Source organism: Solea solea, chromosome 15 (genome assembly GCF_958295425.1).
Source record: "Solea solea chromosome 15, fSolSol10.1, whole genome shotgun sequence".
NCBI lineage: Eukaryota > Metazoa > Chordata > Actinopteri > Pleuronectiformes > Soleidae > Solea > Solea solea.
This window is the reverse complement of record NC_081148.1, coordinates 8,576,333-8,720,511: the sequence shown is the minus strand read 5'-3', so window position 1 is coordinate 8,720,511 and position 144,179 is coordinate 8,576,333. Positions and strand designations below refer to the sequence as shown.

The 144,179-nt window shown below is 42.0% G+C and overlaps 1 protein-coding gene across 1 annotated transcript; it reads left to right on the top strand.

The window, feature by feature from the left end:
• The first annotated feature begins 62,102 nt into the window (after window positions 1-62,102).
• LOC131474441 (homeobox protein Meis1) lies at window positions 62,103-143,885 on the top strand. Its single transcript, XM_058652294.1, has 13 exons — window positions 62,103-62,821; window positions 64,616-64,836; window positions 65,948-66,089; window positions 66,388-66,438; window positions 66,970-67,020; window positions 68,324-68,470; window positions 77,383-77,494; window positions 99,315-99,460; window positions 121,713-121,789; window positions 134,642-134,700; window positions 136,442-136,531; window positions 137,344-137,441; window positions 142,689-143,885. The coding sequence occupies exons 1-12, from the start codon at window positions 62,810-62,812 to the stop codon at window positions 137,400-137,402; spliced, it is 1,167 nt and encodes a 388-aa protein (XP_058508277.1). The 5' UTR covers window positions 62,103-62,809; the 3' UTR covers window positions 137,403-137,441; window positions 142,689-143,885.
• The last annotated feature ends 294 nt before the right edge of the window (window positions 143,886-144,179 follow it).

The window sequence follows — 144,179 nt, the reverse complement described above, 5'->3', positions numbered from 1 at the left end:
TAAATGCCGGCTGGGAGCGAGAGTGGGTCCACCTGAAGAGGCCGCTGGTGCTGCTGACCAGGAACAAAAATACCCCCCCGTTCGTGACGCCAAAATGTCGTTTTATTCAGGCTTCCTTCTTCTTATGAATGATAGGTGATGAGTTGATGGTGTAGAAAGAACCCCTCAGACACAAGACTCGTACCGAACAAAAGGGATTTTATTTGGTTAAGTCAAGCATCAGACCGAGCGCTGCAGCAGCTCAGGAGAATGTTCTTGCCGAATCTCCGAACAATTCTGCCTGCTTAGGAGCAGGTACCTACTTTTAAGGGTTTCTCTAACATCCTTATCTCAAACCCCACATTTGACTGTTCCCCCTTTTCCTGGGAAACAAGTTGTGTCAGCTCATTCTATACATTCTCATGATCGTACATCTTAGAGTGCTCAGGTTTTGACATCGGTGCCATTCAGTCAACACAGGAAGCATCTGCGCTTCTTTTACAAGCATTGTTTTCAGGTCTGGCATACAGACTTCTGTTGTACCCAGATTGTAGGTGATGCAAAGTCAACTCTCTCATGAGGAAGTTCCTGTTTACTTCTCAATGCACATCTCTAACACAGTCTAGACAAACTAGCTGAGTCAGATACTACACACAGAGAAGTGGATCCAATGCAGCAGACAATTTTAAACTCCAGGGATCAACAAAAGAAGCGCTCCATACTGGCTCTTCATCATCCATTAAACTATGTGGGAGTGGTGCTGTAAACATCACAGAGTCCAGGTGTTGACGTGCTCCATAAATCCCAACTAAGAACTGAGGTCTATTCAGGGCTCTTTACAAATGCAGGGCCACTCTATTCCTCGGATGTTTTATACATGAAGCGAGCCATTTACAGTCTGATGAGCAAGTCTGGCTTATTAATGACATGGCCGTGCTCTTAGGGTGTCGGGCGCCAAGCAAATACTCATGTAAAATTAAACACAATTTGTTTACATAGCCGCGCAAAATCAGACCACTCTGGGGCTTTGTTGCAAAGCTTGATCGGGGCTGCGAGCACCGATTTCAATTAGTCGCACAAGAGTATTTTTGAGCTTGCACACAGTTTTAGGAAACAGCGGTTTGAAACTGTTTAAAAAAAACATTCAAAATGCTCTGAAAACGTGATACCCACTTGAGTCCGAGTATTATTTGGCTCGCACATCTGCTAAAGGATATTCATCTTGAATGATGTCATAAATCCAGCAAAGTCCTGACAAGACTGGAAGGCTGAATTATTTAATGATGGCTCCACTTTTGTGGAATTATTTTAAGTATTATAATTGCAGCTAGGTTCGCCTTGGCCTGCTGGAGGAGAAAGTGGGGCCCTGTGGGGAGCGATCAGCATCAGTCAGCAGTATCAGGTTACCATGAGCACACCAAAATACTCCCTTAATGATGGCCAAATTGAAGGAAAAGCATTGACCTGAGCTGAGACGGAACACAAGTCAATTAAATATTCCTTTACATGGTGAAGTCTGCATTGATGGTCCTTCATGTGGCTTTAGGAGCTGCAGACATAGAAAAACACAAAGCCAGACACCTTTGTCACAGACAAAAAAGCATGAAGTTTTCTTAGTTTGACATTTATTTGCATACATAAGTATTGAAAAAGATGTGTGTTTTTATTTTTTTTTATTTTCTGATAAATCAGGCTTTTAATGATGGAATTATTGATATAAGTATGTGTATATGGCGCTATGCTTTGACTATGAATCACTGATAGTCAATGTTATTTACATTTGATTCCGCTCGCCCTCCATCAAATCGTCAGAACACGACAAGCTGGTGCGGTTACATTTCAGACAAGTTGACGAGAGATTATTTTGTCATCAGGTGCAATAAAGAGAGCAGTGGCAGGAATCTGCTCCGTGTCCAACTTGTGCTGCTACATGTGAAACAGAAAAAGAAGCACCAGCCCAGTGATGCCATGAAGGAAAAAAAAACCCTCATACATGTCACCACAATCCTGATTTGATTAACCAAAACTGGCCTTGAATCAAGATGAAAACTGAAGTTGAAAATGTTATTAAGCCTACACTGAAAACACCATGAAACCACACCGTGTTCACTCTGCAGAGGTCAGTGAGTTCCTTCTTTTTCCACCTGCCAAACTTCATCAAAGAAATCAAGACATGACTATGTTGTTGATTCCCTGGAGTTTATAGATGTAAAGTAACACTATGCAACTTTTGTTGGCTATTGCTGTTAGGCAACATGTGTTTAATGAGTGTAATGACATTAGACTTTCCCCACACTGCTCATGTGAGCCTGCAGAGCTTTCTGAAAGGACAACACTACGTCTATAAAGAGTACATTTGAAAATTCATGAATAACAATAGTTATTATTATACTTGAGCATTAAAAATATTACTTTGGTTAAAGAGCTTCTACATACAGTATTAATCATTACAGAAACACTTTTTTATGATAATTACCATTGCTGTTAATTTAGGGCAGCTGTGGCATTAACCTTACATTGGGTAGTGGTCTAATACATTAAAGCGCTGAATATAAATATTCGTTTTTATTTTCATTTTGTATACATTTTCTATATTGTTTGATTTGGTTTATTGGAATCCAATCATGTTTTCCTTTTCATTCATGTGAGACTGCAAGTATGAGTACTGATGTGCAGACAGTTTAAAATAATAAAAAATATTATATATATGTACCAAATGTTGTTATGTTAATGCAACCAAAATAATGTTTTGCAAAGGTTTCCTAAACGTTGTGACACAAGTAATTAAGGGAGCATTCTGGGAAGCAAAAGAGAATGTTCTTTAAAGGCTGTATGAAAGTTGTGATGACGTAACGTTCTGGGAACCGAATGTGCAACCAAAAACTAACGTTAGGAAAACTTCCCATATCAACCACAGGGCAACCTAGCATGGAACGTTCCCACAACTAAAAGGTAACCAGACATTGTTAGCTAGGTATGTTCCAACTGTTCACATCACAAGCATAGATTTCGCCGTCCCTTGATCAGTCGTGGCAGAGGGACATGACTCACTGTCACCACGTGACATGAAGAAACTCCACTGCTAGTGAGAAGCATGGCGATTTGTGTGGCACTGATCACAGTACATTTCACAGTATTAAATATGCAGTGTCAAAGTTCAATGACTCTTTCAGTCCCCCCCCAGGAAAGAGTTCATTTAACACCAATTCTGATAAGGACCAAATACACTCGTTCAAGTGTTGATTTAACACTGCACAAAATAGGCTTAATCAACATTGTGTGAACTCATTTGACCCAGAGCACAGTATGGACCTCTCTACAGGAAAACTCTAACGTTTGACTACGTGCACCTCTTCCTCCCACTGCAGCTTTTGCAAATGAGACCCAAACCTGTGTGTTTCCAGATACATGAGATTCCTCAGAAACAGAACCTACTTGGCTGAAGTGATTGTTTCTCAAACTTCTGTGACGGGTTTGTCACCCTACTCAAAGATAATTATGCAGTCTGGGGAAATTATGCCTCCATTGTGCTCTTGAGAAGATAATTGCAGCGCTAAAGCCCAAGTATCACACGAGGATCGAGCCTCATTCCACAAATTAAATGCATGAATGTCACTAACAGCCTATGTATATTTTCAGTCCTGCTTGTATCACACTGTAAGTTCTCGTGTTAGGGAATATTTCCCCAGATGATAACAAACGGAAAAACAAAATTATTGTGCTAATTGAGCTGTTGTCGGGAGATGAATAATCACGCGTGTCAAATTCCTCACGGGAAAACAACAGTCAAAATTAACTTTTAAGAGACAATGTAATTTCCATCATTTTCATTTTTCAATTAAAGGTTTTTTTCTTCACTGTGCTGCACTTTCCATTATAATGTACACATGTGTATGACCGGAATAGACTTGTTAGATAAATAACACGCTTAACAGTAATGAATTCCTCAACAATGGAACCATACTCCCGTCACAGGTGTGAAAAGCAGGTTGTGATTTAGTTTGATGGACGACTAATCAGGAAATCAATTAGGCCTTGACCCAGAAACCAAGACAAAAGTGGGAGACTTATTTTCTTCATTTCTTTCCTCTGGCTCTTTCTTCTCTTGACTTGGACCCTCTGGCATCCCTGATTGGACAAAATGAATCCTCTGGGCTTTAAGGCATTTCTCTTAACAGAGAACATCAGGGAACTATTCTTGTGTTTCATGGCCATAAATCTATCAAATGGCATCAGTGGCAGGAATAATACGAACGTAACATAACAGATATTTTTCTTCTGTGCATCACAACGTCTCCATTTATTTTCTGCAGGTAGAGAACAAATTGCTGTCACTGTCTGTGGATAAACGCAGGAACATACTATCTCAGGACTTTGAAGACTGCTTCATTCATCTCCATGTTTTTAAGATTAACTCCTGGAGCGCTTGTAACATTTTTAGGCAGTTAATACCTAAATGATGGTGTGTTTTTATTTTTTTATGGGTAATCTTTTGATAAACAGCCACGTCTTAGGCTGTGGAGAAACAGCTGGGTTTGGTGCAGTGATAAAGACTCCTCATACACACACACACACACACACACACACATCATCATGTATCAGTCTGACCTCTCGGGGTCAGACGTAAAGGCTTGTCTTTTCAGCAGCATCTACTTAGAGCCGAGAAGGCAGACCACCATATTATCCTTGTACTTAGTCCATCATATTCACTTTGTATTGACTGTGTCAAACAGAACAACTGTGTCTTTATACGTGAGCCGAGGTAAAAGACTTTTTGAAGACGAGTAGAAGAAAGGAGTGGTGAGGGGTGTTCACATGTCAAATATAAAACAAAGTTCAAGTACTCTGACTTCACACTCACACTGGCTGACGTTATTACGACTGTGTGAATTATATATTTAAAGTTGAAGAATGAATCGATGATTTTCTTGTCAAAAATCCTGTGGTGGACAAACTGTAAGAGCACCGTTCAAAAACATCTTAAATAAATCTGTTCAATTTTGACTGTCAAGTTAATTAAAACGTAGTTAATTACAGGCAGACAACAATTATTGGATTACTTTTTGGAATATTTGGGACACAGTCAAGGATATCAGAAATGTTAAAGAGCAATTTCTCATTTCTTTTTTTTTTTTAAATCAGACACCTGCTCTACTCCACGCTGAAAAAAATAAATATGACAAGTGTGTCAATTGGTTGCGCTCACTTTAGAGGTGTTAGCTTGTATGTTTCCTGAGCTTTGCCTGGGGGAAGTGACAGTTGGTGCGTGTGCACTGCTGGATGCCTCAGTCTTGGGCTGGAGTTGTGTGTGGTGTGCCCACTGAGCTGTTATGTGTCAGACAGGTTTTTGATTTTTGCAGACACCACTTGTCAACGACGTTGTATTCCACACAGTTTAGGTGTCCTTGTGGATCTGTGGACTAACTTGTGTCCAGTGTAAATACCCGACGCATGTCATGCTTTCTGTCATTATCTTTTCTATTGTGACTAATGTACCTGATGTCCTTGGAACTGAACTCAGCGGAGTTGCTATATTGAACAAATTAACCTGAAACAATTTTGTCTTCTTCATTGCACCACCTTTTGTGCCAAATGTAGAATTTAAACTGCTCATTAGCTTCATATGTTTATGTAATATTTCATTCATGTCCAGAAAATATTTATCTTTCACCACATTTGTGTTTTTGAGTGACATATTTTGTACTACGAGATGAATTCTGGATATCACCAACTCTGTCCTGGGAAACACTTGCTAAATCACTCAGCTTTTGCTCAAAAGTGCATTACATTAGACATGTCACAGTGTCTAAAGTAAAACAACACATTCCTCCCGCGTTGCATTTTGTCACAGGCACTTCGGATATATTATCACTTTCAAACGAGAATTCCCTCGGTCTCTGTAACTAAACCTTCCAAATCCCCAGTTCTCATCCCTATTTTCCTCTCAAAAACTAGCATTAGAGAGATTGCCCTGCTATTGTTGCTCCCCTTGGGAGAAAATCTATTTCTGCAAAGATGGAAATTGTCAGTGCCCACAAAGCTGCTGACACACTCTCAATGGAGGTGTCAGTTCTCGAGGCCTCGCCATTGTTGAGTGGATAATTTAATTGGAGAGGCACGACGGTGTGTCCCCGTTCATGGCATTCAAATGTTGTATCGCAGCCTGTCCCAGCGCTGGCTCCTCTCCTGCTGTGGAGATTCAAGATTCCACTCCCCCCTTTTCCTCTTCTCACATCCCTCCCTGTGCTGACCAGGCAGGTGGAGGGACACAACGCAGACCCAGGCCTGTGAGAGGCCTCTTTGTTGTGGCGGTGTGTGTGTGTGTGTGTGTGTGTGTGTGTGTGGGGGGGGCCAGCTTTGTGGCCTGAAAGTCTCCAAGTGGCTCTTCGGGAGAGATGCAGTGGAGGAGGGTGAACCTGGACAGCCATTACCTGGGAGTTGTCTTGGGGGCAGGCACAAAATTAGTCAGCGGATAATGAAGTTGTCTTTGATTGCAGGAGAGAGCCAAGGTTGGAGGAGGCGTTGGGGGGGGAGGGTCTCCTGTACAGGGGGGCCTCCACAGGGCATGAGAAGCATGTCTTTGGAGGAGCGCCTGCTGTCAACAGATCCTCTGTTCCTCTGAGGTCCTGGCATAGTTTAGGGTTGAAAGATGCACAAGGGTTGGGGAGGAGCGCAGACGGACACATTCCTTTGTACGCCTGCTCCAGGTGAGTGGGATTCAGAGACAAGTGGTCAGACAGACACACACATCTGCTACCTGAACACACAAACAACGTAATATTGTTTCTTGAATATTTGTTGGGACCCTTTGTAAGTATGAACTCTCAGTAATATTCAAGTCCAAACTTCGACTTCCCTTTAAATAAAACTGAGTTGACACAATTCTGATGAGGTCTATCAGCTGCAACACTGTGCCTGAAAAGTGTCTGTCCAACAAATGCCGATAGTCCAGAACCCGTTTTCAGCTGAAGAAGGCAGCATACAAATAATCTTACATTGCTTCTGTTTCAAGAAGATTAAAGAGATCCAGAATAAAAGCATCATCAATGACAAAAATCTAAAAAACTATGTCAACGCAGTATACTGTATATCGTCATGGTTAAATATTTACACAAACTGCGCTAAATGTCTCTGCAAATGTTCAGTCACATCGATAAATGCGTGCGTTCGCATATGTGTCTCCCTCCACAGTTGTCCCGACAACCCGCGTGCCCCGGCTCATGGATGCCCTCCAAGTGCAGACAAAGCTGCTGTTGAATGAAACAGGCGTGTGTCCACTAGACCTGAGGGGAGCCGCCACCACTAACAAAACACACAAAGAGCCTCGTCCTTTGCACTGGCCCTCACCCCATCTCCCCGCCACTGTGTCCCACCCTCACAAAGCTGCTTTCTGCTTTGTGCCTGCTCCAAGATGAGGAAGTTCTTCTCATCTCTTTTTCAAGGTAGCCCTGCCACACGTACTCCTCTTTCATGCAAAAGACACAAATGGGACAAATGCAAAGTGGCACTCTTTATGGTAGCACAGTTCATGTAGTGTCTTTGTTCATGTTTGGTTTTAATTTAAAAAAAAATTATGTCAAATGTTAAAAGTAACTTTTCTGGTCAGTTTAACACACAAATCTATCTGTATCGAGGTGGGAAGAGTACTGAAATATTCTACTCAAGTGAAAGTACCACTATTTAGATACATTTTCACTTAAGTATAAGTAAAAGTACTGGTCTAAGCTTGTTTAAAATGTGGAGGAAAAGTTACCGAGTTACTTTTTGAACAGTACTGAGTTACATCATTCACTGCCGAAGTTCTGCTGCATGATTTTATTTATTTTTATTGTTTTAATAAAACTCTTTTTACTCAGTAATGGGTGTGATTTGAAATGTAGTGAAGTACAGTACTTTAAAATTACAAAATTGAAGTACACAAAAAACTGTAACGTGAGTAAATGTAATTTGTTACTTTCCATCTCTGTGTATATAGTATAATTCAAGTATAATCACAAGGAATACATGTTTTAAAAAGTGGAATAAAGGAAGCAAGAAATCCTTAAATGTATGAATCAAACTTTAAAAAACAAAAACATTAAATCCAAACTTTTCCATTCTGTTAGATTCCCCCAACTGCCTTTTAAACGAGTCAAATCTTGTCAACCTCAGACCTTTCTGTTCACACTCAAAGAAAACCCTGATTTCATCACAAAGGCTATTTTTTTTCATCCTGACAATTTAAACATGTGTTTTCACAGACCTCAATTGTGTTCATCATTAGAAAACTGATCTCAATGTGTAAAAAAATCTCTTCTCTTTTCTCATTTCCCTTTTTAGGCAAAGTGTAGACTCTTTACTCACAGCAACAAGACATACACGTGGAGAAAAGTGTTCCACATCCAAGGACATATTAGATCTGTCAGGTCCACTGCATTTAAAAGGCTGTGTCAGGTGGTGAGTGTACGTTCTTTGGGATGTCAGTCACTCTATAGTATAAGATGTGACACTGAGCTCACGCACTTGTCACAACAGTGCCATGTCAGCTCATAAGCATACCTGTATGTAACTCAGGATGACAGATCATTCAGGACTCTGTGTTGGGAACTTCTCTTGTGACCACTCAGGCAAGACCAAAGAAATGTGTTAGATCTCACGTGAGTTCTTCTATTTTAGAACCGCTTCCCCCTCTTTTGGTCTCTCTCTACAGAGCTGTTTCTCTTGATCTAGCATTTTTTCATTAACCTTCAACCAATTAAGGAATTGATTCAGTGTGGGACTGCAGTATGTCTTTGATTTAAGCTGTGCAGTGTTCTTGTTTAATGACTTTCACCATTCACAGTGTCTACCCATGTCAAGTCCCTATTACCTTAGCCGGAGCCATCAAGGTTGAGTTTCAAGATGGCCTCTACTGCTCCACTTAAAGCTGACCTACAAATTAAAAAGGCTAATAAATGCAAATGACACAAGTGTCACTATTTCAATGGGTTTATTTTCTGTAAGACTGTAATTCAGTGATTCAGTTATTTTCTATTTCAGCATCTTCTCTGTCAACACATGTACCTGCTTGCATGTTCATGTACCACATCCCCCCATAATTAGTAATATTTCCATATTGCAGCAGCATAAGATTACAACAAATGCCAAATTTGTCATATTGTAAAAAAAAGAAGAAAAAACGCCTCATTTTCAGCGTTTAAACACACTGTATGTAATATCTGCTGGTCAGGGTCTCTCAATCAAAACTATAGAAAATATATCTATGTTTGATGTTGTTGAGAAGCAGAGTGGGTTCCATGGGAATTGTTGTCTTCATGACCGTTACTCATGGAAATCTATCAGCGTGATTCAAGGAGGTTTGGCCCAGACGTTATAGTAGAGAAGGGTAAAGTGGATGGTGTCATAAAAAGGTGACTAAAACGAAATGGTCCATTAACGTGAATAGAAATTCAATGTTGGAAACCTTTTTGGCTCACGTCAGTGCACCACTCACCTATGTAAATGACACTGATCTCATCAAGTTTTAGATATTTTAAATGTAGAAGTGCTACATATTATATCTTCAACTCCAAAAGAAGTCAAAATGGTGTGGAAGATCGGGACTCCTGTCAGCCTCAGATCAAATGATGCCCTTATTAACCTGATGCCTGTTGTGTGACTTTATGGATGTTTTACACTCATAACCACAGATGCTCCACTCCAATATATTTAATATAATTGAGAAAAAAATGCAATTGAACGTCAGTTTTCGTGGCAAATCACATTCAGGCGTGACCTTCAACTTGTCTGCAAAGTTTGTTCCTGTCCTTGGAGGACAGCGATAACATTTATAAAGCATCAGCAGCTTAAGAGCAGACGTCATCTAAGTCTAGGATCTATGTGATGAAGGTTATCCAATTAATTATCTCAAAAGTGATGTCACGAAGGCGGATGAAAGTGACTGAAATACAGTTTGGACTCAGAAAAGGGCCTCCAACCTCTTAATGAATATGACCTCAAAGTCCTTCCCACAATTCCCTGGGCTCTCATTCACTCTCTCCAAAAAAAAAAAAAAACCCTACAGTGTTTAATGATTCCAAGGACTCTGGGGTGAGCTCCAACTCTAATCAATGAGCCCCATCTTGGGGGAGCCAGTATCCCTGGTGACGCTGTTGCCAAGACAGTTGTGCTTGGCAACCTAGGTTCACCATGGTGATGAGTTCCCGTTAGAATTTTTTTTTCCCCTGTCAATGTGGAGCGTCTGGCTGAACTGGCAAGACAGCACCACCGTGTCTGCTCCTTTACTGGCAAGAACAGACGAGTTTAAATAAGTAACATGTTTGTTTGCAGAATTCATATTTTTATGTTAATTGTGTTGGCAATAACTTTTACGGCCGTGCCCAAAGAAGAGAAACTAATTGAAAATGGAGAGATGGAGAGAAAACAAGGCAACAGGAAGGACAGGATGATAAAGGGAAGTTAGTCATCTGATCACAGAGACCGAGGGGACGGATGCTTCAATTACACCTTGGGAACTCTCTTTTAAATGGAAACACTGAAGTCATAATCTTCATTCTTTGGACATCTTGTGATTTGTTGTTCCTGATGTTTGTGGATACATGGGAAAACAAGGTTTTAGGGATGTCAGCACCTGATACTTGATACCTGATAAAACTCACTAACCCTAAAAGAAGTTCAAAGCCCTGGTGAAGATTTTGGAGTCCAGGTTGTCTGTGTTTGTGCAAGTGTTTCATGTGAGCAAGTTAAATGTCGTTACTCTTTGTGTTCTGACTTGTTGTGTTGCTGCGCTCTTGGCCAGATCTCCCTTGCTCATAACTAACCTGGTTAAATAAGGCCTGCCAAAATGATCATACAATGTTGTGATGATGTCAGAGGAAAAGCCCACAAACATGTAAGGGTTTGGAGTCATGACACACTATATATAATAATAATATACTGCTAATATCATACAGAGACAGGGGGTTCAAGTTGATTTGATAGGCTGTGTGGGCCAAGTGTCAAACTATGACTGCACATCCTGTACAGAAAATATTTCAATATTCATGCATGTTTAGAAAACCACTGGGAAAGAAGTCGTCGTAGCATAAGACAGCAATGGTTTTGCTCGTCTCATGTTTCTAGCGATGTGTCTTCATGTGACTCATCTTTTCTTCTTTTTATGTTTAAAAAACCTGAACAAAAATCACAGCAATGGAGTCTTTTGTTTCTTCTGTAGTCTCATCTGCAAAATGACCAAACTAATATTTTAGGAATGCAAACATTGCTGACAGCCATTAGTCGTGCCGTTTCACTTCTTTCTGTTGTGGCACTATAGCTAAATATGTTTTGTGCACCCTGATCATTTGCTTTTAAAAGCCTATCTTATGAATTTGAATACTTGCCTCCCCTAGCAGCAATCTCTTCTCCTTTTATGTTTTTAGAAGACTAGAAGAGGCCCCCGAATAAGAGTTTTTAAAAACATGGCGAGAAGAAGCGTTTTCCACTCCTCTTCTCATTGATGAAATGTTTCCTCTTCCTCTTCAATTATTCAGGCCGTTTTCATTGGAGAACTCCCAGTGGCACCCAGTGAGATTTGCATCCTGATTTATTTGTCATATATCCTTTATATCTCTAAATTCTTTATACCTCTCCAGTGGCCCCATGCATCTTTCATGTGCTCCTCAGCAGTGTTTGCAGGCCAGACCCAAACACATTTTACATGTCATGCAGTTGCAGCTCGCCTGTTCCACCGTAGGTGTGGAGAGTGAATGAAAGATTTATTGTGTTTTGTCGTTAATTTTTTTTTTTTCTCTCTCTCCTCACACCACCAACTTTTTTGGCATCGTCAGTGTTGACAGTCACCACCTCACAGCCTGTTTTCCTTATACTTCCTCTACCTCTCCCCTTTCTTTCTTTCTTTCTTTCTTTCTTTCTTTCTTTCTTTCTTGTGGTTCATGTTGAACTTTGAAAATTGCAAGGGAAGCATCTCTCTGACCTGGAAAGGCTGCTTTGTCGAGCACGAGTGAGTGACACAATTAGGTGAATATGGAAATGATGTGATGATGGTACCCACAGGGCAAGTCAAGTCAAGTCAAATTTATTTATGAAACTCTTTTCACAAAACAACTTCATCACAGGGGAGTTTTCAGGAAGTATAAACTTAATTCACATAAAACTGAACACACGTGACGATACACTTTCAGTCACGTCGGCTTATTGTGACCCCTGACACCCATTTAAGGTCATTGTTAGAGAAAATAAGAGTTTGCATTTCCCTACTCTTTTTGTCCAGACTATTCCCTTTATCTCCTTTATTTATACCACTGACAGACAATAGCCCCCCGAGAAAACCCCTGAGGGAGATAAGTTTGACATGGTTAAATGTGACAATGCTTTGAACTGGCGTCACACAGACTTTACCCCCACACTACTGAATATAGGGATAAAGATAAACATGTTTGTAATGGTGTAAATTTAAGTCTCCATTTGGCCCGCATTGCAGTCAGTGTCACCCACGCAGGATGGCATAGTTGAAGAGCATTCCCAACTGATTAATTCCCCAGCAATTATTCCCCTATCTCCCTCTGTCTGTCTCTGTTGACATGCTGCCACTCCAAGCCGTTCTACTGATTTTCATTTCCTCAACAGGGGCACAAGCTAAAGGACTGCGTATGCGGCGAACAGTTACAGGAGGCACTTTGGCCTTTTCCCTGGATTGGAGCACAGCACAGCACACGGAGACAGATTGTGATGCTGGAATGTGCCATCGAGCCTTACAATCTCCATCTGTTTGGGTGGATGAACGAGGGGATGACAGAGGGATGGAGAGACAGACGGGGAGGAAAAGAGGTAGAATGATGGAGTGGCTATTAAATATACAGCAGGCAGCAATGGGCATGCAGGGTGTTGTTGGGAGGCTCCTGTATTATGATGCTACATCACACTTCTACCTCTTCATTTCTCTTTTTCTCGCTGTTTCAGTGCTACAACTTCTCAGAAGTGACTTAGTGTGTGGCTGTCTTTGAATTTTGTGTAATTTCACCTGCTTTTTTTAACCTCCTGTATTCAGGCAATCTTTCCTTACCCTTGTTCCTTTTTTATTATCCTTCATTTCTTTCATCACAACCCCAGTTATCTGTATTATCTTTCATCCTTTTCATTCTTCAGATTTTATATCTTTTCTACTGCCTTTTTTCATTTCTTCTCTCTCTATATTGGCTCTTCCCTTCCTGTTTTCTTCTTTTAGCTGTCGTCTTTGCGATTACGTTCATTCTTCTCTCTTTCTTTCTTCCTTTAAAGGCTGCTCATCGGGATGTAAGGCCACCTTTGGAACATAAATGTGAGATGAATCCCACCGCAGAGTTTAAATGGAGATGCTTTGTTTGAATAATCCTCAAATCCAGTTGATGTGAACTGAGTTCAGGTTAACCTTAATGTTAATGCAGCCTTTAATGGAGTGGCTGTGGCGGTGCTGGGTGCAGGCGCTGTCTCGGGCTTTGTGACAGCTCGCTAACACAGCTCCACTGAGGTGTCTCTGCCACATTTTCTCCCCCTTTGCCATCTAATTCACACGTCCCTGAAGTACAATCCCCCCAAAAAAAGAGAAAGAAAAAGAATTGGATAGTAAAACATTGTGAAAACATCCTTAGATGACAGTCGTACCATGGTGAGGATGGATGAGGCAAGAAGGAGGGTATGTGGGTCATGTATCTGTGTCCAGATCAGTTGGCAGATTATTTTCTCTCTCTTTCTTTTTCATTCCACAGGATTTCTTCTTCAGGTTGGATGGAAGGCGGCCTTCTGTCATGAAAACACTGTGTGTGCAGTACTGGGTGTAGGGGAGTGGAGATAAGTTGTGGTGAGGAGGGTTTGGGGGGCAGTGAAGCAGCCTGACTGGAAAAGCGTGTTCGGCTATTTTTAATTCATGGGATACCACCTGGCTAATGGTGTTTTTGGATCCACCGGCTCGCCCGCAAGCACAGAACAGAACTTGTTTCAAATAATCAGGCCTCCACCAAATGTGCTGAAATTATTCATGCAGCCTGCATTACGAGCCATTGATCATAATATTGGAATATTAAAACAGTGCGTAAATGTCAGGTAACATTAGGATGCATAGATGGCAACTGTAATAGCTCATGCAACTTCTATGGAGAAAAGACAAAGGGATTGTTTTCCTCTTTTTTTTTGTTTTGTTTACAGAATGTAATGTATGTAAAGGTACCTTGATTTTTTTTCAAATAAAGGTGGTATGAAAATAAAAAAAAACAAATTTACGGTGAATATAACTGCATATTATTTAATGAAAAATGAAAAAGACAGAGAGAGCTTCTCATTCAGAGGCTCTTTACTCACACACGCGCCATTAAAACATATTGCTGTGTCTAAAACTCTCCCTCAGTGGGTCATAACAACATTGTGATGTCAACATTACAGGAAACGTTAACATAGTCCTGCTGAACTTACTGTAACCAGCAGCCTACTGATCTTATCCTGCCCATTGATTTCCTCTGCGGCCATAAGTACTGACGGCTTCAGCTTAAGATAGATAGGAGACCATAAAAGGCAGATTGACCAAACACAACATCATATGATTATATGAAATATTGATAAGAGTGTTCTGCTCTCCCATCAGGCCTTATGGACAAATGGACAACTGACCAGCCATGGCTGGATATCAGCTTGTGTAATGAGAATAAGAGCAAAGCAAAGTGGAAAATGCCACTGAGGCTTCATGCTGAAAGCTGGAAAACTTGTCTATCCCATGATTGTTATGATACATTTTCTCATGTTTTTTTTTTTTTTTAAATCTCTATATACATTTTATTTATTTACGTTGTGTGCACAGTGGACTAAAAGCCAACATAAACACTATGTTCCAGTATCAGTACTTTTGTATTTTCTGTCACACTGCACTTTATAATTTCTGCACTTTTACAGGCCATGAAGTGCAGCTTATTAGCTTCTAAAATATTAAGTATAATAGGCCTTACATTATGTACTTATCGACAATACATCTTACATAAATGTGTTTATTTAATAGTAATTATAATCTTTTCCTTGTTGGCCCTAATGTGATTTAATTAATAACTGATTATTAAATAAATAAAGAGGAAAATGAAAATCAACATGATACAAACATAATATGTTTACATATAATGCTATTGCATTATTTCCTTGTGAGCAGTTAAAGTCATTGTTTTGTGGCACAGATTGCAGCAGATTGATTGATGTGTTTTGGACATGGATGGGAGGGATTGGTATTTTGTCTTTTAATATTTAGACACAGATATACACAGCTCAAACAAAGATGTCTTATCATAGATGTTTATCTTGATTTATGCTGCGAAGGGTGTAAAATCTGAGTTAAGGGAGATAAAGTTATCTGTCTAAGTAATGCTATGTCTGTCAAAGCAATTATAACAATTGTTATCGAGATTGACAGAAGCTACAAGCAAGAATATGCCACGCTCTTTTTGGGTGAGTGTCAAATGTCAGATTTCCACCACAACAGTGATAAATTGAAGTTTAAAAACAACTCTGTTGACTTTCTCTGTCATCCACAACAAAGAATAGCTTGACTGTACAAAGAGTGTGATTCATTAGCGGCACACGTTACAGTGTTTCCAATGACAGTGAGGGGAAAAGCAGTTTTTAACAAGCCTTTAGTTGCTGAGGGGTAATAAGTGTAAGCAGTCTTCCATCAGCTGCACACATTCCTCTGATGAGACAACAGCGGCTAAGGCGTTTTATGCAAAGTCGCAACCTCACGCTTTCAACTTCCGCGGTCACATGGTTGGACAACTTTGATGCCATCTTACATGTGAAGCAACAACCTTGACACGGTTATTTACCAACAAAGCCTTTTTTCTCAGTGGTGGGTGGCGCAGAGTAAGAGGATTAGTTTTCATTTCTTTTGCTGTCGGGTTTTAAGGAAACTACAACTTTTGAATTTGTTTGTGAAGCGAGTCAGAAATCTGACTTCAAGCCACATGGCCTGGATACCACAATGCCACAATGGTGTGCGTTGGTGATTATTGTGTTTGACTTGTTCTTTAGCATCTTGGTAAAAAAAATAAAAAAATAAAATTATAGAATTTTTAAAGTGGTTGTCCATATAATTACAGATACAATATTTGCCCCTTCAAAATTAGGTATTTTATTAGTTTTAAATGTATTGGTTGAATTCCTGATCCTAATGAAAGCCATTTTAAAATACAACTGCACAATTCAGGCCAAAAAAATGACATCTTCATGTCAGTCTTAAATGTCTTAAAACAAATTAGACCTAATTTAACAGCTTCGGAACATCATTGTCATTGTAAAGCTCACTCTCACCGTTGCCCCTGTAAAGTTTCTTCTTGACATTAAACTCGGCTCCAGCCTTTAACAGTTGAAAACTTGTCGACACCCACAAACGAGACGGGGTGAAAAGACAGATGGAGGTGAATGAAGATGAAGTCAAACAGGAGGGAGGAGGAAGAGAAGGGGGGGTCGGGTGAGGGGAAGAAGGCAAGAGGAACGGAGGGGAGGGGAGGGGAGGAGGTTGTGGCAGATTTTTTACCTGAAGGCATAAGCAGGCAGAGGAACCCTTAGGTTCAGCAGGGAACAGTCGTGCCCGCCCCAGTTCCAGGAAGGCCCTCTCCGCTGTGATCCATTATTCAGCAATGAGCACAATTAGCCTCTGTCAAGCTATTTTTACATGCTTCGATAAGATAGATTCAATGTACAAAAGAATGCGCAACATATCCCCCCCGCTCCCCCTCCTGCACATCACCACTTATTTATTTATTTGGCACGTTAATGCGTTGGAATGGTATTGATGTAGCTTTTATCCCTTCACTTATTCATCAGGGCTTTGAGAGAGTTTGTTTGGAGCTGTTTGGCGAGGCATCATCTTCAAAGCTAGAGGGATGAGATACGTTAAGTTTACTCATCTATATATCCCGATGTTATGACGAGCAGGCGATATTTCTGTGTTTGAATGTAGACGCTTGGCATTTGAAAATGAATTGATCTCAAGGACCTTAATGAGCACTTAGCATCAAAGACAGAATGTTAATACTTAGCCACACTAAGTGCAGGTGTCCATTAACAGAAGCGGGCCGACTTAAGTCGGGCTTGTTTGTCAAGCAGTTTGGAGACATTTGGCAGATCTTGACCAAGAAGAATGTTGGTTCTTGCTGTCTTTGGAGGCAGCGGTAGCATCTTGAGGAAATGGCTTTAAAACATGCATTAAATCTGAAGTGGATTGCTAGAAAAAAGTTTTATTGTTCAGTCACATCACTGGTTGTTAAAGGTTTGGTGATCGGAGTTCTATCTTTAGCTTCTTCCACCAGCATGGACAGACGCGTGAGCTGATGACCCGAGACATTCCCGTCATTGACACATACTGAAACTGTCCTTCAACGAAACCTAACCATGGGTCGTTGCCTTTGATATGTACTTTTAGGTCAAATCCCTGCTTTACGGAGGCTGCCATGTTGTCCTGTTATGTTTCTACAGCAACCTGAGTGGACGTGCTTTTCATGCTTTGAAGCAGAAGCTTATTCTCAAATTATTGCCCACATAAACCAGATTCATAACCCGACTTAAGAAGAAGGAAAGGGCAAAGAGACTGGGAGAGTGGAGAAAGTTGCAAAGTGTTAATATCCTTTCTGTCTGTATGCAAAGACCAGCATTGTTCCCTGATGCTCTGGGGAAAGAAATTGTAGGACATTGTTGACAATGCTGAAATTGCAACCTGACTAGCTAACTGAATGTATATGTGTATGTGCAGCTGCTGTTTAGGCCACGTCACACTGGATACATGTGCTGTGCGTGAGGAGAGAGGAGAGAGTTTGCCTTTGAAAGTCAAAAAACCTACTTTGAAATACCACCATTTCTACTCAATCGAATGCATCACTCCTTATATACATATACATATTTCAAAAAAACATAAAACAGGTAGAAGACACGCTGTATTTGTGAAATAATGTTCACATTTTGTGTATGATTATACAGAATCTATATGTGAGGGACAAGAAAATAGGACTGGAACCCCAAGACATTGAAGCCAAACACTTGCTCTCTCAACGCTAACTCCATGTTTAAAGTTGTGTTATCTCTGAATCTGCTGTCTACATAGAAGCCTCAAAATATTAGCCGTTGACATTATAACATAATAGAAATCATTTTACAAGACATCATTTCCCAGTTCTTCTCATCTTACTCTCTGCCAGGAATCAAATAAGCATATCTTCAAAAAAAAACAAAAACATATCCCTATTTGCTTTCACTATTCCATCAAACTTTTACTGGTCAACAATGTGTGACATACGTTAATAGGATATTTCTTCAGACAAAGCTATAGATAGTGCATAGATACACACTCTTATAAGCATAACATACTGTAGGTAGTTGCTATAGATTACTGCTCTGTTCATTATTAATGAGACTGTATTTTAAAAGAGAATAAATGAATGATTAGGTTTAGGTGAAGAGCTGAAAGTGCCTGAGTTTTATGTGCATTAACCAGACCTGCATGTACAACATAATTCAGAGGGAAATATTTTGGCTGCAATAGTCTTTCAGCAGTAGACACTGGCTCCTTGTCGTCTTCTTTCCAAATTTACTTCATCGCATTCCACTGAAAACTTTGCACTTTGTCACGGCTGCGGGCCTCAGGCGGTTTTGGTTTTCTTTCTTGAAGTGAGATGATGATTTTCTTTGCTCTTGTCACACACTCCAATTTTTTATCAGAGCATCATTTTATCTTAAATGTTAATTTGATGAGATAGCAGTTTGGAAGCTCCTCTATCTCTGATCTGTTGATATCTTGGAAGTCTTGGACTAGATTTCCCCGCTTGTGTACAGTAAGTAGGGAATCTGCTTGACGTTTTCCCTCGATGGAGAGGTTTGGTTTTAATGATGACATTTGACATTCATAAAGGACACTGTGTGTGCAGGTAAGTAACTTAGACAATGGTTGTGTTAGGACATCCATTCTACCTTGAGTAAAATAACTAGAGAAATTAGTCTCGAGCACAGTTTTTCACAAAACTGGCCTGGCCTGTCATTGTGTGTACGTTTTACCTCTTACAGTACAAATTAGTGTGTGATAACATTCTAATCTTCGAGGGGTATGTGGGAATGCATGTAAAATACTGATTATTATTTCTATGCACAAATGCATGTGGTATAGATTCAGCGGTTTATACCCTCAACCTGACTTATAAAGCCAGCATACAGAGCATTACTAATTTCAAGATGAAAAGGCTGCACAGGCTGTGTGTAACTAGTGATGTTTTAAGATCACATGAAGTCCATGATTAGCTCTCATTAATATGAGGTTTTACCTAACAAGGTCGTTAGAACATCCCAACCTCTCTTGTAGGTGGGGTTCATTAGCCCACCCTGCCTCTTATCCACCGCTTTTACCCAACCACACTTAGTCTTTGCAAAATATCGCTCCCCCTCTTATGCTTTTCCTTTGCTCTTATCTTCAGCAGTGTTACCTCTGATTCCCCCCAGTATTAGGGGAGGTGGGGTTAGGAGTGTGTGTAAGTGAAGGTGGACGGGTGAATCCACTGGGGGCAGATGATCAAAGCTCTGGGGATCCCAAGGGAGGACGTTTGCAGAGGTGGGAGGGAATTTCAACAGCGGTCTTAGGAGAACAGAACTGAGGTGAGGGGATTTAGTGTGGCTGTTTCTAACCCAGGAGAGGGGCAGCCCCGTCTTTAATCTGCCTAATGAGGGAGGGTATCTCAGCAAGGCCGCTTTCACCTGTTAAGCATCCTAAGGGCCGGGTCATACTTTCCAGGTTCCGTGTCTGCAGAGAGCTGCTTTGCATTTCCGTATTCGCCTACATGCCTGCGGTTCCATTCATGCTAAAACGAGGCTCCACGTCAGTCTACCACTCCGCATATACTCGATCTCACATTCCATTACACTAAGAGTAATTTGTCACCAGGAATTTGCCCTCTTTTATGTTTCCTTGTATTCTTTGAGTTGTACATTTGTGAGTAATCCTTACACGTCTTCTTTGTTGTCGCTTTTGACCAAAACCACAGTGTGCCACCCACTGCACTATTGAGTATGGAGTCCACACCTACGGTCCACATGGATTCAAACTCTACTGTAGGTGCGCTTGCATTCACCCATGTCGCAGACCACCGTGGACATGGGTACCTGCAATGCAAAAAGTATGACCCAGGCCTAATGTGGTTTGCATGGCATTAACCTTTGAAGCAAAAGGAAAAAGAGAAGTGGGTGGTAAATGTGAGAGATGGATTTATAAGAGCAACGTGAAGAAGTCTATTGAGGAAGACAGAAGAATCAGAAACAACAAAGAGGTCACTTGAGGCTGTCAAAATCCTGCAATTGTATTTGACACCTCTTTAGGGACCTTTTCTGACATAAACACTGACCCTGTCAGGACCAGTAGTCCTCATGGAGACCATAACCTGGTCTCCATGTGGTAGGACCTTATATCTGAGGAACTGAGGTTAAGTTTAGGGCTACAATTTGAAATGTGGTTAAGTTAAGGTCAGAGTTAGGCATTAACTGATGAGCGATTTGTTTAAGCTGTCCAAAAGAATGGATGCCAATGCAGTGTCCTAAGAAGAATAGCTGCTTAATCCTGAATGTGCGTGTGTTGATGCATGTGCACCTGTCTTCTGATCCTTTTAAATGTGTGTGTGTGTGCTTGCCTGTACAGTATACTGTCTGTGTGGGTGGGTATGTTTTTGGCCTGTTGTGTGTGTGTGCGTGTGTGTGGGTGTGTGTGTGTTCTGTCACATCAGAGACATGACAGGCGCGAACGCTGATTCAGTCTGGCGGTGGCAACGTCTGAAAGCGCCAGGGAACCTACTGGGAGCAAATGATATTCATTGGTCTTAAACGCTCGGGTTGGCCAGCCGGCCTTGTTGCAACCAACGGTGTCATGTTACATTATGACCTGAGGATGACGGGGGACGACACTGCTCCAAAGGGAGGGGAGAGGGAAACAGAGAGGGAGAGAAAGAGGTGAGGAGGAGGAGGAGGAGGAGGATGCAGACAGAAACGGATGAGGAGTGGTAATTGCTTTATCTTAGGTCACTAAAAGCCATAATCCACATTTAAGTTTGCCATATTCCAATATGTATACTTTTTTATCTGCCAACATTTTCATCTTTTGTATGTGTGTATTTGTTGGTCCATTTATTTTTGTCTTGTTTCCACATTTTCCTATGCATATCCTCCGTTTTGTTGTTATTAAATTTACTGCTCTGTGTGTGTGATGTTAAATATATGTGAAATCATAGCAGGAAAATTACAATTTTGTGTTATTGCACAAAATAAAGCACCATTTCATAATAAATAATGCCAGTGTGGGGAAGACATTTGTCAACAGGGGGTGCTGTGCAGCAGGCTTCAGCCTTCGAGAACATTTCAGACAGCTTTTTACTAGTTATTTAACATATGGAAGCATTTTATGTTCAATCTATTTTTAGATTGACTGTGTATTGGTTGTGTGTGTGTCTTTTCCCCCCACTGATGTGTCTCTTCCCTTTCCCCTTCTTTCTATCTCTCCGTGTGTGTCCTATAAGCCAAAACATGGGTTTGAGGTCAGTTTGAAGTGTCTGTTATCTTCTGCATCTCTTTCCGAGACCTCGGTTTTTATACCAAGAGATGAAACAGATTACATTTTAAGATTACCCATTTATTAGACTGCTGACAGCAGGGTGTGCACAGTGTCAACAAAGAAGCTGCCAACATCTGTTTTGAAAGGACTTGATCTGTGAATTCTTGTGTTATTTCTATTTTTGTGAATAAGACCATCGCACTGCTGAGACGACATGGCTGCAATGACATCGCGCATCATTTCTGAAGCTGCTTTACTGAGACTGAAAACGTGGCTTATTTCAAAGTATAGCGAGGAAGAGATATTCAGTTTCATTAGTTACAACTGCAGTGTGGTACTTTTAAACTTAGAATGTGTAAAAATGTTTGATTCAAACCATTTTGAAATGAGGTCACATGATGCTGATTAAGCCTCTGTTTTTCCTCAGTATAGCGGTGTTCAGATCTTGTATCGCCTGGTGACATTCCCGCACTGCACACAGAAAGTGATTTGTATTGTGTCAAGACAGACAGAGGTCAAAGCAACATTGTGCTCGTACAGTGAGACAGCTGAAAGCAGGTTGTAGTTTGACTGAAAATACAAATACAGTAAGTGCCTGCACTAAGTTTTCAGAAGTGAATTCTACTGCTTCTTGCACCTGCCTGCCCCTTCGCAGCCGGCACAAACGCTCCCTCAGTCAGGGCCGATCTTGACAGAACACAATTTCAGATGAAGGACGCAGCATAGAAATAGCGTTGTATCGTTTTGTTCACGAAGACCAAGCAGAATAATAACATCAACAACAAGAAAAATTCCCAAAAGTTTGCTCGTAAACGCTTCTGTTGCTTTCCATTTTGAGTATAGACAGAAATCAAATGTGAGCATTGTCGAAACAAAAAGACGAGGACTACATGATTTGGTTGGAAATAAAACAAAAAAAGTGTCATTGCCAAAGAAGAGAACTCTTTATGAAGACAACACAATGGTGTCAAGCTGAAACAAAGGCCATGTTTATTTGTTTGTGGCACTGAGTGGCAGAGGTTTGAGTGTGTACAGAGGGGAGGGAAGCAGCTGTGTGGCTTTATCAAGATGAGACACGGAGATCCTCCATTGTCAGTCCATACCTTGGCCATGGATCAGTTTTGACAAAGCACCATTATTTGCCATCACCTTACTCGTGTGGTCAGATAATGAGGACGTGTTGTTGCAGGAAAACAGAGGAGCAGGCAGAGAGAGTCATCAAATGAAACAATGTCATTGTTTGGAGTTGCTGTTGTAGAGCTGCAGAATGAATGGATGTGTCTCCACATTGTGTGTGGTGGTACATTTGTTTTCTGGAGGTTGTTTGTGCCTGTGCCAATGTTGACAAGCTCGGTTTCATTCTTGGCCTTGGCTCGACCTTCTGCCAAAGCTTCTGCTGCAGTCTATCAAAGCACTGCAAAGCACTGCACTGCACTGCAGAACCCGTCTCTTTCAACCATTCACTGTATGGATCCACACACTTCCCAACTTAGTAGTGTTTTGAAAAGCAAGCTTGGCTTAACATCTGAACAATAAATTAAATTGTTTTGTGAGTAGATAATGTTGGATATAATTCAGTTCTTATGGCTGCGCTGGACAGACCTCCAAGTTCACAGCTCCACATGTTAATAAGCTAGATTAATAAAAAAAAACTATCCCAGAAACACTGTAATCACTGACTGATTCTAAAGCAGGGAGAGATGAAAACAACTTCTTTCAAGCAATTGATTTTCAGACAATGATGTGTCTTCAGGCATTTTAATACTGTAATAAACTCTGCTATCATTTCATCTAAATGATTATCCTGTAATTCGCTGGTGCTGGTCATCCTTTCTACCTACACGGTTCATTATGATAGTAACTGATAGTAATAACTATTTTTTTCTTTTAAAGGTGACTTCGACATGATTTAGCTAACAAGGGCGTCCTCCAAGCGCTAGATACAGTAGATGGGAGGGGACTAGATGGATTGGTTGAATTATTTTAAGTGTAATCTGCTATTGCTATCTTTTCCTGCCTTGTAATACCACAGATACATGTGAAATCCTGTAAAATGAATAATTTATTTGGTCCAATTTTGCACCACTTGCAGTTGTGTATTGTTATATTATAAACCAATGGCAAAGTAACATTCCATGCATTTCCCTTAATTTCAGGATTGTTTTAGGGGAAGTGGTTAAGGGTTATCGTATGGAGGGATAAATCTATGTGCCTCTCCTTTGATTCGCTTTTCTGCCATGTTAAATAGTCCTTGACTGTCAGAGGAAATAAGAAGCTATTGTGTGCAACCATTCATTTTTACTTCATTTTGGAGATATACATTTTGAATTTACAATGTCTGTTCCAGCCTCAGTTGGGGATCAAGGCTAATGGTAAAGGATTACATTTATAATGAAATATCCAAGCTCTAAATGGCTCCAGTTTAATGTTTCATTAGAGAGTGATACACTTTCCGTGCACTTGGATTCAAGTATCACCTTTTTAACTTGCCATTGTTTGACTTTTCATTGTTCTAAGTTTCTCCATTGCTGCAGATTTGACCCCAACTTCGACCTCCAAACCAGTCAGGTGGATGAGCTATACCTCTACAGCTTACACCCCGGTATCCCTCTCACACAGTCTGTGCACGTCCAGTGTTTGCCGTTAACCTGAGCATCTCCTCGGCGCCGCAGCTGCACCAACATCTGTGCTCTGTGTCTTCTTCATCCGCCCCATTCCCTCCAATAAGCTGCGATCCCTCTGATGGGTATGAATAAAGGAGGGAACAATCTGGATACTCTGTTGCACAACATACTGCTGGGACTGAACACGTATCAATAATACATTTGCCAGAATTCACCTGTCTTTAGCTTTCTTTTCCATAAAAGTAAACATTTAGTGCACTGTGGAAAGATTTCAGCTGGAAACGAAAATATGAGATATTTCAATTTTGACAACCTTTGATAAGCATTAAACAAATTAATGCTGGGATGTAATTTTTTTTTTTTTTTTTTCTTAAATGGGAAAGTTGAAACAGTGTGGGATTTAGAGGGAAATCAAGGACATTTTGTGAAATATAGATTTGGTCTAAGATTGGCTCCCTCATATCACAGGAGTGTTCCCTAATGTGGAAAATGGAATAGTCCACTTTTTCAGTTGATTGCTCAGAATATTATTGCCATATTTTGGCCAATGGCATGGAAGAATAAAGAGGTGTACTTGATGGAGGAAATAACACTTCATGTAAATGTACTTTTTATAGATGGGATCCTGCAATAGAACACTTGAACTTATCAGAATCAGACATCATGTTAAAATATAGACTTCAGCCAAATATTGACAATCATCAAATCTATTTTTTTTAAGTTCTATGCACATTTCTGCCTGCCAAAATGATCATTAGTATTTGGTTTATTTAATTCAGTGACGGTATAAATTTAAATTTGTTTCTTCAGGGTATGGAAATTGTCTTTCAATAAAAAAATATTAGATATTGTTTTACCAGTGCAGCGTAATCGTATATTGTGAGTATTATGATTTGCTTTCAGTTCTGTTTATGGTGAGACTCTCAGAGTCGGTCCGTGTCTCGTGCAGACAGATTTACCTGCAGATGTTTTGGAGGCCCCATTTGTTTTGCTGCTACAAAGAAAAATAATCTTATGATGAGTAATGACTTGTTGAAAGTGAGTTTGTAACCTTTTCACAGAGGCAAACATTTGCAGATGTTGAAAGTTGAAAAATACAAAAACATTACTGTAAGAGAAAATGGTTGTGAGCGTTTCAGGAGTCTGAACGGAGTGGCAATAACATGTGCTGAGATACAAATGTGGGGTGTTTTGGGTGATACTGGACTTCTGGAGGAGATCGATTAATGCTATCACAGTGTAAAAGTGTAAAATGATTGGACAAAAGACGTCATCCTACATTCCAGTCAGTGTAGTGTGACAAACAAGCAAAGATCTTTTTGTGGTTAGATAAATTGTAACTTGATAGTAAAATGTGACGTACATATGCGGCCAAATGTTTCTGCTTACTTTTATGACTCTCGGATGGAAGTGTTAAGCTCAATTAGAGCTGCAGTGTGTACCTACACACACACACACACACGGTATATGAGGGCAGAAGAACAAGAGACACAAACTACCACATTAAAGAGTAAAGCTGTTTCCTTGTGCTGCGTCTTTTAGTAGTTGGTAAGTATTAAAGGTAGCTTTTACAATGTTTTTCTTTCACCCTGCTGAAACAGCAATTTTCTTTTATGTGACAACAAAACTGACAAAAGTTAAATATAGTGGCTGTACTCACCAACTTTGGAAGTACATCATTATTAAACAGCGTAATCACAAAGTAAGTGCTGAGGGTTTATTTTGTGGAAAAAAACAAACAAACAAAAAAACTGCTGTTGAATCCTGTTTGGAAATCTAAGAGTTCAGTGTTACACTGTATGATAGTGCTTTTGGTGAGAATACATGCTGAAAAATCCCCTTCCAGTTACATCTTGGCACTGCACAAATTGGCATGTAGGTGGTACCATGTTAATATGGTGTGAGACTGCTAATGGCTTTATGATTGGATAATTAGAGGAAGGTGGGTAATTAGGAGACTAGTCTGTGCTTGGCTTCCCCCGTTGGAGTGAGTAGGAACAGGAAGACTCCCTGCTGGCTGTGGAAGGGTGTTTATGTGTGTGAGTGGGTAAGTGTGTGTTTTTCGATGTCATTGCTACCGGCTAATGGTATAAATCCTCAGTGTGCCAGTTTAAGATTCCAGACTTTTAAACATTAAAGCAGTGAGTTGACGAAAACTAAAACCTGTGGCTCAAACTGGATGTGGATGTATTATATGATTGCGAAAGCCTCGAGGGAGTTATTGAACAACTGAAGACTATTATGTCTTACGCCACATGTCTTAAGTTAGTTAGATACACCACCTGCATTTTATTTATTTTTAATTTTCACATTTCACATGGATTTTTTTTTTTTTTTTTTTTTTTTTACAAAGGAATTTTATTTAGCTCCAAAAATGTCTTGCAGGCTTTCACCAATGGTATTTGGTGGGATCATTAACACAACCAAGTTACAGGAAAATAAAAAGAAAAGAGAGGATAACATCTAAAAGACAAAAATATGATAACAATTTAGCAAGAACCTCTTCACATTTCGTGTTTCTCCAGATGATATTATGAGTCAGGAAATGGTTCATATTTTGCAGACTTTACATTCTTGGTATTCTCCAGTTCATGGATCACCCAGCTGCTTTAACTTGTTTAAATTTTTTATTTTTTTTATAAACCTTGAGAAAATGACTGTGACGCTAACAACTTCTCCCTCCTCCCACCCACCATCTCCAGACATCATTAATGCTAGGCTATAGCCTCGGGCTGCACATGAACCCCTTCTTCAAACTGTACACTTTATCCATAATTCAGCTATCTGAGCTGAATTATTCAAGCAAATAGTAGGGGAAATAATGGAGTTTGCTGAATCTTACTTACACATAAAACTATTTTAATGGTGATTTGAATTTTTGAGGCTTTCTGATGTGGTGAAGGAGGGGGTCTGAAGTAGCGCATGTGGCCTCTTTTGCCTGATCAGTCCTGGGGTTCAGGGACATGGGCGGATAAGTTGGCTCATAAACATATAAGTACAGTTTAATATGTTAAATTAATCAATTTTGGACCATGAAGACATACTGTATTCATTATGTAAATGTAGAAATACAAGATTTAAAATAACAATCAATCATATTGGCATTTTCTTCAAGTCCATTGAAAACTTCCTTGTTTGGCCCTCATCTACTCAAGCTGACAAAGCAAGCGATATTTACTGCACGTGATGACATGTGGCGTGACATGGCAAGGCTCCATCTCTCTCTGCTATGTAAAGCCTCTGCACATGTTTAAAGGGGATATGAGGGTAAATGTAGCAATGCCCCCTACTTGATACCCGATCAGAAAAGGGCTGAATTAACATTAGTTGCTTACTTACGATACCATAAGCCTTGGTGTTAAATCATTTACTCCCTTTGGAGTGGGTTAGGCCATGCAACTTTTATCGCGGGAAAAGAATCAGACTTTCTCCGGATAGCAGAAGGGTGGCTCATGCATAAATAAAGCATACAGTACATGTTAGCACTATAACCTTGCTCAGGGGTTTTGCTGGAAGCACAGAGCGAATTACTGAGAGGGTTTATACAGTAACATATAGAGACTGTAAGCCCATGCTTTATAACAGAGCCTTGGGTGGAGTGGGAGGCTGAAGTGGAGAAGAATGTATCTGAGGAAAACTCAAGAACTTGGGAGGACACACAGAGAAATGTCCTTGGGTCATACACACCAACACTCTCCTTCATATTCCCAATTGTGTTGACTTGCTCCTTTTTTTTTGCCTTTAATAACACACAGGCAATGTACACACACACACACACACATACACACACATTGTAGCCTGCCTTTACAATGGAAAGCATCTGGTATCATTTCATTTCGGCCCCTAAAATTTTAGCACTGGTTACAGTACAAAGTGTCATTAAGCGAAGCCCTTTCTAAAAAAAACATGCTCATGTTTTAATGCTAATGAGCCACAATCACAGAACAGGTGGCTCTCTGCATTACTGCCTCATAAAAAAATAATGTTCTCATACACAACACATTTAAAGTTATGTTCCCATACAACTCATTCAACTTAGTGTTCTTATAAAAAAAAAAGTCACACAGTTACTTTTCCTCCCAAAAAAAACTATATTACAAAGCAAAATAGTTTCACATGGTGTTGAAGGTTGGCCATGTGTCATTGTTTTGATGATCTCATTTTAGCTGGAAGTATCAGATCCTGCTCATGTAACAGACCTTTTTGCAAAAACAGGAATATCATGCTGTGCATCAAACTTCAATATTTTTTCTGGTATTAAAAATATGTTGTTAATCAATAGCAAATTTCTGTTAATAAAGAGTTAATCTCAGGATTGTCATTGAGCCAATAGCTATTTGTTCCACTGACATCTAACAGTGGTTATGATTGGTTTTCTCTGGACGTGCAAGAAGTTACACCTAGAGATGGAGCTCTTTCCCCAAAGGAGAGGGGGAAGACAGGGCTTGGGTTAGGCACTATGAAATGAATGGAAATATATGGATTTAATCAAAATTGGCATCATAAAAAGGTAAAAGTCAAAGTAAAGTATTGATATTGATAACGTATTGACATTTCTTAATCAATACCCAGCCCTACAAACCACTGATTTTAACTTTTAAATGGAAATAGGCTATGATGTGGTCGTAAGGTGGTTAGTGAGGAGGTTTTTCAGTTTCAAGAAGGGTTTGTCTGCTTTCTTCCACAATCTAAAGACATATTTAGGTTTTTTTATAATTTCTGGTATAAGCTGCAGTGCTCTTTGGGTTGTGTTATTTACCACTTTTAGTGGCAGCAGCATTTGGAAACTGAAGGTGGCGAACATAACACAAATCACTTTAACAAATAGATGATCACATTTGGTTCCAGACAAAAAAAACGCCTATGCGAGAGGAATAAAGCTCTGCTTTAACCGAGTCTCTGTTTCTGTACGGATGTATAAGAGCAGTGAGAAACGGGGGACAGGGTCACATGAGGAATGGAGCGATGTATGTGGGAGGAGAGAAGGATAGAGTGACTGGGGTGTAAAGAGCAGTGGAGAGGAGGGAGCACAAGATCGCAGGAAGGTGGAGAGGAATGAGGCCCAGACGTGAGAACTAATTTGACACATTTGCCCAGAATTCCAGCACCGTCTGCCACTATCAACACATTTACCCTCTTTGTCTTGTTATCGAGGGAGATGAGGTCTCAGAGGTCTAACATGGGTCTGGCTGATCGTACAAGGGGCTTTTCCAGTAAAGGCTAAATGTACACCATCTCTCTGTCTCTCTGTTCATATGAAGGAGGGAGACAAGGCTAAGTCATTTTCTTGTACAGGATGGGAGGTAAAATGTTAGTATTTTGTGATTTTGTCATATTTGAAGCATATGAGGTTTAGTTTTGTCATCTGTTAGAATCAAACCATGTCTTTATCTGATTTGTGTCTCCGCTGCTTTAATACTTGTATTATGCTTCATTTAAAATACACACAATAGCTTTCTTTCATTCTATCCTTGTAAATTTTACAGCTTCAGTTTTAAATTAAAATGCACTAATGATGAAGCCCATTCTTGAGGTAGATGACCACTAATAAATGATCAACACATGTATCTTTGACTGCAAGCTACCATATTGTGTCTCCTTGTTCCGCCCTCTTCCCCTTAAATGGTCATGTTCCTGCCATAACATTTGCCTTAAATTCTGAAGAGTTTAAAGTGGAACAGAAAAAAAATGTGTAACCCCCCCACGTAAGTGTAGCTGCTTTATTATTACTCAAATACAAGTTCAGTCTCCCAAGATGACTGGAAATGACAGAAACACAAATAGATATACAGCATAATATACTGTATATCTATTTGTGTTTCTATTTTGCCTGTCAATGACCATATTATGCATTATAAATTGCTCTGTTTATTTTGAGTATAAGGATTTACATATCTGTGTTGATAAATAACACGTATCTTAGCAAAGCAGCTTCATGTGTTTTAAATGTGTCTATTTTCAAAAGCCATAAAAGATAAGAAGTCCCTTTCCCCGCATCTAAACCATAAATTGACCAAAATTTGTAACTAAATAACTGACAGGGAATACAGTATTTTGTATTCAAAGAAGAAGATGTTTTATTTTAGTGTAAGCATTAACAACATTTTCTTAACTTAAGGTGTGTTGTAAACAATAGTCAAAATAACCCATGGTCAACAATGCAAAGAATTATGCCCAAATGTTTCACAAGATGCCCTGGTGTCACGGAGGAAAAGTCAAGTCATCATTGAGGTCAGCAAAGTCAGGAGGGAGGCAACTCCCCCAGTCTGCATGCATCTTTGGTCAAGACCCTTAACCCCAAATGTATCTTATGTCAGTGTGAACCAAAATCAGGGACCAACTAAGTGATATTGTGCAGTTATTGTCTTGCCTATGAATGACCATTCATGTTATATGTTATATGTTATATGTTACATCATTGCCATGTCCAAATCAAAGTAATTCGATAAATATAAGAATTATTATACTGTGTGTTTTCTTGTGTGGTCATACAGTCCACCATTAGAAGTGCAGCAGACTGTCCAAAAACAGATTTGATCTCCAAGTACATGCCATGCCTGTTTGTGTCCAGACTAAAACTGGAGATACTTTGTTGCTCCATCTACATGTTCTCACTTGTAGAGGCTCCTATTAGCAACCGTCGTCTCCCCATAATGAGATATTCACAGTGAAACGTTAATTACTAAACACAGCACTGAGTGACCTCGTTCTGATTGATCTTAATAACAATTACTGTAGTTCTCTGAAAAACTGGGTTAAGAGAAAATGAGGTTGTACAGAGACAAGCAACTCAACTACTGAAACAAAGAAAAACCTACAAGTTTGGAAAGAATCACAGTCATGCTTTTTTCCTCCCCTAATTACCTGCTGTCAGCAACTAAATCACAACAATAAGGCAATCAAGATGAGACAGGTAACGTGGTTTTGCCAAACTGTGTGTGATCATTGTTTATATGAGCTTGACAGGACTAGTTTGGTGGTGTAACTGCCGGAGAAGGAGCACAAACGCACATATAACTATTCTTGTATGTGTATGATAGACAGAGACTGTGTGCGTACTATGTCTTACTATGTGTGTGTGTGTGTGTGTGTGTGTGTTTACTAGCGGTGTAAGATTGGCAGTTAAGCACTACTGTTTGTAAAGCCCTACGTCAACATGTTTGTAAATGAATCCAGCCCTGTGTGCTTCTTCACGGCAAAGACCTTCTCTGTTGGCTCAGCCATGAATAACAGTAATTGTTCGACCGACTCCCCGTTTATTCTCTTTGTGCCCCTGCCAGCTCGCATCTGGTGCCCACCGACAATAATATTCACCCTCTACCCCTACCGTCATGTCCCCTCCCTCTGTGTGCGCGCACACACACACACACACAATCTGGTTTCCATGACTTCAGAGGACATGACATTGACTTACATTCTTTTCCTGGAGGCTAACTCTAACCTTAACCATAACGACAACTGGCCTAACCTCTAACCTTAGCCTTACCCTAACCCCAAATAATACAACATGCCTTCACCTTGTAATGTAATGTAATGTAATAATTTACATAATAGATACTTGAAGAAGACAAGTCCCCTGTGTAAACAGATTTAGATCCTAACACACACATACACTGGTTTTGTATCCTTTGTGTGGACATTCTCTAGCCCCTTATCCTAACTTTTAATTAAATCAATTCTAACCCTTACCCTAAAACCAGGTCTTCCTCAAAAAGCCCATTAAATGTGTGTCCTCACGGTCAAAATGTCCTCACAAAGATAGGTTTGCTTGACAATTGGTCCACACAACCTACTGAAGACATGTACACACACACACACACACAGGTTTGCACGTGTATTCTTCTTAGGCACTACAGACTACCAGCCTAAACAAAGTGTTATCCCAATCTCATGTTCTGGACACATGTGGACAGTCGCACACACACACCGCTCCACTCGTGTCCTCACAACCCCCCGGTCCAAACGTTTTCTAAATGATCTCATCAGATTAGCCCCAGATTGCTACCTATTACAGGCCTTCTACTTATTTAGCAATTTAGCTAGGGGTAAAATTGCCCCCTGCTTGATGGCTAATTTTCAGAGGTGACATTTTGCCACAGTGCTCCGGGGCCTGTGGTTAGATAGACAGGGGTCCAGTTGTCGGAGGGTCATTAGGGCTAAATGATCCTCTGTCTTGATTCACTGACAGGCGTCTTCAAATTGCATCAGGTGTGGACAGAGAAGTCAGGAAGGTGAGCGAGCTCAATCGCTGAGCTGTCGTGTCTGAGGCCTAAACTGTTTTCAGGCTTAACGTGTCTCACTCCTTTCTTGGTCATGTGATATGGGTGCCGTTATGGCCACAGGTCTAAATTATTTTCTCTGTAACGGTATCTAAGAAACAAGTGACATTTGTGTGACTCTATAAGCTGAATTTACTACAAAGCACTTTAATCTACAATTTGTCTCTCATTCACTCATTCATACACACAAAAGGCACTTGTCTGTATACCAGACACAATTTCAGACAAAATGTGAATAAGAGGTCTTTGGGATTGAACCACCTCTCTTTCACTGTCTGCATCTCAACTGTTCAGTGGATAAAACCAAACAATGACAAAAATGCAGCGCAAATTACCCAGGAAAGACAAGTCTTACAGCCTTGTGATAACTGTTCATTGCCTCTCGTCAGTTCCAGACTATTAGCTGGGATTGGCTCCAGCTCCTCCTACAGCCCTATAAGGTTAAGCGGTAAGGATAAAATTGCAATGTCTTAAATAATAGCTGCATCTCTATGTGCAGTATGGATATTTTAATAAAATACTGTATTAGTTAAATTGATTTGACTTGCTGTATCACATTGCCAGTGCTCACTATGGAGCTTGGAGAGTGCACTGGTATTTGTAACCCACAGTCTTTGTTTCTATTTTTGTAATTGAAGAAACCTTTTCAGTAGAAGTTTTGAAATGAAGAACTTGGACTTTGGAATTTTTGTTAAAGCACACATCTGTGCTTATTGGAATCAATTGCTTAAATGTCCTTTTTTGACAAAATAGACGGACTGACAGATGTGAAAAGTGTCTTTGAACCTAAATGGTACCACCACTACAAATTCAAGCTGGAAGCTGTAGGTTTTGAACTGCATTACACTGACAGGTGTTTTGTTATTTTATTAATCCACTGTATATCAATCCTTGACATTGGTTAAAGTGGTCACACCCACACTGCCAGGTTGAGTGGTTTGATTATGCCTCCTGCCACCCACAAAAATAAAATAAATACTGTGAGGTGCATTGGCTAATGGCATCTGCTCCGCCAAATGGGATATGGTATGCTGATGTGAAAGTGCATCAATAATCCCCGGTGAGTTATGAACTGACCATGATTATAGCCCCGTGACTACAGGAAATCTGTTTGAAGTTGTAAAATATAAAACCATGGCATTATAAATATGTGGGCCATTAAAAACAGGCAGCTGACATTGCCAAAAATAACCCTAACACACTGTCCGATGCAGAAATATGGATTATCGCCTCATGCAACACAATTCTCTTTTAGATCTTTCATGATCTGGAAAACTCCCTGCACTCTCATTGATAATGAATGGACAAACCTTGTCCCCAGGATGCCTTGTGCTTTTCCGATGATATCCATGAAGGGTGGCTTAATTGCTGCATGTGTGTCTGTCCCAGTTGCCTATGAGAGTATTTGTCAGTGGAGATTGTATTTATATTTATGCGTTCTACTGTAGATTAGCCTGAACACATTTTATTGTCACCTGGGACCAGTATTCTCTCATTATCCATATTGACACTATACAACATCTCATAGAACTCAGTGTCAGTCATTTAAATCCTGCAGGAATCAGCCATAATTCTTATTTCTTGTGTAAAATTGGAAAATCCTGGGGAGGCTGCAATATACTCTACTTACAGGGTATATCCTCTTCCTGTGTTCATCCATTGAGATCGCAGGCAGCAGTGGAAGCTATATAAGATCTTTTAAAGTTTTTTTTGAGCACAAACTTTAGATATGACGTATCAGTTTTGACTAAATGAAAAACACTGACAAATAAATCTTTACATAAAGTCTTTTAGTAGATGTTCTGGAGCTTTTCATTTAAAAACCAGAAAGTCATGGAAGCAGGTGGAAATTCTGAGTTGGACTTGTAAATGTTATATTTATAGTTACAGTTTTTTACTTAACACTACAGTTTTTTTTTATTGATTAATTTTTAATTAATTATTTTTATACTTTGCACTTCTACATCAGTGCAACAGGATATGAATGTAATCTCCAGTGGTCTAAAGAAAAAGCAAGATGTTCAATAGTTATAATACATCCTTTAAGTTTCTGCAGTACTTATCATTCATTTTCCTTTACAAACACAATTTCTTGACCTTGTAAACAGTAGCCTTTAAAGACCTACATACATGACATCAGTAGTTATCATCAAACTAAGTAAAGCACTGAAAATGAATTATATGGGGTCCTCACATGCTACTCGTCCCTCTGGAGTCAAACAAAATACCCCAAAAAAAACATAGTAGAGATAATAGTCTCCTTTTTGGCACGTGACTAGCTCCACTGAGGCATTAGTAGAATCAAAACAGCAGCATTATGGCCCTAATGATCCCCAATTTCAAGACCTCCAAGGACCCCAGCTGTGTCCAGGTCCAGACGTATTGGCCTGTGATGAGCTAAACCAAGCCTATTTACCCATGCTCTTTCTCCACTACAGCCAGTCACACACAAACACATGCATAATGGAGAAATAATGGAATCATCTAATAATTTGTTTGGGCCAGGGAGGAAAGCAGAGGGACGGAGAGTCGGAGGCTGGCTTTCTAAATGACATGCCCCTGTGGCCTAACACGATTAGAATTTAAACTATGAGACGGTCGAGCCCTTCTTCAAGGGGTCGAGATGAAATATTGAGATTGCCGCCATGGCTTTTGCTCTCTTCCCAGCTTTCCGCGACATTCCCTCACTCTGACACTTGTCTGCCAATCAAAGTGATGGACAGCTAACACGGGCAGAACAAAGATGGGGTCTGCTGAGCCAGTTTGTTTTAGTCGGTTTGGTGGTGAAGGAGGTTGAGTGACACCTCAATGCTGCTCTGCTGAAGTGATGTCCTGCAGTTTATTTAGTGGTGAAAACACTGGGTGAAAAAATAGAGAGAGAGAAGGAGCCGCTGACGGCCGAATCTACTGTGTGCGTTCTGATCATTCTCAAACAAAAGTCCTCTCAACATATGCAATAATTCTGTTTTATACAACATCCAGATGTGAGCAAAATGGCCTTCTATATATGCTGTTGCACTTGTCTGTTCTGTTTGCTTTCTATTCTGTCCTCTCCATTTTCCCGTTGAGACGATCACTTACACGACCATAAAGATGGGTCTGCTGTGATTTATGAAGGAGAGTTAACTTTTTTTTTTTTGGAAAACTTTTCAAAATGTTGAAATTGAGGGCAGATCTAATTAAGACAATATTCTCTCGTGTACAAGCGAAGGACACATCATTAAATAACATTCTTATTCAATCTGAGCAATTTTGAGTCTCATTTGTTATCATTAAGTTGTTGTTTTGTGTCAAAGCAAAAAATCAGCAGAGAAAAAAAAATCTATTCTATTCTATTCTATGTCATAAAACATGTATTCTGTTCATTTCTGTTCAATTACAACCACAGACAAAGTTATATCAAAGATGTTTTTGGTCAAACTGATGAGATATCAAGGAAGATGAAGTGAGGTGATAGTTTCTCTCACTCACTCTCTGACTCTCTCACTCATTCCATCTCTCTCATGTCGGAATATGAACCACAGAAACACTGAGAGCGCAGAAGCTCATGATTATTTGAATATTTTCTCCCTCATGAATAATAAAAAAGTATTGCTTGCTGGATGAGGCTGTGTGTGTGTGTGTGTACTGTGCACGGATGTCGTCATCTTTACCCACATTTGTTTATTCTGTGCAGATGTATGGGTTTTATATGACACACAGTCTATATGTGTGTGAGCGTGTGGAGGTTAAAAGGTTGCCAGTCTCCATCCTCCAGAGTTCCGTGCTGCCATTGAACATATGTTCGTGTGTGTGATCTCGTGGCCCACTAGCCATGCACGCTCACAGTGTGTGTCCCCTCAGACCGTCTCAGTGCCAGGACGGCAAACATGTTGATGTGGATTCTGAGTGAAGATGAGGAGCCACATCCAAAAAGGAGCTGGAGTAGCAACTTAGATGTTTGAGGTTTAAAGCCCCAATCCACATTTGCTGCTCCTCTACACCTACAAATAGACGGTCGCCTTAAAATTGTGGTGCATGTTGTTGAGAGCGCATGATGCAGATTTGATTATGGATCATGCGGGATGTAGTAAGGGCTGCAATTTGAATATAGACCATGAGGAATCCAATGGTTGGGCGGAAAAGAGAGAGAAGCTGGTTTGCACCATATGTGGATGTGAAACGTGACTGTTTAACAAACAGTTGGGTTCCTTTTAAAAAAAAAAAGAAATTGGGCATGTTTTCTCTTTAACGGCGGTGACGGACAGGGGGCGGAGGAGACGGGAAGTGTTGGTGGAGGGTCTGAGCTAGATTTAAAGGTTCAGTGCGTAAGAATAAGTGACATCTAATGGTGCGACTACATTATTGCAACAGAGGGACTAAGGTCTCAGACTTCTATACATGGAACATACATAGTACATGGTATGAGTATATATTAACCAGGTGTGCTATTGGTGTGCCATCCATCTGGTGGTGCCTAATTTCCATATGTCCGTGTTCTCTTATTTCAAAATAAGATTGAGTTGTATTCGAAAGGTAAAGCGAAGATGCAAATACAGCGCTAATGTTTATCAGATTCCTGTTGCTATGGTTGACCAGTCAAACATAAATACTGTTCTAAACTGTATCGCATGCTGCCTGTAACTAGATTGTGGCAACTGTTCTTTGGCTCAAATACAGAAGCCACTGTCCAACCACTAAAGAGTTTTCTTTGCTGTTTTTTTCCTGCTTAAAGGAAACTTTCTAAGTGCATGGTCATTGTATGAACTGTTGCATGTCTCCTTATGTTATTGTAAGGTCTTGTAAGGACTGGCACTAAACAATTAGTTTAAGTAAATTATCACTTGCCATGCCTGTGTCACAGGAATTTACATTTGGTTGTATTAACAGCTATTGGTGCAGCAATTAATCAATTGATTTAAATTATGAATTCTACTCTGAAGTATCTTCTGAGTATTCATACTGAGTATTCCAAAAAGTTCATTTTTGGAACTGCTCATTTAGTTGTTGAAGACCAAAGCAGAGCTAAAAGGAGAATTAAAGTAGGCAGCTTGGATAGGGGATAGGTCTTTGACCAAGTCAACAGAAAACTAAACTTTACACTGACCGATGCTCAGAAGATTATTATTATTTTAATAACAGTAATTGAGACATGCCAAGATGATTGGTGATGTGTTTGAATAACTGTGAAGTCACTTTACACTTACCACATAAGGTGATAATAATCATGTTCAAAATAATGGAGGAAGAAAAATGGCTGATGTGATGGATGTACAAAAGCAACCCCAAACCTGATTAAAAGAGAGACTAACAACAAAACCTCTGACATATACAACATTTTAGCCAAAATCATAATTTTCTTTTCAGTATGGGTTTCCCTTTTTTCCCCAGTTTCAAGTACTTGAGTTTACTGGTCTCAAAGGAACACTGATGTGAGACAGATAAAAAAGTTTTCCTCTCACCAGAGCTCCAAACTGCAGCACTCACCCACTTCAGAGGACTGCTTTGATAGATACATCCAGTCTGCTCTGAGTGAAAGTCATGTCACTTTTTTCTTCTTTTTTTTTTTACAAACTTTGCCTCTGCATGATCAGAGAGGAGGAAATGGAGGGATAGAAGGAAGAGAGGAGAATGAGGAATGGCCAGAAGACAAGTAAAGGAAAGCGCTTTTTCTTATTCATCTGATTCTCATTTGGATGTAAATTGCAAGCTGATGTCACTGCAGAGCAGCATGCTGCTGGGTAATCACAGAGGAATCCAGAACAATGAAATCAGGAAAAAATACTGCTGGACAGGTGCACAACAGAGCTGCTTGACAGATCTGTGACTTTATCTGCTCTATCTGTCTCGCACATGACAGAACATGGATGGTGGTGCATATGGCGGCGTTCATACAAGCTGTCTTACAGCACGAGCCTCAAGTTCAATGTGGGACTCAAAGCTTTGAGGCCTGAGCAGATGTTACTGTGAGCAGTTAACTTTCTTTCTTTCCTTCCTTCCTTCCTTCCTTCCTTCCTTCCCTCTGTACTGCACATCACTCACATACAAATTCATCCCCTCCCTCATTTACATTCTATTTGTTTACTTGTTTCTTTTTCTCCCTGCTCTGTTCTGTTTTTTTTTGTGTGTGTGTTTTTTTTTTGCCCCTCCACCCACTACGGCCCACTTCTGGGCGGCGTGCCACCGGCCCGGCCATCACATCTGCTGACGATAAGTTTAATTTCACTCAATTGCCGTTCATTAACGAATAATGATCTGCAGCCTGTTTATTTGCAGTACCAAGGCAAAAAATTTGACATCTAATTGTTTACCCCTTGTAAATCAGTGTGATGTTGCATTCCCATCGACACACACACACACACTTACACACATTCCTCCTTAATCGTGTCCCCATCTGATGATGTCAGAAGTGGATTGTGGGTTTTTGGTTTGAGGGGGAGTGTATGCCTAAGTGACTGCAAGAGCCCACAGTAATCCCTCTGTTCAGGATGGAGCCCGCTGGGGCCCAATGAAAGATGTAATAGGATCCCTCTGTAGGACTGCTTCCCCTTCAGGGTTAGAGATTAACACTAGTGTCATATTCGGCTTTGTCTGCCAGAGCTGGACCTCTGTGTCACACTCCCTAACAAGCATGAACACTATAAAGACTTAAGAGCAAATATCTGCACACATTAATTTAGTATTGTGTGTTAAAATCTTTAGAGACATGTTTTTTTTTTTTTAGCAGTAAAAGAATGTGGTTTTACATTTGCCACTTTGTACAGTAGTTAATATGAAGACACAGATTATATATTCATATTTATATTGGCAATAGAAATGTCATTATCCTAACACATGTACTGAAATATTCAGGATTAGGGCTTATTTTTTCAGGTCTGCCGTCTCTGCCAGAAAGCAAAGGGCCGACAGCATCATTTCCTTTTGGCTGATGACGTGTGTGGAAAAACAGAACAGCAGAAGAAGTTAAGGCGCTGGTTTGACGGCAGGCGATTCTCTCAAACCCCAAAGAGAAATGGCTGCGAGCCCCAGTGTCATGTATAAGCAGGCTGAAAACACAGGATGGATTAGTGTCACAGTGTCAGTCAGCCAGGATGTGTGTCACAGCACACAGCCCCATATTTTAGATGCCACTTGTTTGAGTGAACAAGACACACACACACAGACATGAAGAGAAAACAGTCCTGAAGAGAAATAAAATATAAGGAGATGTAAGGCTGCCAACACTTGGTGCCAGCAGCTCTGGAGCCACTAAAACAGCCAGCTTTGACCAGTTTCAGTGGCAGCATTTACAGAGAGAGGGAGGGAGAGCGCTGGCCTCTGAGTAGAAACCCAGTCAGCTGCAGTTTGGCAAACCCGCTGGACCTTTACAGTGTGAGTGCATGGACTCTCCAGTACTGGAGAGGCTTCACAGAAGAGGAAAGAGTGTGCATGTGTGTATGTGTTGGTGCATGGCCACAGTAATCTGGCAAACCAAACTTTCATACGTGCACTTATGGACTTAGTGGTGGGAAAAACTCATCTGACACGCGTGCATGCACGCACACATAGGCACAAAGGCATGCACAACCAGTCAGGAGTCAGCTGTCTATCCCTGCTTCTCAGCTCATTAAGCCAAATCCCAGGGACTGCACTGAAGAATGTAAATGAGAACCCCCCCTCTGTCCTTTGAAATGTTGTCCCTTTTATTCCACTGTAATCATAGCTGTACTTTCTCGCCTCTAACAGGTAAAACACACCCCTTCATTTGCTACTGCATGTGGCCTCCGCTGCCCCTCTGGGCATCACACTGGCAGCTCATGCCGATGCTGACGGCCCTTTTTACTTGGGCTCTGACCTTGCAGGGAGCGACTTAGTTTAAAACCCTGAAATTGTATATGTGTAAATCCGACAAAAATCCCCCCCCGCCCAACACTCCCACCCTGCCCACGTTTGTCTGTGCCTTGTAGCTCCAGGTCCCCACGGAAACTGGATAACAGCAGTGTTTAGAGGAGTGAGGGATTCATTTGAGACAACAGGACTTGCCTGATGGGCTGAGTCTATCATCCATGAGAGAGAGAGAGGGAGCAGATTAGAGTCTTTCAATTGAAGGACTTGAGGTAACTGTTTTGCAAAAGAAGTTGATCCTCTTATTTACTTCGCTGCCACTCACACACAGCTGCATTGGTTGATGGTGTGTGTCAACTAAGTTTCATGATCCTTTCATAATGGACACCTGTTACGGTAAATGGTAAATGCATTTATTTATTTAGTACTTTGTTGACCCCTCAAAGCACTACACCCATTCATACAATGCCATTTAAACTAATTCACACATTGTTAGCACAGGCGCCAGGTCCGATTTTAGTGTGGCATGTGGACTGGAAAAGCTAGACTACTGGAACTAGGGATCAACCCCCAACTCTGGTGGGAAAACAACCCGTCGTACCCCTGAGCCAAAATTTATAAAATTCATTTGGGTCAAAAGAAAAGTCTGAATGGGGTTTTCTGAAGTTAGACTGGCTTCTGTTGAAGACGAGAAGATGAGGAACAAAGGTTTTATTCTCCTTTTTATCCAAAGGTTTTACCCCCTTAAAGTTTTTATATTCTGCATGATTGTTTTGACAGCTGTAAAGAATAGCATGGGTGAGCAGTTGTCTGCTTCAAACAAGTAAAAATCTTCCATGTGATGTGATTTTTGGGGTTTGTCATGATGCTTTTTTTTTTTCTTCCAGTTTATTCAAAATGAGCTTTTTACACAGCAGGTGTAAATTACTGGTGTCAATAATCAAATGAATGATGACTCAGTGTCATTCAGCTTCTTCAGTTTTTCAGTGCATGCTGGTTCACTGTCACACTCTCCCGACTTAAATGTACTGAACAGAGCCATTGTTGCTTTTCCTTCTGTGCTTTTCCATCTAAAACACGCCAAAATGGCTGAAGTCCAAAGGGCTCATTCTCCTTATTGTTTTTTGATGTACAGAAAATAATAGTAAATCATCTACTACGGACAGAGAGAGAGCAGCAAAAAAAAAGCAAAAAACTCTCAGAGGTGGAAACTATAGTATGTCTAGGAGTAAAGAATCTGCATCTCTATTTCATTTTTTCCACTCTCACCTCTTCCACCTCCCTCACATATGACCTCTGACCCCACCTTCATTCTTTCGTTTTCACCATTTGCAGAAAAAAAAAAACTATTTTTGTAAGAGGACATACCTGACTGTTTCTCTCTGTGGAACTATCCAACACCCCCGCCCCCCTCAGCTGAGGCATCATCCAGCGGCCTTCGCTCTCTGTATCAGCTTTTTGTCAGGGATTTGCCTCCTCAATCCCACAAATCAACAGAGGATAGATGCCTATTGTGCCTAATCAAAGCACTTCCTCCTGGGGTAATCCCTCAGTTTGAACAGGAAGAAAAGCCCAGTGAAGGGGGGAATGTTCTGGATCAATCCTATGAAGAGCCCATATTATACACTCTCATTTAGATTTCACCAAAGAGACAGAGCCAGCCAGCGTTGCTAACCCCCACTAACCACCTCCGACTGCTCTCCTTTCTGTTTGTGTTTATCTTTACTTTGGTGCCCTTTCTCTCTTTATTATCTGTTTTCCTTTAGTGTTATTGTCAGCAAGTGTCCTTGTGGGCTGACTGGTTTGCACGTGGCAGTTCTTTCAGCGCCGCTTGTTTACCAAAGAGAGGAAGGCTGAGGATGACTGACTTATAGCTGGGAAAAGCTTGTTCATACAGTGGATGTAGGATGACATGAGCATCAACCTCAGATGTTTCAGTCAGCCTAAACACAAAGGCCAATCTTTCAATTCTAGGGGGTGGAGCTATGAATGCATCTGTCACGTTAGCGCCGGTGAGATCTTGATGAAAGTCATTTTTGGTCATTCATGCTCAGGTGCGATAATTGCTTTCATTCTTGGTTCATGTTTACTCCATCTCTCAGTATACCAGAGTGGAGACCATTCTTCCATTTATTACAAACCCGATGTTATAGGTAAAATATCGTGAACAGAAAGCCCCCTAAGATGCGTCTTCCTTCACTAGCACACATTTTATAAGCAGCAATCTCAAGATTACTCAAATGCTGATTTGCAGTTGAACAGATCTGTCAGTCAAGACTGTTGGTCATGAATGGGATCCAGGTAGAACGGTTCCTGTAATAACTGCTACATACACAAGGGTAGAAAATGTGGCTTCAGGTGAATCCTGTGATGTACTCATGTGTAACACCGTTCTTTAAAGGTCAGGTCATGGTCTGTAGGACATTTGGTTTAGCTGTACCAATGGCTACACTCAATGTCAACCTACTGGTGGCGCTTTTAGACGTTCAGAGCAGAGGGCTACAGGGACAGAATAGGACTGAGGTTAGGGTTAGTGTAAATATCCAGGTAATAAATGTAAATAATAGAGTGTATGTGTTCCTTGTCAGTGACTGCTTAGTACCAGCTTCAAGCGCACAGTGATGTTAAAGTGTGGATGGACACTGAAGGCAGCTGCTCTGAGCACCTAAGTGACGCGGAAGGATCCGTCTGTAAGGCGACGCTGAGGGACACATATGGCGCTCTCGGAAAGAGAACAGGTTGGTCCTATGTAGGCATAACAATAACAATAATAATAATGAGGCATTATTCAACAATGCAAAGTACGTTGGTTGATCCATAACATGTATGTGAATGATGATGTGATACGCAGTTTTAGGCGAGTTACTGTAATATGGATGGAGATTATATCTAATGAGCTCCTCGAGATGGTGATAATTTTAAACTGCTGCTTTAAAACCAAAATGTATTGCCATAGCCCCCATGAACCCCATTTAGCTGGCGTTGTTTACCTAAGAAACAGGACAGTTTTATTATATTAATTTTATTTGCACACGTATAAAAACTTCATAAAATCCAGATAATGAAGGAAAAAAAAACATGTTTTAGAGAGGTCAGCATGGCTCATGCAATGGAGCTACAGTACAGAAAGAAAAGCCATAGGAGATATTAGTAGACAGATAGTTCTGGCAGTAAAAAAACACACATACGCATTGATGAGGGTCACTTTTGTGTATTTGACATTTTGGAATAAACCGGTATAAGAGGAGCCAAAACACATGAGATACTGTGCGTATTCACATTCTTTTTAAGTCTTATATACTGCACCAGGTCAGTGGCCTGAAGTGCTGCCAACACCTTTATGATTCAGCACATAGAAAATACCGCTATTTACATTCTCAGAGAAGGTGCTGCAACCCGGCCATGCCCTCAGTCTGTCTTAATGAGTTGCTTTGTCTAGACAGCACAGATGTTTCTGTTGTGTCCTTTAGATCTTTAAGTACTTGTTGTATTTAGTCTTAAAGACAGCTGCTGTTGCTTTCTGTGCGGCTTTTTTCTCTCTCTCTTGAGAAAAGATCACTGCTCTCAGTTGGACTGATCAGGATAATGGACTCAAAAGGCGCAAAAACATAACCCCAACAATCTATCCTAAACAATATTACTCTTTACTTATGTAATGACATATTATATTTGTTTACAGAGTGCAGAATCGCTGATGAAATCCAAACTCATTGTTTTATGCACAGGAGTTGCATCTGTAGTCGCAGTGAGAAGCTGATGGAACATGACCTTTACCGGAGTTCTAAGGGTTATGGAGGAAGTCAAAATAGATGAGTGGATTAAGTGAGAGCCAGTGTCCCTGGAGACTCATTAAAACAGGAGAAGAATAAGAGGGAGCAAGAAAAAGACCAATCCCAGCTGGACGGACTTCCTCCACATCTGATCTCATCACCAGTAAAGACGGGAGAAGTGGTGTGTCTGTGTGCTGGAGTCATGAGTGTTCATTTGAACTTGAAAACAACACTGAAGCAGGTGTACGTTTAAATTAGAAGTAAAACTTCAGCTTCTTTAGGTAAGAAAAACAAACAGATTCAAACTTTTCTAATCATCACTTTTTGTACAATATTCTGACAATTCTTTTAAATGACTGATCATGTAATGGCTGTTTGTATGCTAGATTTTGACTTTGTGAAATACTTAAAATATGTGTTAAAAAGCTATCACCCATCACGAGTGGTCAGTGACATGGGTCTCTCTGTCTCAGGGGGTTTGACAGTAAATCTAGAGGAAACTTTTCCAGGATCCTACAACACTGTATCCAATCAGGAGCCAGAGCTCCACAAACAGACAGTCTTCTCTTCATGTGAGTTTAGGCACATTCATGAGGTGAGGAGGGAAGGAGCAATGACAGAAAGTTAGCCAACAGCAGCTTCACTCATGTTGTACTTGTATTCCTAAAACTTGCCTGTGCTGAACTATCCAGTCTCATCACTGTGTGAGTGACTGTAGTATCAGTCTGCCTTAAACTAGTAGTAGTAGTAGTAGTAACATTTACCCTAGTGCTGCCTATGAAGCTGCAAAGAAATACTGATGCTGTAGTACAAAAAATATCACAGTAGATTTGCATATATTTTTAGCTTCTTTTTTCCTGTTTAAAATAAATGCACCAATGGCTCTGTTTTTCTACACAATATGCTGATGACATTTGTATTTATTGGTTAATATGATACAGAATAGTCTTTACTACAGTTGTGTTGAAAGATGAAATCTGTCACTCTCATAAAAACTAGGAGAGAAAAGTTATCCAAGTATCGTACAGTTCTGAACCACTCTATAATGTATTTCCAGCTGATATAACTTTAGTAGTATACGGACAATACGTCTCACAGTTGTGTTCATGTGAAGTCTCACTTCCTTAGCATGCTGCCGTGTGAGGTGGCAGCCATGTGTGGCCCAGATTGTGATGATGTGATGGATGATGTGAGTAATTCTCATTAACCGGGAAATGGAACATTAACATTTATTACTTTTGAAAGAGGTGTGATTACCTGCGTTCACATTGGTTGAGCACAGTCCTGTGTGCAAGCAGTTTAATTCCCAGATTACGCTATCCTCATATATATATATATATATATGCCTTGTGAAAGAGAACACTTGACTTCTTTATTTTGCTGCTTGCTGGCACTTTCAGCAAATGCTGTAAATTTTTAGTCCAACTCCTCCTCTCACTACAACGTCCTTCATTTAGTGCTTTTTTTCCCTCTACAGGCATAAGTATGAGACTCATTCCACCGTCTGCTTTCACCCTGTCTGCTGCTAAACATGGTCCTCTCTTCAGTTCTCTCTGCTCTCTGGGGCCTACAAGTGTCCCAATCCCTTCCTCTGGCGTCAGTTTCTAACCTAGATCAAATGTTAGGCTTTAAAAAGCTAAAGTTTGATGTGGATGAGCAACTGCCTATGAAACACTTTAATCCGCACTGGTGTAATGTATTTAATTTCACACCCTCTGATGGTGTTGCCCCTTTTTAGGATTACCCAAGGGAAGTAGGGGGGGTTGGGGGCACATGTGCACAGAGAGTAGCGGGGCAGTCACTGAAGCCATTTGCAAAGAGAGAACAAGCCTTAAGAACGACGAAGCAAGGGGGAGGAAATCCAGAGCTATATACTCGGAAAGGTGGGAATGGGAGTAAGGAACAGAAAAAGATGCAAAACAGACAAATCATAGCAGTATATCAGCAAAGAGAGAGGAGAGTCGAGAAGAAAGGAGTAAAAAGTGAGGTTGGAGGTTTTTTTTTTAAAACCACCATTGAGCTGGCTTCAGAGAAAAAGAGAATGCCTCTTTACAATTTGGAATGCTTGTATTCAAATAGGAGGTCGGAGCTTTGGAGTCCAAAGGATGCAGCTATATCTGCATTGTCACATCCCCCCTGCTTGGATAAGGGAAAAAGACACCCTAGCAAATCCCATTGTAGAGCTTGGGAGCTTCATAAAAGTTAAGGAGCATTGGATATAGTCTTGGCCCCCTTATGAGATGAGGATCTATCTGGCCTGGCTTCGGAAGCTCGGGACGCATACGCAGGGATATTGGAGGCAATAATTCCCTGGGACGGGAGCACACACAGGCTCCTTTATATCACCCCCTAATATCCAATTTACGGGCTCAGGCCCTTCGCCAGAGCAGCCCCGAGAACTTAGAATGCACAAACGCCAGCGTGAGATGGAATTAGGGCCAAGTTCTCTTTTCTTCTATTTGCCAAAAGTTTGAGGCTTACAGAAATATGAAACTGTTTTTCTCTCTCCCCCTCCTCCCCTCCTCATTCACTTCATCTGTCCGGTTACCAAATCCATCCATTAAATAAACAAAGAACTGAAAGTGATTAATAATTTGGCACTGGGATGGAAAATAAAATAAAAAAACAAAAAAAAAAACTTGATGTTGGTTTTGGTTGATATACAACAGGCTTTTCCAACACAGTGAGAAAGAAACACTGTAAACAAGCATCGCCGATTAGAAATAACATGCAGTGGTTAAATACTTAGACTTGGTTTTCTTTGGAATTTGTCAGACTGGGGACAACATGGTCATGCTAAAGTGTGTAAATAAAAGAGTTTTGATTGTGTACAGAGCAAAAATGCAGAGGGGTGAGGCAAGGCTTATCGTGCTTGCGGGGATTTATTTAGGTTTTGGGTGAAAAAGTAAAAGTTAGAAAGTGTATACATGCTTAAGAGGCATGATATTCTCCCCCTCCACTGATCTCCTTATCCTTCCTTAGCCTCCCTAAGTGGTATGGACGTGCACACACGCACACACACACACACACACACACTGTGACTGTCTCTCCGCTATTGCTGGATGAATCTCCTGTGAACCTTGCCAGCCTCCCTTTGCCTGAGATGTATTTACTCATAACAAGGGCTTAGGCCAATAAGAATATATGGTGATTTATACTGTGACCAGCAGGGGATTGTGTTGCCCTGATGCATCTGATGCATTTTACACTTTGCTTAACTCTGACAACTCCGTGGATAAAATCCCCCATTTGCACCAATCCCGTCTCCGCCTCCTCACAACTCTGCACAGAGCAACAATGAAACAAAGTGGGACTTCACCTCAATAAAGGATGTTTTCACAAACTGCTTACACCACTTCTAAGTCAGATATACGGGGAATGATGGTGAATTTACCTCATGATATCCCTGGAGATCACACACTGAGACGGTAAGAGTGAAAGTATCAGGTAATGAAAAACAAGCGCATCCGTCGTGTGAGTAAGTGCCCCTAAAACAATATAGGTTTATGTTCAAGTATAAGCCATTCCCCTGGTTGCTGTAGTAATTATGATTGTCATCTGGTAAGGCAACAAAAAAAAGAAAAAGAAAAAGGAATTTAAAGTGTGGAAAGCTGTTTGTTGCTCATTTTGAAATGACAGGCAATGACAGGTCGGTTTCTTTTAATCATGACCACAAACCTAAAGCAAATGGTGAGTGTTGTATGATGGAAGTCCCCTAATCTAATTCTAATGTACAACGTATCCTGTGTTGTCATTTTAGCCCAAACCACAATGTTTTTCCTTAAACCTAAGTTGTTTTGGTTTTTAAAACTAAGCTAAGAGTAACGACATAATCCTAAAATTAATAAAGGCGCCAGGTCAGAAAAAGATCAAATGTATCATTCTGGATTGCAAGAACTTTTTGATCATCTACCTTTTTTCTTTAAGTCTGAAAAACATGAACATTATAAACCAGGTTCCAGTTTCTAAAATGCAAACAAAGCACTTTTGTAGTCAAATCTGCTTTACACTACAGTTTTGCCATTCACCCACAGTGAGTTTTCTCTGCTTCACATTATTTAAAAAAAATAATATCTATCTTTATACTGTTAGCCTTATAAGACACGGGATTTCAGAATTTGAATTGTGGGTAATGTGAAATTGTAACTGTCATTATTGACTATTTTTCCACCAAACGATTGATCAATCACTCCACAATAAATTGAGAGATTTGACACTAACTAAGACAACCATAGCCCCGTTTAGACCTGGTATTAGCGTCCATCTGAACGCAGCATCCTGTGCATCCTGAACACATCCTCACATCCAGGCAGGAAACACATGTTTGGAGGAGGCATTAGACACAGTTGACAATCAAACACGTTGACATTGCAAACATCTGTACAGTCAGACATGTTAAAAACATGACGTGAAATAGCACAAGTGTTTGTTTGAATACAGGGCAGGGAAAAGCCAGATCCAATTGTAATGCTATCACAGGAGACACATTCAACTACATTTAAATGCATGTGATCAGATTACTCCGGGCGGTCTTAATGGGGCCATAGTTTCCACCACGCGTACATGGCCCCTAAATCTTTAGCTCGATACTAAACAGATTGTGTTATATGTAAAAATGAAACAAGCTATTTGTTTAAACATCACATGAAATTAATCAGCTAATACTTTTTTTTATATGGTCAAAAGGTAAGATTTTTTTTAATAGAAACCAAGTTGTAACCTCAGACAACCTGGCACTTCCTCTCAAGCAAACTTGTCTTCATTTAGCAGGATCACGCCGGCCAAACTTTCCAAATAGGATTGCGTTTTTGATATTATCCATCTACCTTCCCTGAAAGGTCAGGCAGAGTGTGCCCAAGTCATAACCCCCCCCCCCCCCCCCCCCCGCCATCTCATTATTTGAGCATCTCTCCAGCCGGTGGCAGGGGTGCAGTGCAGTGGAAATGGAATGATATATCGGAGGTGGTCAATAGTCAATCTATAATGACTGTGTTGTTGAGCTTTCATTTTAGAATAATTTATAACCCCTCTGATCAATAACTAATCTTGGGCATGGTCAGCACTGAAATGAAGAGGAGAATGATGATGGTGGGGTGAGAAGCTCTGCTGGAATGTGTGGGAAACTGATACTGACACACGCACACACACACACACAGACACACACCATCCGGCACGTAGACAGGTCCACCGAGGCATAAAGTAGATCATCACGAAACTTTAAAACTGAACTTTCTGGATGGGAAAGATTCTTCTTGTGTAACACTATAATAGTTTGGATTTAATTATTTAAGCAAAAAAATGGCACCCTCCGTGTTTCCTCTGTGTGTGTGTGTGTGTGTGTGTGTGTGAATGTTAAAACATCTGTGCATTTCCCACTGCCCTTTTATATGTGTTTTTTTTGTGTCCTTTTCTTTTATGTTTGTATGCACCTGTGTGCATGTATGTGAATGTGTGTGCGTGTGTGAGTGTTGGCCTGTGGAGCTGAGGGGCTGAACCCTCTGCCCTCAGATTAGCCCCTTGTTGATAGGATTAGGCTCTAATGACTGGGACTTGGAAGACAAAGGGAGTTTCTGCAAAGAGGCTTAGATATGGAAGAATTAGCAGCAACCTTCCATTGCTCTTTCTTTTTTCTCTTTCTTGCCTTTCTTTTGCCTTGCTCACTCCATCTTTCTGTCTTTATGACCTTTCCTCTCATTGTCACTGTCTCTTATAACACTGATGCTTTCTTCCAGCTGTCATCCAGTGGACAGCACATATGGCCACTCACACACACACACACACACACACCTGTCACAGTGTTAGAAATAGTGATACTTATGTCTGTAAATTTGGTTGTGAGAATGCTTCTGTGCATTTAAAGATTAAACATTCAATTTAAAGTTCAATTTCATAAAACACATAACAGTATAGTGCATTATTGCTGTGCCAGCGCACAGTCTGGATTCTGCTGGCATGTTATCAATTGTCATTGAGTCTGCATAAAAAATTCATTTTTCTCCTCATAAATTTTATATCTCTGTCCAAGTTTCTCACATGACAGAGCAGGCCATGTCCTTATGTAGCATTTATTTCTACAGCTGGTTCTACAGCTGGCTTTTCTAAAAATTCCTCTGTGTCCAACAGAGAGCCAGAGCATTCTACTTTTTTAATACATTAAAGAAAAATAAAACTTAACAGGAGCAGATGACAGTGAGCATCGAGAATGCCTTATACAGTATTTTAGCAGTCAGAATTCCTCATGCTCCAGAAAAGCCATCCAAATGTGAGCTCTTGGAGGAAGAATCAAACATCTTGAAGCCCTCTGATACAATGCAATGCCGTCGACTCGTCAGTACCCAACACGGCTGCAGTGCCAACAGATCTTGGGTTTTCTTTTTTGATAGTCGGCCTTATTAGCCTCTATGCTAAATGGTCTGATGCGCCAAGACCCTGCAAAGGTTCTAATTGCCCCGGTATCAGATGCTCTTGGAGAGGACACTTCAGCTGAGACGCAACACAACAACAGCAAAAGAGAGGGATTTAGGAGATTTTCTGCCAGCTTACGTAAGAGGAGAGGAGAACGGCTCCTTCTGGTTGGAGATGAGAGGCTGCATGTGTTTGTGTGCATGTGCAAAGATAAAACCATAGGGGGGTGAACCATTAGCGGACTATTGCTCAATAAGCCTTGGTATTTTAATTTGGAGCAGAGCGCGCGCGTGTGTGTGTGTGTGTTGTGTTTGGAAAATCGTATGAGTAGCAATGCAGGGCCGTGTCAGCGATGCCAGTGGAGAGGGAAAGAAGCAGCGAGGGGAGAATGGTGAGGCAGCGATAAATAAAGGAGGGCGGGGTGGACGTTGAGATTTGTTCGGGAAGTCATGTATGGGTGGTGTGAGTGTGTGGAGCAAGTGTTGGTTTACTGATCCCCAGCTGGGCTCTAATCCAGCTGACTTTCATAAACCTGACTGGGCAAAGGAGGCAAAAGCGCTGGCATTAGCACGAAGGAAGCGCCATGAGTTTGTCCACAAGCCAATCTCCTGCCAACTTTAATCCACTTATTCAACTGTTTATTCTGTTTCAGTTTCTTGCAGAAGTCGTTTATTAAAAGAGAAGGCCTTATCCGTGTCAGTCAACATATATATATATATATATATATGTGACATTACAAATAAACTGAATTATTGTGGTAGTCTTAACTAAAACTTGACTCGGTAAACATTGTAGTCCGACTGAAAATGCACTAAATCAAATTTCTGAAAGTAGGACTGACCCAGTATGGTGGGGAGTCAGACTCAAACTGGTCAATGGAAGCTATGTGTGTACTTTACACGTATAATAAAAGCCCTGGAAATAGAAGGAAAAACAAGACATAATATAGTGAGGTCTCGGCACATGGAACATTTTTTTTTTGGATTGACGAGGAGATCGAGTTTATGCTCTGCCTGCTCAAAGAATTTAATTAAGTTCATGAATGGTAGAAACAGTTGCGCTCGACATGCTAACATTTAGCCAAAGTTTTATTCAGTGACGCAATAAGCAGGATGCATCTGTAGGCTAACTGCTACCAAGTTGAAATGGAGCATATTGCCGCCTAGTGTAGCAGAGGTGGATCAATAAATCAATTCCCCGCTAGTGTTTGTATGCTGAGAAAAGGACGGTGGTCCAATTAAATGGCGCAGTTGTTACAACTGCAGCTCGACTTAATTGTGCATGAAAACCTACTGACTATTACAGTTTTATCAGCAAAGGATGTAAGTGACCTACTCTCCTTTAAAAACAACTGGAGGGTGTTTAATTTTGCACTTTTAATTACTTTCTAATAGCCTTCTCTCATCTCATTTTACAGTAAAACTGTCCCAAATATTCCTGGAAATGTAATAAAACGTGCATAATAGGTGACTAATTAGCAGACTAATTTGGCCTGATGTGTTAATACTTTGCTTTGGTTCTCGGTGAGCAGTTAAAAGCCTGGATGTGGAAGTGGGATCTGTGAAGCAGCCTCAGTGCACATGTCAGACACGGTCACATGCCAAATCCTCAAAGCCAAATCAATCGCGTTCCCAGTGTAATAACAGTGACATCATGCCGTTTTCCCAACTATTCCCTGAGTTATGTTGAGTCCAATTTGCCCTAAAATGCTTACATACATACGTACAAAGGTACAAGGGCACACACACACACACACACACACACACACACTTCTCCCCTGCGTTGTACACACACAGCCTGTTGGCTTTTATCTTCCACCGGCCAGTAGATGAGAACCATATGCAGCCGCTGTGCAATTATAGTGTGGTGAATTGATAGAACAACGAGAGGGCGTTTAAACTGAGCAGTAAATGCAGGTAAGGCCCTTTATTAAGCCAGATCAGGTTGCACTGACTTTGTCAGTCAGAGACTGAGGCTCTTAAACGGGGCTGCGAGTGTGTGTTTGCATGAATTTGACGATACATAACGTCGTGGTACGCGTATCAGGGGAGACTTGAACTTTTCTTGAGGAGTGCTCAGTAACGTGCACCCTCAGTGTGACCGTCTGCAACAACACGTGCACGCATGCACGCAATTTAGCTTTTCTGAACGTCGGACGGAAATCGCATGTGATCCGTAATGGTTTTGGACGTGCGACCCCACCAGAGTCTTTTCTACTGCCTGATAGGTCAAAGGTCAATCTCTAAAATGTTTATGTGCTGCCTTGTGATGTGGACTCTCACGGGAGACTGAGATTAACCCGTGCTGCCCCTGAAACACAGGTATAGATTTATATTCCCACAGGTAGAAAAGTAATATTTTCGCACATGCAGATAAAAAAACAACAACAAAGTAATGTCAGATATTTTTTTGGTTATTTGTAATTAATAAAAATAAGAAGTAGGGCTGACCGACTCTGATAAACAATGCCATTAAGAGTATTAATTGTTTAATACTTGATTGTTGTATGTTTGCTTTGCAAATAATAATAAAAAAGTAATACATTCATGTTAGAAACAATTTACATCTGTACTTCCCATTCTTGCATTAGAATATAAAGTCCATAAAGGTCCAGAAAACCAATTCCTTTTTAATATATAACAATAAACAACTCCGCCCCTAAATGCTGCTAAATCCTACACACTGGTCCTTTAATGTTTTGATGCTGTCGTCTTGGATACATTTATTACACAATGAATATTGAGCTGGAGCAGACTTCACTTCTAAGTTAAGATATTTTCTCCAGCTGCAGATGTGTGTCCTGTGCAGTGAAAATTCATCACTTCACATGTAATACTTAATGTCAAGCTATATTCCACTGTTTGGTGAAAATGACAGGAACTAGGAACATAACCCCCTACAATGGAAGATCTGGTGGTTTGGTGGTGAGGAGCGAATCCAGGCACAGTGTAATCACCGCTTACATGTCAATTCACTCTGATTAACTCTGTCACTGTGTTTTTCCCCTTTCGGAAAGTGCAAGTGGTCAGCTGCCTCTGCTCTGCTCCTCTCTCTGCTGGATTACACAACTGTTTAGAGTCTGTTTTCCAGTCCAGTTATATTTATTCAAACGTTAATCTAAAATGAACTGATATTATATATATGTATATATATATATATATATATATATATATAACATATACCATGTAAAAACGTTTGCATTGTTTAAGACACAAAAGGAACCAAGTGATTGTTTTAATTGATATAATCTAATTTATAATAGATTTATTTTACTTTTTTTTTTAATTGTTGTGACAAAGATATAGCTAAACAAAGTTGTGTACATGTACGTGACAGAATGTGAAGAAATGACCCTGACTGAGATGATTTTTTAAATAAAATGAGCTTTTAACTTCAACAAAGTACTAAGCCAAACAAGTGCATTCATTGACTACCAAAACTGGAATAGAGAAAGCCGTGATGTATAGGAAGCAAATCACTTCATGGTAAAACATTTTCAGGGGCAGATCCTCTTCTGTCTGTGTTTCAAGGGTGAAATACGAAAAAAAAAAAAAAAAAAAAGTGGGAGGGAAGAATAATTATCTGAGACAGGTGTGGTATAATGTGTGATAAACAGAGGAGGAAAGAAAGAGCGAACAGAACAAAGAGTATAAAGATAGAAGTGTCAAACATTAGCGAGTGCCAAGTCGTCTGTTGTTGTCTTTTGATGGTTATGACACCTGCGATAATTAACAAAAGCTAACTGGAATAAATTCACAGCAAATTGTTACCTTGATTCTTTGACAGTTTGTACGTGAGTTTTAGACAAAAGCTTTTTCAGAAAACAAGTTTGTGTTTCAGTGTTTGGAAAAAAGAAACACTGTTTTTTTTTTTGGGTTTTACTATTATTACAAAGGAGCGGAGCAATTGCTTCCATTTACTGCAGCAAACGCCACAGTTAGTGCACAGCGGACGCTGTCCTCTTTACTTCACCGTGTCTCTGACATTTGTTGTTATGACAGGAATTTATGCTTTGAAAGCCTCTTTATTAGGATCCTGCGGAGTCGTACATAATACTACGGATCTTAGATGAGATGATGTGACCGCTGACCCTTTTATGAACTTCAGCAGAGATAACTTTGTTTAGGAGAGGTTGCTGTGGCTGTAGGTTCGCTAGCAACCGCTGCAGTCAATCAGTATGTTTGGTAATCTGATTCAGTGCTGCCAGGACGGACGAGTGCCCTGCCGCTGAACTGGAGTGCGGGTATCTGAGCTGACATGCTAAATGTTTGCCTTCAATTTCATCTCAACATTTTGGTAACTGATTAGAATTTATTTTGAAGTCCATTTCATAACGATTCTCAAACCTACCTTTCATCTCAAGCGTATCCCCCAAATTGTCTCTCGTGCTGTCGGTCTAATGTGAAGCCGAGCTGTGTTTGGATGAACTGCAGATCATTCAAACACTTGAAGAATGGCACACATTTAAAATATGTTCAATGCTTGTCTGGCTGTTTTCAGAACTCTTTTAAGGGTCTGTTATTAGTTGTTTTTGTTTAAATCAGTAGCAGCCTTAGGCCTGGGTACATGTCAGATGTGATATCTCAGTCCTTTTTGCACAGCCCAGGTCAAAAATAAGAGAGCAGCTTTTACTTTACGCTGTCCTCACCTCGTGAATGCAACACAACCTCACATTTACCTCCACCAAGGCATTTATATTTTTATCAGAGTTTGTCAAAGTTAAAAACGGACTGGGATGTCGGTTATGGCTCAGAGATGCTTCAGTTTAAGCCTTGGCAGAGGTCTGTGCTCTCTGAGTGCTTTCTCTTATTTCAAATTACACTGGGTTTTTTTTTCAGCTTTGTGTTTATATTTATTTCAGATCTTTGGTTAAACTGATGTGAGATGTTGGTTGTGCTTGTGTTTTGCATATTTTGTGAATTTTAATGTTACTGTACATCACTATGTTCTTTCTAAAAGTGCTACATAAACAACATTGGATTGGATTTGACTTAACTGATATGTTTTGCCAGTTAATCCCAAAATAAATAATAAATAATAATAAAATGATACACTTATTGTACAGTGGGGTTAATATCTGATTTGACTTGATTTTGACTTCATTAAATAGGATATTTTTGATCTCTACCCTACTGTATTAATTTTATATTTTTAGCATGTATTTATGAATGCCCCTTTAGTGAAACCCAGTGATTCAATCTGTAAACTGTAGTCGAACATGCCTGTCAAAGTTTGACCTGAAACATGATACACTGCATGTGTATTGGCAAATATTTAATTAGCTATTAACTTTTCATAAGGCGTAACTCAATCAAAGAGGCAACAGCAACCGCTCGAGTCTTCATCACCTTCATTGACACACGCGAATATTGCACAGTGGCTTTTTTGGTGCTTGTTTGTGTGTGTGTGTGTGTGTGTGTGTGTGTGTGTGTGTGTGTGTGTGTGTGCGTTACAACTGCACTTTCATTGTGACCATGTGTTTACTGCCGACTGGGAGATGCAGATCAGCCACAAGCTAAACGTTGGTCGTGGTAAAGGTTTTTATATTCTACCAGCCACTTTGGAAAGAAACCGGCCATCATGTGGAGGAATGGTTTCACTCTGAGAAGCATTAAAAAAATGCCATGTGGTACATTCAAGCTGTAGAATTCCTGTAAAAATAACAGTCTCTTTGCTTTATTTTACTTTTCATCTGAACTTAAAAGGAAACATCCATGAAAACACCCTGTAGGAGGTTTTTTTTCTTCTTTTTTCAAAACTGTCTTGAACTTAAAATAAACTGAGTAAATGGTGTACAAAATAAATGTTCATGTGCATATTAATGATTTTGGACTTGCCTTCCTTGTCTTTTTTAAAGCAGAATCTTATTTTAATGATTTAGTATAAGAACACATCTTCAGTGTATGAAGTTGTGTTTGACTGCCGAAGCTACATTATTGAAATATTGATCTTTGCACGTCAGCACACACATCCAACACAGACTCTGTGATACATTTAGCATCAAAGCTCTTCATATGACTCACTTATTGCTGATGTTGTCCTACTGGGTCTGCTCATTTATTACCACTAGGCTATGCTGTGCTCCCAGGCCACTCTCCACTCGAGCCTTAAACTCACACCCATCCAGGGAAAGATGAGTCTTCACACCTCTTCTGCAGCTGTCCCTCAATCCTCCCATCCGATTGCCCCTGGTTTTTCCCCCTCCTGGTTTTAAAGCCCGGCTCCGACACCCAGCTTTTTCCAGTCCTCATCGTCAGCCTTCATCTTCCCACTTTACCGCTTTCCTATTTTCTCACTTTCCCTCCCTCCATCCCTCCTTCCCTGTATGTCTTTCTCGCCAAGGTGCTGATCAATTCACAGTCTCCATGGAGGTGTGACAACCACTTCCACCCTCTCCCATTCACCCACTGCCACCCTTACCCCTCCACCCTGCGTGGTGTGACTGGCCGACATGAGACACCCTCACCCGAAACCTTCACCCCTGGATTTTTTTGGGGGGAGAGAAGCATTTAAGTGATCATGATGACGACAGTGATGATAATGATGATGATGGTGGTGGCTGCAATAATCTCTCTACCTCTCAACGTCTCTTTCTGTCCTCCTCTGTCCTCTCTCCTCCTCTCTTATAGCACAAGTGTCTGTGACACCATTAGCTCACCTGAAATAATAGCACTGGTGCCAAATGTTGCTAGAAGGGGAGGGCGAAAGACCTTATGGGAGAGAGAGAGAAGGAGACAGAGAGGTAGAGGGAGGATGAAAGAGGTGTGTGTGTGTGTGTGTGTGTGTGTGTGTGCGTGAGAGAGAGAGAGATGGTGGTGTATCTGTTGGGTTAATTCAGACTCAGCAGCCTTTCAGAGTAAAAGTGGAGCTGCTGACCTGGTGGTCAGTGGCACAATGTGAAAATTGACTGGCAGCGTTGAGCACAGTTATTACAGCAGGCCTCCGTGTGTGTCTGTGTGTGAATGTGTGCATTAATAGGTCTATATCTGCCTATTTTCACAGTTCTCGCTCTACAGCAAAGCAGCTGTTGATCACATATGTATCTATAGGTGTGATGCAGCGGTGTCAGTGTCGCTGTCACATCCACGCAGCTCCTCTGTCAGTACTTTGTGGTCCTTTATCGTGAAGCCACATGTTTTACATTAATGCAACACCTACATAATAACTGTTCAGAGAAAGGGCAGCAGACCCCCCCCCCCCACCCCCACCCCCATTTTTTCATTTTAGAAGTAAACTGTAAATTACTCTCCTTTTTCTCACGTTCAAAAATGTAGTTTGACACAACGCTTTTAGCAAAGAAGTGTTTCTTAAGAGGCTGTTTATTTGCAGATAGTATTTGATCATCACTCTGAACATCTCAAAGGTCATTTGTAGTTATAAAATAAATAAATAAATGCAATTCACACTACACATTAACAAATATTTTGTGAATCAAGAACATTTAAATAAAGCTTCCAATTACAATAAAAAGCAACACACCAGCAAGACGCAGTAATATGATTTATTTGTTTAATAATAAACAAAGACTATGGAAAATATGGCAATTTAGAGGTCAAACAGTACACTTAGAAGAGGAAAGTGAGAAGTAAATGAGGGAAAAAGACTCGCTGTGAATTCATGTTTATTTCTTATCCATGATTATCTGAGCAGAGTTTCTTCCTCTGCGTCTCTGCACAACATGCAGTTTCCAACAGCGCCGGTAGAAGGCGCACATGATTAAGCATTAATGTGTGTGGGAGACGAGTTCATATTAACATTTTGGCCAAACGGCAGGATCCAGCACAAGTGAACACTCCCAGAGGAAAGTTAGGATTCATAAAGGGTGGGGGGGAAATGAATACTGCGATAGTTTATTTCATTATCTTTAGATTACCTTATCTGTAATTCTACAACATTAATGATGATTTCAGTGCCATGCTATTGTCTCCCGAGGTATTCATTTAATTTTTTTTTTTTTTTTTTTTTAAACCATCACACTTTGTCACAAGTATCTTCCTGATAGAATAATTTAGTGTAATATGTAAAAATAATTTAGGTGACTAAAGTTTCATTAATTAGTAACCGATGCCATCACCAGGATTTGTATTTTATCTGTGTGTGTTTTTCTTCTTTTACAGCGTATACGTGCATAGTTGATATTGCAGCTCATTACAAACACCTTTTAAGACTAATCTCCACGAACAAAATTGTATGGGGTTATTTTTCTAACAGACCGGAGCTCGCAGCTCCCAAACGCACCCTAATGAATCCTGATGATTATTCTGACAGGCGATAATATACTAGTAGTTTTATATAATTAGATCTGCTGTGAAAACTTTGCAGCAGGTCCAATCTGCGTCTGTCTGCCTATCTGTCTATGAGCTGCAGCGGTGACACGAAGCACAGAGGCTCACTGGCCTTTGCTGCAGATCCCAACACGTCTGTGCGCAGAGCTGCGGGGCTGCAAAAAGTTTGACCTCAGTTTGACTCTTTAGGATGCCAGTTGTTCCTCGTTTTTTTTTTGTTATGTTTTTTTTTCTCCTTTTCTTCTTTCTGTCTTTAAAAACAGCCATGCACGGACAAGCAGGGTCCAGAACACAGGCGGTCACAAAGAGTGGGACACTGATTCAAATCTTTTGACCTCAAGCTGTTTTTGCTTTTAAATCTGCACTGACTTAAAAAAAAAAAAAAAAGAACAATGTTACATTTTTTTAACAGTATTTATAAGCTAAATTTCTCTGATTGAAGAATAGCCTCTGGTGACTATAAAATGTGTCGTGTAACAGATTAAATAAAACTCATGTCAGACACTGGATTTCTGCACAGAAACAACAACAACTCGTCTTTGTCTCCACAAAGCTACGTGAAGTCAGGGCGCACAGGCCATCTAATGACGCTCTCATTTGTTTCGGCCAGTCAAACATGCTGTCAATTTGCATTCAGCCGTTTGAAAGTAATACCTGCTGATTTTATTGAAACGACTTAAAGCATTACCGTCAACGCAAAGCGGATTAAAGAGAAATGACCGTGTATTCGGCCCCCCCTTCTGCTCTCCTTCAGGATGCCAAAACGCGCTGACCCTCACGAAAAAAAGCAACTCGGGGAGAGAAAGTGTAGCTCCCGTTTGCTTTTATAGACGCTAATTGAAGCACCTTAATTGCTTTATAATGCCAGAGTAGTTATTTTACAGTGGGAAGGCGCTGACGTGATCTCCTTTCATGTTCATTTAGTCTTGCTTCTCTCTCAGATTTAGTGTACCTTGTGTTTTGTGGTGGACTGGGTTGGCTAATCCTGTTTGAGCACAAATGTAGCACAAAGTGGATTAAAAACGTTTAGCTTCTCCTTTGATTAAAAAAAGAAAAAAGACAACAATAACTCTCCCTGGAGAAAATATCATAAAAGTAAGAAAAATTTGTTGTTTAAATTATTTAACATGTCATAAAATTATTAATCAACGGAGGAGCCTTCTACTCACCATTAAATGACTTGGATTAACAAACTCGGCGGCCACAGTCACACAGCATATATTATTTGGTCCGGTATTTTCTGTGCGTAAAAGTCCGTGCGTCCTGCATGCGCGCGGCTTTCTGGCATCTGTGCTCATGTGTCCGCGCGCCCCCGGACTGACTGCACGCGGGAGGCATCGATATAGTTATATTATGCCTTTAAAATTGTCCCATCGGATCCCACCGCTGCGAATTTTGCCAAAGGAATCACCGCCGAATGTGTGAAGCCGCATTATCATGTTGTGACACCGTTCCTGGCACCGGGGGGCAGATGATCGATGACTGAACGCGCGGTGAAAGAAACCCCCCCTCATTCAAGCAGACTGTCACCGACCAGCAACATCTTCCATGAGTATATAGTCTCTGGATAGGGTGGCTCTTTTATACACTTTTCATTCATGTGTAATTAACTGGGAAATTGATTCCAAAAAGGTTGGATAAGCAATCTAAATAACAAGCACCACGAGAGAGAAAACACAACAATAAACAAACAAAAACTATTTGGAATACCTTAAAAATATTCAACTGGACACACTATGCGTGTTCCCTAAAATGTCCAGGCAACTTTTACAAACACTTTTATATGCTTTGGAATATCTTTCATAATTTGACATAGTTTATCTTTTCTTAATTACATTTTTGTCATCAGCTAAATTAAACTAGATTTATTAGGCCTTATTTCCCAGCGATGAATCAAACGATTTAATTAATGAATCCACATTAACATCCACACTATTGGCTCATTGTGTTGTGACTTTCCTTTGGGGGGATTTTAAGAAATCAAGTTGCCTTTCCTTTCAATTAAAACATGTATTTTAAAAGCCTCATTTTGAACTTTAAGTTCTTATCACTTTTCACCAAACTTTTACAATCTCTGCTTTAGAGACCAAGGAACATACAAGTGGACTATAAAGAGGCAAACATGGGAATTAAAAAAGATAGAAAGAATGCAGATTACAGCATCTTTATGAGTGTGAGATTATGCTTGTGAGTGCATTCGGTATAAGAGTAATGACAATTGGTGTGTGTGTGTGTGTGTGTGTGTGTGTGTGTGTGTGTGTGTGTGTGTGTCAAGGTAGTACATTTCAACAATCTGCAGAAAGAATCTGACGGGAAACGCAGAGAGCGCGTGTGTTTTTTCTGCTTTTCTGTTCTAGGACGATGTTTTGTTTTGCGCCTTCCCTCAAATGTGGCCTATAACCGATCAATCAGCCCCGGATCGATAATGTGGGGAGCCAATAGGGGGCTCCCATCTCTGTGCCTCTCTGCCATTGGACAGCCCGGGCAGACTGGAGCGACCCATTCAGCGCTACTGCGGGGGAGAGCGGGGTGGACTGACATGAGAGTGACACAAGATGCTTTGAAAAACAGCATTGTTATTATTATTCAAATGTATCATTTACACCGTAATCTAGTAGAACAGTAAAGACAAATTGCATTACTGTCGGATTGAAAACAATCAATTATAATATAAACAATGCGTCCAAATAACTTGAAGTAAAGTAGCACGTATTATTGTGTTTACTATGACGTACTTTTGGAAACATTTAAGCCAAATAGTTCATCTTTTAAATCTTGCACAGGCTGAAACAAATGGACTGTCGGTTTGTAAACGTTGATAATAAGCTGCGAGAATCGCACAACCTGCAAGACAGGATTTTTGGCTGCAGTGTACAGTCTACAATTCATGCAGACATGACGTTGACAGCCTATCAGAGGCCTGGGGTGGCTACACTCTTTTGGTTTTAAGATTTATAATGAATAAAAAGTAGATAGGATGTGATTGAATGTTAAGATAAAACAAGTCAATTCCTCAGAAAAACCACAAATAGAGAGGCTATTTGATAACGTCTCCGGTTATGTCACATCAAGGTTGAGAGCAGGTTCAGTAAGTCTGGAAAATAAACAGTTTACGAGCGGAGAAGTGGATCCCGAAAGCGTCATCCCCGAAGTTCAGGCGTTTTCCCCAGTGATTACAGAGTCCAGAGTGAAGAAGAGCTCACTTCATGATGATGAGACATGAAGCTGGAGTCCAAGCTGGATATTTAGTGTTCATCCCCGTCTTCTTCCAGCTCACAGTGCGACTGGCTGGGCTCGCGGATTACTCCCACCCCCCCTCCAGTGCGCACGACTTGCTGCAGCCCGGTGCGTTGTGTAAGACGCGACCTGTTATGGCCACCACTACTTCCGGGTTTCAGCAGTCTGGTCGAGATCCTCCTCTCCTCCTCAGCTCAACACACACATCCATTGTACACAAACGGGCAGGCGGCTCACGCATACACACGCACTCAGACACATCCGCTCACACACACATACGCGTACGCACACACGCGCAGCATCGATCGTGGCTCCTTTAAGAAAGCCTAAGCCAGAATTATCACCCCACCTCCTCTTGATCTGCTCTAGACGCTTTTGCATAAGAAAATCAAGCCGGGAGCCGAGAGTGATCAAAGAAAACGAGAGGAGAGGCTGCTTCATTTTTTAACTCTGATTGTGACCATTAACGTTGAGGTGGTGCCGATCCCGTGGAGACGCGCGTCGGACCATCATTCATCCGGTACTTTTGACAAGCCGTCGCGCTTTGACTGACAGGCGGAGTGACAAAAAGCCATGAGAGTCGCCACTTCTGTTTGAGGGGCTTTTTCATTTTCACCCTGGTTTTGGAGAAGGAGTCCCGCGCCGCTGCCCCGAGGATAGCCGAGGACCTACTCGCCGCGCCTGGGCTTTGCTTGCGCAGAAAAGCGGGGGACTGGCTTCACCGTTCCGTGTGGAAAACAGCATTCGGGATTTTGGCTGACACCGCTTCCCATTTATTTGGATTTTCTTTCTTCATTTCGTCTCCACCCTGGCCGCAGAGGGGATTTATCTAAACTGAAAGGACGACCAGGGAGTGAGGAGGGTTATGGCGCAACGGGTATGTAGGGCAATCCCCCCTCAAAAAGTTTCTCCAAGTCTAACTGTGCTTGAATGCAATCCTGCGCTGTAACGTGGCTTAATGACACACAACCCCGCACGGACACGCACTCACGGCGAAACTTTTTCTACCGTCCTGCTGCTGACACATGGAAACACAGTTTCATGTTTGTCGTCTTTTTGGCACGGTATTACGCGCGGACGCGCTAGTTTTGCTCCACGTACCGGCCCATCGAGGGACAGTGGGAGCGTGATCATATCTCACATCGGCTATGTTTCTTAGATTAGTTATGACAGGCCAGTTACTGGAAGCAAAATTGGGGGAGGGCAGAGAGGCAAAACAAATATGCGCATTTCTCCTCTGACTGCACTCAAGATTTCACTTCAGCGCAACATTTATGAACAAAACAATACAAAACAAACAAACAACAATCCCAATTTCAGCATCACTTCAGCGTCACCCGTCGGCTTTGCATGGTGCAGTGTGCTTAAACACACAATATTTGCATAATGTCAGCGAGGGAAATTTTTTAAAGTAATGAGGTGATGACAAACGCTTTGATTCATACACTGCAGGACAGCTCAGATCCTCGCGCGGGCAGTAAACAGTGTATAAGCAGAGAAGATATTAGGGACACACTGGGCACATTTAGCTGCTTGGTTTGACACCGAGGCTGCACCACGCTGGGGTTTACACCTCTCTGCCTTTAGGGTCCAAATGCTCAGCTTTAAGTGAGAATGCTTTTCTACTCTTTCCACTTGTTTGTCACTTCCAGAGAGCACCATTAATAATTCAAGAACCTCTTTTTTCCTAAGAGTTAAAGAGGCAGACATGAAATATGAAATTTATTCCAGCACAAACAGACCTGAGTTTAGGATTTCTGCGTTATAATGAACCAGCAGTTTTTAATAACTACGTTTTTAATAACTAAACTAAACAACAGAGACGAGGCTAAAAAAGTGAGAGGGAAATAAAAGTTTGAATATTAGTAGCTGTGGTTTAACACTGTCCCAAGCACGAGTTTGCTTGCTTTTGCTGCATACACTAATCACAGTGTGCTTTATAGGTAATAACATGCTGCAAAATTATGAGCCTTTAAAACGAGGAAACACTGTGTTCAACAGGTTTAAGACATTTGTTGTTGAACACAGTGAAAGCACAGGATACACGGTTTACAAAACCAAATTACTGCTTTTTAAAAAATAATATTATCATTATTATTATTATTTATTATAAAATTTGTAAAGCTATGTTGTTATAGTTAAACTATAATGTCCCAGTAAACGTGCATATGTTAAGTAATTCATGTTATTTATTTTACCTTTGAGCCACAAGTCTCAAATAAGCTGAGAGCAAAAACTAGTTTTTTCACGTCAGAATAAAAGCTACAGTTTTTTTTCTTCCCGTGAGCAATGTTATACTTAATAAAACCATCTCCACTCTGTAAAAAGTGTTTTTGAAAAAAAATAATATGTATAAAGATTTTAAATTGCTATTCGTGGCTTAGAGTATAAAATAATTACAACGCAGTCTCGTGCATTTGTAACAGGGCAGTTTGGTAAATTAGTGAAAATGTTAAAACGCGTCGACTAATTTGGAAAATTAATGAAACTATAGTTGCAACATTTTACCTTACTGATTGAAAAGACACGACTTTAAGTGTCACTTATCCAACTTTAAATAACTTTTACAATGTGTCCTGCCTTGCAGTGTTAAAAGTCATAATACAGTCAGAGTGTGTTGTATTCTTGTGCGTGTGTATTCACTGTGGACCCGCGCGTTTGTTGTGTGCAGTACGAAGATTTGCCCCACTACGCGATGGACGGTGTGGGCATCCCGACCACCATGTACGGAGACCCGCACGGCGCCCGGTCCATGCAGGCGGTGCACCTCAACCACGGGCCCCAGCTGCACTCCCATCAGTACCCGCACACCGCCCACACCAACACCATGCCTCCCAGCATGGGCTCCTCCGTTAACGACGCTCTCAAGAGAGACAAAGACGCTATATACGGGTAGGTGCAAGCAGCGGGGAAACCATGCACTCTGTGGCGGGCAGCCGTGGATGCACGTCCCGGAGGAGGGCAGTCAGGAGTAGGTTAGAGGAGGCAAAGTCAGCGCCGTTAGAGAAGAAAAGAAAGAAAAAAACAGCGGCTCATTGTCCGGGACAGTCCGGTGAAGTGTTTTTGTCCAACAAAGTGCTGCAGAGGTGCAAAGAAAGAGCGGTGCCGCACGAGGCTTTTGTTGTTCTTGAGTTTTTGCACAGTTTAACGTCAGCCATGATGTTTACCACATGGTTCTCACACTGACAACTGCACAAACAAAAAAAACCTGTGGAGGCTGCATGCCTCATGAATACACTGCAGTTTAATATTTCCCTGGAAATAAATGCTCATCAATTCATAATAATATTGAATTAACAATGTGGACTTTGAAAAAAAAAAAGGCAGGAATTCAGTTTGAATTTCTTTAAAATAAAAATAGAATAAAATAAAATGTCACTTTCTGAGATTATTTATAATTGAACAAAATATAATGACGACCTCTTTTTTATGATTTTAGTGAGCTGTGTTTAATGTGTCAGCTAAGTAAGAAAACAATATATATTCTAGCGATGTCGTTGATTATTTGTTTTATTATTAATTAAGTACATTTAAACTTTTACGCATTGTGCTTTCATGGTGGCGGAACATGCATCCCATCAACGGTTTCACCACATAATACGAAATGTTGACACAACTTTAGAAGGCACATATTTACTCTGGTGCCTTAAACAATAAATGATATACGCACGATTGCCACACACACACACACACACACACACACACGCACGTCCATAATCCAAACTGAGACCTGTGCAAGAAATAGTTTGACTGACTCTAAAGCATTTGTGCTATTAGTGAGCGCTTAGGTTTAATCACAGAAGTCTGTCCGCCCTTTGCAGCCCTTCTCTTTGCCTCTGCATAAATAAATTAAAATAGCACACAGGCTGCAGCAGCAGCAACAACAACAGTCCCCACGGGCGAGTTTCTGGAGAGTATGGCTGGCTAAATCTGGCCTGGAGTAGTCTTGACCCCGGCGCTGTTCTCTCTTGTGACATTGTTGTGTGTGTGTGTCTCCATGCAGGCACCCCCTGTTCCCCTTGCTTGCACTGATTTTTGAGAAATGTGAATTAGCGACTTGCACCCCCAGAGAGCCCGGGGTGGCGGGAGGAGACGTCTGTTCATCGGAATCTTTCAATGAAGACATAGCAGTGTTTGCAAAACAGGTCAGGAGTCTCTCTCTCTCTCTCTGCCTGTCTCTCTATCGTAAAATGTGCATGTTTGGGCTGGTTTAACTCTTAATACCTGCACGAACAATGTGCTGCAGTCTTGACTCATGTGCGTAAAGTTAAACCACAACAGCTAAAATAAAATAAAAAAGACATGCGTAAAATGTTTTGATTGGACACAGTGTGCTGGCTGTGCGTAAAACAGTGAACTTGTGTTTAATTATGCATCAGCCCTAACATGATAATAGTTCATATCCATGTGTTTTATGAATAAAATATGTTTTTTTGCTTTTAGATTCGGGCGGAAAAGCCTTTATTTTCATCGAATCCAGAATTGGATAATCTGGTAAGACACATGTATATTTTTTGATGTTACAAGTTAGATGTGACTACAGCTGCTACAGTATAATGGCGGGCTGTGCATTGGTGTCAGGGAACCATGTGGTGCTGAAAACTCACAGCCCCATTGGAGGTGATGTTCTTCCTTTTGGGGCTGTTTGATATCACGATGGCCCCGGGTTGTATCTGCAGATGCAGGACCGCTGTTTGACAGCTGTCGCAAACCTTTGAACTCTGCCTGGGTAGTTTTTTTTTTTTTTTCTTTTCAATTCATGCTTTTACTTTGTGCAGTTTGGTGCTTTGAATGTGTTATGAGACTAAGGTTTTCCTCAGCACTTGCAGATCTCTGACTTTATACTGTAGCGCCACTCTCCATATCGCAATAACCTCCAAGTTTAATATTAGTTCCACATAAAAATCTAATCACATGAATATTTTGTTCTGCCCTGCACCTACTTGTATTGAGGAAGACCATGTCTGTTTAATATCAAAAGATGTGAGCGGCTCATTTTTTTATATTGTTGCTTTAATTTTTCAGATGATTCAAGCAATCCAAGTTTTACGGTTTCATCTTCTGGAGCTGGAGAAGGTAATATTCTCTGTCCGGTGCACCACTTCAGACCTATGGGCTGTATTTGCATAAATGTATTTTTGCGAGTCGGTTATAATTAGCGTCAAAATCAATCATGGGGCCATTTTTCTTCCGCGTTTAATCACGACGCAAGCTGTTACAACTGGAACGGATATCTCTGTGCCCTGAAACTCCCGGCGTGCTTTAATGAAGTTTAATGTCGGCAGAAATTGCATGCAAGGTGAAACATATAGGCGAACTTTGTGGGTTTGTTTGAAATGATTCTTTGTGGAGGGCAAAAGGCCCCAGGCAGCCATCTGTGGACAGGAGGAGGAGTGGGTGTAAAACTCGGATTTGGCTCCGCGTCACATGTACTACAGTATCTCTACAGTCAATATTATCAGACCTGATGAAATCTGTATTAAGGGGAATATTTATGATTTACCTGATGGTTTCCTTAACTTTGACTTGCTCGTGCAGGACATTTAAAGTGGATCAGCTTTGTTTTACTGCTGCTGACATTTTTGTTTCTCCGCACTGGCAGCGATAAGCTCATGTAGTAGAAGAAATTAAACGGTTTACCTTAAATGTCAGTCAAGCGGGTCACACTCCTCTAATGGCCACTACCCGGGGCACTGATGATGAATTTAACACGGGTGTTGAGTGCGTTGTAGCCCCTGAGCCCCTCTTGTCACTGTCAATTCCCGACGATATCTCTATTTTGAGATGAAGTAGGGAGGAAAAAAAAAAACAGCAGTTTCTGTCACTGTCCGGCTGGAGCGCGCTGCTGCTGCTGCTGCTGCTGCTGCTGCTGCCGCGGCACGGCACGACTAGACACAGCCTGGAGGAATATGTGCACGGTCTCATTTTATGAGGAAAAATAACAAGAAACAACGTTTCTTTTTTTTTTGTCAGAATAATTCCATGCAATTTGAATATTTGACCAATATTCATGGATTTATCAAAACAACAGGCATGTCGTCACTGATTAGTCATTGCGTTTTAACTTCTATTACATTTAAATATAACATTTATAGGCTGTAAGTTACACGTTCGCTGTGATCAGATTTCAGATTATAAAAAAAAAATTCAAGTGGCTCCTTTTGCATGCCAAAGGTTGTGTGTGTGTGTGTGTGTGTGTGTGTGTGTGTGCGTATGTGTGCGTGCGCGCGCGTGTGTTAGAGATGGGATGGGGCGATGTTGTGGTTGCACATGTCACTGTGGTGTGATGATGGTCCCCTTTGGGTGTGTGTGTGTGTGTGTGTGTGTGTGTGTGTGTGTGTGTGTGTGTGTGTGACGTCTCTGCCTTCTCTCCCTGTAGGTTCACGAGCTGTGTGATAATTTCTGTCACCGGTACATCAGCTGCTTGAAAGGAAAGATGCCGATCGACTTGGTCATAGACGACAGAGAGGGCGGCTCCAAATCAGACAGCGAGGATATCACAAGATCTTCTGTGGCCCTTGATCAGGTACACCTCTCTCTCTTTCTCTCTCTCTCTCTCTCTCTCTCTCTCTCTCTCTCTCCCCCTCTGTGTGTGTGTGTGTGTGTGTTCTCCCTGCTGGTTATTCAGCTATTCTGGGTCACTACTCCGCTGCTCTGCTATTTGCATATGATTAGGGCCGTTTTACATTCCGTCCATCGGAATGAAAAAAGAAAAAAAAATCAGAATAATGTTGCTATTATTGGCCCATTAAGACTTGAACCCGCAACCGACCTGAGAAGATTAGCTCGAAAAAGCATCGCCATAAACTTGACCTGCTTCATGTCGATTTTAATTTAGTGCCTCTCCACTGTTTTCCTGGTCTCTGTGGTCTCTTTTTTCTCCCCCCCTCAAAGACAGTGATGTGTTATGAGCTGCTGTGTGCTGGAAGAGCAGCAGGTTGAGCTGCCTTTTCTTGTCTGAAGTTCACGGTTCATCATCACGCGTCTTGTGGCCAGTGTTTTTGCTCAGCCCTGAGTGCACACTGCTCCCTCCACTCTCTCTCTCTCTCTCCCTCCTTCATTTCGCTCAGAGCGCGCAGATTCAGCTCCAATAAGGACGTTTACTTTCCAGAGCCATATAGCAGCAGCGGGTATTAGAGGTAGATTAGGGAGTGTTTCCCTTTGTGCAGATATCAGAGAGATAACCACAGCCTTCATTATGTGCTCCAGTGACTGTTGGCACTCCGGGGACATTGTAGTGAGCGCACAGGCATGACCCTAATGGTCCACACACTCTACTCTGCCGTTAAATAATGATAACAGCAAACCCATGATTAGAAATATGCAAATCTGGATTTTCGGCCATTAATAGCTGCAGTCATTTGTACATGGTTGCAGGCTATGAGACCGTGTATCAATAAGTTAAACTACCCCAGATTTTTAAAAGGAGAAGCGTATGAGAGTGCAGACTATAACCTATATGGATACAGATGAGAAGGAGGAAAAATCAAGTGTCCAAATTAAATGGATTAGTTGGGTAGCGCGACATAAAAAGTAATGGAGCGATTAGGCTAAATAATTTAAATCCACGGACTTCCATATGGTTGAGTGGCTGGTCTGAGTAGAGAGAGGGAGAGAGTGGCTTTTATGTGGTGGGCTGAATGGTAGAACTGGGAGCGGACTGGGATCCCCCTCCATCCCTGGCCCTTATGTCTGATTATGGAAATGAGAAAAGATCATGCGGAAGATAATACTTCATTTAATCCAGAGACAGAATTAAATAACACAGACGCCACTTGTGCATTTAAGTGTCTCTTTGAACTGCTTGTTGTATTCTTGTGGGGATTCAGTTGTCAAAAGTTTTCCCCTTTTTCATTTTGATAGATAGGTCAGGACATGGAATTGAGCCGTATGTTATATAGATATGGAAATGGGGTGTGTTAAAACCCCTGGGTGTAAAGGTATATGAAGAAAATTATGTTGTGCTCGGGGCCATGATGCAGATATTTAATTGACTGTAAGATGAAGACATGGCCTAATTTGATAGACTATACAATTAAGGACAAATCCACATCCACTGCTGTTTACTCTGTCAGAATAATATAAAGGACCTACAGGCATAGTTTGCATCAAAATGCAAGGAAAACTTTTTTGACACATGTGTAATATTGAGGGATGGACTGATGTTCCAGTACAATAACATGCAGGCTGTCCACAGCAGCCGGCTGTGTGTAAATGGGCATATCCAAACAGGGAGAGGGTACATGCTTCTCACTGCTGAATACTTATGTTGTCAATCTAATGGCACAGACTTGAAGCTGAATATATACAGTATATATATGTATATATATATATATGTGTGTGTGTGTGTGTGAATTTTCTGGGCTATTTTTGTGTGACATCTTATCTGCGGTTGTTAGGCGGTGACACCCTCAACGTCTTTGCATTGTGTGTGCATTATCTCTTTCCATATGTATTTTTAATATATGCCCCTGGGCTTAAAGTTGAAGTGGGCTGGAAAAAAAACCAAAAAAAAAACCACTAAGAATTTGCACAAAGAACAATGTTAACAAGATAGCAAAAGCAGGCTCATTTATTCATAAAGCAATTTATTCCAGTGAAGGCGACTGTAGCAGAGAAGAAGAAGAAAAAAATGTCAGAGGAAAAAAAAAAAGAAAAACTTTGAATGTATTAAACTCTTCAGTCCAACAGCGGCATTATGCAGCCTCGCGTCATAAAAGTCATTTTCAGAATATTCTCTACGTGTATTTACATTGTGTTTTTTTTTTTTTTTTTAAAGTCAGCCTATGTAGGCGAGTATATGGAGAGACGCTGAGCGCCCCTTTCAAAAGAAAGCAGTGCATAGCTGAGAGGTGAAAAAGTCAGAGAGGCTCTGCTCTGGCTTGTGAATGCAGCTCAGCCTGTTTGGGCTCACCCTCCTGTGTTGGTGTGTGTCTTTCTGTGTGTGTGTGTGTGTGTGTGTGTGTCTATAAGTGTATGGATATATGTGTGTGTAGCTGCAGTGTGTGCATGTGTGTGTTCAGGCTGGCCTGATAAATGCAGCTCCCCCCTCAGGTGCTATGTGAGTAGAGTGACTGGTTAGCACCAGTTGGACTTCCTTAACCCTTTCCCTGCTGCTCCCTGGAGAGTTTCGCACCATGTTTGCCTCACTTCTTTACTCGAGTAGCACATTATCAGTTGCCCCACTAGACCTATACATTTAACCCTGAGCGCGGCTGTACATAAACACCAGAAGTCTATAATTGTGAGTGACTTTTGCAGACGGCTTTTAATGTGGAAAGGCTTGTGTCCAGACTAAATGTGGCGACGTCTCTCTCTCTCTCTCAGTCCCTGTGTTGTTGTGGAAGTGTGGTGTCAGTTGCTCTGCTGATTGCCATCCCAATTTGCCTCAGAACACATGTTCACCCCAGACCAAAGAGGCAAGGAGGTATTTCCACACTGCTGTACATCATTTGCACAGTTGCCTTTAATTGCACAGAGAGTGAGGGGAGGGGCACAGCAATTTGCTAATGAACTCCAAGGGCCTGGGCTCTCCACCATAGAGAAAAACACTACTAATAGTGCTGAGGACTCACTACAAGTCTCAAGAGCTCCTCTACTTGATTGAGCCATGCAGGCTGAAGTGGGGCTGGAAATAATTGAAATTTCCCTTTAAAATATTCACTGGCTGAATTCTTGTGGACGTGAGTGAGAGCGTCTTAAATGATTACGAATGCTCGACAGTTGATTTGTTGACTTTGTTCAGTGGAGAGGTATTCTTGGATCGGAAAGTCTATTTAGACCTGACGTTTTCGGAGCACGATTATTATTTTTTTCACCGCTGAAATCATGAGAAAAGAATGTGGAAATGAACTACAATCTGAAATAATCTGTTGCTTTTTCCTTGTGGCCCGCACACTTGTGTGAGCTCAGTGTTCCAGTCACGGCGTAAGAATTCCCGCTGGAAAGCACTATCGCTGTATCTTTTCCTCACAGTTGGCACTGTTTTGCCACACAAGTGCTTGTTTCCATGTCTTTGAGACCCAGTGTTGGTTTAGGTAACTCTGGTGGTCAAAGAGTGAGCCCCCCCCCAAACCCTACTCACTCCTCCTAACTCAATGAAAGCCCTGACCATTGGGGTCAGCCACAATTTTCCTAATCAGTACACCACTATCGTTAATCTATCCGCTTCTCGTTGAAGTATGGATGGAGTTACACCCGACTTAACAGCCACTCACTTTCCCTCTTTTTTTTTTTTTTTTTTTTCATTCGCTCCCTCTCCTACAGTGGCACGCTGCTGTTCTTCATACAAACTTTTGAACCATTGCAGTGATTGTTGGTAACGGCAGCTTTTGTAGTTGAATGGGGAGAGTTTTGCACCCCCGCTCCCTCCTCTGCACCCCTCATCCCTCCCCCCTTTTTTTTCCATCAGGGAGTGAATGTGGGGCGGCTGTTAAGAATTCAACAAGTGATACAAAGAGTCGACCACGTGACTTGTGTGTTTCTTAGCCTCTTCATTATTGTGGTGGAATAACAAGTAGGGGTGATTCTGATTAAGCAAATCAAGACCACAGTGACTTCAAAAAAAAAGAAAAGAAAGGGGGACGTGAGGCATGTATATTGTATTTGTAATCATGGACTATACTTTCTGAATTTTTTGGGTTGATTTATTAGTTGTTTTCAAATCGTTAATTATTGCCAAAAACTAGTGAAGCCGCAGTGTTTCAAAGACACTTTGTAGTGACGGCCACAGGATCCCAATAGCAAATAAAGTTCTTGGCTAGTATCTCATGTTACTTGCGATGGGTCGCCATGTCTGTCCCTGAGGCGTGCTGTGGTGTCTTTGGCTAAGTAAACAATAACCTGGCTTAACACATGTGTACTTAGCTAATGGAAAGTTCCTCTCCCTCTTAACCCCCTGCAAGCCTCTGACAATGGCTAACGTCACCAACAGCCCGTCTCCAAGGAGTCCACAGAGAACATCCCAGTGCAGCGGCTGTAAGTCAAGCTAGGCTAACGAAGAAACCACAGCAAAACATGTCATTAAGAAACTACGCCTGCCTTTTCATTCACAACTGAAAAAAAAAAAAAAAAAAAAAATCTCTGTTTGGGGTTAGATAGCGTGGAGGGGAGGGCACTTAAGTTAATGTTTTTGTTTGGATTTCAGCTCACAGAGAGTAAACAAGTGAGAGCTGAAGTGGAGGAGAAAGAAAATCAGAGAGAAAATCTGTTTCTGTGAGTGTCACCTAAATGGACTTGGAAAGCTCGGGTAATTATCTCAAACATGTAATTATCTTTGGTTGTCTCTATGAGGTGAACCCACCGGTTTAAAAAGCCGACTGAGGAGTACCTGACGGCTATTCAGTGTAGCATACTTTACTCACTCAAGAGACTAAATCCAGTTTTCTCTCTCAACCCCTCCAGCAATTATAAGGTTATTTCTTCTTTCTTTGTCTATTGTGAAGAGTTAGGGAAAGGGAGTGCAGAACAGAATGGGAGGAGGGAGGGAGAGAGGGAAGGAGGGGGTCTTTCGCTTTTTTTTGTACCATGCATACCATTATCAGTCCCTTCTTTTCATTTTGGAAGTACTAATATTGCAACGAGGGGAGGAGTGGGGTGGAGAGAGCAGAGAAAGCAAAGCTAGTTGGGAAACCACTTGCCCGGCTGGTTATCAGAGGGGCAGATCCTGCTTCTGCTTTATCTAGTCACAGTGTAAACCAAAGTAAACAAGAGTTTACAATAGGTGGCCTTTCAGGCTGTTTCACTAACAGCTTCACCGCCAGCACTCAGCTGAGTGGGAGAATGTGTCCGGAGTTATTACACGGCAGCTCACTGCTACAATACATGCCGTTCTCACAGATTTCAACTTCAGAACGCAGCGCTGTTCCAAAGGTCAGAAATGTGTCAAAGAAAATGTGTTGAAGGAAAACAACTGCACCAAAGCATTCTGGGGGATGGAGTAGCCCAACTGTCATCTTTGATTCAGATGTACCACCAATGAAGAGTTTATAAGTGCGTGTAGCTCTCTGTGTGTGTGTGTGTGTGTGTGCGCGCGTGGGGGGGGGTTATTTGGATATTTATGTCTGTGCTGTTAAGTATGCACATATGATTATTCCAGCACGCTTGCTGGCATGGAGTGAAAAGTAAATATCCATATCATCACAAAAGATATTTCAGTGTGAGGAAAGAAGGCAAGCAAAGCTCAACAACCTTAACCATTTTCTTTATTACTGCAAATGAATTGGCAGGGCAACATTTCTTGCATGAGCGCTTGTACGATATGGAGCCTGGCACAGCGAGAAAGGGAAGCCCCCCCCCCCCCCAGCCCCCCCCTCCGCATCTTAGATGCAGCACAATGAGAATGCATTGGATTGGAATGGCTCACCGATCATAGCGGAATCAGAATTTCCAGCAAGGAAAATCTTTTCATGGTGAATTAGGGGTGGTGGAGGGAAGAGAAATAGTAATGAAAAAGGGGGAAAAAAAGAAAGAGGAGAAAAGGTATGCACGGCTCACAAACAGGGTTCCCTCGGCTTGGCGCGGCAGATTTAAGAACTTTAGCTGAAGCAAAGTAGAATAGAATGTGGAAAATTGAATTTACTAAACAATTAAGCTTTGGATTAATCTACATCCTGCACAGGGAGAGAGCGAGAGTGTGTGTGTGTTTGTGTGTGTGAGAGAAACCATATAGTGGCTCATTAAAGAACATAATATATCACTTGTGTGGTGTGTATGCAGAGGGAAAGCTCTCTCTCTCTCTGTTTCCCTGAGCTTTCTGTTCATGCACATTTCCACCTTGTGAAACATCACATTTTAAAGGTTGACCTCCATGGTTACGTTGTTGCCTTGTTGGCGGAAGGTGTGTGTGTGTGTTTTTTGTGTCAAGGTGTGTGTGTGGCTGTTTTTTGATGTGTGCATAAGGTAGATAAAAAGTGTGGGTGTGTGGTGCAAGTGAAGTGACCAAAAAAACAGTTTTAGTGTGTTTGTGCATGGGTGTGTGTGCACATGCTGTGCGTCCTGGCATGTGTGTGTGTGTGGGTTGTGTGATCTCAGCTGTGTATTAATTGTGTGTTAGATCAGTTCTGGGTCTGATCTAAGGGCCCGTGATTATAAATAACCTCTCTGTCCCTGCGGAGATGCCACCAGGCCCTGTCTCAGCTCCGCCCCCTTTCCCATGGGGCTTCGGCGGCCACCTCCCAGCAGGCAAAGCGCTCTTTTGTTCAATTACAGCTAATGCAGTAGTTTGCCGTTTCCCCCTCCACTTTCTAATTATATTTTCAAGTGGAATTTGTTACAGAATTAAAACAAAAAGAGAATGAAAAAAGGACACATCCGTTTAAGTGAGCCAAGGCTTTTTTTTTTTTTTTAATACTTGCCACTGAACGTCTCCGGGGTTCTCTGCAATTTATTTATTTTTTTGAATAAACAAGTTCTGCTCATTTTTTTTAAAGCTGCACTTTTGGCGTAGCTGGCAAAAGCCAGCGTTAACTGTTTGCGTGCTGAGCATGTGGTCTGGATTACCTCACTTCTGATGTTCTCTGGAGTTACTCAGTCATGCAAGGGTGTTTCATTTTTCAGTGTTCTACAGTCAGCAAAAAAAGAATTTGTTAGAGGTGGAAAAAAAAAGAACCTCGTGGTGTCTTATCCCTTTTAAAATCAATGTTTATCTACAATCACCATCCTAGTCATGCATTTGTGCAGTGGATTTCCTCTTTATTGCAAAGCCTCAAAGCCTAATTTGGAAAACAACGATTATATCGACCATGTAAGCACTGGATTATAATTTCATAGCCCAGGAACATCAAATGGGCTATAATAGAGCCCAAATGTGTTGAATTCACTGCCTTGTATATTCTTTTCTTTTCTTTTATTCCCTTTGCATTTCGTTTAAAACAAACCTTTTTTTTTCAGGAATTAATGGCTACTTTTTTAAAAATGCTAAACTCAGCTCCAAGCCTCTTCACAGAGGCAACGCTGCTCGTAGTATCTCAATTGAAACCAGTTGTTCTCCAGTGTATTTCTCTTTCACTGCGTTTCTCTTCAGTGTGGGTTTCTATCACTCGGTTTTCTCGCATGGCCGTAAAAGTGTGACGCGAGCACCACATCGCTCCGTGATATTTGCCTCATTTAATTTGACCGAGCAAAGACAGACTGAGGCGGGTGTTAGAGAGGAGGCTTAAGTAAGTGTCGATGGGCATATTCTGTGGGTGTTTGTGAGAGGTCGCTCTGTGTGATAAGACGTGAGATTCCATTTCCTTCTTTTCTGAACTCTTTTCTCTCTTCTGTCCTCAGCGCTAATTTTGCTTTTCAGTGCACTGGTAGATAAGAGGTAACATCTGGCTTAGCTTCAACATTATGTAGCAGCTTTGTATGGGGCACACTGAGGTGCTGGTGTGTGTGTGTGTGTACTTGTATTTTCTTTCTAACCAAAACCTAGTCCTACTGAGGCAGAACTTTATTTCTAAGGAACTGGTTAAGTTTTGGGCTAAGATTTGAATTGTAGTTAGATTAAATGTACGACTAGGCATTAACTGGTTATATTTTAGGTTAGGGATAATGCATTGTCAGTGTAGTGTTCCTAAAAAGAATAGCTGCGCAAACCTGCGTGTGTGTCACTTGCAGCTGACACTCATTTTTCTTACTCTTTCTCTCTCTCATACACATGCACCGTTCACAATATATAAAACAAATCCTCAAGTGTGTCTCAGTCTGGTCACTAATCCCTTATTTTTTTAAAGTCAAAGAGAACTGAATTACATTATGCTGGTGGTAACCCTTAAAAAAACTTCTTTAAATGAATCTTGATTAAAGATTTCAGTCCATGTCAGTTTGGTAGCTCATATATCATATTTTGCGTAAGAAAGCGACTGTGGGAAAAGCTTTTTTGGTGATGTGTCTGCCTCGGCTCTGCCTCCCAAAAGGTAATTTAAATCTACAGTACATTAGAAGGATTGGTTATCCCTTTTAAACAAATAAAATTAAATCCTGGACAAAAGTGAGGATATATATTTGTGTAGCAATAGTTTGAATTATTTACCTCTCTCTCCCTCTGCGTCTGGTCTGCTCTGCTGGGATGACATCACTCCCTGGCACTCACTGTGGCCTATCTTAAGTTGTAGCTGTTTTGTATTTTCATCTGCTAGTGGTTTGAGCCAAATGGAGGCAGCCGTGGATTGCATGCCTCAGAAATCTGGGAACTAATACAACATGTTCGCTTTTCTATTCATCTGGGCCTTTCTCTCTATCGAGCCTCCTCATTTCGTAAGATTGTTACAGGGTTTGCACACGACGTGACAGGGCAGAGAGCCGGCGAATTATGAGGCTTGTGTGGAGTGAGTTCATGTGTTTGTGCGTGGGCTTTTCACCCACATACATGTGCACTTTTCAAAAGACGGTTGTAAAAAAGACGCACACAGCGGACATGAGGCCAACTAAATGTCCTCTCTCTCTGTTCAACAGACGTCCTGGAACAGAGACCATGACGACACAGGATCCACACGCTCTGGAGGAACACCAGGACCGTCCAGCGGTGGACACACATCACACAGCGGGGACAACAGCAGCGAACAGGGTAAGAGACCACATTTGTCATTTTTTCTATATCAGTCCAAGGAGATGCAGACCAATGCTGAGTATATGACATCACCTGCATTATCTCATGGATGTGAAAGAGACACAGGATAGAGAACTTTCAAAGGCTTTTTTCCGTTTCTAGGAACTCGCAGAGAGGTCAAATGTCATTGGTGTCCGTGTATGAACTCGGGGACACATTGGCAGAGCAGAAGCAGTGTGGAATATGCTTGTGCCCCCTGTGGATTGTTTCATGCTAAACTCTTTCACCATACAGTAGTTTTACGTCTGAGCATTATGCGCTCCTGCTTGTACTATAACCCACAGTTCGTGTTCCGCACACTATTCGATCGTATAGTTTGTGGAAGTCTTACAATTTTATGCCTCAGTTCTTTGTCATTAGGATTTGGGTTTCAGGATGGAAACCACTTTAAGGTGTTAATGGCAATTTTCATGGTTTACTATTGGCCCATAAAACCATTTCAGAAACTTTCATGCAGTGTTTTCCAAACGGGGATATGGGGACCCCGCGGTTTAAAGAAGACAAACCATTGCGACCCAATTGGCAATTGAAACTGTGACGAGAACAAATGCGTGCATGATATAACGTTTCAAATGATTTTTACTGCCATATCTGCCAACACCAAACGTCGCTTTGAACTGGCCGAGCAGCCATTTCCAAGAGATATATGTTTGATAAATGAATAACAACCTTTTAGACATGTGTTGTTTGATTAAACTTCAAAAAATATATATACGTAATTTATTTATGTGAGGACAGAAGGAGGCGACTGCAACATAGCACTAGTGAAGCCACATGGCTGGAAACAAGAGGCAGAATAACAACAACAATCACCAAAGGTTACACACAGGTTTAAGTTTAAGACTTGAACTAAAATGATCTGAATAAAATATGGAAAACATATCCATACATTTGTCTATTCCCCCTTCGTTGGACAACTCTGCTGGGGCCTTGTGTGTGCATGTGTGTGTATGTACAGTTGGAGAGTGGGTTGTGTGATGGTCGGGCAGCACCGCAAACAAACTGTAGGCAAAAAAGCCACTTCATATATTATTGAAGGTGATGTCAAGGCGAGCAGTTTGCAGGGGTGCTAGTGCCAGGAGGCAGAGCCTGGGTGGGAGCAGGGAGCACCGTCATACCTTCCACTCCAATGAGCAGCCATTTATACGGTCAACACACACTCCTCTGTCTCTGTGTCTTTATTTTCTGTCTCATCCTCTCTGCGTCTTTCAGACACACACACACACACACACACACACACACTCTCTCTCTCACACACACACATACTGTTCCTCTTACTGAAATAACAGTAAAACAGGGAAAGACTCTTTGTGTGTGTGTGTGTGTTTGCTACTACCTCTGATGACTAATGGTCTGGTGCAGCCAGGCTAGATCTGATTGGTCGCTCTAATGAGTGCACTCTGTGTCGAGTTTGGACTCCTGCTTCCCTGACCCTTGCCCTCTATTGACCAAACTGACACTTCATTTTTCACATCTTTCCAATTATAGGCCCACTCCTTATGTTGGCCCACCTCTTCTCTTATTCTCTATATCTCCATCATCCCTCTTTCCATCTTCTCATGTCTCTTTTTTTTCCCCTCCCTCCGACTGTCCCCAGCTATTGTGGGGTGTTGTTGTTTGTTGTCGAAGTTCATTAGAGGGTAAAATGTGAAGCAGTGTGTGTGTGTGTGTGTGTATGCATGTGTGCGTTTGACATGCATGCATGTGTGCGTTGGTCTGTTTCAGCTTAATGAGTGCGGTACTTTTGATTTGTCTCCTTAGTGTTAGCTAAATGAGATGAGTTTATGAGACTTACTCTAACCTAAAATCATGAACTTAAATGCACAGTATATCATTTCAACCGCTAGGAGTCTCTCAAATCAAAACAATAGCAAAATAAACTAGTTTGATGACATCAGAAAAGAAGTGGGATCGTTATATTGTTTTCTTGTTTTGTTCCCCTCTCTCTTGTGTGTGTGTGTGTGTGTGTGTGTGTGTGTGTGTGTGTGTGTGTGTGTGTGTGTGGTGGAAATCCTTTCCAGGACATGATAGTATCATATTAATCTCCATGGCACCGTTCAGGTGTCCACATACTTTTGGGCACGTAGTGTAATCCAAATACCAAATAACTACAGAGCTCAGACAGTGTTCTCTTTGACCTGCAGATATACCCTGATGTCATCCTGTGCAAATGTGTGTGCGTGTGTGCGCTGCGTGTGTGCGTGCGTGTGTGTGTGTGTCAGGACACAGTGAAACTGTAAATACTGGAGAACATCTTGGGCTGGTTTCAGGTTTATATGGGTTAAGCACTATCACTGCCGCGTCATATTGACTCTGGCAAATTGTGTGTCAGTCATTTGGTAATCCCAGTAAGATGGTTATTTATCTGTTTGGCACTTTGCGCTCTCTCTCTCTCTCTCTCTCACCCTCTCTCTTCACCCCACTCCCTCTCCTCCGTTTTTCTCACTTTCATCTTTGCATCCTCCCTGTTTTCCCTTGTCTGCCACCTACTCTTGTGTCACTCTCTTTCATTTTGCTCTCAGTCGGTTTCTCTCTTCTTGTGTATCACAGTGCTTTTCTCTCTCTCCTCCCCCTTTTTCCCTTCCCTGCCTCCCACTCATGCTAAAACACAACCCTTGTTTATCCTTCTTCTTTCCCTTTCTCTCACCTCTTTGTTCCCTCTGCACCCCCTTACCCATCTGCCTTTTTTCACATCTCTGTTTTTCTTCTTTATGATTTTATCTTGTCATCCTTTTCTCTTCCCCTTTCTTAATCCTTCTCTCACTCATTTACCTTTACCTCCGATCTCCCTCTTTCCTCTGTCTCTATCTTCACTTCTGTCACCTTGTTTTTTTTTTTTACTATTCCTCCTTCTCTCTTACTTTTACCTCCTTCCATATTCCCTTTCTTCGTTTTTTCTTTTATTTCTCATCATATTGCCTCTACCTCTTTCGCTACCTTTAACAGATTGCTTTCTCACTGACCTTTCCCTCTGTCTCTCTCCTACACTTTCTTCATTTCCCCTCTGCCTGTACAGCAGCCCAGCTAATGGCCATCTCTCTTTTCTTCTTCCTCTCATTCATCCTTGGGCCCCAACTCTTGGGCTTTCAATTTATGTTCTCACATTTAATACACCTCCTCTTGCACTCAGTTTTCCTCAAATTCGTCAATTGTTTGTTTCTTCATAGTTGAGATTATCCCCCCGTCTTGCCGCCACCCTGCCCCTTAGACTGCCATGGAAAGATGCCGGATGGTCTGTTTTTTATTTATTTATTTGTTTGTGGTGTTTTACAACATTAGCATCAGTAATTTGCATTACTACTCTTTCCTTTGCACCCTGTTCTTCTTCCAAATATCCCTGGTGTCCTATCTTAGTGAACCCCATTCTCCCCTCTGGTTTTATGCCGAAGCTCTCCCTGAGATTGACATAGGCTCTGCTCTGAACCGTTAGCTGCCTGCTGTAATAAAAATCACCATCTCTACCTGGAAATGTAAGTCTCTGCGTTACATAAGATCAGAGGTCTCGATGTGCTCGTGGCGGAGTTTGATTACGAGCGAAGATTCTCTTGCCATATGATATTTCGTGATAATGCTCGTCTTTTTTTTTCATGTATCAGCAGATGTTTTTCAGCACTTTGTGTCCCAGTGGCAATGTGTGCCGTTAAAAACAAAAATGATTTTTTATTCTCGCATGTGGTGACAATGCTCACATGCTGAGCTCTTAGTTATGTTGTTTATGCTTTGACCACAAGGCGATGGTATTTTTTAAGCACTAAATTCCATTGGCAGATACAAAAAAAAAAAAAAAAAAAAAAAAAGTGGAGGGAGGATCACATTTGCTTCACACATGTCATTAAAATCAGTTCTGGGTGTCTCCTCTTTCCCTAAAGAGCAGACAAAGAAGAAAGCCTCTTATTTTTCTCCTCCCTTTCTCTGGGAGATCTTTGTAAACATCCAGCAAGCTTCGACAGGGAGAATCTGAGAACGGCCCTGAAGTTAATTAGTCCCACTCTATTAACCCAGCTGTTTGCTAGCTAGTTCCTACCAACAGGCCCCTTTGTTTAATACCCAGAAGCCCTCTGGAGAAGCCTCATTGTAGCTGTTGTGCCTTGGATCATGCTTTTCTGTGAAGAGTAATGCTCGAAGGGCAGAGGAAAAGCTAACAGATCACATACTGTATGCATGTAATTGAGGGGGGAGGGGGGGGAGGGGGGGGGGGTCCCTCATGGACATGAGTGGGCCTTCTCTTTTTCTCCCAGTATAAAGTACTCCTCTTTGCCTGTGTGAATTTTTAAGGACACCCCTTGGCTTCTCCGAGGGCCTGGCATGCGAGGGAAACAGCATAACATTCAGGCACTGAATCAGACAGCTGCAGCGGTGTGGATGTGAGCTGAGCGGACGAGCGGAGCAGAGTGGTTTGCTCTGTTTTTGAAAGCTACAGGGTTTCCCTCTACGCTTGTCAGAAACATCCAGGGAGTGAGGCGATGACTGGAGATATTAGATATGTATCACCAATTACCCCGACCGTTTGTAAAGAGTGAAGTCAGCTGGGCCGAGTCAAACAGCTCCCTGTAAAGTTAGATGTTCGGGTTCGCATACGTTTCTGGTGTCTTGAGTTTTCTTGAGTCTTGAGATTTCTGGTTGTTGGTCAACACAAAATACAACTCACGACAGACCTAAACTCAGCGGCGCTGCTGTTCATCTTTATTGTTCATTTCCTCTGCACATGAGGCTCTGTTTTCTGTGAAACGAATCGTTCCAGTCCGTGCAATCAGATTCCTGCATGTTTGTTGCTCTTGATGCTACGAGTGAATTCAGCTTGAATCAATGACTGTATTAAAAGAGCCGAGTACAGCACAGAACTGTTAAATAAGGACTACTGTGAGGATTACCTGAAGAAAAGAAGGAAACCTGCGGATTCGTCTATTCTTACGTTTGATTAGATAAACATTTTGTTAATGTGTTACTGAGATCTAGTGTTTCCTCATTTCCTCATCTGTTTTTTCTTTTGGTTTTGTTTCTGCTACATGTGTGTTGTTTAAAGGTTATGTGTGAGTAGGAATGGGACTTGTTTTTTATTCTGTGATGCACTTTGAGCTGCTTTGCTTTGTATGAAAAGTGCTGATTGATTGATGTGGCCCTGTTCATGTTCAGGATGTGGCTCCAAAAGTCAAACGGATAGTCCACTTGTTTGGTTCAATTTGATATGACTTTGATTCAGCCCATTCTGTTTCAACTTCATGTAGATAAATATAATCTCCGCTGGCTGTGAATCCTCATTGATCAGACTGGAATGTTCTTGATGACATCCATCCATCCGACCTCTGTAGTCTCCAACTAGGTCAGGCCAGAGCGGAGCTGTTGCTTTCCGTTGTCTCATTGGCCAGTCTCTAGGGTTGGGGGCGGGCAAAGAGGGGACGTGGACAGCAGTGTCAGGCAATCAGTGGCAACAATCCGGCTTGTCCAGTCCCTCGGCTTTACGCGGCCCCCTCAAAGTCACCAATTAATTGGTCCGATTGTCCAGTAGACTGGAAGAACGAACTGCGCGTGTGTGTCTCTGTTCACTGTGTGCATTTCCCTCCCTCATTTGCTTCCCTGACCCAGTAGGACGTTTAAAATATGTATTTGTTTATTTATAGAGTTAATAGAGTTCATTTATTCATAGGGTTGATAATAAATTACGGGAAAAACAATTAAACTCCATGTATATTATAGTGAAATCAAATCTGAAAGCTTACCCTTACCCTTAAGTAACAATAGACTAAGTCAAGCTTTAATGTGCACACATCAGAAGTGATAACTAAGTCGGTACAAACATGGAAAGTGCATAAAAAAGTGTAACTAAAATAAAGAAGATGAGAGATTTTGCGTGCAGGTTGTCTAGACGTTACGGATGAAGATCCTCAGTTCAGTAATTGTCTTACTGGTGTCCAGCTCTCCCAGTAATCTGTTTAAATGTGAGGCTCTGGGTAGATAAAACGTATGTGGCTCCCTTCATTAGTCTGCAGTCTGTATTACTGGAGGTGTGTGTGTGTGTGTGTGTGTGTGTGTGTGTGTGTGTTTGTGAGTGTGTGTACAGTAGCTGCCAGACACAAACATGAATCTCTCTTTGATTTGCTTGCAGCCTGAACATGGGGGGGAAAAAGAGAGAGGAAAAATATGAAAGTGGAAGAAAAAGACTGAGAGGAAGAACACGAAAAACTGCAGGGTGACGGCTGTGAAAGTGTTTTGTTGTGCAAGTGTGTGCTTGTGTGTGTTAGAAAATCCTATAGTGGGCGAGAAGAAGACAGACAGAACAGTTATCCCTGATGAGTGTGTTAAGTGCTGCTCAGTGTTGTTGGGGAGTCTATTGAGACACATGCACTGTGGCTAGCAAACAGCATTATGTCTTTATTATATCTTTTCTGGCACTTGAGAGGTGAAAGGGTTGTGGCAGGGCCATCTTCACCTCACCCCGTGTCCCACAGGGCGTTACATTTAAGCTCATGTGTGCATTTGTTAAAGAATAAAAAAAAAACAGTTTGGGGATCAGCACGCAGGGTCACAGGAATAGAAACCTTAACTTTTCTGTTCACCTGATGTTTATAAAAATCAATATCTCAAAAGACCTTAAGAGTAAATGCATCTCAAAAGACCTTAAGGAAACAACCCTCAAAAACTCAGCTTTGCCGGTAGCAGTGTTTATTCAGCCTCAACTGGATTTACTGCATCTCAAACATTATTATCCGTGGTAACCTGGGAAAATAGATGTTTGGCCTTTCAGTGTCCAATCACAACCGGTCTCTCTCAGATTCACTGAGATCTTTATGACCCTGCTCTATCGCGGCAGCCGATGCGTCAAACAACATGCGGTGACTCGTCTGGCAAATGATAGCCCTCGATGACTTTTTATTGCCTCATGGGCAATAAGTAAACTCGGAGTGGCCTGAGTTTGCCCCTCTCAAAAAAGAGGAAATTGTATCAGGTTCCCACAGCAAGGGGCCAGTTTGCTTTTAGGATTAAGGCTGGTGTCACTGGGGCTGCTGGGGTCGTGTGGAAGAAAGAATCAGAAATACAAGTAAACAAAGTGACTTCCTTCCCTCCTCTCCTCCTCCCCCTCTCTTCTCCTCTCCTCTCTTCTCCTCTCCTCTCCTCTCCTCTCCTCTCCTCTCCTCTCCTCTCCTCTGCGTTTTTCACGCATGAAGCAATCTTTGTTAGTCAACTTGTATTTTATTGGCTTTCGGTGAATATATCGTCTGTGAGAGGATAATGGCCATAAAACATTTTGATAAGGCGTCATAGGCTATTTCAGTGTTTGACTTTGGGATTTATGTGCTGTGTGATACTGATCACGTTTACATATCGTTATGAGAGCCTTGCATTTGTTTGTCTTTATTTTATCTCATAGCCTTCGTTGCTTTGCTTTGCGTTTTTTTTTCTTTCGATGCACCCGTGGTGTTTTTCTACTTCCTTTAATGTTATTCAAAATGAATAGCCATGCACATTTTGAAGGTGAATCTAATGTTTCCCCGGCTCTCTCTGTTACTTTAAAATCTCCTCTGCATTCATTCAGTCAGCGTCTCCTGGACTGTTGGTTACATATGGGCATGTTTGCATGACCAAAGAAATGCAAAGTCTAGCTCAGACCATTACAATATGCCTCGTGTGCACAATTTACATGAAATACATATTCATTTGTGACATGTGTGCACGTGAAACGGCTTCCCGCTCTCTCTTTTTCTGTCTGCCTTGATGCCGTCTTGGCGCTCGCTTAGGATGCGTCTTTCAATTGAACATTTTGGTATCATTCATGTCCTCTTATTTCTCACAAAGCTGTCTGTGATGCCTTTTTTCCGTCATTATTTTACCCTTAAATTCACATCATGTAGTTTGATGCTGCTCCAGGAAACAGTACTACAACCGTTCATTTAAAAAAAATTAAATAAAAGAGGTTCCACTTCATTTGCACCAGTGAGGGAATTCAAGCGGGATGAAAATGTATCTTTAGCTCCCATGTTATAATTGTGGCACGCTAATGATGTAGACACATTCTCACTGTCTGTTTACAGGAAACGCTCTTCTTTAATTTGTGACTGGCGTGAATGCCAAATGCCTATATCTAATTACTGGTGTTTGCTAAAAGATACTATTTACACACACTTTTTGCCTTGTAGAGTTCTCTTGTGTGCCGTGGTGAGGAGATTATGACAAGGAAATTTAAATGTGTAAACCTGGCAATGACTAGTTTTTTTTGCAATTTTATCTCCAAAGATTTAATTTTTGTTTTGTTTTTTTTGCTGCCTTTGCTGAAAATAATTACAACAAGGAAATCTTTTCCACATTTAATCATAACGATATTTACACATAGAACATCTACATTCACTATCATGTTTGACAAGTGTCAACCAAAGACTCCATTCAGGTTTATTTTGGTATGAAGCACCATAATTTGCACCATTCTTGTGTAATCATGTCCTAAAAGAAGATGCCACTTTTGTCAAATTACTGGATATCTCCTTTTGGAACTAAACTCTGTAGCTTTGATTTGCAAATGAAAAACAAGTTGAAATGTGGTAATGCACTTGTCATGCAAACAAATAGGATATAAAAAGATATTTCTGTATATTATGTGTGTGTGTTAGTGTGTGTGTGGAGGAGGTGAGTGTCTTGTGTCATTGCCATGGGAAACTTGTCATAGTGCAGATATGTGACAAATTCCAAGTTGACCACTTTCTGCTCTATTTTTCAATTCTGCTGCAAATTGACTGGAACATACAGTACACACTCACACACACACACACACAGGCTCTCGGAGACAGAAAATGCTCTGGCTCTTAATCGTAACCAGTGCAGGTTCATAGGGAATCTGACAGTGAAATCACAGCGACTCATCACTGATGTGTCACAACACATTACATCTGGCTGATAAAACAACCTTAAACTCTCTCACTTCTTTCTATCACTCCATTTTGCCTGCTGCAGCAGCCCGCCGCTCCCTCCTCTGCCTCCTCTGAAGTGGAGCTGAGCTCAGGGCCCAGGAGGCCTGCGATCAGATAGATGTTAACTTTTCAGACAAAACCCTGATAGCAGGCTGGAGAATTCAGATAATTACCTCTGCCTGTAGTTGGCAGTGCTTTTTACGCGAGCCTTGTCCTGCTGCTTATGTTGGAAAAACATAAACAGCAATAACATCATTTATATGTCGTAAAATATTCATTTCAGATGGCTGTCATAGAGTTCAACAGCAGTTTGGGCTTTCAGTCATGTGGTGAGAGAATGACAGGAAAGAGAGAGAGAGAAGGAATGGAGGAGGGAGGGAGGGTAAGCGCAAAGAAACGGGGTATTAGCTTTTTTTTTTTTAAGCATTGTTTGGCCTCTTGTCACACACAAACATTCAACTCACACACAGACACATGCAGAGAGCAGCAATGTTTATTCAACCTTTTGATAAAGAGATTAGGCTCATCATCCTATGCACTAAGGTTAGCCGAGGGGGTCCATGTTCAGGAAATCCTGGCTTTCCTGACACACGGTCTTAAGGTGAAAACCGGGCTTCAGCAACACTTGTATATACACTATATACAGTATACATGGAATTGCTAATGGTCAGATTAACGTCTATATTTTCCTATGGACGTGTCTGAAAAGGGAGACAGAGAAAAGAGAGAAGTTTTCTATGTAAATGAAATGGTTGGAAATGAAGAGGTGCAGTAGCTCAGCCAGCTGGGCTGCTTTTTTCCTTTTATTCTTTATTATTAGCCCTATCGCAGTGGTTGGACTCCAGCTTAAAGCTACAAACAGTGGAGTGCTAATTTTAGCCTCCAAAGAGGATAAGGATAAATAGCTTGCTGCCAGTTTGCCATATGTTCTGCTGCCGATTATATTGTGTCAGGAATATTTTTACCCCACCCCGATATACACATACGTACATATACTCACACATATCTGTTGTTTCAGCGTTTATGAGGCTGGGAGATCTGTTTATCACCACATGTGGATATGATATATAAACCAAATTAAGGCACATGTTCAAGCCCCTGTGTTTGTTTCCGTTCTCCCTATAAGTGTCACATTTTTCTTTGTAGTTTTTGTGATATCAGTACGTTATGTCACACTGACATCATGTTGGCCTCACCAGTAGTAGTGTTTTTGTTTGTAAATACACCATATCTCCTAGCTGCAAGGCAACATTTGGCCTCTACTGTAATCTCCCTGCATCTCGGGTTTTATTCTTATTCGAAAATGTGAGCCTCGTTGAAGAGTAAGAAGGAGTCTCTCTCTCTCTCTCTCTCTCTCTCCATCAACACACATGCATATGTTCACATGTAAATGCAACACACACTCATGCGGCAACTCTCTATTATTCTCTCTCTCTCTCTCTCTCTCTCTCTCTCTCTCTCTCTCTCAAATTGAAATAATTCAATTTATGGACACAGTTCCAGGCCTCCCTGGCTAAGACCATTATGCATGGAGCCCCCCTTTTCTAACAAAAGAACGGGTGAATTTACCAGCCGGCTCTCCTAACGACACCCACACAAAGCCAATTTCATGCCAGGAAAACACCAGCAGAAGCACCCTTTTTTCAGTCACAACCTGCATCTCTGTAGATTTCAGTCGTATGAGTTGACGATACTTTTCTTTTTTTTTGTTTAGACTTATTTAATAACCTTGGTTTGACCAAACGGCTCATTTTGCTGCCAACATTCAAACACTGTTTCTACAAAAAATGTCCGAGTGAACAATATCACAGCTCTTGGAACGGTAAATTGTATGATTTGGTCACACGTTTCATTCCTGTAGCAAATGTGTCTGATAATGTTAATGAAAGTGTTCATGCAGTTACATGTGAAGTACTGTAGGTGAGGTGGTGTGTTGTGAGACAGGGTAACCTGGGATGCAGGAGGTTGGAGGTAAAGTTTGTCAAATGAGCCAAAGCTTGACCCAGGGCTGACCCAGACCAAACACGTTTCCCCCTGAGGCCTCCTCCCATTGGTCCTTTTGACATGGATACCTGCTATTGGGATTTGAATGAGAGATAAAGACCTCACCAAGCTTTTCTCAAACTTAAGAGGGAGGGAGAGAGAGAGAGAGAGAGAGAGAGAGAGAGAGAGAGAGGTCTAGGTAACGAATACCTGCAGGTAAACACAAAAGCAGCGGGGTGGGCTGGAGGGCAGCATGGGCGTTTACTTTGTGTGTTTGCAGAGCAACACAAAGCATGCCACTTGCAGTACACGCACTTGCAAACGCACACATTTGGATGTAACCCGATCATTCCCTCTCGCTCCGAGCAAGTGAAACTCAAAGAGATGAGCAGGGACTGAGGGTGAGATTCTCACAAGTGATAACCTTTAGAGTAAAGGGTAAAGGCCTCGGTGGTGGTGTTTAACACACACACACACACACACACATACTGTGCACACACTCCCATGGGCAGCCCCAGGTCTTTGTTCCAGTGAGATTCTCTTAAGCGGCAGAGAGGTCATACTCTTACAGGAAGTCACCCCCAGAGAGGGCTGCCTTTTTCAGGAAGTGACTTGGTAGGACTGTGTGGCGAGAACGCTGCTGTCCACGGGGGGCATATCACTCCCTGCCACATGGGCCCATGCTCCACAGGAAGTAGGACTGCTGTAAACCCACTCACTTCCTCTTCCTGTGCCCCTGTCCTGATAGCCTTTTTAGGTCCACGTATGGGGAGGCTGATAGGACTACAAATCCCCCGCATCCCCATTACACCACATCCTGTGCCAATCATAGAACATTGACAGGAGGGGGAAGTGGAGATGGAGTGTTACTTTGGAAGGAGAAAGGTTAATATAGTGTGGGTATCTTGAAGAAAGAGCCTTAAAAGCCTCATTGACAATACACAAACAAGTCATTTAAGTAGCAGCTTATTATCCCTTATTGATATATTGAAATTGCCTGCAGAGACCCACTGATGCTGAGTCTGAGACCACTCATGCTACCCCAGCCAATCAGAGACAGGAGTACAGTGGCAGTTCATCAGAAAAAAGAGGTGGGAGAATGTGAAAGAGAAATACGACTTCTAAAGTACTGTAGCTGTGGATGTAGTAGCTCCTAATCACAAGACACAAGCACATCATGTAGTGTGGGATGCACAGCGATTCTCTGACTCTGAAAGTCGTGTCGTGTAAACTTGGCTTAAGCAGGAAAGCCGTGATAAAAATGCCACACAGCCAGTGCCTTTGTCTGCTTTACTCATGTTTTTATTCATTAAAAAAACATAAAACCCCTAAAATCTAAATGCAACAACTCCACAAGTATTTAAACGGGGGTTGTTGCTCAGATAATGACTTATCCTGTTTTTCTAACCACCCCTTCAGTAACCTGAGCTTGTGGGTGCAGACCTTATATTTCCTCCTAATACTAAAACCTTCTGTAATTCCAAAAAAACTCACTGGGAGCTAATGTGCTATTATTAGGTTGTGCCACCGCAGGGTTAGCGTGCCTGTATTATCTAACTACATACTGCAGTTTGGCGAGTGCTGATAGGTTAGTGTGAGTGGGAAAATCCTTGTGCATTATGAGTGTTTATCAAAGGCTGTGTCAGTCAGATAGTTACCATGTGGAAAAACGCAAACAGGCGACAGACAAACATGTTAGCTCGGAAAAATAAGCTGGGAAACTTGAGTCTGGTTAATGCATCTACACCCCAAACATTGAGATGATTACAGACTAAACATACAGGCTGTTGGTGCTGAAATGATACATTTCTATTTTAGTTGATTAAACTGGCACTTTTTAATAGGTTGGTAGACGTAAAACAAGACAGCGCTGCATGATAGAGCCCACTGTAATTTCACTAAATGTGGCTCATTGTAGAAGATGCTCAGAACATATGACAGGGTGTCTTTTCAGTGAATTGATGTTAGCTTAAATGATACCTCTATGCTCTTGTAGTGAGATCCTCGAGGTGAATAAAGTGTCTTCGTGCAAAGAAAGATGTATTTAGCGTCAGTTTGAGTTTCCTTTAGTCAAGCTGAAGGTTCCATCTCTTTGTCCCACTTCTTCATTGAAGGACTTTGGAACGCCCTTCAGCACATCAGCTGACTTTTGGAAAGGACCGCCATGCCATTGTGTTGTTAAGTGCTCTTAGCTTTTGTTAAAGTCCTTGTCCCCTCTACCATCCCCCTTACCCTCTTCTTCCATTTGACTCCCTCGGTGTGCATTTGTTGTGCGCTGAGTTGGATTGAGCTTTGGAGGGTGTCAAAGAGCCGTCAGAAATGAAGCAAAACAGTTGAGAGGTTGACAGAGAAGACTATGAAAAGGGCAAAAGAGGCACAATTGAAGGAATCTTGTCATAATTACAGTAACCATCTGTGTGTGTATTTGTGTGAGGACTTCCCTTCACTGAAGCCAAGAATCTGGGGGGGCCCCCCTAACAAGTGCTCCCATTTGAACCGAGTCTGGCCTTCTAGCTTCAGGTTAGAAAAAAGAAAACTGCATCACAAAGGCGAGAGGGGGAAAAATCAATAGTTACACAGCAAAAGTGCTCAATATGAAAGGGTGAATTCATCGCCCTACACTTTCATTTTAGCTTGCACCGTCTGTCTCTTCCCCCCCAATTCTTTTTCTCTGGACTGATCTGGAAGTGGGAATAAAAGGCAGTCGCTCTGTGTGTGTGTGTACGTGTTCGTGTGGAGGTGCACTGCAGTTTAATGCCGTGCCGGTGCCCTGCGCTTGAGGCAGTTTCCAGCGTGTCAGGCAGCCTGTGGAGATGACCCTTTACGGGAAAATGGCACAGAGAGAGCAGTCACATTTACACTGACATTTTTGCCATCACCTATGGCTATGTCAACAGGCCTGAACCCTCCTCCCCCTCACAGCCCACAGTAGATGGGCCTCAGCCATAACACACAGACACACATGAGCTCTTTCACAGAAAAAAAAAAACAAACATAAACACTGTTCTAATATTAAACGTTTTATAAAAGGTTAATCATTAGCTCTGAAGAACGTCATAAAACTGAGATATGTCTAGCAAAAGTTCCTAAAGCACAGCGCTATGCTCTTTGATTGCATGTTGTGTCTCCAAAAACAACAATATATTCATTTCACAGCCTTAAAAAAAACAAAGAAAACACACACGTCAGTAGCTTCAGACATAAATGTCTGGTATTAATTTCAATATCCAATATGAATACAAACAACAATCCTCTCAGACCACTTCAATGAAAGCCACATGAATCTGAGGGGTTTTGAATAACGCTTTTAATCACCTCATAAATATGATATCTGTCTCATATTTGTTCTTTATTTTCAATCTTCTGTTGTTAGTTAAACACATGCCTTTTGCGTGGCTTCCTGGTCTCCCTCTCATCACCTCTTTCACCTCAAATGAAATAATTGCTCCAAAACTTGGCTCAAACGCTCACAATAAGAAGTCTCCAGTGTGCTTTAATTACAAATGGCCCTTGTAAATAACACACTAGTTAGTGTCGTTATTGAATCTGTCAGCGTTGATCCACAGAACTGTCATCATTCAAAGTAACCAGCCCAGTAATGGCGACGCACTTGCTTACCGTAATTACTTCAATGGAATTGTCTTTGATTACAGGAAGCTATTACTTATCTCTTTCATGATTCTGTACCTGGCAAGCCCTCATTTCTTCCCTCGAGTAATAATGAAAACTTTCTCTGTATAATAATCTAGGTTACACACCAGTCAGCAGGATGTTGCCATTGTGCACACCTGAAAACCACAGATATGTGTAAACTCACATTTCTCAGCCAAAATGACATGACTTATTCATATGTCAACAAGAAAGACGATCTTTTATTTTTTTTTTTTTGGGGGGAGGAGGTTTGATATCTATTTCCTGGTTATGGATGTTGTTAAGTAACACACCGTTGTGTCCTTATAAGACAGTAACCATCCATCTTCATCTTCTGCGAGTCGCAGGGGGGTTCTGGTGACAGTCCCAGCTGACATAAGACGACACCCATCCAAAAAACAAAATCTGACATTTGATCATGTGGACACTTCTGACATTTTGTTACCAAACCACCAACTCTTCAGTCCCTGGGTGACATTTTTGCCTCATACGCTTGTGAGGTTTGTCAGTCAAGAACTGTTGAAATGACACGCATGAACTTTTGCCTAAATGTTACATTCAAGTATGTCTTACTGCAGAGAACGTGCAATGCTTTAGAGTATTATATGATCAAAATACACTGGCTGCAGTGGAGTGTTTCTCTGGCAAAGACAGGAAGGAAATTCTAGACTGGCCATATTGTTTTGTCAACGGCGCATGTCATTATCTGTCAAATGGTCATGGGGATTTCTTTCTGTCTCTCCTCCTCCACTGGAGTACAAGGAAGGCAGAACAGCATTGGTCACAGAGAGTGTTTTGTATTGAATTAAATGTATGTGTGCGTGTGTGTGTGTGTGTGTGTGTGTGTGTGTGTTGCTTTGGAATACTTGTGTGGTCATCGTAGGGAAGCTATGGAAGATCATTAAAATAGGTGCATGTGGTGCATGGGTAAAGACACGATGAGAGACACATTTGAAAATCTGCCCCTTCTTGGGAATTCCATTGCAAGGAATTCCTGCATGTTCAGATGTTTTTTAAAGATGGGAGGGGCCCTCCAGAGCCAAGCTAGGGGAACCTCCCCACCGCCTGCACCCCCACACCCCCTCCCCAGGTCTAGAGCTTATGAATGGCCTGAATACAATAAATGCCACTTGTCTCCCTCCTCCCGTCGCAAGCCCTTCTTTACCCGTGTGAGGATTTCTGGGAAGGTAACGTATGTCTACGTGTGCGAGTGTGCGCATGTTTGTGTGTTAAGGCAAGAGAGAAAAATTGCAAGAAAGAGAGCACTTTAGTAAATGTGCCTCTGCAAGTGTGTGTGTTAAGTGTATCATGTGTTGAGTGTGTGTATGCGTATGAATTTCTTGCCTGCCAATATGAGACGTGTGGATCCCAGTGGAACAGGATAGCAGGCCCCTGAGGCCCGAGTCTTGCCTGGGCAGTCAACCCTGGGTCATGTGAGTTTTCTGGGGTGTGAAACTTTAGGAGTGGCCCATGAGGGATCAGCTCCGGGTCACTCACAGTGAAACGCACACTCTCTCTCGCTCTCTCCAAGACTAAATGCACTGTCATAAATGCAAAAAAAAAGACCTGTCCCCACCTCTTCTCCCTCTCACTTCATCCACAGCCTATAAAACCTTGCAAAAACATCTCACAGTAACCTCCAAAAAACGTTAAGCCATATGTGAGTGATTCCTCACACAAGATTCCACTCATGACATCTGGCACAAAGCTAATATTCATAACCTATATTCCTCAACTCAGCAGAAAGAAAAATATTAGGAAGCTAAATGTCATAATTTTCCTGCGCTGTGCTGGAAGCAACATGTCTGACAAAATCACTGTTTGCAGATGAGTGACTGGTGAATCTGTGGTTGTTAATTTGCCAGGCAGCAGAAAAATGGCTGACACCTGCAAATGGCACATGTGCCTGCACAGAGGGGGCAGGCGGTACCAATCTCTGCATTACACCGAGATATGGTTCATAATCAGATCATAACAGATTAGCCCAGATACTGCTTGATAATGTCAGGGTTTGCCTTGAGACAGAGAGATGTAGAGAAGTGATAAAGACATAAGAGAGGGAGACAAAGAGACGGATGAAGCATCATTAGTGCTCACTTGTTGGACTTGCTGAAGCTACTGAAAACGACAGGAATAAAGATGTCAAACAATATGAGATTAATTACTGAAATATCTATTGCTACTTTCTGTTGGTTTTACAAAAGACGGAGCACTTCTTTGAAAGATAACAATGCTTCTCTCTTACATCCCAAACACTGTGCAAATAACCTCCTTCCCAACCTCACACTCCAGCAGACAGAGAGAGTGGAGAGAGGAAACTAATGAAGTAGGAAGCAGGAGGAAGCAGGAATGAAACATGAAGTGAATAGGAGGCTTAAATAAACGGCACCGAAGCTGAATGAGCATAGAACTAAGTGTCTGTTTAGCTAATGCTAATGAAGCTTGTGCAAATGCATGAAGCAAAGCTAACCCAGTTTTTTTTAGTTTTTTTTTTTACGTCATTATCTGTGTGTGGGGTGTGTGTTCAAGTGTGTATTTGTGTATACAGCGTGTGAGGGGACTGATAAAATATTCCTTCCCTTGGTTGGCCCCGGGGCATTTCAACTGCCCCTGGCTCCTTCCAGTCACTGGCCTGCTCCCTAATTGACACACACACACACACACACACACAAAGAAAGACAGTTTTATACACACACACACACACACACACACAGATGAATGCACATCCATGCATGCATGCATTCTTCACACACGAACATGCACCCCCACCATCCTGCATTGATTCGACCCCCACCTCCCACCACCTCCACCTCCACCTCCCAGCCCCTCCTCTAACTAGTTGCAAAGACGTTGTCGTGGCCGATCAGTGGGCCGGGCCCACAGTTGTGCCGGTGGCTCTTCCTTGTGGGGAGACTGGAGCTTGCTAGTCGAGCTGCCCGCATGTTTGCAGCCCATGGGTTACAGCCTGCTGATGCTCTTAATGAGCCTGGCAGCCTGTGTATGGAGAGTGACTGATTCATTAGCTGACTGGCTGACTAGCTGCCTGGGTCGCTTCCTGACTGTGTGTTACAGTTACATGTTATTGTGTTATATATTTTAACATGGTTGTGAGTCAATTCCCGGCGAAAACCCTTTTCCCCCCCCCTTCATATTCACTCTCGACTACACTCGCTCGGCCACTTCTGTGTGTATGCTGTTTGTGCTACAGGCATCAATTGATGAGCATCAAATGACGCAACGCCTGGTTGGAAAGATCTCTTTGACTACAGAGCAAACATGTGGAGAAGAGAATGTACCGGCAAGTCCAGTTTCTCCTGTTGTTTTCACAAAGAGCTGTCATATCACATAACGACGATTCCTCAGCGTTTGCGAGAAGTCTGCGTCAAACACCTGCTGTATTTTGTTTTGTTATTCAAATGGTGCACAGGAATGTTGCATATTGCATTTCCCGATGCTGATCATTTTTTTCCAAGTGCTTGTTTGGTGTTGGAAAAGTTTAAAAGGCTAAAAATATTCATATAATATGATGTCTACATTGCAATGCATACAGCCTGACTGAGTGTCTCATGTTTTTCATTTGATTAACTCCAATGTTCCCCACAACATCTCCCCACTCTCCTATCTATCTATATCTATCCTATTTTTCTCCCCTATTGAGCTTGAGCTTCCAGCTTTCCACTCTTGCTCATTCCTCTCTTCTTACCCTCCTTCACCATCTTGCATTCCTTTTCTTCCCTTGTTTTAATCTCCCTCTCTTACACAAGCTGAGGTAACACTGTTGACATTCCCCCAACATGGCTGCCAGACACAACTTCATCACCTTCCCTGCCTCACCCCAGTCTTTCTCTCTTTTTTTTCCGCCCCTCACATGCTGGGGTTAAGGAAAAGCAGAAATTAGCCCCAGACCTTGCAGAAGTGATTGGTATCAAATTGCAGTGGAAATGGAAATGCCAATAAAATTGACAGCCCTTCCCCAGCCTTCCTTCTTCCTTTTCCCCTTCTAGGTAAAGTAAGTGTCTATAGGTCAGACATACTGAGAAGGAGAGAGAAAAATAAGGAGTATCCCTCTCAGACTTGAGGGTTAAATTCAATTAGTAGCGGCCATCATTACATGTTTTCCCAAATTGTTTCAATTCTGTTTCTTTTTACTCATAGCTGTAAAGAAGTTGAGCAGAGCCTGTGCATTTTTTGGAAGGAAAACACACAGTGCTTCTGTGTTCTTGTAGTAATTTGAAGTAGATGTTGTTTCACTCACATTCTGCATCCTTTTGGTTTGTGATAATGAGGTCTTTGGGGATATTTTATATTCTGTAGCCTTGTGTTAATACATTTTTAAGATCATAGCTGCTTGCAAACCATTTAACTCAATACATCTCAATAAATATGATAGGTGCTAATTTAAATTATGGTTATGGTGATTGAAGAGTACGATATCGCTCTACTATGTATGAGGCAAAGGTAGGAAAAAAAGTGTGTGTCTACAAAGTTGGTAGATCGATTACAACAGCTCTTTGATATTTCCCCTCATTTTATATATATATATATATATATATATGTATATATATACATATATATATATATATATATATATATATATAGCTACAACACAAAATAAATATAACTACTCGTACAGTAGGGTACAGTATTCATCAAAGTTGGATTAAACAAGAAGTATATGATGAAACAGTGGCAACAGACATAACAGAATCATGTAATATTTTGTGAGAATACACACTTTAATTACTCTTCTCACACTTTAATGTTCACCTCTTCCCGAGTCTACTCATTCATTCACTCACTCACTCACTCACTGAGTTGATACTCCGGCTGCTTGCTTCTGTTTTCCCAACTCGCATGGGACAAGCCCCTGGGTTTGTTATTGTAGGCTTTGCTGAACATGAGCCGGTCTTTACAATGGATTGAAAGCATTTGCTTCCAATGAAAATCTGGTCTTAGATTACAGGTCCTCAGCTCGACTCACCCCTTTTTTCCACCAGGCCGACAGACGTAGAGAGGAAGAGGGAAAGAGAAGGCAGAGAGTGGGTGTATTTTAGCCCTGAAACAGTAGGCAGAAAAAAACTCACATGTTAAGCTCAGGCTGCGTTTGTCCCAGGCTAATGATGTAACTCAAGCCTGTAGTGTGAGTGTGTTTTCAGACAGAGAGCTTAGGACTAGAAGCTGCTGTGGATGTGATGCATTGTATGTGTAGTGTTGAAGCTAAAATGTTAGTCAGCGCGTCAATGAATTCATTGAAACTGCCAGAGTGAGAGTCCCTGCCTGCAAGTGTGAATGTTTATTTTTTTCTTCTCATTGTAAATCCAATATTTTTGACTTTGCAAGTGGAATTTTACTGTTTAATAACTGAATAAATAAATAAACATGTTACTCGATAATCCCAGTTATACAGTACGAGTGCATAATGATTAAAAGTGTGTCTGTATGTGCTGTACATTTGCACTCAGAGCATGATACATACTTGTAAAGAGGTTTCTGGCTGTGTTAAAGGCACTTGAACGCACCATGAGGCTTTTTTCCCCCCCAAATCCAACTTATGACCCTTTGGCATTGTTACAGTAACCCAACTTCGCCAGCTTTACATGCATATGCATTATTAATGTGCAGTGGCTGGCGTTTGCATCAGTATCACACCATCTAGGAAAAGCAAGCTCTTGTTTTAACCCTCCCCCACTATCCGAAGCGTCACCTCCACTTCCACACGAGGTTCATTAAAAAGCCTTCAATATGTGTGCATATGTAACTCCTTCTGCCAGAACAGTCGGAGTGAGAGAGTGAGAGCTAGCCAACAACGTTGTTTCGTATGGATCGTTGAGAGCCTCTCTCTCCTAATGGTGTATATAATTCAGGTGCCCTCCAGGCATGCTTTCAGGAATTCTTTTGCCTGAGGTAATGGGGAGCAAAGGCCTGGGTTTTTGGCCCATGATTATTCCATTGATGTGGCAGGCTGGAAAAAAGTAATCTCCAACCGGATTAGCACCAACATCCCCATTAATTATCGATGAATCTAGGGCTTAGTTTTTAGCTAGGTGCGAGGTGTCGCTGATACAAGTTAGTGGAGTACAGGCCCGCTAGAACACAGTTATCTACTCCCGCCACAGTGAATAGCACTCGGAGCTTTAGAACTGCTTTGTGTGTAATCAATAAATAACTGGATCCAATTCTGTGCCATGCTTCAGTTTTTTCTTCTTCTTCTTCTTCTTCTCCACTTCCCCTAACTTCCCAGTTAGGAAAGGCAGTAAGGGTGCCACTTGTTTATCCTGGCTCATGTTTCTTTTATGATTATCATCTTCATTGAGGGTGGCTCGCATTTTTGAATAATGATAATAACAATTAGGCTTTTCACCGCCACAGATGGGAAGAGTCTCTTTCTCTCCAATGGAACTGTATAGAATGTGAACAGTAATTGGGTAGTTTTGAATATGTGCAGTGTGTGTGTGTGTGTGTGTATGGGCTGTATGTTGTTGAGTGTGTATGCAGAGAAAAGGCCCATGGTGCACACTTTCCTTTCACTTTTCCTCTCTGTGCTCAAATACTCTAAGCTGTCTCAGTTCCCCCCTTAGGTGAGGTTAACTGGCCTTAATAGAGCCTTATCAAAGCCCTACAGGTTGCTGTAAGCAGCCATGACGCCATTGTTATGAAAAACAGCTAGCTTTGTTAGCGCTGTTTGTGCCGCTGACTTCCTTTTTTCCACCTATTTTCCTTTTATTTTCTGCCTCCCCTCTCCTGGCATCCTCCCCTTTTGTAGTGCCATGTTACTCTTTCCACCTCAGGTAAAATGGCAGAATGCGCCAGGGCGACGCTTCAATAACTATTTTCCCCTCAGGATAATAAAGACTAAATCTCTCTGTCATTTTCAATTCTGCGCGGGCTTGGATGGGAGAGTGGGGAAATGCGACCTTACAAGTCCTTTGTGCTCCCCGTCTCTCTCTCTCTTTTTCTTGCGGAAAGATGCGAGCGCTTGCTGTGTTTTCAAGTGGCGGGGGGGGGGGATGAAAGGCAGGGTTATTTATAAATGTATTAAAAATGAATGCATTTATGAGGTGCTGTTTTCCAGCCATTCTCTGCTTTCTATTGTTGTGTCTCTATACCCCTCCATCTGTGCATACAAAGCCCCGCAGAATTCCTTCGAAATCATATTTATTTGCTTTGAACGCAGAGGCGCAGCAAATGCAGGAAGTCAACAAACGGTGTGTCTGATCTGTCTCTTCCTGTTTCTTGTCATGTGACAGGTGATGGCCTGGACAACAGCGTGGCTTCACCGAGCACAGGGGACGATGATGACCCGGAAAAAGAAAAGAAACACAACAAAAAGAGAGGCATTTTCCCGAAGGTGGCCACCAACATCATGAGAGCATGGCTCTTCCAGCACCTAACAGTGAGTCACAGTATACAGTTGCATTTGTTCTCAATCTCCTCCCGTTTTTCCACATCATGTGCAAACCAAACTTCACGGCCACAAACTTTCTGACAGACACACACAGATGTTGTGTCTTTCTGTTGTGTCTCTTCCATTATTTGACTTAGATTCACTTGCACACAAAGGGACATTCATTGACACACATACATAGACACACACACCACTGCACTGGAGCCCCTCCCTGGTTATCCTGGTTTGTACAGTGAACACTTCAAAGACACAGGCCTGTTTAATCTGCTGGTGATCTCAGCAGCCTGCGTTCTCGCTCCTCATCTGTTGAAACTGAATAAGGTTGAAGCCAAGGAGAGACGCCCCTGGCCATAACTGCCGCAGATACATAGATGAACCTTATTAGGAACAAATCTGTCATTATTTAACAGATGCCTGGGATGCTGCAGAGGCCTGTGGTTTGGCTTTATTTTTGCTCAATTACAGCAAAGAACACCACCAGTGCTATTTGCACCAGCTAACAGCACTGGGAATTGTCTGAGGGGGAAACTGGTGTGGGAAAAATGCAGTTGGACTATCCTGTCCTAAGTTTCAATTAATTTCAACTCTAGCCAGCGAAAACATTATGAGACACTCTGTCAACAGCCCATAATACCCACCAGAGAATAGACAAACAGAAATGTGTTACTGTATTGAGTTAAATAACAAATATACTGTAGTTATAGAGCATCTAAACAGGACAAAACAAACTTTAAAGAGTTAAATGACACTTATATTATTATAATAATAATCATAATAATAATTATGATTCTTCTTCTTATTATTATTATTATTATTATTATAACAACAATACATTACATTGATCATCTTAGGGTCAAATTTGTGTTTCTAGTTATTATTGAGGATTGACCTTCAAAGACTGTCAAATCAAAGCTTTAAAGGTGAGAGGAATCCTGCGTAAAATCTCTTACTTCATGGAAAGTTGGAAATCATTAGACATAACCAAAGGATCTTAAATGTTTTCTTTGGATTTGTTAGTACAGCTGGCCCCAAATAGCATTAAAACAAGTGCCTGTCCCATGGCATGTTTCATACAGCTGGGTCTCTGGCTACTGGATGGCCACTCACATGTCTGATTCAAATAAATGAAAACAAATGTCTTGTACAACATAAGTCTAGGGTGTAGCACCAATGCATTAATGGAAGTGTTTAATTGTGACATCTTGACTAAGGGACTAACTTCACCCAGGCTTGGGCTCCACATATGTGTGTGTGTCAGAGGTTTGTGGAGAACCCGATGCCGTTTGGCTGAGTGAGTGTTGGTTTAAATTGCACAAGCCAACAGGGAAGATGTTGGGGAAAATAACTGAGTTGCTGGATTATGGATATTGCATGTGTTCCACCTTTATTGACTGACTGATTTGGAGACCGTCTTTGTTGTAGATGCAGTGTCCCCCTGTCTCCTAAAAGTGGTGAAGGCAAATGTCTTTCTCCCAAAAGTAGATGACTGATAAAACCCCCTCTCTGTTGCACAGTCATTGTATTGGTTCCCACTGCAGACAAAAGTCAGATGTTTGCAGGTGTTAGTTGTTTTTTTGACCAGTGGAAAATGGGCTTTTGAATTGAGAATCCTAGACAAAGTGATGTGTACACACAGTGCAGTTCACAAGCTTTCTCTTTGTGCTTTTCTCTTTCCATTTGACCCTTTCCTCCTCCTGAACAAAATCACTATCCCCCAATTGCCTAGTACGCACATACACATTAACCTCTCCTCCAACTCCCTGACCTCAACTCATGCATCCCCTAAAACCTTTGGTGTAACAGAGGAAAGGTGTTTAAAACATACACACATCTTGTCCATGGAGGTGCAGCGTAGCACGCACATGTCCTCTGAAACACACGTTCACGCACAAAGAAACACACTTGCTGTGTCATATTACACTGCGAGTATGGCTGATGGGAGACTTCTGTACCATCAGATCTCAAACTGTGGGAAGGATGTAAGTGATTGTCAAGGGAGTAAAAGGGAAGAGAAAAGGAGGAGGTGAAGGCAAGGAGATGAAGAAGGGGATAAGGAGGATCTATCATCCTTTTCCTTCTCCCAGGCTAAGGGCACTAAAACATGCTCACATCTAAAGCACACGGTGGCACATTGGCTTAATCGCTCTATATGGCATGAAACAAGAAGATAATTTGATGGCGTTCCTTCACTGCAAACAGATTTTAAATCTCTTTCAATCTTAATGGTTTGTTCAAAAATGTCTTCCAGTGTTTATCTTCATTCGTGAAGCCAAACAGAAATTAAACCCAGACAAAGAGAAGGGGAACATTGCCTTTTGTTTCTGGGCTATCTGGTCTCAATTTTTAGAAACACTGGCACCAACAATAACCACTGGTGTCAGAAAAATTCTCTCTGTGGTCTCTAATTAAATCACCATATATTTGTGTACCACGTAGTTGCTCTAATGTAAAAACCATTTACAGTATCTCTTACACTGGCAAAGCAATGTCTCTCTGCCTCTACTGGTGTGGACATGAGCATGGAAAGCTGATCCAAGCTCATCCACAGCATCATCAACCACAGTTGTTGCACAAAAAGGGTTGAGGATGTGAGTCTGGCCTCTTAGCGATAGACATAGAGCGATACATGCATGCACACACGTGGAAGTCGCAAAGATAATAAATATGCCTGATAGTACTGATAGAATAAACAATAGAATCACAATGGGTACTCTTTCAGTACCTTGGAGCACATTCTGTTATTCGCCCTCACATCATACTGAAGCAGAAAGGGAAGGTAGGTGGCAAACAGCAGCTGTTAGTGCACCAGAAGTATAGGTGGTAGATGTCATTCAAATAGCTGTTTTCTTTTAGGGTTGTTTTGAAATAAGTTCTGCATCTGTCCTCAATTATTCATCAATGATGCTAATTTCCCTTTCTGGAAAAAAGGAAAGATTTATGCATGATGTGCAAAAAAAAAAAGCATAAACATCACCAGCAGGAAAGGTTGCATTTTGCCTAGGTTAACTGCATTATCATGGCCTCAGTCAAAGCTTCAGTACTTTGGATGTTGAATCTATTCAAATGTGAAGAGTGGCAGCGTAAAATGAACAAAAAACATGTCTTTCACTATGCTTCTATTCATTGTGCAATGGGTAGAATGACAAGACAGAGAAGTGGTACTGAATCTGTGATGATGACGGCAGTTGCAACTCTGACTTCTCTCCAACACGCCCAATGAGCTCATGTGTTCTCAAGTGCTTGTGGGAGAAGTTTGTCGGAAGAATTTGGCTGCTGTCACTTGGAGCGACTGCAAAACATTAGTGTTTAGCGCTTGTCACAAATGGCCACACAATGCAGCTTGCTGCCAGCTTAACATGCAGCTTTAAACCTGGTGGGGAACCAACATAAAGTAGGCAGGGGGGCATCTCAAATTGGGTCCTCATCTTGTTTTATTGTTTGTTTTCCACTAATACCCTGATGATGTGACAAGTTCCATTCTATGAATGGGATATTTGATGAAAGAAGTCCATAAAAAGTTGTTGGTTTTTTTTGTCACCTCTATCTGCTTGACACCATTAAGAAACAATTTGTTAACTTGTAGATAGTGACTGAAGGTGTTCGGTTTGTGTAAATAATATGTTTGACAAAACAATTAAGGCTGTTATTGGAATCTGATCGAATAAACGGCTGCTGAGATACATTAATGCTTTGTGTTACAACCAAAGGGATGAGCCTTAATATGAAGAAAGAGCTGGTACCCAATCTCTTTTACCTTCATCTCTCCTATTGTGCTGCTGGAATCCACCCCCTGCCTGCTCCCTCTTTTCCTCACAAATGGTATTTTCTTGTTTAATTTAACAAGAAATGAGTAGTAAATGAAAGCTCAGGCCTCAAATCCCCAATGCGCCCTGTGCTCTGCTCTCCACTCCCCTATGAAAAGGCAATTTGTGAAATTATGTGATAGAGTAATTAGATGGAATTCACCCCCGCCTTCCTACTACACACACACACACACACTACCCAAATCCTCATTTAGATTGTTGCCTTGCTAAACTGAAGTAGGTGTGTGTGTGCGTGTGTGTGTGTGTGTGTCTTTGTGGAGGGGAGCAGGAGGGGTTTGGCATAGAAAGTGTTAGCATTGCTATATTAGCCTGGCAGACTGGGACCCACACTCTCCTACACATTATCACCAACACTCTCATTCTGGCTCTCCTCCCCTCCTATTTGTACACAGAGTCAGTGTAACGAGGGGCAGCCGTGATCGCAGCTCATAAAAGAAGCCAACCCGCAAACCCTTAGTGAGCCGCCTCCCCCCTTCCCTTCTCTCACCCCTTAAAAAACATGTAAAATGCAGAGAGAGAGAGAGAGAGAGAGTATAACAAAATCCAACTGAAAAGCATAATTCCCCCGTTAACACAATTAAAGTCTAATTTAACTGCTTGCATACACAGATGTAGCTGAGCTGGGGGAGAGCTGTTCCCCCCACAGCAACATGCACCGTCGGTTTTGAGCAGAAACAGGTGTGAAAAGTGATATAATTCATTTCTGCGCTGGCAGAGGAGGCAAGGAGCCTCGCTGTGGTGGGACCTGGGTGGCGGAGAAATCTAGACGGGGTGCACAGGATGGGAGGGTTGGGGGCAATGGCAGAGGTGATGTTTATGAACGAAGGGAAATAGGGTCACAATCATTAAGGAAGATCCTTCTTCTTGTGACACATCTTTATTGTCAAGATAATTCTGTAATTCAGAGGAGAATGTAGAATGTAGGTCGCGTAGCGCGTTCTTTTGTGGAAAAGCCAATGACACCGCTGAAAACCAGAGGAAAGTTGATCAAAGTAATCTTGTAGACATTGTTTGAAAGTACACTGTGTCGCTTTAAAAGGAAAAAGCCATCCTTACAAGAACCGTTGAGTTGAGTTGATTGTGCTTAATCACTTCACAATAAGACACTATTTATAAAAGCACTTTTGATCCAAAGTGAGGATAAAACAAAACAACTAAGTAGTGGCAATTGTAGATAGACTATTGCATATACCCTTAACCTCACAGCAAAGAGAACACAAACCAGATATGCAAAGCCTCAATTAAACAACACAAGTGAGAGGGGAAACATTTTGCCGGAGGTCAAAGTTCGACGTTGCCTCAGATGCCATTAGTCTTCGGCTGTTTATTGCTGGAGCCTGGACATGTCAGCACCCTGGTCACCTGGGGGCAACACAGGCCTGTAAGAGTGCGATTATACTGATGGTGTCCTCATTCTACCTTTTGTTCATTTGGTCTTTTACTGCACAGTGATATTGATTAGGAAAAACAGGGAAGAGAGAGAAGATATAGTAAGATAAAAGTCTGTATTGTTAGTATTGTGATTGTTGTTATTATCCACTGCATATATTCCTTCTTCTTTTTTTTTTTTAAACACGTGACTTTCTCAGCTGCCAGACATCACTTTACTATATAGCTTTGAAAAGTCATCAGGAAGGGAGCCTAAAAAAGAGAACATCATCTGACTTTTCAAGTGTTTATTCATTTATTCATAAACGGCAACAAAGGCACGATGTCCATCTCGATATTGCAAAGTAATACAGTGGTCTGTGTGGCCTGGTGTCTCCGATTAGGTCTTAATTTAATCTAAGTGGCAGTCAGAATCTTAGGCGCCACAGCATTAGGATTTCAAAGAGGACTTCAGAGTCGACAGACAGGCGGACGGATCTGCCAAAGGCCTGGCGTGACACTGTGACGAGACAGGGCGGCGGAGAAAAACAAGAGAACAAGTTAGTCTTATTCTCAACAGTTTTATTTAGTTTCAGATACATTATCTCTAGAAATGGAATTGGCTTTGGGCTAGTGTGTGTGTGTGTGTGTATCTGATTGTGAGGAGCAGTGTTTGTGTAAACGCATGTGCGATTGCTTGTATGAGGACATTTGAAAGCAATGACTTGTCCGTACCAATCGGAGGAGTGGCTGGTGTCAGAAAGGAGGCAGCTGAGTCAACCTGCCTACCCCCACAACACACACACACACACTCACAGACACCATTACTGTGCTCCAACCCCCACATTACCCCACACCTTGTAATGAAAACATCATCAATTATCCCTCTTGACAGGCCCCAGAGACCAAAGGCAGACAGCTCTCTTTGGGGGCTTCTCTTTGTGAACTGACCCTCACAGACACACAAACTTGCTCCTCACATACTTGCTCTTTGTCATCATTTTATAAGATACATGCATGTTATTCTTTTTTTTTAGCCTGTCTACTAGAAGCTGATAGTCTGATGACCCATCTTTTCCACGAGTGTGCATGGTGATAGTGAGTGAGAGAAGATAGTAAGTGTGGTCCATCTGGTCGATGTGTGGCAGACAGGAGGTGTGCCTGTATAGATGTGTGTGTGTGTCTTATGTGGGGTTTTGGGGGTGTTGGTGGAGGGAGGGGTAATGGTATGGAGAGGGCAGAGGGAAGCCATCAGTCCTGACATGGGCTCCTGAAAGGCCATCTGTTCCATGATTGATGTGTGGAATGATGGATGGATGGATGAATAGATGATAGCGGGATACAGTAGAGAGACAGATGTAGAAGTTTTGGAAGCCAAGCTGATTGCAGAACTATTGTGGGGTTACTGGCATCTTGCTTGATCTTCACAAGTTTATGTGCAGTTCCGGAGCCGTTTTCATCCTAGAATTGGATTATTTGAAAAACATTCATTCATTCATTCATTCATTGTCTACCGCTTTATCCTCCACATGAGGGTCACTGGAGCCAATCCCAGCTGACGCAGGGCAAAAGACGGGGTGCAGGCCACTTTAAAAACATTGCATGGTTAATTTGTTTGTGTTTAAATTGAATATTGAAACATTGCCCTTCCAAATGTGTGTGTGGATGGATGTCATGTTTGTTAAATCGAGGTCACACGCTGTCATACACGGAAATAAATCCCGTAACTTATTTGACATTTCACTTGGCTGGGTTCAAATTCAAACACACAACAGTAATACAAGGCTACCACAGCTGGCTTGGAAGGGAAATTAACATCCATACTACAGAGGAAAAACGGTCCTCATATCCTGAGTTTTTCTTTTTGTATTCAAATATACACACACTCAAATATACGGTCATACGAGGATATACTCCCAATATCATCATACTGGAAGCAGAGATAAAAAATACTTTTACAAAGTCTCTCAGTATTTCTAATAACCCTTAATATCAGCGTTTTCTCCCACTTTCTCCTTTCGTATCATTTTACTCTGTCTATTTATAAGCCCTCAAGGGCAGTTAACTTTTAATTCATGTCACCTTTGAACTTTTACAAAATGGCAGCCATTGAACAAAAGCCAAAAGGAAGCAAGCATGTGTGTGTCTGTGAGTTGATCTGGCCTTAGCCGAGGGGCGGGTCGATGTGTTTCCTTCAGAACGTGAGAACTTTACAGACACTCAAGGTCGGTAAGTAGCACTGGAGTGGATCAGCAGTCACAAGAGATCTTATATGGCTGTGGAAAACGTACAATCTAAATTTTGTATTAATATTTTAGTCCCCAAGCTGTTTAAGTCACAGCAAATTATCATAAAGTTGAGGGAACATTCAATATCACTTGTAATTAATAAAAATCCAATTACATTGTCACCATCATTACCATCTCTTCTCCTTTCCTCATCATCCCTATTTCCCTCTACCTGGTTCTCAAATAATTTCATAGTTGGGAAACTATGAGACACTTCAGTGTGTGCTTTCATTGTTGTACGTCAGAGTGATTGATAGCCTCATGCTGAAGCTGTGTTTCACACTAGTTCTATTTTTCATTATCAGTTGTGTGTGATAAGCCTGTGTGTGTGTGTGCGCGCGTGTGTCTTCAGAGTGGGACAAAGGCCCATTAACTCAGATGTATGAAATCACTCTTGGTTTTGGTACCCACTAATCAGTTTACGATGATCTGCAAATCCGAAAAAGAGGCACACTCTCATACTCTCAGCCCACACACACAGACAAACTCAGATGAAGACACACACACACATATACACAAACGCTCTTCAACATGGGCCTCCAGTAGTAATGTCGGTGGGTGGGTGGGTGGAGTGTGGAGTTCCCCACCATTGCTGTGGTATTTATTGGAGAGTGAGTGGCAATGGTGATGTGTGGAGGAGTCAGGGAAAAACATTGTCATAAGTCTGTGGTTAGTTTGATGGATGATCCAACACAGATTATCAATGCTACTCACTGACTTTGCCGCTACGAAGCAAACACACCAGCTTCATTTGTTTATGTTAAAACACCATCAGTGAAGCTTATATTCATCACCTTTAAAAAAAAAAAAAAAAAAAAAGAGTTAAGCTAAGCTATGATTTTGTTCATCCACTGATATATGAACTCCGCTAAGTGTGAAATCACATTAGCACTAGCTGTTTGCCATTATCCATTAGGCTGTGTTTGGTGATCCACAGGATTGTGGAATCTTTTCTGGCTGGAGTCAGCAGCTCAATACCTTTTACTTACAGCAACTGCAGCCTGCCCTAGATACATTTAGTGTGTGTGCATGTGTGTGTGTGTGTATGAGCGTGCGCACATCTGTCTGCGATTTCATATGCAGTCGCACTGGTATTTGTATGTGTCAGCTTTATGTCTCTTTTTTGTAAGCGCCGCGAGTGTGTGTGAGCCTCATTCCATGCGTGCGCTTCATGGATCCTGTTGCTTTGTCGTCGTGGTAATCAGTTTGCACGTTGGCTGAACTAATTTATCAATTCAGTTCCTCCCACTTGTGTCCTCTCCCATGCGTGAACCCGCTCTCTTTCCTCTACACTCGGTCTCTGTTGCCTTCTCAGACAAAACACTCCTTTTAGAAAAAAAAAACTGTAAGGGTTTCCCATCTTTTATGCATGCCTTGTGCCTTTCTGACTTATCTCTCCTTCTCCTTCTTTCTTCCATGACTCTTTTTCTTGTTCCATTTTTCTTTAATGTACACCAGTGTTGCCTTATACATTTTAATGGCCTTAAACCATGATATTATAGCAATAGTTGCACTTGTGCAGTTTGGGGAGCTATTATTTACAAATGAGATACCCTGTGATATCTACCCATAACTCCTCCTGTGCACCTACTTACGGGTGACGTTTTCTGCATTAGAAGAATGCATTTCAACCTAATGTTGGGCCTTTCTGACATCTGGTGCTAAAGGCAGCTTTTGGAAAGTTACTGAAGGCCAACATCGCAGCAAGACTTGCTAATGTTGTTAAAGTGTCTTGTGTTTGTTATTGTTGCTACGCGCACTTTGACTGAAAAAAAAAAAAAAAAAAAAAAAAAAAAGCAATGAGGAGAATGGGCTCGTGCTGTATAAATGTGATTTGTTTGGTTAATGCCTGTGCTGGAATATTTGTCATCACATGGTTCGATTGGCTGGCTCTTGTCCTGCTGCTTTGAAAGTCGATCATTTCTCAGCTTCTGCCACACACAGGGAACACAAACAGTAGCAGTGAATAGTTTGGCAATGTGTGACACCGTCCCATTTACATCTAAGCATCTAAGTTGCAGCTTCCACCTCCTATGTGTGAGTGCAGTGTTAAAGGCAGGTGGCATGGAAGGTATGGCTATTGGTTTGTTGTGGTTTACACTTGGTCAGCTGACCCATTGTGCCCTGGAGGGTGATGGTCCAGTTTGTGCATGCAAGGATTCATGTGGATGTGTGTGTCTCTGTGTGTGTTTGACTGTGTTGTTGTGTGTGTGTGTGTGTGTGTGTGTGTGCCCAGTGGAGTGAGAGAAATCATAACTAGTGACCCAGGTGGTGAAAGCAGACAGGAAATAACTCATGGTAGAGGAGTTGGACCAAGCTGAGGGCTGAGGGGATGTGGTGGGAAAACACTGTCTCATTTCTCACTTCTTTTTTTCTATGCTGTCTTTCTTTGACTTCATTCCCCCTTCTTACTCATTTCTTCATGTCCCTGCTTTTATTCCACACATCTTCCAACCTCCTCCCAGCTTTATGTCTTTCATGTTGCATATTTGTCAGCTTTCTTCGTTCTCTGCCCTCCTTCCACTCTCTGTGATGCGTGCTGTTGTGATGTTGGTGATGGTAGGGGGAAGTGAACACGGCTGAGGGTGCTGCTCACTTGTTTGTTACGACAGATTAAGTCATTGATTTGTAAAAGCGGTGCACTGATGGAGAAGGCTCTCTGTGCTGCTGGAGACGGAGAGCGAGACAGCGAAAGCAGAAGAGGGAGGTGGAGGGAAGCGTTTGGCTGAGGAGGAACAGGTGAGGATATTAAACTTGAAGGAAAAGATGAGAGCTAACGGTAAAGAGAGGAGTGAAGTGGAGGTGGAATTAAAGAGCGGAGAAAAGGAGGCAGCAAAAAATAGTTCAGCAAAAATGCTAAATATAGAACAGAGGGATGACGGGGTGGAGATGGGTGGGTAAGATGGGGCGATAGAGGGATGGGAGAAGGAGGGAGGGGTGGAGGTGTACACTGAATGACATGGCTGAGAAAGCTTCATCTTTCAATAGCAGCGACTGCTTCCTTCTGCTTCCTTCTTATACTTGCTGCTCCAAAGAGCATAAGGGAGCAATTGTGAAATACCTTTACCTAGTTTAAGCATTCCCCCAATCCAGGTTTTCTTGAGCCCCTAGGGGCCAACGGTGAGTTTCTAATTAAAACGACAGGAGCAAAAGGGTAATTATGATAATAACATAATAATATCGCCAGGGTTATTAGAATGTTCTGTGGTCCCCAAATTGCTTCCTCAGAGAGATCAGATTTCAGTGGCATTACATAAAGTCCCATTTCTTTGAAAGTCAGGTGAATTGAAGTGGATTTCCCCTCAAGTACAATCTTAGCATCTGATTCCCTCTTGTATGTCATGGACACCAATTCTTAAGAGATGTTTCTCACCACAGTGGCATATCCGTACAAGCTTAATTTAGTCCATAGGGTTTGTTTAATAGTTTTGTTCAGCTTTAAACTCTCTTGTCGTCTCTCTGCAGCTCTGTGTATTGTGGCTGTTTGTAAATGGAGAACATTTTTGTTTGTAGGTTTACAGATCACTGATAGAACGCTAGCTCCGAGCACTGTAGCTTGAAGATTGCAAACTGGTGCTCCGCGGTGCGTCCCACTGTTTTCTCTAAGCTTTACGCGCTACCTGACTGGGATGAGGCTTTGTGGATCCCTCCTTCTCCTCATTTATACACCCCCTCCATCCCAGGCAGCCCTGAGGCAGCACACCTCCAGCTGTGGCTGCCGTTCACTGCACCACTTGGTGCAAGTACCGATTGCTTTGGAGTGCCTCCCCTCGCTCAAATAGGCAGTAATTATGGGCTTAAAGAGGTTTAGTGGTCCAGCAAACTACATAATCACCCCCTGAATTAGCCCCAGCTCATCAGCCTCAGTCCAACGAGCAGCGCTTACCACTAGCACTAGCTATGATGCTGCACCCCCTTCCCTTTATTGCACAGAGGGAAGCACAGCAGCAGGTGTTGTGCAACATCCGGCCCCCTTAATAAATTTAGCCTCCCCTGAGCTAGAATAGGGAGGACTAATGAAGCACGCCCTTGCTTTTAGTGAAAGCAGCCAGAGAGTGCAGATGCCACACATACAACACACAATAGAGATGCGTTCCTTCAGTATCAACATACCTCATCCTTCCCTCTGTGTTAACAATGCAGCACTTTGTTAAGACTTGAGACAGTCATGTGCATACATGATATAAGCTTCAGAATACACATAAGCTGGAGACCCACCCAGCTGTAAAGCACAGGGATCACTGTTCAAACCCTTTAGCACAGCAGCTAGAACAATAGGTGCAGCAGTGACTGCTGCTGCCCCGCATTATGTTTTGAGCCCGTGGAGTTTTGGAAAAGTGATGAATGATGATAATCATCAATTACCGTAGTGGAGAAGCAGTTAATGCCGTACACCGTCTAATCCACTTTGTACTGGGGCTTTAATATACTTCTCACCCTTTGCCTCACCAGCTAACTAGATTTATATAATTCCCATAGGCCAGAAAGCTCTGAGATTTCCCTAAATCAACAAAAGCTGTTTTTGAGAGGGGAAATGCTCATTAATGAATAATAAAAAAAACAAAAGAACAAGAATATATGCTTTTTCCTTGCTTTTCTCTGGGTCCAGAGAGAGATTTGATGACAGAAACAGTTTGGAAGGGGGTTTCTTTGCCATTTTTCGGTGCATATATTGAGGTTTTTTAAAAAAAAGAGCGGTGGTGAATTATTCATGGTACAAGCTTTGAGTTGGTTTACCATAGTGTAACATCAGTTCCTTCCGTTTTTTTTTTCTTGTTTGTCTTTTTTTTTTTTTTGGTTTTTGCACAGGAAAATTAAGGGCATTTATTTTGCACAGACCTTGCAAAGGGCAGTGTGAAAACTCTCATCCTGTAACTGGTTCATAATGAGCCTCTCAAAAGATCTGTTCTTGCTCTATTTGTTATTTTGCATCGGTGCAGACTGAATCAGAGGAAATTAGGTTAGGAGTGCTTTGTTGTTTCTGTTGTTGTTTTGTTCGCCCTCACTCCCATTCCTTTTTTTTCTTTCTTTAATCCCCCCTTTCTCCCAGAGCCAGCTTTGTTGCTGGGTCCCTGCTCCCTAATGAAGTCAAAGGGATGTCAGTCGATGCCACCTACACAGAGAGGAATTTGAAATGGTGCACGCTCTCACAGCGCAGTATGCACACACATACAGAGGATGGAACTTCCACTGAATGAGCAACAAAGTTGGGGAAATTGGAGGCTTGATGTATGAGATACAGCAGGCGTACAGTTCAGAACGCTTGTTTTAAAATCTGCTCATGCTCAGGGTTCTGGGCATTTGTTGTTAGCATAACAATGTGCTTGCCTCCCCAAATATTTAAGGTAATCTCATACACTTCTGGCAGGAGGAATACTACACTTCCAGTAAACTGTGTGCATGTGTGTGCACGCGTGCAAGTGCGTGTGTGTGTGTGTGTGTTTAAGACAGTTTGGTATGATACTCTGATGCCCTTCTAGCCAAAAAGGCCCCCGGATTAGCCGTCAGGCATTCCTGATGGGCAGCTCAGTTTCCACAGAGATTTGACCTGGGAACAGTGAGGGGAACAGACCTGGCCAAGTCAAGACTGTTCACTTTTACCTCGACAGCCACATGCACCATGAATAATGCTGCTGTAATGGTGTATGCTGTACGTTTGGGGTTGCTGGGATGAACAGTGTCAGACGTGTTCGATTTCTTGCATAAGTGTCAAGACTGGCTCAGATGACTTGACAAAACAACAGCTACAAGAGAGATGCTGGCAATTTAACATTTATTTATAATCAACATAACAAGCTAAACCAAACATAACCTATATCTGTAATCAGGTAAATCAGTTGTAAATGCAAGTGTATGGATGTGTGGGAGTGTTGGATGTGAAACTAAGAACAAAACAAGGTGAGCTGCAGGACGCCAGGCTGGAAATGGTGAGAGAGAGAGCACGGCTGGACTGTTGGGCTTTTAAGGCACAGCCCCGCCTCCGTAGTAACTGCACACACCTGTGATGCATAGGCTTGATTGCCTGTGTGAAACAAAGAGAAAGGGAGAGAGACACACCTACACAACCCCGGCCACTCGGGGTCGTCACACCCCCCCCCTTAAGACGGGAACTCAAAAGAGTGACCGTCCCAACAAAAACCACCACCAAATATTTTCAATAATAATACCCAAATAATGAAAAATAATTACCCCCTTTTTTTTCTCCAGATCCCAACCCAAACTCACCCACTTGTCCCAGTACTCCGCAACCTGGTACCGGGAAGCCTATTTAAGAGACTGAAACATTGGCTGAGCAGGAGAGAAAATGCAGGGAAAAGTTAAGGGTCACAACAAAAAAAACAACATGATCAACAGCTCCCCTGACAAGGTTTCACTACTTCAAGGCAGAGGTGCCCGAGACAAGGCATCTGCCACTCACCAAACTGTCATCAGGCTCAGGGACACTGTCTAGTGTTTCGGTTACGCTCCAAGTGTCCACAGCCAGCACTGGACCCACGTCACCCTTTATGGTACTGTCACCTTTCAAACGCTGATAATACGGCTTTAGCAGGTTAACATGGTACAGATGAGAGGACTTTCTTCGACCTGGTGTAGCTATAAGATAATTCAAATCAGAGACTTTTTCTATTACAGTATAAGGGCCGGAAAATTTAGCCTGGAAAGGTGAAATAACCACCGGCGTCAAAGCCAGGACCTGATCCCCAGGACTAAACTCATGGCGCTCTGTACCCCGGTCATAATGAACTTTCATTTTGGTCTGAGACTGCCCCAGTTTCTCCTTAGCCAACATCCCTGCCACAAATAACTTGTGTCGAAACCCATGTACAAAGTCGATCAAATTTCGTGGAGCTTCAGTGGGAACCAACCCAATTTTCAGTGCTGTCAGCGGTCCGCGCACAGAGTGCCCAAATACCAAGTCATTCGGGCTAAAGCCCGTACTCTCATGCACTGCTTCTCTTGCCGCTAACATTAACCATGGGAGACCTTCCTCCCAGTCCCGATCTAATTCCGTGCAAAATGCACGCAGCAATGATTTAAGCGTCTGATGGAACCTCTCTAACGCGCCTTGGCTTTGCGCATGATATGCAGTGGACCGATTATGGCGAACCCCCAGTGTTTTCAACACCTGAGCAAACATGTGTGAGCAAAAATTAGACCCTCGGTCACTTTGTATGACTTTTGGTATCCCAAACACTGAGATGAACTGAGAAAGTGCTTTAACAACAGATTTAGTGGTGATGGATCTAAGTGGATAAGCAGCAGGGTAACGAGTGCTTTGACACATTACCGTTAACAAATACTTGCAACCTGACTTAGCACTAGGCAATGGACCAACACAGTCTATAATCAGATGCTCAAAGGGCTCACTTACCGCAGGAATAGGCTGCAAAGGTGCGGGTTTTATGCTCTGGTTCGGTTTGCCGGTCAGCTGACACACATGACATGTCTTCACATATGTAGCCACATCCTTCTTGGCACGCGGCCAAAAAAAATGTTTGAGGACATACGAGTAAGTTTTACGCACCCCAAAGTGACCACTTTCATCATGTGCTGTTTTTAAAACTAGCGACCGAAAATCTTGCGGCACCACAACCTGAAACACAGGCTCACCCACAACGTCTCCATCACAAGGTAGCCATTTACGGAGTAAGAGACCATCCTGAACAAAATAGGCTTGAGCTACCTCTTCCATCTGACCACGCAGCAAAACTTGATCCCACAACGTGGACAGCGAAGTGTCAGATTTTTGTGCTTTAACCCACTCATCTTTTGACACAAGTGAGGGCAAATCAAACGGCACCGGTTCTCCAGATACTTTCACCTCTCCAGCAGAGGACACAGACTCACGGCTACTCTGAGCGCGCGTCACGGCACAAACAGGAAAAACCTGCAGCATTGAACTGTCAGATTCCACCTCTAACGGTTTGGACACAACCACAGGTGACGGAGGACCACTAGGCCAGACTCGGCCGCCACAGACGTCATTCCCCAGAATCATTGAGACACCTGGCAAAGGTAACGCTGGACGTACACCCACAGAAAACACACCTTTAACAAGGTCACAGTCCAACTCCACATCATGTCGCGGCACTGGTACAAAGCCTAGCTCCATACCACGCATCACAATGAAATCACCCGATTGTGTATCATTGGAAAATGGAAGCACCGACTGCACAATGAATGAGTGTCTAGCTCCTGTGTCACGCAAAACTTTAATATTAACGCACTCGTCACTGCCTACCAAGGACACTCGTGCGTCAATAATAAAAGGTTCAAACCCAGACCTGTCACTGTCTTCCACAATCACGGCCTTGTTTCGTCCGCTTGTGCACAACATGGCCGGACCTGGGGTAAACACATTTTTATTTTTTAACAAAGGGCATTGATCTTTCCAATGACCCTCTCTACGGCAAAAATGACACACGTTGGAACGTTCCGGGCGCACAAAAGCTGGCGTTCTCCCAGCCGGCGTAGGTTTAGAAAATCTGCCGTGTGTAACGCCACCATCACTGCCTTTGAACCCCGCTCCTGCACGCATCTCAGTAAAACTACTCCTGTGTGTTAAAACAAAATCATCTGCCAACTCGGCCGCTCTAACTGCTGTAGCTGGATCCCTCTCATTCAAATAGGCAGTTACGGGCTGAGGAGCAACATTTTTAAACTGTTCCATTACAATCAGTTCAGACAGACGCTCAAATGTGGTAACTTTTTGTGCGGCACACCAGCGGTGAAAGTGAGTAATTAAGTCACGCACAAATTCAACGTTTGTCTGCTTATCCCCTTTAACCCAGTATCTAAACCGTTGGCGATACGCTTCTGGAACCAATTCATATGCTTTAAGGACAGTTGATTTTACAGATGCATATGTTAAACTGTCCTGTGCGCACACAGCCGAATATGCCTCCTGTGCTTTGCCCGTGAGGACACACTGCAACAGGAGAATTTTATCCGCATCTGCCCACTGTTTTGCCTCGGCTACGCGCTCAAACAAAATGAAAAAAGTGTCCGGATCCCGCTCATTAAATTTTGGTACAAGGCGCAGACTCGCTGTCAGGTCTCTGGCCTCACGGTCGGCTGCAAACCCTGACACACCAACAGACGTTCTATTGCGGTCAGAAACCCTCAGTTTAGTCCGCTCGACTTCTAATTGCAACTCCAACAGCTCCCTTTGCTGCTCAAACGAGAGCACACCAGTCTGCCTCACCAACACCGGCTTCATCGAGGCCGCTGCCTCAGCAGGTTCTTTCTGCAACACACCTCTCTCAAACAAAGATAACAAAACAAACATTTTAAGCTCATCTTTAAGCAATCCCTCTTGTAACACTACATCATAGTACTCAGCAATTTCAACCAATTGATCCTTTTTACAGGAGTCCAGAAACACTGCACTGGGCGCTTCATAAAAAGCTGATAAACTGTCCATATTCCACCTCAGAGTCAGATCCTCACTGATAGACACACAATTGAGCACACAAAAGCCCCCCGGTTAATTCCCCTAACTGCCTAACCCAGATCTTACTAACTTAACCTAGTCTTCATGCGGTTCTGCAGCGGGCTGATTAAGCACAAAACCTGCGGGACCACACGACCCCACGGAGTGCCCCCGAGAAGGTTGCCAAGGCAACCAACACTAGCCGCTCCCCACAACACTACAAAAAAAACAAACTGACACAATCCCAAAGGAGAAAGTGTCCTTAAGCCTAACGGGAACCACCGGACATGTGCATCGACTCAGTAACTTACCGACCTCTGACTGGTAAAAAACTCTCCCTGACCTGCAAACAAATCAAACAAATTTACAATGGACGAGCCCCCATTTGTCAAGACTGGCTCAGATGACTTGACAAAACAACAGCTACAAGAGAGATGCTGGCAATTTAACATTTATTTATAATCAACATAACAAGCTAAACCAAACATAACCTATATCTGTAATCAGGTAAATCAGTTGTAAATGCAAGTGTATGGATGTGTGGGAGTGTTGGATGTGAAACTAAGAACAAAACAAGGTGAGCTGCAGGACGCCAGGCTGGAAATGGTGAGAGAGAGAGCACGGCTGGACTGTTGGGCTTTTAAGGCACAGCCCCGCCTCCGTAGTAACTGCACACACCTGTGATGCATAGGCTTGATTGCCTGTGTGAAACAAAGAGAAAGGGAGAGAGACACACCTACACAACCCCGGCCACTCGGGGTCGTCACATAAGCGTGCGGTTAAAAGGAAACAATCAACCTTATTGATATCCACGCATTGTGCCGTTGTGTCTTTTGTTTTTCCATCACATGAGAGACAGAATGTGATTTTCCTCTTTCTTATTCCTGCCTCCATCCTCCATTACAAAGCTATATGGCATGTCAAGTCTATTTTAATGTGATACACAGAAGCTTAGAAAGCACGCCAGCAAATAGGAATATGCAATGACAACACAATGTAATGACTATGGCAGTAAAATGTAAGGTCACATTTAAAATGCAGTGCAAATGATTCAGAAATCAAAACAGAAGCGATCACAAAGTCACTGTGTCAGTATTTCGGTCATTGTTTTTGAGCCAAATTCCAACTACATGGAGAAGGAAGAGAGAGACAGAGTAGAGAAGAGAAGTGGTTTTGCTGAGGCGGCAAGATCAAGAGAATGGAGAACAGCAGCAAGATAAAAGACATTTCTAAAATAACCCTCCCCTCATGGTGAAGTGGAGCATCCCCAGCAAAAGAGTGACTCAGGCTTGTTCAGTCTTCCTCTTTTTTCATTTCCTCTCACCTCTCAGTTCTTACCGAGGCATTAAAGGTGAGGCTTTATTCAGTTTTGCAAGTTGCAAAAATAAGAATTAGTAAGCCATGACCTTTGGAAAGTTCTTGCTTTTTTTTAACGACCGTAAACATTTCAGTGAGTTATCGCTTCTGCGGAGGAGATGAAAATGTTGATGAGTTAGTTTTGTCCCATAAATGTCAAAAGTTCACTCGCCACCATAGCTGCGTGTTCTGTCAGAATGACCTTAATCATGGCAACGAGCCATTAGCATTTTTTCGTCTGCACATTTCTTAAACATAAAATAAATCATAATGAATAATGAAACCTTTTAAAATGTTGGGACTGTATTGATTGTGTCGATATACAGTATTTTAAATACACACAGCTCGAGCATGTATTTTGAGGTATGCTTATTTTATAATCGGTGACAGTAACAGTTGGCATATTTTTACCACATTGTCTAATATAGTTTTCCTCTGCGTTAGGTATGGGACGGGGGAGTAAAGAGGGGTCTTTGCAGAATATTTATGCTCTTATCTCTATGCTAAACCCCCAGGGCTCCAGATATCCATTTCCATGCCTCCTCCTCTGCCTCCTCATTCCCTCTTCCTCTCTTTCCTTCTTCCCTCTGACTATCTGTCCCTCTCTTGTTCTTGTCTGACAGGGTCAGGGAGGAAGACGGTCAGACAGGGAGGGGATGTTACTGATGCTCTGTTACTCACCCACACACACATCTGCACTATAACACACACACACACACACACACACGATCATGCCCGGCTGAACTTACTCATTGGCCCAGCAAGCTCAGTGGCTCAAATGAGAACAAAAAAACGCACAGATGAACTTGCGAATATCAGCGCACACAAGCAAAATCTTGACTCAAATGCACACACACACACACACACACACACACACGCGCACACTGGGATTGATAAGACACACAGAAAAGAGAGAAGTCAAAACCCACACCCCCTCCTGGCACCCACATGCTCGGAGCCCAGCAGAGAGCAGGGTGGAAATTCTCATGAAAGGAGTTGTATATTTGGAGAAGACATATCATTAAGATAGGCGGAGGGGAGGGAAGGGAGGAAAGGATGCGCAGAAACTTTCCATCTGTTCTTTTAAAGAACATGTTATTGGTTTCCTCACTTCTCTCTCTCTCTCTCTCTCTCACCCTCCCTCTCTCTCTCTCTCCCTCAGCCCGCTGAACCACAGCCAAAGGCCGTTAAAAAAAGAGACCAAAATCACTCACAGACAATATTAAAACATGGCAACTTGTTGCTAAGCAGGAAACTAAATCACAGTGCTTTGAACGACAGGAGCTAATTTGATGGTTTTCATGTTTCCGGCAGATTTTTCCATTTTTCCGTGACTCATTAAATACCCAGCCATACATCACTTACAGTTTATGTATAATATTCTTACAATGCAGCCAAATGCCAGAGTTACATTTTATTATGGATGCATGAATGTATAATCCATGTTTTCCTGTTACAATCATTGTTAAAGGAAAAAGCATTAGATCACACAACTTCTTCTATAGGATACACATCAGTACTGTGATGATACTATTTATTACCATTATTATGCAGACTTATTTCATTATTATTGGCGTGGACTTGACATAGTATTTGTGTAAACAAAATTATATTCAATTTGTTCATCCTTTTAATTATTTTATTGCTCTCACAGGGCTACTCTAACTCCTGAATGTATCTTATACTGAACTCTAATCTCTCTTTTTGTGCAGACTTTTTTTTTTATGCATATATATCTGTTTGCTTGTGTCTGCCGAGAAGCTGGAAGGACAGCAGCGTTGAGACAGGGTGCACTTGTGCTGTACTGTGGCTCCTAGCGTCGCCTCAGCTCCCATATATCACGAGGCAGACAGTGCTACTTCCACAGATTTGCGATACGTAGAATTGATCTTTTCATGTTCAATCAACTTTGTCAAGAAGAAAGACATAAAAGTCATTATTCACATGATTTGTTTTAATATATAATATACAGAGAGTGTGTGTGATGTCCAAATGTAAAGTGCTCACATGACACAAGCCCTAAAGAATGTTTCCTCACTTTCAAGCACACAGGCAGACGAGTGGCGCCACCGATTCGCTGCAGTCATTTCGATTGTGATATTATCGGTCGGCGGTGTGAGAGTTCATGCGGCAGATATATGAATGATCAGAAAGTTCACATGAACACTGGCCCAGTCACATGTAAGTGCACTGAAAAAATGATTGTAGACAGAAAGAGAAGTGGACACAAATTTGGCCGGAGGCAACAATGCAGTGATAACTTAGCGCGTGAAATTAGCCTCCTTGTGTTCCCATTCACCACAACCAATCACATGGACGAACAGCGGCTGGGAGGAAATCTGTCTCCTCTCTCTCTGCTGACTTGTTCCAGCATTAAACACAATCCTGCTCATTATGCGCTGAAAAAACTGTAATGAAAATATGAAAACACTGGCGCCACACTGATTTTGCACGTCTGATTGACTATTAAGTGTTTGTGTGTTCTTGGGAGACATACTGTATATATTATAGAGGCCAGTTGTTGAGTGGCCCCTATTGTTGGTCACCATGACGTGGTATAACTGACTAAATGTCAGGGTCTTGGATGGCCTGTTTGTATCATTTAAATGGATCAATTCTACTCAATAAATAATTAAAGATGCTGCAGATTAAGTTTGACATTGATAATATTACTGCTTAAATATCTTGCTACTGTTCTTGTCTTCTTTGTTTAGCAGAAATGAAAACTTAATATATTATACAGCTGCATTGTTATCTCTATTTGCAATATTGACAAGTGAGTGAAAACAAGGTAATTCACACCTCTCGTTGGCACAATAAAAATACAAAATGGATCAGTGGGGGATTCTCTCTCTCTTGGATGTACAAACATTTCAGAATATACATTAGTTAGTTGTGCTATCCCTTCAACAATCCATTTTCTTGGTTGCTCCTCTGCTTCTCCCTCCTCTCGTCCTCTTTTATGGCATGCCACTGGTGTTCAGCACAGTCCATGTCTTGTTTCCGTCATGAACCGGCACATTGTCCTCCGCGAACAAGGCTCCCTGCATCTGTGATACCCCCCAAACTCACTCTAATATAAATCAACACTCTCCCCAAGTTCACATTTATCCAATTGATTCATTCTATATATTTAAACAGGTGGCTTGACTTTAACTGTTCTCAGCTGCTCCACAACAGAGAGCATGCAGTCAACAGTTTGCATTTAAACAGTGGGTCAATTTGTGTTATCCTTCCAACAACTGAACAATTTGTCACTTGTGTGTCATTTTTATGAGTTTTCAGCTTCATAAAGGTTCAAGAGTAATGTGATGCTGATTCAACTTCAGCAAAGAAGTGGCAAACTTTACAGAGTTATGTTATTGCACCAACTGCAATAGCTCTCTCTCTCATATATATACACACATATATATATATATATATATATATACATATAGTATGCATATAAGCATCACAGAGTAATAAAGGCCAGAGACTTAACATTTTCTTGTCTATATTCCATCGAATAAACACCACATATTTCCAGCTCACTGATTACATATGCAGTGGGGTGAAAGGGGGCCATTGACGCAAATATATTTGTGTAAGAGGCTGCCTAATTACCAGAGCTGGTTCTTCACTTCACTTAACTTTCTAATTGGCTTGCCTTTTTGGCTGCCATTAATTACATGATTTCATTTTCCATTAATGATCGGTGAGCGATGCACGTTAACGTGTGCACCGCTCACCCACTCTCACACATTACAGTATACGTCCAGATAGGCAGTGACACACGTCCATACTGACACCAATGCACCAATGAGCATTAGCACACGTCTCCCTCTCTACATTTCATTATTGTGTGTGTGTGTGTTTGTAACCTTTGCCCAGCATCATCACTGCAAGATACATGAAACCCAACAAGAGCGAGCTTCATTTAACAATATGTGGCCAGTCTTTTCTCATGCATGTCGTCTCTCTCTCTTCTGCAGCATCCATACCCATCAGAAGAACAGAAGAAACAGCTGGCACAAGACACAGGCCTCACCATCCTACAAGTGAACAACTGGTGAGTCATTTCAGAGTTTACATGCAGTACACTTCAGAGGTTTGATCCCTCCAGGCTATCCTAGTTCTTAATGATCGGAATTAATGCCTCCACTCCAACCCTATTTTCATACCCCACACACACATGCACACACAAACACACCACTTACTGAATCATCCTCATCAAGATCAATCCATCTAAAGAGATATGGCCTGCAGTGATGTTCCAGACCAACAGCCTAACTCAGTCCAAACATGAGCAGCCATGTTAATTAAGAGTCAAACTACATTCTGAAGACATCCAATAAAAGCATCCAACATGCACAAGTTATACAAGAATAATTACTCGCAAAGTGGTAGCTCTGAGACTAATTATAGGTTTTTACTTCGGTGTACTTATTTGGGTGTTTCTGGGTTTTTGCAGCACCTTTCTTGTGATTAACACTGGTTTTAATTTAACAGCGAACGTCTTGTTCACCATACTTTTATTCCCACTTCATGTTTGTCCTAAAAGTATATTTTTAAGACACAGTTCAGTTACTTTTATATGAACTTTAAATAAAAAACAAATGAAAATGTAGTGACATTAGAGCAGGTGCTGGGTATTATCCTCTCAACATTACTTTTAAAAGTCATTTTATTGGTAGTCCGCTGACCTTATATCTTTTTACGCATTGTTATTGAGTACTTTTTCATAATGCATGAAGCATGTGAAGTTGTCCTTGTTAGCAGGGAGCCTGCACGGCCTGGTTGCAAACCTGCCATTGCAAATTAATGCTCTGTAAGTGCCAACTAGCCTGTTAATTGGGGACAAGCGTGACTGGCTGGGGCCATAAAATGCGGCTGCTTACTAGCCATTTTAACCTTAGGTAGCACTGTAAAAGGTAGAAAGGGGCCCTATGTCCTTGTGCAGCTAGTCTTATCAGAGCGATGGCTATCAGCACATGCTTAGTGTTATTAGCCATGTCTAATTAAATGGGCTGGAGTCAGGGTAACTGAGGTAGGGCCCTGGCAGAGGGTGTTTGATCTGGGCAGCCCTTAAAATAATCCTTGAAAGTATCAGTTAGTTGCAAGGTACGAGCATGAAAGTGGAGAGTGCAGAGACGCAAAGAGCAGCAGCAGCAGAAGGAGAGAGGGAAAAAGAGACGAAGAGAATGAGAGGAGGATAAAGACAGAGGGAGAGAAGGAGATGAGACATGATAAATCCCCATTACCAGCCGTCTAATGATGTTAACATTATTCCCAGCCATTGTTCAATCTGAGACCTGAGAGACAGACCGATGTTAGATTAGGGTATGGTGTATCAGTCTATGGAGAATTCAGTTCATTCTGGGCCAAAAACAATGCACACACACACACACACACACACACTGGTGGAAAAAAGCCTCCTGACCAGAGGGAATCCTGTTGAGGTTATCAAATCACGTGACCTCTCTGAAATCCATGGGGGATCAATTCTTACAGCTGAGATAAAGCCAAGCTGTGTGTGTGGAGTGTGTGTGCGTGTGTGTGTGTGTGTGCAAGACAGGCAGTCTTTGGTCAGTTTGGTCACTTAAGGCTGTGCTCTCATTCCGTTTGTTATTTTTATTGGTTGGGGGATAGCAACACACCCTGGAGGTGTGTGCGGGTGCATGTGCGTGTATCTGCGCGAGACCAACACACACTGTGTAAATTGTGGGAGGTTAATCTTGGTTTGAGTTAAGTGTCTGTGTGCAAGTGCGTGTGTGTGTGTGTATGTGTATGTGCGCGTAAGAAAAAGTGAGCGAGAGAGAGAGATGAACCGGGGGTGGTTAATCTAAGGGGTATTAGCTGTTAAACCCGGCATGCTGGGATCCTGCTGCCCCCTCACATTGCGTTGTATGAGTGTGTCTGTTTTGTGTGTGCGAGCTTGTCCACGGGCGTATTTCCACGCATGGTTGTTGGAGCGAGCAGTACGTTGTAGCATTGAGGGGGATCTACAGTGGAAACAATGGAGTGAAAAAGACGCGGTGACCGAGAGATGGAGACAAACAAATTGTCGGGGGAAAAAAGGACTCGGGAGTAGAGAAGGAGAGATTGAAGGAGGAGAAAAAAGTAAAAAGACGATGGAGGAGAAAAGGGGGAGAAAAAGAGTCAATTGCTGACGGAGAAAGAGAGAGAGAGAGCGAGATAAGGGAAGAGAGGTTACGTTAGGGGAACTGCCATTTCACAGGCATGTTGTTGTGCTGATTGGGAAGCCCTGTCATTGGGTGTCTCCATAGCAACCCATGGTGATGTTACCTCCTGACCCACTGATTTGTTGAAGTCAATTTCCCGAGCTGTGATTATGTTTGTCAGTGCTGTTGAAGAACACACACTTGCCCTTAGACACAGACACACAGACACACACACACACACACACATGCATGCATGTCTAAAGTCTCCCAGATTTACACACACACTCTCACATTTTCTCATGTGTTCACTTGCACCAAATCAGCTCTACAGCTGTGAAATCAAGGCAAAGAGGACACAAGACAGCATAAAACACTTACTGGGAGTGTGTTTCACGGTCATACGCAGGCCATCAGGACTGAATTGAATTCACATCGAATGGCCACAGATGAACTGCAGGTCATCCGTGTTTGTGGGGGGGGGAGACCTTACAATGAAAAACATGTACAACTGACAAATGAAACGCACAGTGAGACCCTGTGACATGTTAGAGCGCAGCATATTACAAACACACACACACACCTCTTTCTCCTTTTTTACACAATCGCTTTATTCACATGTGTGCAATGTGATTTCCTTCATGTCTCTCTCTCTCTCCCACACACACACACCATAGATGTGTTAACACACATGTCGAGTGTGTATTATTGATGAGCGAGCACGCGGTAGGGCTCAGCAGATTAAATAAAAATGCTAAAGGCCGGCAAGGGGCGCAGATCACTCATGAATTATTGGCAGAAATACTCCGCACCAGGGAATCTCAATTTGAATGGAAAGTGTGTAGGTGTGGCTGTGAGTGCATGTTCACATTTGCACAATTAAGAGAATGCACACACAATGCTGTGCACACCCAAATACAAACACACCGGCACATCCCTATATGGCGGTGACACATACACTCACACCTCCTATAAGGTGTGCATAGAAACTTTTCTTTCCCCCCCCCCACACCCATACAGCACACACACATATGTTGCCACATGACACAAAGGAAGCCAGACAAAAACTCCATTCAACAACTTCTGACCTCAGCGTTTGACTTGACTCTTGACGTCTCTTTATGTTTTGTAGACAAAAACATAAAGAATAATGTAACCACTGTAAAAACTACGGTATTACAAAGCATAAAAATCACAAACCAACGTTTGAAAAGTACGCTTTGTTACCTTTAACTTAACAATAAACATGTCCCCAGACTTTTACTACAAACCAGTGTCACTGCAAATGTACCCAAACAAGTAGCCTGAAGCTTCCTTCACAGAAATCTGCGACAAACATTTACAGCACAAGATATGATGGGACAGGAAAGACATCCAGCAGTAACAAAAGTGTTTCCTGTTTGTCCCAGATTTAGTTCTAGTGTCTGGTTATGCAACCCTGTACCTGCTGACACATTTAAACTGTAATACAAAGGTGTAACATGACGGCCTGTCTTTCTCTTTCTCCGGCTACAGTCAGCATCTCTGTGCTAAGTTCTCCTAACGTTTCAGTGATGTAAAAATCGATGGCAAGGTCATCAGGTTTCCCTTGTTGGCCGCCCCTCCCTTTCCTGCCTGCAATTTAATAATGCCCCTTTAAAGGCAGTGTTTAAGCCTTGCCGGGTGATTGTTTTGTCAATAAGACCTCCTTTTACGAACGTCTTAAAAGCATGGACGGGGAGGACGACAAGGGAGAGAGAAAGCGAGGGAGCTAGTATTTAAAAGGGCAGAATGGACGGACGTGGAGGCTACTTAGGAAGGAGCGGTGCAGTGCGTACATACAGTATATGCCTCTTATCGGGTTTCTGAAAGGACGAGCTGAGCAAGTGCAGAGGAGAAGAAGAGGTGAGGGAAAGGAAGTAGTGACTGAGAACAGAGAGTAGGGGTGGGGTGAGCGAGAAAAGGAGAATGACGTATTTACGGTTTATTTAATTTGCCATTTATATAAATGATACAGCTCTTTACAGTAAATCGAAATTGTCTTTGCTTCACTTTGCCCATCGTTGTTTTTTCGACAGCTATGAGGACACTGAACTGTTCTGAGAATGTCGCAACAAAGAAGACAGACAGGTTTTAAATGAATTCCAAACAACCCCGTGGAAGAGAGCGGTGATTACCTACACGATCTGTCATTGTTTTACAAACCAAGCACCAGCTGCAACGTTGACCCAAAGTGAGGGAGGTTTTGTGCACAATCTTTACGGTTGGATGTTGTCATTGTATTTCAGACAATTCTGTATGACGTCATCAATTGCTTTCGTGATTTAACCAAGTGAAGTAATGGTAACATTCAAACATAAATAAGACTTGATGTTGAATAATGTGTGGCAGACAAACAGGTGGTGAGATGAAGTGTATGACTCTGTATGGTGAGAGAGAGAGAGAGAGAGAGAGAGATGCTGGAACTTGTTCAGAGAAAGTCTTCTGAAGTATGTGTGTGTGTGTGTGTGTGTGTGTGTGTGTGTGTTGGAATTAGCAGGCCCAGTTTCAGTCACTGCCCTAAAGCCTGTTACATACGCTGCATCTTTGACAGGTTACTACAGCCTGAAACTGACATTACAGCAAATACCTCACACGCAAACACACACGCGCACACACACACGCTTGCACACACACGCACACTTTAAAGCAGGTATGACCTCACCCTCAGATTACAACACAGAGTTCTAATGTTAAAATCTTAGTCAAAAACAGAATCTTCTCCGCGCAGCTTAAAGTGTGCCGCGACCTATAAGCTCCTACAGGAATCTTTAGCTTGTGCAGACACGACCCTGTCTTTACTGTATTATGTCAACAGAGACGTGTGTGGATGTGTGAAAGTGTTTACACACACGTACAATATAGGTGTCCATTTGCAAAGACACTCTGTGTACTGAACAGCGGCTCTCCTCTTTTCTTTCTCTAACTCTGTTTTTCTTACATCACAGTGCACCGCCCAAGGCCAAACCTGCATCGCCTCGCTCTCTCTTTCCCTTTCTTTTTATTAATTCCTCCTCTTTTCTTACTACCCCTCTCCCTGGCTTTCCAACCTCCTTTTGTAGTGTGTGTTTGGGGGGGGGGGGGGGCAGCACAACGACAGCACAACGTGAATGCCAGGGTCTGTGTTGAAGCTCACACGGTAGCTGTTTTGCTCGCCACCATCAAAAAGTTGTTGTTCTCGTGCCGAGGTTTTCTCGTGTTGATCAAACAATGGAGTGAGTCTGCAGCGACAGTGAGTGTTTTGTGCCACAATAGAATATCTTGGGAAAATAAATAGGACACCTACATGAGCTATAGTTTACTGGCAGAAGACTGACGTTGATTACATGCAACTAAGATACATAATGGCTTCACTGTATGTAATAGTTTTATAGACAATGTATAAAATGATCAGGAAAGTATATAATGTTTATATAATACTTGGGAAGCAATTTCATTTAAGCAATTGCCTAAGAGGCTCAAACTGCTCCAAAATGGTCAGTGATTAAATGTAGTATTAATTACTATATTTCATAAATGTGTATGACTGAATTTGTGACAACTTAAATCATTCATTGACTATGATTTGTAGATATACAGATCAACGTAATGTCTGAAAAGAAATTCTAAATTCAGACATTGTCTAGTCACCAGTCTTCACCACTCCTCTGGTGTTCGCTGACGGTGGATGTCAAGTGCCTTTTTTTAGTTTCTGGGCACTCAGTGGGATCCCCATAGTGTCGGCTGCTGTGAGCCAGTGGGGGGGAAGTGATACGCACAGAGACAGGATATGACACGGGTCGTGTGAGGGGATTTAGGTCAACCACTGCATTTGCAACAGTCCCCACTGTGAGCCCTGTCAGCAGTAGTGCCTATGTGTGACACTGTGGTCATTTCTGTGTGTCAGTGTAAACCTGTGTGTGTGTGTGTGTGTGTGTGTGTGTAGACTGTGTTTACATGCAAATGCATCACAAAACCCTTCTGAAAATCTTTAAAAAAAAAAAAAACACGCACACGGCAAGCTTTGCTAATAGAGGTTGTACACATGCGCCACACAGATATTTGTGCACACACACACACACACACACACACAAACACACAGATGCATACATGTTTTGATTCAAGCCCAGGCTGAAGGACACAGTCTCTGTCCAATGTTGTGTTTGTGCAGTGGGCAGCACAGGGCAGCCATGTTGTTTCTGGGTAAAGCCGGGCTTTGAGCCATCACCCTCTCTCTGGCATTGATGGATGACTGGCTAACTGAGTCCAAGAATGTCTGAATGTGTGTGAAGGGAAGCAGGGACAGAGATAAAGAGAGGTCAAATGTGACAGATACACTCTCCTCCTTGGTCTCTATCTTTTGTTTCTTTGTTTTCCCTCCTTCCCTCTCTTCTCCCGTCTCCTTCTTACTTTCTGTTTATATTTTTGTCTTTTGGCAATTCCTAGTTTGGAGTCAGTGAGTTTTGCAAATCCAGCCCAGCCAATGAGTTCATGTGTGTTTTTCAAGTGGCCAACATTTCCTCTCTGTAACCCTTGTGAGGCACCTGGTTGTCATGGACACACACGTACACAAACACACATACTCACTGAGCACTTCTCTAGTTTGTGTGTGTGTGTGTGTGTGTAGTTACACAGCCTGTCGCTCCACTCTGTAAAACCAGCTTTAGTGGTAGATTCATGGCTCTCTTAATGGACAGCGGGCTCTTGGATAGTTGGATAGTGGAGCAACAGGGAGTGTGTATGTGTGTGTGTGTGTGTGTGCACATGTGCTTACATACTTGTATTTTATGTGGAAGCAGTAATGGGGATTAAGTGACCCCATGGCTGCTCTCCGTCTAAAGCTCCTTTTAAATTTCACAGCTTTCTAATGTTTCCCTCCATATGTGGCTCCGGACCCAGCTAATCTTCCTCGTGTTATTAGGAGCTGGATCAGCAGACTTACATGTCCTGAATGTGTGTGTGTGTGTGTATATATATATATACACACACATACATGCATACTGCAATGCATTTAGAGATGGCCCAGGAGCTTTTTTGGCTACTAATAAAAACTTTTATGTATCAGTGACTGAAAACATGGGCCTCCTTTCTAATAACAACATAGCTGCAGCCAAGCAGCAACTCAGACCTGGCCATGTGACTCCTGCATGACCTCACTTCAACCTTCCTTGTCAAGTGTGGCTGTGCGCGTGTTTTTCATATTAATTTGACGTGTCTGCACTTGTGTGAACACGCATGTGTTTATGTCTATCACAGTGGCGTAGGTAATCCCAAAGTAATATCTAAGATACCACGCCTTGACGCTCACAGCTCCTTTCCCTTTGTCAGAGGAAGTTCAGAAACAGAGAGGATCATGGGAGTTAGCAGGCTGCCTGTTTTGTTTGCAAAAAGAAGGTGTTGAGGACCTGACATGTGTTGAAGCCGGAGTGATCAGTATGATCAGTGTGAGTAATGTTGGAAAACCAGTGGGAGGGATGCTATCCTTTGACAAGTGAGCGCATGTGTCAGAATATTAATGTGAGTGTGCATATAGTTGTTTGTACCTGTTGAAATATGCACAGACAAATGGGAAGAACACACTATTTTTTTTTATTTTTGTTGCACTTACATCTCATCTTTATTCTTCAAATTCAAATAATAATAATAATAGATTGTTCTCTCTTTTAAGTCAAACCACTACTTTATCTTCAGGTTTCACGAAACCAAAAATGAGTAACACTTGCTGTAATCTTTCTTTATTCAAAGAGCTATTAACATTGAGTTAAGAAAGAATTTTTCCTCCGTGATTTGATTAGCATATAATACCATGAAATAGTGCTCACGAAGTCACACTTTGGTGTTTTGTATCCTGTTAAAGTTCCTTTTGTAGTCATTGCCCAAAATCCAAATCATGCAGACACTATAAACTTTTAGTAGTTAATAAGAAAACTAGTGCCATGTATTTGTTTCATGTTAAAGACCAAACTCTGAACTTTTTATGTATTTCTTCTGCAAACAGCTTTGACACAGTTTATTTAAACTAATCAGAGGCATCTAATCCAAGCATCTGACCTGAGAACCAAAATTGAGTTGGAGAGAAGGAGAGAGGGAGGGTGGAAGGGAGGAAGAGAGGGAGGGTGGAAGGGGAGGGATGTGAAGAAAAGTGAAGGAGGTGATTTACGAGTTAACTTGTCAACTGAGGAGAACAAGGGGAGAAAATCATAGCTGCAATTCCCCTTAACACCCCCACATGCTGTACGCTCGCATACATATACACACATACAGTAGGTACATGTGCACGAATGCACTGCCACCCCCTGCTGCACATAAAAGAATATGTGAGCTCTGTAATAAAATAACTAATTACTTAAGAAGATGGAGATGTGCTGGGACACAGGACAGGATAATAAAGTTCTGCAGGATACAGTGTGACGGCAGTGGGATTGGGCTGCGTAATGTGTGTGTGTGGGTAAGTTCTAACTTGCTTTGCGATTGCTTATCTCGTGATTTATGGCTTGTACCTGCATTTGTGTGGGTGCACGAGTGCAAATCAGCCGCTTCTGTGCAAGTTTTTATTTTTGTGGGGATTCATTTGTGTTGAAGTCACATTTATAGAAGCAGGATCAGCTAAACAAAGAAAATAAAGATATAGAAGAAATTAACAGAATTTCTCTGTGTACAAGTGAGGGCTAGGCACTAATTGTGGTTGAGCAGCACACAATCAATGCTAGCTGCACAGTGACAACCTGATGATAAGTTACATGACTCTGCCCATCAGAGCTCACTTTCTTTTTAGTGCTTTTAAATCACATTGATTGGCAGCCTGAAGGAGCGTGCGGTTACAGTTATTTTAAGCGGATCCCCCATTTGAATATGCATGTAAAGCTCTGTCGGCACACACTGATATCCACCGCCGAGTCTTTACGGCATGTGTGTTAAACTCAAATACATAAATGTGAGGTGTGTGTGTGTGTGTAGGCCTCTACACGTGTGCACATTCTCTCCGATTACTAATGTAATACTGCTAGTGAGTGCAGGGGATGTGTGTATGTGCATGTGCGCGCCTGTGCGTTTCAGTTTGTCTCATATTACTAATATAATATTGGTAGTAGGCTCTGGAGATGTGCGTGTGTGCGTGTGAGTATGAGAAATTGAGAACTCCACATGAATTTAAATCAGCGAGCTCGCAGAGTAACCTTTTGTATATCCAATCTGCATCTTTCCAGTGCTCGTTATTAAATTATCCCCTAATTGGTCACGCATCAAAGGCAGCTGATGAAAAAGACAATTTCTTGCTTTTAATTGGGCATTTCACGTGTGCTTCGTGTACACCTGTGTGCGACTGTCTCAGCTTAGTGTCTGCGGGTGTATGTGTGTGTGTGTGTGTGTGTGTCTCGGGTGTAATGAGAATAGGACATTAGCAAGGGCTTGGCAGACGCCGTCGCAATCAGTTCCACTCTTTCCAGAGAAGGAGGGAGAGGGGCAGGAGGATTAATCCAGACATTAGAAAGCTCAGAAGGAGAAATAGATTGAAGGCAAAACAACAAAGAATAAGATTCACCCAGTAGACTTAAATGATTTCTTAGAGCCATCACTTCTGGCGTGACATATGGCCGCCATGTTTTTTTGATCCACTGTGCCCACAGTGGGAGTCAAACGTATGCCTGTTGAGTTCAAATGGTGTGTTAGATGTACTGAACTATAGATGGCTGAATTTTATTTCGGGTCATTTCCCTTCCTCCCTCTTGTCTGTCTATGTTTTTGCCCAACTTTGGGTGTACCACCAGTGGTGTGTCATGCCAAAATAGCGCAGCTATTGTTGCACTGAGCAGAGCTGAATAGTGCAGCTCATTGTGTTGTGATGGGAGGCAGGGGAATGAACAGGCCATAAACACTGGCCCTATAGCACCCAAGGGTCGTGCAAAGGTGAAGCCTCACTCCCCTAATAGAGGAGCTCCGCTCTCTCTCTGCGTTCCCGCGCTCTCTCTCTTTCTTTCTTTCCTTTCCGTCTCTCCATCACTCTTTATCTCTGTGAGTCTTCTCTCTTTTCATATTTCCTCCCTCTTGCCTCACTGCTCTTTCTAACCCTCTCCCTCACCCCAACCTCTCCCTCTCTCTCAGTCTTTCTCTCTGTTAGCTTATTAACGGTCACAGCAAGAGTGTCTGGTTTGCAGACCAGAGCCCCTTCCCTTTTTCCCCCCTTTTCCCTCTCACTCCTACTTCCCTCCCATTCTCCATCGCTCAGTTCCCCTGGTTGCTATTATGAGAGGCATTTTATCCTTTGTTCCAGCCCCCATGGTGCATCTGGCCTCAGATATGGGGACGAAGGGGACAGGAAACCAGTGAGAGTTTTTGCAAGAAGGAGGGGGTTTGCTGGGTTAGACTGTGGATTCATTGCTGGGAGGTGGACAGTTTCCACCATACAGGAGAGGAATGATAAGGAGGAGGAAACAGATACAGAAGGGAACAGGGAGGGAGGTATGAGAGGTAGAGTTGCTTTAGTTTTTCTTTTGGGAGTAGCAGTAGCACTTGTGTAGTAGCTGCAGCAGCAGTGATTAGTGGGATTATTACTCTACTGATTCATAGTCTGTAAAATCCTAAGAGTAAATAAGGACTGGTGCCATATTTCTGGGGGGTAAATTCGAGTTAGATTCCTCCCTGAGTGCAATTGTACCAGGAACGTAAGCCTGGCTCTCTAAGAAGTGCACACCTATTGCCTAATCAGCCTCCTTTGTTGCATCAGTGTTGTTTTTGAGAGAGGAAAGAGGAGAACAGAAACAAAAAGGAAGGAAAGAAAAGTGCAAGAGAGGAAGAGCGGAGGCAAGCAGACGGCAGTTAAAGGACAAGAGGAAGGAGGTGACGAGAAGAAGTCAATAGCAGTGTTGGCCTCAAGCTGACCTCATCGTTTTTGGTTTTTGGAGAGGAGAAGAGAGGAGAAGAATTGTGAGGCCTCCTCAACTCTCTCTCTCTCTCTCCCCCCTTGCTCCTCCTTCCATATCTCCTCCAACAAAACAGGGTAGTGAGGGAGGAAGGGAGGGGGTGTTGGTGATAAAACTCCAGACGTTCCCTCATTTGATGGTGCTCTGCCATGTCAGTGCATTCTTGCATTCCTCCTCCCTTCCCTCTGCCCCCTTCAAATTCCAATTCAACATACTTTATTAACATTATAACAAAATACAGAACAAAATTGGCAACGCAACGATGTCAAATATCTCCGTTTTTTGGCTTTTGGTCCTCTTCCTCATTTAATGTCACAGAGAGTTCCACTTACACCCCGCCACAAAGTACAGCTTACAATATGTTACAAAACAATACAAATAATATAGGGAAACAATTAGGTGGCCAATCACAGTTTCTTTTGCTATGTTTCCACCAGTCTTTATCTCCCTGCAGCCTTGCTTTTAGACGCTGATACAGGATAGATAGCAAGCGGAAAAAAGGAGGAGCACAATAAAACCAGTTACAGAGCAAATATTAAAGTGGTATAAAACGAGAGGATTCAATTCTCCAATTAAAAGTCAAACAGATGCACCAGCTAGAGTCTTTTTGTCTCTGTTCATCCTTCCCTTTTTTTTCCCTTGACCCCTTAAATGCTCCTTTTTGCAGCTTCAGAAGGGTAGCAGGGCCATTGTTCCCTTAAAGTTCAGCTAATGCTCCCTTTTCAGAGATGAAATAGAAGTGTCCGGTGGGGCAACAGCAGGAACACATAAATCAAGTCAGAAGCCCCAAAAGCCCTCTCTCCTTAGGGTCATCACAGGTCAGAGGGTCATTTCACAAGAGGTCAGCCTGAGCAAGGCCAGAGCACTAGCTGGGCCAGTGTGTGCCAGGGCGTGAATGTGTGTGAACTGAAGGGAGAGAGATTAAGTGTGAGTGTGTGTGTGCGTGTGTGTGTGTGTGTATATATATATATATATATGTGTGTGTGTGTATGCAGTTGAAAATGAGCAAGCACCAGATTTAAATATAGGTAAATCACTCTGTATGTGTGTGTGAGTGTGTGTGTGAGTGTGTGCAATAAATGGCCTGACCGTGTGCTTTTATTGGAGGTCACAGGGTGAAGGGGTTGGTCCAAGGCTATATGTACTGCTCCTGTGAACACACACACACACACACACACACACACTACTATAAAAAGCTCCTGCTGTAACACATGGTCACCTGTCTTAACTGACTATCACCCACAACAATGCCGTGCACCAGTGGCGACGTGACATGTTTCCGTCAGCAACACTTCCCACACTGCCAAGTGTGTTAAACAGTCAGCAATCTCAGCTCGTTGTGAGATGGAACATCTCCAACAAAGCAAAATGGATCGACATGTTTCAAACAGGCAGAGAGAGGGAGAGAGAGAGAGAGAGAGAGAGAGAAAATCCCGACTAAGCCGCGCCCCTCAAAGACCTCAGTGTTTAGGTCGATTGCGACTTTGTGTACACTATGGCTGCGCAAGTTTGTACAAGTCGAGGAGTTCTGCTTTTTCAAAGACAACTGCCTCATTTGTTAAGGTTATTAAGATGTGACTTTCGCTGTGGATCTATAGGGGCTTTAGCAGAGCTCAGGGTTGCTTATATGTGAATCATTTCTCCATATTACTGTTATGGTTTGCTGGGAGAAAGAGGCTGGTTTTGCAATGTGCTTGTTTTCATGATGTGTGCCAGGATTTCCAAAGTCTGAGTCAGCAGGTTTTGACTGAATTTCTCCATCTTTGTCTCTTTCCCACCCTCCCTGTTCCCATCCATACCCTTCCTGTTTCTCTTCATTTTCTTCAGGTTCATTAACGCGAGGAGGAGAATAGTCCAGCCCATGATCGACCAGTCAAACCGTGCAGGCAAGTCTCCTATAATAACTGTATTCAAGTCGCGCAGGCGAAAGCCGTCCACACTCCATGCACCTGGAGGCCTCTCAGCTGGTAAATACAGGACAGATACCCCCCCCCCCCCAACCCTGGAATGTTCCAAACCTCCAGGGGCTGCCCCCTTCATTACAGCATTAATGTTATAACATTAACAGAAACAATTAATCAACTTTGATGTGCCATTTGGGGGTGAGAAGCTCTATTAATTATCGAATATAATAATTTCACAAATAAGTTAACGAGAAATGGGTTTACTTGTCGTCGTCCATAAACAAACCTGAAGTGAAGTTTGCTCTTAACCCCTCCCACCAAAGAAACAAACAAAAAAAAAAAACACTCAACCCTGGCTCAAACCAAAACATAAAGAGAACTACACTTGTTTCTTTTTTTGGGTGACCGTTGTTTGGCTTTTTGGCTCCAGACCTGTTTTTACCCCCCCCCCCCAACACTCTTTAAACTCTCCACCTCAACCCTATTTGTGGCTGTTTCAGGGAGTGAGTGAGTGAGTGAGCTGTCCCCCCGGTGCATGGCTTGGTTTGGACTGCCGTAAACTTTATTACCTGTAATAGGGGTCAGAGGTCAGGGTGGCATTAGGGGCGCAGTAAAGTTCAAAGGCATTCAGTGGGGCTGAGTTCTTGCTTTTGCTTGACTGACCCCCAAACAGCCTAAATCGAAGGTAAGTGGATTTCTATGAGGGCAGGACAATGGAGGCAAGCGAAAATAGGAACCCTATCAGGTTTCACTTATAGTTGCTGCTCAATCCTAAGCAGTATTTATTAAATAAAGCATTTAAGAAGGAGTAGATTTGCAGGTCATTCAGCAAGAATGACATATTGTTGTCACAAAAGGAAACAGATTAGACCATTTGCTTTGACTTGCTCTTTTGCTCATGTGTATAATCACATGTAAATAGTAGAAGAGTAGTATTTTGAAAGGAAATTAAAGGGGGACACATTTGAAACTCGTCAGTAACTCTGCATGACACACATTTTGTTTGATTGTGTATGTATGTATAAACTAAAAAAAAAACATAATAGAACATAATAGTTCTACTCACTAAATGCTCTTTCTTCACTTGGGAAGAAAAACTCCAATCTTAGATGCTCCATCTTTGAAACAGATCTCATTGGTAAGCCAGTCAGAACTTAATTTGAAATTCTGATACAAGATAAAATTATGCACAACACATAAAAGAGTCTCAGAGAGGGTTTATACATTCAACTAAGTGTAAATATCAAACAGAAAAACTGTACAATATCTTCAGTTCTGTTAGCGTCTGTGGAGCAAGATGATTTTTACATTAGAAGCAAAACGTCAAGATAAAAAAATCTGTATTATAATTTAAGTCCTGTTGACATGATATATTGATCGTTCTTAGTAAAAAAAAAACATTGTTACCTCTTCGTTCAAATTGCATTTTAGAAGTAAAGTTTTGTAAAAAAGTACTTGGTTTGGTTTAACCTGTTCAGTCCAATCTTTGTTAGAGCATTTAGATGCATTTAAAGTCGACCAGGGGCTTACAGTGAAAAGCCGGTTGCTGAAACATGGGGCACAGTGACGTTGGAAAACAACGGTGGCTCCTTGTGCGTGCACCGGCCAACAGATGATCCCGCTTCGGCCACTGAGCCTTAATTAAAAGCACTAATTGACCACTCCATCCCCTCCCTCGAATCCCTCTATCCCTCCCTCCCTCTGTCTCCTCCTCCATCCACAGTAAGTCAAGGAGCTCCCTACAATCCAGATGGCCAGCCGATGGGGGGCTTCGTCATGGACGGCCAACAGCACATGGGAATCAGACCACCTGGTAAGGCTTTCTCTGCATGTCTGTCCCTCTCTTTCCAACCTCGCACTTCCCATTTTTCTTTCCTTGCTGTCATTAGTCAATTTCATGCATGTTTTTCCTCCCTTTTCCCCATTTATTGAATCTCACCGCTGAGGCCTTCCTCACGTGGAGTCACTATTCTCTCCTATTTTATTCGTTCCTCATCGTCTACAGACATCTATAGACGTCAAGGTGATTCATATAGAGTGTCTGCCAGAGAACAGACGTGTACTCAGCGGAAGCTGTACAGTAACCTTGTGTTTAAAGTGTAAGCTGGGGCCGTGCACCCTCAACATAGTGATAAAGACACTCATCGCACAGTACACACGTAATGTACACGCATACATACACACCTCCCCCCTCCCTTGAAACACAACAACAGAACAGGTGTGGTCAATCACATTACACAACCACCTCCTCTCTCCTCACTCCCTCGCACTCAGTCCCTCTCTCACGCCATCAGGTCTAATCCCAGAGTTTGTCCTTAAGCTCCTCTCCTCCTTCTCTATCCCCTGTTTTCTGGGATTCTCCCAAGTCTCTAACCCTATCTCAACCTCCACTCGGAGTCAGCAGGTTTGGATAAACTGCCAGGCTGCTTAACCCTCCAGTCCACCACACAACCTCACCCTCCACACCTAGATTGTTGCCACTTTGCTCCTCCGCTTTATTCTCTCCAGTTATAACATGAGCATTTTCTTTTCTTCCTATAAATAAACATAGCCAGATTCTATACATACTAAACTGTTTCACTATGATTTTGCATTTAAGTTCACTTTACACTGTGTGTCTCTCAGGACCAATGGGTGGCATGGGCATGAACATGGGCATGGAAGGTCAGTGGCACTACATGTAGCCTCCTCCCAGTCCAACCAGTCGCAACACAAAAGAGGATGTAAGTAGAAATCTAAACATTCTGACTTGCAATGAAAGATGTATTTAACTTTCCAGCTAAGCAGAAGCATGTACACATAATCTTTGAATTTGGATCGTTCCAAGTGTTTACAGAACATTATTCAAATACATTTACTTTTTGTGGATCTGCTTTTAAGAGCTTATTTCCAATTTCCCAACTCTTCCAATAGATATTATTTTTTTTATTTGTTTAAATTAACCTTCATCCTCTGCGTTGAATCTTATTCGTTGGTTCAAACAGGCTTTTGTTCCTCCCATACTGATTTTTCTCGGTTACTCTCTCTTTAACTCTCCCACCCTCAGTCTGGTGATAAGAGCCTTTGATCACAACCTTGTAACAGTGTATGTAGTGTGTGTATGTGTGTGTGTGTGTGTGTGTGTGTGTGTGTGTAGCTCTCACTTATCCAGTAACTACAGGACTAAACATCCTGCATATCAGGGAGGACAGGACGGATTTCAGGATTTCAAAAAATGAGAACGAGAGAAGGCAGGGGCAAACACGCGGTGCATGTACTCGTTCATATACAATTTACACATGAAAACATCTGTTACAAATATGGTTTGGAGTGTGTCACGCAAATTTCTCAAAAATCTAAATGATTGAGAGTCAAGTGTTTGACACACACACACACACACACACATCTCTACAAAACTATTCTTGGTTTGTGTATGTGCCAAACAGACGGGAGGAGAAAGAAGGGAAACGGGGCAAAAAAAAAAGAGAGTAGAGGAGTGATGAGAAGGAGAAGAAGGCAAGGATGGGGTGGGAGATGGAGGGGGGGGGGCAGGTAGGACGTTGCCGTGGCAACAGACTGATTGGCAAAAATGTAAGCAGTCGTCGCTGGTGCAAGGAGAAGGGGAGAGAGAAGTGAGTGCCCCTTAAGTGTCATAAATCTGCCAGGTTTCTGTTGATGCATGAGCCACATTAATACACACACTAACCAGCGAGAGGAGTCCACCCACCACCACCCCTCTCTCTCTCTCTCACTCTCTCTCTTTTTCTCTCTTTCTCTGTCTTTCTAATGCTAACTCTCTCACCCCCTCTGTGTGGTTTTTCTCACCATCTCTCTCTTTCACAAACACCTTTTTTCTGTTTCTCTTTAATTCTCTGCTTGTCCCTCTCTTTCTCTCACCCCCCCTCCCTTCCTCTCTCTCTCTCTCTTGCCCCAGGGCCAAATAGACTCCCACATAATTCTGGATGTATACAGGCTTGGTGTTGTCACAGTGCACAGAGTGTATAAAGTGGCTACAGGACCAGTTGTAGTGAAATATCATTGTTTTCATATGTGTGTGTGTGTGTGTGTGTGTGTGTGTGAGAGAGCGAGCTAGCATATGTCTTTGTCTGTACACCATGTGTGTATACCTATATCGGTGCATATATACCACACAGAAACATTCATGTGAAATACATACATTTGTCCATGTGTGGGTGTGTACTCATGTACAATTGAGTGTGTCTTTAACTGTATACGTCTGGTGTGTGTGTGTGTGTGTGTGTGTGTGCATGTGCGTGTATGGTAATAGGATTACTCCTGGCACAGGGAGGGGACACAAACTAGTGCAAAATGGAGGACATAGCCAGCAGGGTATGGAGCTTAGCTGGGCCTAATTGACTAGATCCAAATTAAATATGCCATCACCAGAGGTGTGACCAATGGATTTGACTTATTCGGTTTACAAAAATAGGGACCATTAACCCTCCACAGAATGTGCGTGCGTATGTGTGCATGTCACGATGAAAATACACCACCATTTTTTTTCCATTACAAATCTCCACAACCAAAACAAAGACAAAAAAGAAGAAGAAATCTCCCATCGAATGGCATCTTTCAGGTTTTGAAATGCAGCGAGACATGGCTGTGTTTTCAGAATGAGGCGTGTGTGCGTCTGTGTTTATGTGTGCGAGTGTGTAAACATGAGGGCTGGTTCGCTGTGTCCAAGCAGCCTCTTTCAGCAGCTGCTAGCCTTCCCAGCAGACCTTGCTTTAAACAGCCTCAATTTGACTGCTGAATCTCGTAATTGGGCCACCAGAGGAATCCTCTGCGAGACGGGTAAAGCACAGAGAAGACGAGCAGACAGCGGTGGAAAAAAAGAGGGGTAGACATCAAGAGGGAGGGGCGGATGAAGAGATGGCTTGAGAGAAAAGAGTAAATGACAAAAGGGAGGAGGAGGAGGAGGAGGAGGAGGGAGGGAGGGAAGGAAGAAAAAAGAAGCCAGGAGAGCGATGGTGACAGAAACATGTCTAGTTTTCCTTGCGACTAATCGTTTCTTTACAGCTTCATCAGCTAGTCACCACTAGCTGCTAGCTTGTCTCCGTCAAATTGCTACTTTCCTTTCTAGGTCAATTAAATGTAAGTGATGTGTTATATTCTTTCATGACCAATTAAATTAATAGGTTATTACAGGAGGGGGGTTGGAACAGTTATCTTATTTGATTAAGAGAGCACAGGTTCATTATATTTTATAAGCAATTTTCATTAGCAGAGTTGAGTTTTTGATACCGGCGGGCTAAAATGAGTGGTTATTTTGCTGGGGAGTGCTCATCCTTCATACAGAAGGTGTGCCTAGCAGTCACACTGCAACATTAGTTAAAACTAAAGCCAATTAGTCCTGCTTAGTGAAGAGCGTTATGCTTTCCACCCAATGATGATTACAGAGCTTATATCCCCTTGCGAAACAATACACCTGTCAGCAGCGATGAAGTCCAGCAAGTGAAGCAGAAGTGAGCCCAGCCTTTGATAGCAGGGAAAATGACTCTCGGATGACCCTTACCCCCTTTCCCCCCTCTTCCTCCGTCCTGCTTTCCCTCGTCCACAGAATTAGCCTGCAGTGACCCCGGAAAACTGTAATTTTTAGTTTCAGGACAATAGTTATCACACGGTGGAAGAATTAATCATGGCGCAGAGCATATGGATTTTTTTCCTGGACCTCTCCGTTCAGAGCTTTTCCCAAAATGTCGGGCAAGATGCTTGAATGGATGTGGCGAGTAACCCCTTTGCTCTCGGCTGGAGACCTTTTGTCCCAGCATTCATTGCTCAAATCATTAAGCACAAATTTGTTAACCTTCTGCTGAGGGGTCAAGATCTCCCCTCACCCCCCACCACCTCTCATCCTCCCACCGTCACCCCCTACCCTTAACTCCTCTTTCTGTTGGATGAACTTTTTCTATTAACGAACATTGGGTAAAAAAAACTGTTCCCGATGGGGATTTTGTACCCCCTTGTATTGTGTGTGTGAATGTGTGTCCCTGTTGATTTGGTCCCTCTGGAATCCCCCTTGGAGAATAAGAATGGAGGCCTAAAGCTCAATGTATTGATTGGCTTATTAAGTGAAAAAAAAGTATTAGCAATGTATGTGCCTTCAAGCATGTGAAGCTTTTACTACAACCTTGTCGTTCTTGTCATTTGCTTAAAAAATCAAGACAAGTAGCAATCCAGCAAACATACTCTTGGTTGTTTTGGTGTTGCATTGTTTTTGGCTGTAAATGGTTGTTATTGTGCTGTTTAGTCACTTGTCATTTAAATTGTCATTCATTCATTTGCAACCGCTTTAACCTCCACATGAGGATCGCGGGGGGGCTGGAACAGCACAGAAAGGCCGTCAGTCAAACCTGGGATCCAAACCAGTGACCGTCTTGCTGTGAGGGCAACAATGCTAGCCAACAACACAACATGCTGTTATTTACAGATATTTAATACTATATGAAAATGTAATGGATCAGTGCATTAACAAAGAGCACAGGCCGCCCGCTAGCATCACTGATGGCTCAGCTTGTTGTGGTGCTACAGGTTCTATCCCACAATAGAAAGGTCACAGGTGTAATGCCATTAGGTCCACAGAGATGTGTAACCTCTACCACCTCTCTCACTGCAAGCAAGCTAATTTACGCTAGCCCAGCCCACATAATAGCTCAGTAGCGCAGGTGAAACTGATGGATGAGGGAAAGAACAAACAAAGGTCCTTGCTTTTTACTTCTCTATTGTCCTCGTCCTGCTGCGCCTCCTTGTCCTTCTCTTCTGCCTTTGTGTCATCTGTTGTGCTCCTCTTGTGTGCGGTGAACACGTGGATGGGCCCCAGGCACTCTCAGGTGACGGCGGCCATGAGCCTCACCTCTCCTCTTTGGTTTTGACAACAATGGCCGTGGCTTTTCAGCAGTGACTTTCCACCTTCAGAGATGGATGGTGGCTATTGTTGGCCTTAAATAGAGGAATGTATGGAGAGAAGTGGGTGAAGATGGATTTCTGTGCATCATTTTTCATTGTAGCAGGCGGTTTGAAGGCATGTGCAGCTTACATCACTTAAAGATGTATTGGTTGATGTGACAACTAAGGTCATTCTGTAATTCAAGCCTTTTTTTTCCTTGAAAACAATAGAATTGTAGTATACCTTAGCACCAACCTGGACCTTTTCTGACACAAGCATTTGTTTAGCTAAATGCTGACTGTAAGAAGAAGAAAAAATCACTAAATCCAATGCTAATTTCAAGTTTCCCTGTAGTCCTGTTAAGCTGATTATCCAGAAAATGTTAAGTACTGGACCTCTGTATCATTTCAAGTTGATCGTGTGTGTTTGGTCTCTAAGTTCTCTCCTACTGTTAAAGTAGCATTACTGAGGGCGGAGGATTAACTCACTAAACCCTGCAATGCCTTCTTTCTCTCTCTCAAACATCCACACAGTCTTAGTGAAGGGCAGACCAGAGTCTGTATTCTGACTCAGATTAACACGATGGTGGGTTTGCAGTTTTCCAGACTGTGATGCTCCTCCAGGGTATTATTAACAGGTCTTGCCATGTTTGTGGGTTATCAGTCTGAAACTGTAACACGAGACTCTGCTTTCTGAAGTCTAGTGTGATCAATTGTTGTATTTAATGAATGATTAATGATATCTAACTCATATGCAGTTAAATGTGCTCTGCCCTAGTGTTAGAGACAATAGCACAACCTGCTATGAGCTTAAAAATCTAATGGATGTTTTAATTTGTTCAGCTTTATAGGTAGTTGACTCGGAATGTCTTTCAACCTATGAAGGACTGTGTAACTTCCTGGATTGAAGCTAAAGAGTTTCACAGCACTACAGATATACTGTTTGACTCCAAAGCTTGAAACAAAATCCTCCCTCTGATCAGACATGCACAGCAGGATCCAATCTGCTTGCCAAATGTGAATTCTCTCATGTACCTTTGCAGAACTGATCATTTATGAACCATTTTGATCTTCTCTTTGTGCAGAATTGAAAGGCAACATGGGGATCACCTGTCTCACAGAGGCCTATAGAGCATGGGAACGGGACACCGACTTCTAGACGACTACAACAAACAGCAACAAACCTTATGTCAACATTCAAGAACAGACAGCATTTTTATTCAGCTATCTGCAACATGGGAACCTTCCATGACTGCCTTCAATCTATGTATCCAGTGACGGTGCTTCACAGAAGATCAAATCTCACCACACTCAGACGACCCGTGTCCCAGACAAACCCTTGCTTCCTCTCTGGTGGGCACTAGACTTTCCCCTCTTGCCGGCCACTACTTTCACATGGATTCCTCCATTGAAAGTGTTTGCGATTGAGATGACACACGAGAGACACACTGGGTCCTCTGCCTGTACCTTCAGCAAATGTGGCACTTGGTGATATTTTCTAGACTCTTTGGCAAACACAAGAGACTTCCTGCGAAGAGCACTCCACTCTTTGGGACGATGGAATTGGACCAAGGAGAAGCCAATGTCTGTATCTGACAGGACACTAACAAAGCAAAAGAGGTGCCCTTTAAAAATATAGCAGATTGAAACATGGGAAGAGGTAAAGCAAGAGAAAAGAAATTAAAACTATAACTATATCAAACCCTAGTTTGGGAAGTGAGTGGAGAAAGAAAATATACTGTATACTGTTGTAAAATTATGCTGGACTCTCACACGGACTGGGAATTTAAGTATTGTAAATGCTATTGTATTGTTCTGCATATTATGTTGTTTCTAATAGATTTTTTTAAAAAAAGGATGTGAACTTTTTTTGTTTTCTTTTTCCTGGTTTCTTTCCACACTATGTGTGTGCCGTCTCCATCATCAACTCTGACCCTCCCCCGTCCCCCCTCCCCCCATATTAAATCACAATGCATTTTTAAAAGAAAAAAAATTTAATAAATGGACAATACGATCAGTCTGTCATTTCTGGCAAGCCTTTATTTGGATGGTAAGAGAGAGTGTGATGATAATTCAAATGTCCTGGTGTTTTTTTTTTTGTTTGTCTGCTTGTTTGTTTTTTAGTTGTACAGTATGCATAGCCCATCCACATTCATATACAGGGTGCAGCTAATTGTATTACTGTTGCTGTGCCTACACCATGTAACTCTAATTTTGGTGGGTTTAAGATATTTTCATATCAGTTTATTAAATGTTCCTCTACTGGTGGAAAGTTTTTTTTATTGATGTAGAAAATTATTTGACTCTCTGGGACATGGAAAAAACGCTAAAAACTCTTTTTGACATGCTAACATTTTGCATTTTACAAGGTTTTTTAATCCAATTGACATAGTCCAATTCTTCTTGTGATCTATCTTGCACTCCAATGGACGTCAGGCACGCAATGCAGGGCTCAACGTGACTAGCAAACAGACATGATTCAGTTAATGTTCACAAACAATCTAAAAAAAAATATCACTGTGGATGGGAAAACCACAAGTGTGTGTGTCCTGCAAACATGGCGTTTCCTGTTTTCC

What these genes read in the sequence shown, in the direction of transcription:
- LOC131474441 (XM_058652294.1), top strand. An exon ending in TAGCAGTGTTTGCAAAACAG is followed by an intron (nt 66,090 to 66,387) that starts GTCAGGAGTCTC and finishes TTTTGCTTTTAG; the next exon opens with ATTCGGGCGGAAAAGCCTTT. An exon ending in CTTCTGTGGCCCTTGATCAG is followed by an intron (nt 68,471 to 77,382) that starts GTACACCTCTCT and finishes TCTGTTCAACAG; the next exon opens with ACGTCCTGGAACAGAGACCA.